The sequence below is a fragment of the Sorex fumeus genome, unplaced genomic scaffold, assembly GCF_029834395.1.
Source record: "Sorex fumeus unplaced genomic scaffold, SorFum_2.1 ptg000051l, whole genome shotgun sequence".
NCBI classification, from domain to species: Eukaryota; Metazoa; Chordata; class Mammalia; order Eulipotyphla; family Soricidae; genus Sorex; species Sorex fumeus.
The window spans coordinates 5,419,822-5,560,229 of NW_026606108.1; the positions used below are offsets into that span (position 1 = coordinate 5,419,822).

Below are 140,408 nucleotides of genomic sequence, written 5' to 3' on the forward strand. Positions count from 1 at the left end.
GTGGGGTGCGACTGCTTCTTCCTGCTTGCCTCTGGGCCAGGTTATCTGCCAAAGCAAGAGGAAAGACCCCATCTTTGAACAATGTGGGGTATATGTGTTGCCCCGATCCCCACAGAGTCCAAAATCTAAAAATTGAACTTTTCAGGGGGAGGGGGGAGGACCCCACCGGTGATGCTCAGGGTACCGTGCAGCACTGGGGTCTAGCCTTGGACTCCCACATGCAAAGCCTATGTCCTGCCCTTAGCCCCCTCCCGGGCCTCACCTAGAATTTTTTTTCAATTCCTTCTTAAGTACTAAAGAGGAATTAACTACTACTATCAAAATGACCTACTACGGCCTGACCAAAGACGTTAGCAGTTGGCGAGGAAGCATGTGATGTGCTGTCTCTCCTGTGCTCTGTGAGCATGCGTGTGATGTGCTGTCTGTCCTGTGTTCCGTGAGCATGTGCATGATGTTCTGTCTATCCTGCTGTCTGTCCTGTGTTCTGTGAGCAAGCGTGTGATGTGCTGTCTGTTCTGCCGTCTGTCTTATGTTCCATGAGCACGCGTGTGATGTGCCGTCTGTCCTGTGTTCTGTGAGCATGCGTGTGATGTGCTGTCTGTCCTGTGCTCCGTGAGCACGCGTGTGATGTGCTGTCTGTCTTGTGTTTTGTGAGCACGCGTGTGATGTGCTCTCTGTCTTGTGTTTCGATGGAGTGGGCTGCAACGGGCTGGAGCAGAGCAGCTGTGAGCAGCCCGCCGCAGGAGGAAATGTGTTTGCAGGCCCAGATTGTCTTTGTCAGGGCTGTGAGTTTATGAGAAGGCCCATTAGTGCAACTGCGGGTTCACGGGCCAGCGTTCCTGTGACGCAGACAGCCCAAGACGTCATTTCGAGGCACAGACAATCAAGCTGCTCTCGGGATTCGGGCAAGCATCCCACCTCATCGCCATGGAATGCTCTGGGCTTGCACTGTGTGGTGTGTTTGTATGGGGCAGTTCCACAGGGGTGGGCCCCACTGGGGTGATGCCATTCTCCAGCCCCGACTCCTAGGGGTCCGTTTCCCCCAGTTTACAGGAAGGGTGGGAAGCTCAGTTGGGGCAGCCTCAGTCTCAGAGGGCCCTGAGCTGGTAAAAGGCAGGTCCAGAATTCACACTTGGTATCTTTCTCCAGATCCTGTACCTGTGTGTGTGTGTGCGTGTGTTTGCATGTGTGCATGTGTTTGCATGTGTGCATGTGTGTTTGCATGTGTGCATGTTTTGCATGTATGCATACCTGTGTATTTGCATGTTTGTGTTTTTGCATGTGTGCATGTGTGTTTGCATGTGTATAGTATGTGTGTGTTTGCATGTGTGCATCTGTATATGTGTGTGTGTTGGCATGTGTGCGTGCCTTTCTGTTCGTCAGGGAAACTGGAGATTCCCTGTTCATGGTCTACAGGATGAATCCTACCAGGTCTACCGAGGATAGTTGGGTTTTGTTTTTCTTTTTGATGTTGGGGCCACACCTGGTGGTGTTCAAGGGCTTCTCCCTGATCAGTGCTCAGGGGTTACTCCTGGGGTGCTGGGCTGGAAGCCAGGGGTGCAGCCCATTCAGCCACCCCACCCCTGTGTCTCCCACCTCCCCCCATCCCTGGTGATTATTTTCAGAACCGTGGCAGATGACAGTCAGAAATATTTTCTCTCCTTCCTTGTTTCGTTTGGAGGCACGGAGGGGTCACCCCTGGGGTGCCTGGGGGAACCTTGCGGGTGGGGTTGAGCTGGCGTCGGAGTCGCGGCCCCAGCCCTGTGTCACCCCCCTGGCGCTCCAATACTTTCACTTTAAACGTTGATTCTGCTTTTCTTTCTTGTGTTTTTCTTAAAAGGAAACATCCCAGGGCCAGAGCAAGTGTGCAACAGGCAGGGCCCTTGTCTGCACCCGGCTCCTCTGGGCATGGCCCATCCCAGCACTGAGTCTGGCCAGGTGAGCCCTGAGCACCATTGGCTGCCAGCCCTCCCCTTACACAAGATCCCAGGAGCCTCCAGAGCTCAGCCAGGGGCCATAGGGGATGTGGGCCTTGAGGGGCCCAGAAGAGGATGTGATGTGGCAGGGACCAGACTGGGGCTCAGGGAAGGAAAGCCATGTGTTACACCCTTTTGAGTCATTTCCCCTTTGAATTTAGGGTTTTTTTAATTAATTAATTTATTTTTCATTTCTGGGCCACACCTGGCAATGCTCAGGGCTTACTCCTGGCTCTGTACTCAGGGATCTCTCCCAGTGGGGTTCAGGAGACCCCTTTGAGTTGCCGGGAATCTAATGCCGGTTGGCCACGCACCAGGCAAGTGCTTTCCCCGCTGTCCTTGCTCTCTGAATCCCTATTTCCCCCTTTTAAAAGGCTGCAGCGGGTGGGGAGGTTGGGTTATGCCTGGTGGTGCCGGGGATTGGAACCAGGGTCAGAGCCAGGTCGCTCCAAGGCAGATGCCCTCTGGTTCCCCAGCCACCCCCGCACCAAATAACAAGGCTTTATTTATTTTCGGGTTTAGGGTCATACCTGGCAGTGCTCAGGACTTAGTCCTGGCTCTTTGCTCAGGGATCAGTCTTCGTGGGGCTCTAGGAAGTCTCTGAGGTGCCAGGGATCCAACCGGGGTCAGCTGTGTGGCAAGGCCAGTACCCTGCCCACCTGCTATCACTCCAGCCCAAGTTTTTGTATTTTTTAAGACTCAAAAGTATGGCATTCAGGGGCCTGAGCAATAGGACAGCCAGGAGGGCATTTGCGTTGCACGTGGTCAGCCCTGGCTTCATCCTCGGCATTCCATATGATCCCCCGAGCACTGCCAGGAGTAACCTCTGAGCATGCCAGATGGTATTCGGGGTGATCTGGTTCCAGTTAGGTTGGGATGTTCTGGGTCAGACTCATCCATCTGTAGAGAGCCACGGTGAACTACAAATAAATAACATGAACAGAAGCAGCAAAAGTGAAGTAGCCAAACACAGAACACAAAAAAAAAGGAAGTGCATTTTGGCAGTGGAAAGTGACCAGAAACGAGGCCGATTCCGGAAGAGATTTTACCTTTTAAGGAAGGACAAAGAGGCCGGAACAACCGTCCAGTGGGTAGAGAACGGGCCTTGCATGTGGCACACCTGGGTTTGATCCTCCGCACCACATATAGTCCAATGGGTGGGGTGCACCTTGCACACAGGTGACCCAATTTCAATCCCCAGCACCACAGAGAGTCCCCTGAGCCATGTCAGGGGTGATCCCTGAGCATAGTTGGGTGCGACCCAAGGCCCCAAACATACCAGCAGGGGCTGGAGCGATGGTTACAGAGAGTATCGGGTTCAATCCCTGGCACCCCAGAATCCCCGGAGCACAGAGCCAGGAGTCAGCGCTGAGTGGGGCTCTGACTCAGGGCTTGAAGGCCCATATTACGGCCCTGCTGCTCTCACCCCAGAGGAGTCCCTTTGGGGGGCGCCCCCCGCCCGCTGTGGGGTGGGCCTGAGAGTGGACACTCTCCTCTGGCCTGGCCTGGTACCACCACCGCTGTGTCCTGCCGGGCTGCTGTGGGGCTGCAGGAATGGCCACAGAGGCGTGTGCTGCAGTGGGGAGCTGGCACCCACCACCAGTGGGCTGCAGCCGCACCCCGTGGCCCCCAGAGGGTCTCACATTTCTGTCCTGGCAGCAATGCCGAGCTGGGGGTCAGCCGGGACAGCAGAGATGCCTTTGTTTGTCCCTCTGGTTGCAAGAGTTTGGATCCTGGCCCTGGCCAGGCCCAAGAGCCACCGGCTGGTTTCCGCCTCAGCCAGAGAGCTGGGCTGGGTCTGCAGAGGGGCCTCGCAGGCCCCCCACATCCAGCTGGTCCTTGGGCTCTGGCACCATGGGACTTCCACTCAGCACTCGTCTAGAAATCATGCCTCCCTCATTTTCTATCTGGTTTTGGTTTGGGGCACCCTCTGGTGGTGCTCAGGGCTGACTCCTGGCTGGCCTTCAACCCACAGAGACCTTCTGGGGCCATCAGGGGCCCCCTCTGGCAGAGGCAAGTCCTCCTCGGCATCTTCCCCTGGGAATCCCCTGGTGCTCATGAGACCGAGCCCGGGATCCTGGGAGCTGCGCCAGGCTGGGGGAATCGGTGGAGAAAATGCACTGGGGACCAATAGCAGATCGAGGCCAGTCTGGGGTCCCACAAGGAGGAGCTGGGCCCCGGGCCAAAGGGGCTGAGAACGATAGGTGGGAGTCTGGCTGACCCAGCTTCCCGCCTCACGCCCCCAGCCCCTTCCACAATCCTTTGCCAGGTCCCTTTGGGGGCCCCTCTCCATTGTGAGAAGGAATTAACGCTTCCCCAGGGGCTGACAGAACAGAGTTGCAGTCAGAGCCTGAAAGGCGATGCTGGGGGCCAGCCCAGGGTCCGTGAGGGGTGCCTTCCCGGGAGCTGCATGCTGATTCGACTCCCAGCTGGGTTGCTCAGGGCTGACTCCTGTCTCTGTGCTCAGGGATCACTCCTAGCAGACACGGAGGCCCCTGTGGGGTGCTGGGGATCGAATCCAGGCCAGCTGCATGCCAGGCAAGTGCTTTCCCTGATGATCTATCTCTAGCCCCTGTTTGTGTCTTAAATCACTGAGTGGGATCAATCGTCTGCCCACAGAAAGAAAAAGAAAAAGATGCTGTTGGCCTAAAGCAGTGTTTTGACCTCTTTTTACACCTGGCTGACACCGAAATTGCGGTAACATGTTTTTCTCAGACCAGTGGGACATTCCTGCCACTAGCAGTGGCCAGGCAGAGAGGCCCGGGCGGGCACTCCCTTGCCCGCAAGGAAGCAGAAGCTTCCGGCCCCAGAGCTGGAGTGCAGCCCTGAGAGCGCCACCCCCTGGGCCACCTCCCCGGCCCCTGGTTTTCATCCCAGTCCTTCCTTGTTGCAGAAAAGTCCTCCTGCAGCGGGGTCCCCACAGCCAGCTGCCTGTCCTGCCCTGCAGACAAGAACCCTAGTACCTTCAGGGTCTCTCCAAGGACCCTCAGTACGGGACTCAGGTCACTGCCAAGGCCAGCTTAGCCATGCTTCGGCCCGGGGCTGGTGCGGCAGGAGGAACAAACCAGTTTCCGGAACGTCCCACCAGGCGGAGTGTGCCTCTCCGAGCTTCAGGCGCGGGGGGCCGTGTGGAAGCCAGGAGGCCGGGGGTGAGGTCCCCCGTGGGGCGCTGCCTCCCCGGCTTCCTGACCCACCGGGGCTCTCTGGGCCCGGGGTCCACCCAGACCACACATCTGTGAGTTCTTCAGACCTTTCAGTGTCCCCCTCTTCCCAGATGAAGCGGCTACCGTCTTGGTGAATGACCGCCAGCCCTGCGGGGCTCGCCTGGCCCAGAGCAAGTACACACCTTGGGGTGTCCACGCGGGCCCAGGCCATGCCTCTTGCTAGCCCAAGTGTGGGAGAACAGCCCAGGGAGGGGGGAAGAGTCACGGCCACTTGTCCACGCCACACCTGCAGCGCCCTGGAGACGGGCTTCAGTGAAGCTTTCAAAATAAAGTGGGTTTTTCTTGTAACGGTCTTTGTTCTCAGTGGGTATTTCTTCGACAGGGTGGGGAGCAGAGAGAGAGAGCGGGAGGAGAGAGGGGGGAGAGGAAGTGGGAGAGAGGAGAAGAGAGGGAGAAAGAGGAGAGGGGGGGAGAGGGAGAGAGAGGGAAGAGAGGGAAAGAGAAAAGGGGGGAGGGGGGAGGGAGATTACCAAATGGGTCGCTGCTTCCCGTATTATTCATGCGATTCTGACTGCCTCTCCTCCCCACAAAGGGGTCTTTGTTCTCAGAGTTCAAAGTCAGCTCAGCCATGGACACGGCCTGGGCCTGACCGTTACAAGGAGTCCGTGGACTGGAAGTCTGGGATGCATCGGGGTTCGCGGGCGTGGAGACGGCCTTTAGAGGCGGGTAGAGTCGGTGCCCAGGGTGACTGCAGGAGCCATGAGGGGGCCACACACGCACGTCTGCCGCTCATCTGGGCAGCTGTTTCCTGGGGGCCTCACTGCTGGGCCCCCCACACTGCCTGGCATGGTGGGGCAGCCCTGTGAGAGCAGAGCTGGGACCCCGAGCCGCCCCCCAGAGTTACATGGCTCCTTGTTTATCTTTTTCCCCCAGGAACAGACCCGGATCTTCATAGCTACGAGACAGGTGCCCGCTGTGGCCCCTCTCAGCACTGGCTGTCCTGCCCTGTCCTGCCTGTCTGAAGCTTGTCAGGAGGGATGTCTCGGCGTGTGGGGTGGTGTTTGGGCCTCCCTGGTGGGGGGCCACGTGGTGTTGGAGGTCGAGCCTGGCTTGGGCTCAATTTGAGCATAAACACTGACATAAGCATAAGCCCATTTCTTTTCTCTTTTTTTTTTTGTTTTGGGGGCCACACCCGGCAATTCTCAGGGCTTACCCCTGGTTCTGCGCTCAGGGGTCACTCCTGAGGTGCCCAGGGGACCATGTGGGGTGCCGGGATATAGTGAACCAGCACGGACACATGCAAGGCAGCTGCTCTCTCTGACTAGAGCTCCGCACCCCCTTTTTTATCTTTTTTTGTTGTTGGGGCCCCACCCAGAGGTGCTGGGTACTCATGGTGGTGCTCAGGGTGGGGGGCCCTATGGTGGAGGGACCCAGACCGGATCCCCCATGCTAAGGTCAGCATTCCTGTCCACTGACCTCTATATCCACCCCCCCCCCCCCCACCCAGGTCAGATTTTGTGTAAGAAAAAGGTTTTCCCAGCCTCCGCTGGCACATGGCGAATCCAGAGGACATGAAGGCCCGGGAAGAACGTGGGTCTCCCGAGGTCGGGTCAGGGCCTTGGGGTGCAAGCTCGGAGCCCTGTGCCCTCAGAGTGGAGGGGATACTGGCGAGCTCTTGGCTCTCAGACCACCCCCACCTGTGTCTGGGGCCTACTGCCGGTGGGCCAGCCTGAGTCTGGCGGTCGCCAGCATCTTGAACCTCACAGCCTCCGCCCGACCGCCTCTGGGCTGGCCCCGGAGGCAAGGCCTGGGGCGTCGTGGCAAGAGCCTAGGAATGGAGGTGGGGCGGGCGGTGCCCCCTTTCTCCATCTCCTGGGTATCTGCCCACTCACGTTGGCACACAGGAGGCTGAGGGTGGAAACTCAGTCACGAGTGAGGGAACATGGGTGAAGGGTCCGGCGCGGAGGTGGCAGGTGACATGGAAGTTTCTGGAAGGGCGCCCGGAGAGGCCGGTGTGCAGAGGTCAGCGGCAGATGGTGTGTGGGGACCAGCTGGCTTTGGGGAGTAACTGGAGTGCCATGTAACTGGAGCCTTGGTCTCCCCCGTGTAGCGGGCACCCGGGGGACTGGCCGGCAGTCATGGGTTCGACGAGGCCCAGGTGGGCAGCTGGTTCTCGTAGCTAAGCTGTTCTCCCCTACACACTGGGGTGACCCCCGGTCAGCTGCTCCCCAGCCCAGAGCGTTTCCTTGCTGTCCCTGCCCGCGGCTGTTTCCGCTTAGCCGTAGAGTCTGGGCTGCAGCACCTGATCTCCTGAGACCTCTGTTCCTGCGTCCTGCGGGAACTCAGCAACACAGACACAAGAATCCCCTTGGCCGGGCCCGGAGCATGACACAGTGGGCAGGGAACTATCTTGCATGTGGCCGGCCTGGGTTCAGTCCCCATAGGGTCCCCCGAGCACTGCCAGGAGGGAGCCCTGAGCACCACCAGGTGTGGCCCCCAAACAGAAACAGGGTGACCTTGGCCCTCAGTGAGTAGGCACAGGTCTTGCGCGTGGCCAACCCGGGCTCCAGCCCAGCACCCCATTGCCAGGAGTGATCCCTGAGTACAGAGCCAGGAGGAAGGCCTGAATACATTAAACCCACAAGACAAGGCCCTTGGATACTGGGGTTCAGTGTCTCAAGTTACTTGGGGCCATGGTGTTGGTTTCGAAAGAGGAACTTTGAAAAGTGGGGGGGGTTGAAGGAAGGAAGTGGGTGGGGCAGTTGGTAGCGGGGACCCCTTGGCAGTCAATTTCAGGAAACTGTAAAACCAAGGAATGTCTGCAGAGACCAGAATCGGAACTGCAGAGCTGTCCCGGCTTGCTCCGGACGGGAAGGCCAGTCCCTGGGGAGCATTTCTGGCTGGACAAGGGCCCCTCAGGGACTCAGAACTAAGAGACCATCAGAGGGACAAGCCCTTTCCATGGCCAGTATCCTAGTGATGACGCCTTTTTAGGGGGGCGTGGGGAATGGAGGCTGGGTTCGGGGCCACACCCAGAGATGCTCAGGGCTGACTCCTGGCTCTGCACTCAGGGATCACTCCTGGGGGGGGCTCAGGGGAGGGCCCTGTGGGGTACCAGGAATAAAGCTGGATCTGCAAGGCAAGCGCCCTTCCCACTGTCCTGTCTCTCTGGCTCCTGTATTTTTGTTATTTTGTGTTTGGCTTTTGGGCTGTTCATGGCTCTGTGCTCCGGGATCCCTCTTGGGGTGCTGGAGACGGAACCCCGCTGGGCTGCGTGCAAGGAGGGGGCAGCCCCGCCCTGACGTGACCCCCCCCTCCCGGGTCCTGTGTGCCCCGCATTCCCTCCTCTGGGTTAGCTTTTGTAGCCAGCGGCTAATCTCACAAGTAAACAGTGTCGCTGAGCTCCACCAGCTGCTTTAGCAAACGGACCCACCCGAGGAGGGGCCGTGGGAAAACCCGCCTGTCTGCAGCTGTGGGCTGAGGGGCTCAGGTGGGGGTCAGACTGCAGCAGGCCGGTGGGGGGGTATTCCTTTGAGGCAGGAAGGCCTGGAACTGGCATGTTGGACCCCGCTGGTGTCACAGGCCTCCTGGCCGTGCCCCCCCGCCCCCACTTCCTCCCGTTAAGTGGCCCTGTGCTCAGGAGCGCCCCCTGCTGGTGCTCGAGGACTCATACGGGGTGCCAGGGGTTGTACCAGGGTGAGCTGTGTGCAAGACCAACTCCTGAATGATTGCTCCAGCCACTCACTGACTTAGTTTGTTGGTTTTGGGGCCCCATCTGGCAGTGGTCAGGGCTTACTCCTGGCTCCGTGCCCGGGAATCTCCCCTGGGGGGCTCAGGGCCCCCTATGGGTTGCCAGGGATAGAACTCAGGTTGCTCGCGTGCAAGGCAAGCACCCCATCTGCTGTCCTGTCCCGCTGACTTTTGTTTTTTAGGCCACACCTGGCGATGCTCCGGGGTTCCTCCTGGCTCTGCACTCAGGAATTTTACTCCTGGCGGTGGTCGTGGGACCTATGGGGAGCCAGATCGAACCCTGGCTGGCTGCATGCCAGGCAAATACCCTCCCCGCTGTGCTGTCACTCTGGCCCGTCGCTGACTTTTGAAAGAGGAAGTGGGGGCTCCACCCCAAGTGCTCATCTCCCTGGCAGCCGGGTCGGACCCCCGGAGCTGGATTAGCACTGGGCTTTGGCCTGATGTTGCAGCTAGTGACAGGAGAACGAAGGCCCCGGCCTCGGAGATGTCCGGCTTCCACAGCTGACGGCAGCCGCGCGCGCCCTTCATTCTTGGCCCAATGCTGCTGATGGGTTGAAACCGGCACACTTGCTTGCCAGGCGGGGGATGTCTGGGGGAGTGGGGGGTGGGGGAATGGGTTTCCTTGGCAGGCGTCCACTCTGCCTGGGTCTGCCCCGTCCACCAGCACCAGCCGCGTCCGGGAGCAGCATTTTAAAAAGCGTGTTTGGTTCCGGCTTTGAAGAAATCAAAACGGAACAGCAGCCCCCCACCCCCGCGCGGTAATGACCTGCCGCCTTTCCCAGGCTGGGGGGACCCTCGCCATGCCAGGTCGCCCCTGGCGAGGCCATGTTCGGTCGAGGCTGTGTGTGCAGGGAGGGGGGGGAGCCTTGGTTTCTCTACTGCGCGGTGGGGGCGGGGAAGGTCAGGGGCAGCATTCCTGGAGGCCAGCCCGCCCCCTCTGTCCTGGCTGGCATTGCAGCAAGGGCCATGGGGCACGCATGTGTGGGTCCCCACGCCCCTCGCTGGGAATTAATCAGCTTCGCGAGGGCCAGTGGAGGCAGCTGCTGGCTGTCTCGGGGCGCTCTGCCCTGGGCCACTCAGAGCACGTTGGGAAGGGGTGCGGCTGCAGTGACCCCCCCCACCCCCAGCCCATCGGGCTGCCAAGTGCTGGTCGCTGGACGCTTCTGTAGGCCTGGGGAGATGTCTGCCAGCTGTGCCCACCTGGGATCCCTGGGAGCCACGGGGCCCAGGAGACTCCGAGGCCCTGCCCGCTCCCACGCCCTGGGGGCTGGGGTCTCTTCTCAGCCAGTCCAGCTGTCCTGTCCTGTCTGTATTTACATCCATCCCCACGCAGCCCCAGGGCTCTGGTACACGCAGGCAGCCCCGCTGGGCTGGAGGGCTGGGGCGGCCTCTAGTGGTGGGTGCGGGAACTGCCGCTGGGGGCCGACCCCACCCCCCACCCCGACCCCTCCCAAAGGTTCGAAGGCCCTTCACCGAGGGGGCCACGATGGGGCGTGCAGTGCTTTTTGGGGTGCCCAGCAGCCTCCTGTGACCTCACATCCAGGTTCCCTTGGTCAGCAAAGGTGCTGGAGCCTAAGGGGCACACCAGCAGGAGGGCACAGGATGGACAGGCTGTCGGGCACCCAGGGGTCACTGGGCAGATGAGGGTGAGGAGAGAGGGGCCTCGGGCATAGGGAACGGAACAATGTGACTGCTGTGGGCTGGAGGCTCATACCTGAGGCTCAGAGACCAAAGCTGCTGTGCTCAGGCGGACCAGGAGTCGGCTATCTGCAGATCCCAGGGCCCCAAGGGGGGGGCCCCCCTGCCTCTTTGATCTTTACCACTGGATTATACCAGATTATACTGGAAACCGAGCCAGATCTCCCCTTGCCACGCCTGTCTGCTGGGGTAGGTGGCCTTGGATGGTCCCTCTCGGTCAGTGCTTGGGCTGTGTGTGTGTGTGTGTGTGTGTGTGTGTGTGTGTGTGAGAGAGAGAGAGAGAGAGAGAGAGAGAGAGAGAGAGAGAGAGAGAGAGAGAGAGACCATCTCCTGCTGCCCCACCCAGGGACCCTATTTTTATTACTTTGTTTTAGTTTTAGGGCCACACCCAGAGGTGCTCAGGGATCACTCCTGGCAGGGCTTGAGGGTCCTGGGTCTACCATGTGCAGGGTGAGCGCCCTCCCCAGTTCACACGTGAGGTGTGCTGCCCAGGGGGATGCCAGCGTGTCAGGACGGACAGACAGATGGACAGAGTCTGTTACCCCCACCCCCTCACCATGGGATCTCACAAGGCGTAGGGGAGCTTCCCCCGTCAGGGTGACAAGCAAGAGGACAAGGTGCAAACTAACAAGCTGGGTCTGTGTCCGCGTTTACTTTCTCGGAGCTGTAAACACAGGCCCCAGCTCCAGCTCCCCCCAAAGCCACCTCCCCTTTACCCAGGAAAGAATGTGATGTGGGGGGCGGGGCGCCCGCGCCCAGCCTGTTCCTGCCCTCCTGGGCCGTGTTTCTCCCCCTGGGAGTCTCGGACACGACCCGATGTCTCTGCTGGGCCAGGGGAGGGGCCTCTAGTGTGATTCCATCCCAAACCCAGAGAGGGACCCCTCTCCGTTCCTGCCCCTGGAGGCAAAGGGCCACAGATGGGGTCGGGCCTGGCCCCGCCTTGCCGTGACACCCATCAGCCCTTGGGTTCCTGCTCAGGCTGCCCCTGTGGTGTCCACGGGTGCTGGGGCTTGAACCTGGGCCTCCCATGCAAAGCCCAGGGCGCCGTCCCTCACCTTCCCTCGGTTTTCAAATGGGCAGTGGCGGGGGGATCCCGGCCACCCAACCTGAAAACCCCAAACCTCAGGCAGGGGCTAAGTGGCGAGTCGGTCTGGGGTCCCGGAAGTCACCTCCTCCTGCGGGGACACGCCTCCAGCCGGCCCAGCTCCTCATAGGAGCTGTAGAAAATGGCAAAGTCCCTGCTACCCCAGCCCCTCCAGACAGCCAGGATCCACTCGGAGCTCTCGTCCTGGAAGCCGCACACCACCATGTCTTTAGCCACGACGGCCGCATCCACCAGCGCCCTGTGGAGGGAGGGTTGAGGGGACGCCTGTCCTTCTGGGTGGACAGCACCAGGCCTGATCCCCTCCTGGGATGGGCCACTGGGGCCACGGATGCTGGCCCGCAGGACTGCCTGTCTGTTGTCTGTGCCCCAAACACTCTGGACCCGCTAGTGGCCCTGGGCTAAGTGGACACTCTGCAACTCACAGGTTACTGCATTTCTCTGCAGACTTTCACACTAGGTTCCTTTGGGCGGGGGGGCTTGTTTCCTTCTGGGATCACTCCTGGTGATGCTCAGGGATTACCCTAGCAGGGCGTGGCGGGCAGGCATACGTGCAGGGGAAAGAGTCTAGGTCAGCTGTGTGCAAGGCAAGTGCCCACATGCACCTGTTTTTTTTTTTTAAATTTTCTTTTTGGGTCACACCTGGTGATGCTCAGGGGATACTCCTGGCTCCTGCACTCAGAAATTACTCCTGGAAGTGCTCAGGGGGACCATATGGGATGCTAAAATCGAACCCGGGTCAGCCGTGTGCAAGGCAAATGCCCTACCCACTGTACTATCACTCCAGACCCGCAACTGGTTTTTATGACCCGCACAATTCAGAAATAAACTCGCGGCAGTTACGCAGTGATGGGTGGCAGACAGGCTGAGGCCAGTAAGCCCCAAACGTCTCCCATTTTGGAGGGAGGCTGGGGTGCTTTAGCATGACCCCTGCACGCCACGCTCCTCCACCGCTCCGCCACCCCTTAGGGCTCTGTCTGGGCCCTGCAGCCTGGCATGGAGGCCATGCAGGCACCCGAGGGCCCTGCCTGTCGCCCCCAGCCCCAGGCTGCACCCACAATCTCAGCCTGGGCTTGGCAGTGAATCCCAGCTGCGTCTCTAGGATCACTTGTATGGCTGGACCTGGGGTAGGGGTCCCACCTGGGGTGGCAGGAGGTCACCCCAGAGCTGGTCCTCCCCCCGGTCCCACTTCCACCACAGCTCTGCTGTGTCTTCGGGAGCACGGGGACTCCCAGAAAGCAGGAGCTGGTGCCCAGCTTTGGCTGAGTCTGGGGGACCCTGCCCATCCCCACCAGACCCTGTGGGTGTCCCCAGTCTTACCCACAAGAGGTCAGCTCGCGAGCTTTCAGGACGGCGATGACTCGGCCCCGCTGGCCCCCGGCCTCCTTCTCCAGGCCAATGACGAGGATGTCACCCCCACGCCTGGGAAAAGAGTGTGTGAGACCCAGGACCTGTGCGGCATGGCGGGGTGTGTCTCCTTCCCCCCCCTCCCCGACAGGCCCTGCGGGAAGCAAGAGGACAGCAGGCAGAGCACAGGAAGGGATCCGTGGGCAGCTGACCTGGGCACCCAGATGAGGTCCTTCACGGGCAGGACCCGGGTGGCCTGCAGATGCTGGCTGACCGCCTCCCCGTCCACTGGCAGCAGGTCGTGTTCAGGCTGTTCCGAGCCACCCACTGGCTCCTGCAGCCCCTCTGGGTGGCCTCCACTGGCCAGACTGCAGGGGGGGCTGGGGGTGTGGTGGGGAGGGGACGAGGAGCAGGACGACACGGAACAGTAGTCGGTGAGCGAGTCCTGGTGGCTGAGGATCTGCGTGCCGCGCTCCTCACTGTACAGGATGCTCACGCCCGCCATGCGTCCCCCCTCCGGCTCCGGCAGCTGGGCGGCCGGGCTGTGGGGGCGCTGGGGGCCAACTAGGGGGCGCACGGGAAACGTGTCCCTGAGCGGGCTGGGGTCCCCGCAGAAGTAGCGGGCGCACAGCTGGTAGCTGGTAGCGTGGTACATGACCAGGCAGTTGGTCCTGTCATCCAGGCACCAGACCACCTCCTCGCCACGGCACTCGGAGCTGCAGGCCAGCGCCACGACGGCCGAGGGCGCGGTGAAGGGCTCCAGCCGCCGGCGGATGTCCAGGGCAGCACAGTCCACCACCAGCAGGCCGGGCCCATTGCTGTACCACACCTCAGTGCCACTGTTGACCACCTCCATGGCCATCACGGGATAGGGGTTCTGCCGCGGGTCGTCATCTGTGATGCCGAACTTGGCCCGGTTGGCGGTGTGCGAGCACAGGTAGGAGCAGCTGTCCTGGGGGGCGCCGCGGGCCACGGGGAACACGGCCACGAGCCCGTCGGCCAGGCCTGCCAGCACCAGGTAGGAATTCTGGGGCGGGGGGGAGGACAGACGGGGCGTCTGAGCCAGTGGCTCCCAACAGCATCTCAGACAGAGACTGGGACACGGCCACCAGTAGGGTCCCGCCTGCATCCCCGTCACCGGGTTCTTGCAACCCCCACCCCAGGAGTCCCACCTCCAAGGCTGGCTGGCGCCAGGCTGTTGGGGCCCACCAAGGTGTAACCCCAATTACACCCTTCTACAACCCCCTTCTCTGCTCCCCGCCTTGGGGGAGAATCAGCCCCTGCAGTGCCCTCATCCACTGAACTTTTTTTTCTTTTTGGGTCACACTTGGCAATGCACAGAGGTTACTCCTGGCTCTGCACTCAGGAATTACTCCTGCTGGTGGTGCTCGGGGGGACCATATGGGATGCTGAGAATAGAACCTGGGTTGGCCGCGCACAAGGCAAACGCCCTACCCACTGTGGTATCACTCCAGCCCCGAAATTTTTGTTTATGGGCCACATCTGGTGGTGCTCAGGGCTGACTCCTGGCTCTGCACTAAGAAATCACTCCTGGCGGTGCTCGGGGATCGAACCCAGATCTGCCACGTGCCAGGTCAGCGCCCGCCCCACGTGCGGTGTCTTCGGCCCTCTCACCTTTTTGATCACGGGCACTGCCAGGAAGCAGGTGACGACGGCCGGGGTGTCCAGAGCGCGTTGGGGCGTGTTCAGAGGACACATGCCCTTCAGGCTGTAGATATAGATTTTCTGGTCCTGCAGAGCAGAGTGAGCGATGGGTGCTGCCCATGGCTTCCTACAGGGGGCGCCGTAAGCACCCAGAAGTCGGAGCAGGCAGGTGCTCGCCTGCTTTCCAGGCCTGTTCTTCCTATAGAATCCTTGAAAATTGCCCCAACCCAGAGGAAACCAGTGGTGGGGTCTGGACAGCCTTTCTGCATTCTGGGATTTTTTTTCTCTTTTGCTTTGGAGGGGGCCACACTCCGTAGTACTCAGGGCTGACTTCTAGCTCTGCACTCAGGGTTTGCTCTTGGTGGGGCTCGGGGATTGGAATCGGGGCTCTGCATCTCTCTGACCTGCTCCTCTTGTAACTTTTTTGGGGGGAGAGGTTGGGCCCGGCCGCACTCTCCCTCTGGTCCCGCCCACCCCCACCCCCCCGGATTTTTTCTCCCATCCTCTGCCCACCCCCAGGGGGCCCTGGCAGCGCCCACCTCCGTGGCCGTCCACAGCGAGGCCTGGACCTTGATCTGACAGCTCAGCTTCATGCCTGCACAGCTCATGTGCTGCACCTCCAGGACCCCTTTCTCCATGTTCGCGACCGTGTAGTTTCTGCGACAGCCACAGTGGGAGGTGAGTTCGTGTGGGGGTTGTGGGGGCGCCCCCTTCATGAGGGTGCCCCAGGGCTGGCTTTGGGTGTCTCTGAATGTCACAGTCAGAGTCAGATCCTCTTTAAGTTTTAGGGATCCCTCCTGGCGAGCTCCGGGGACCAAAACTGGGTCAGCCATGAGTAAGGCCAACTCTCCCCGCTGTCCTCTTCGTCCAGCCCTTGCCCTCTTAACGCTTTTAGGGTTCTGTGCTCAGGACTGACCCTCTGGCAGGCACCGGCATCTCACCCCCATGTGCTCTCCCCCTTCCCTCTTTTTTCCGCTCCTCATGGATTTGTGCTGCAGAAAATTGGGGCCCAGAATCCTTGCATGGAGGCGGTATGTGCCCTACAGCCCTGAAGCAGAGCTCGGGCCATGCGAGGTGGGGGGGGGGGGGACCTGGCCTCATGCATGTCAGACCCTAGCCCCTTTGAACTTGCCCTGTGCAGACCCCTCCCTGGGCCAGGAGGCGATCTGGGGTGCCCCATGGCAGAGAAGACAGGAGCTCAGCCCCCTACACTCCCAGGTGGCAGGGGCACAGGGAAGAGAGTCACGAGCCATAGACTCCTCGAATATGATGCTGGTGTCAACATGACGGAGCTGTGGGCCCCTGGGTGCAGAGCCACAAGTAACCCTTGAGCATGGCCACCAAAATAAAAAAATATATCTAACATAAAACCCAAAGATGCACCTTTTGAGACAGAGGGGTGAGACGTGGATGGGACTGGGTGAGTGACCCCCTCTCCCAAGCATGCACCCCACATCTTCCTCTGGGTGAGCTCCCTGCTGTCCTCCTGACCCCTCCCACCGTGGTCACCCCCCTCAGACCCAGTGGGCGGTCACCTGGACTCTTCCTTGCCATCCCAGAAGACCACCATGTACTCCTGGCCTGGGGAGCAGAAGAAAGCAGTCTGCCTGCCGCAGGGCAGCTGGTACATGAACGTGGCGAAGGTGGGATCCTTCATCTGGCTGACCACAGACAGGGCCAGCGGGCGCTGCGGGAGAGGGGGCAGGGCTGGGAGCAGCGGCCGGGCCACACCGACCAGGCACCGAGGGATCAGAAGGCATGCGGCCTCGGAGCCAGACAGAAGCCAGGTACCTTCTTGGGTTTGGTGTCCCAGCACTCGGTCATGAGCGCCTGCAGCCGCTGGCTCTGCACCTCCTCGGGCCGCCCCAGTGCCGGCCGGATGCCCTTGGCCAGCTTCTTGGCGATCTGCAGCTGATGGTGACCCAGTGCGGGCCGCTGTCCTGACAGCAGCTCGTAGAGGACCATCCCATAGGAGAACATGTCCACCTGGAGGGGGGCAGCGAGTCAGGAGACAGCGAGGGACAGCGCATCTGCCCAGTAGGGGCATACCGACCTCGTGTCCGTCTCCCTCCTCCTCACCCTCCCTCTGCTCTTCCCAATCACCATCTAAATTTCTTCTTCCTGCATCCACCCACCCACTGCTTCTGTCTGATCACCCACCCATCTACTCCCTCTCCCACGCATGCATCCACCCATCAGCTGCTTCCAATAACCCATTCACCTACACAATCATCCACCCACCCACCCATCATCCATCCATCCCATCCATCTGCCCACACACCCATCCATCCACCCTAGCCACCTACCCACCCACCCACCTACCCATCATCCAAACATTCTAGCCACCTCCCCACCCACCCATCTACTCATCATCCATCCATCCTAGCCATCTATCCACCCACCCACCTACCCATCACCCACCCACCCTAGCCACCTACCCACTCACCCATCCACCCTACCACCCGCCCTTCCATCCACCAGTAACCCACCCATCCCACTGCATATTATTTTTCTATCCTCCACCCACCCAATAACCCACCCACATCCATCCAGTAGCCCAGCTAGCCCATCATCCCTCATCCATCCATCCAAATGTGTATTATCTCTCTGTTCTCTTACCCATCCACCTACTAATTTATCATCTGCACTTCCCTCTGTCCCTCCCTAAAACATTCCCGAGCCTCCATACCATCTCTCTGGGCCTTTTTGAGGGGGATGAGGATTACCAAGAAGTGGTCTGGGGCTCAGGGCACCCTCACAGTTATTCTCGACCAGCCAGGCCCGTGGGTCACTCCTGCCCCTCTACACAGCAGCGCTGGGACCCACGTCCCGACCCATTTCTCCCATGAAGTCTGTCCTGAGTCCAGGTGTGCAATTCAGAAGAAGCGACCCTGGTAACTGCCTGCAGGTGCCCTTCCAGTTTCCACCTAAGCCCCTGGCAGACCTGGGAGAAGAAGGGGGAGGGGTTGCGGGTGTGGGTGGCACCTTCTCGTCATAGACAATGCGAGGTCGGATCTCAGGGGCCTGGTACCCAGGTGTGCCCTCCACGCCGAGCGCGCCCTCGTGGAAGGACTGTCGAGAGATGCCATAGTCCGACAGCTTGATGTTCACCAGCTCGGCCACGTCCAGGGACCACACCAGGATGTTGTCAGACTTCAGGTCACAGAAAATGATGTTTTTTTTGTGCAGGTAAGCCAGGCCAGAGACGATCTGGTAGGCGATTTTGTGGGTGAGCATGTGCCCCAGAGGCATGAAGGAAGAATCTGGGCAAAAAGATTTAAACAGAAAAACACAAATCCAATGTCCAAGGTGACTGACCATTTTCTTCCTTTGTTTTCTTTTTCAAACTTTCTGTTTTGTTTTGGGGCCACACCCAGCTGTATCCAGATGCTTTTCCTGGCTCTGTGCTCAGGGATGACTCTTGGCAAGACTCAGGGGGTGCTGGAGATCAAGTTGGGTGGGGCATGTGCAAGACGAGTGCCCTCCCTGGTGTCCTATTGCTCCAGCCCAAAACATGTACATTTAAAAAAATCTTTGTTGTTTTGGGGGCTACACCTGGCGATCTTCATGCGTACTTCTGGCTCTGCATTCAGGAATCACTCCTAGCAGGCTTGGGGGACCACATGGGGTGTCGGGGATCAAACCTGGGTCAGCTGCGTGCACAGCAATTGTCCTACCCGATGTCCTATCGCTCTGGCCCTGTTTTCTTTTCTTTTGCCTTTTTGCATTTGGCCTACACCCAGCGCTAGGGACAACTCTTGGCCCAGTTCTTGGGGAGACCATGCGGTGTCAGGGATGGAACCCGAGCTTCCTGCATGCGCTATCGTTCCTTCTTCTGTCTTCCTTACTCTCCTCTCCCCAAAATACTTTATATTCTACAAGCACATCCTCAATGCTCCCAGCATTCTTCTTGCTGGATGCCAGAGGCAGCCAGGAAAGGTCTTTATCTGGGCTATTATTCAGCCTAGGAATGCTTAGCATGATAATTTCACTTCCCGGCTGGAGGACAGAGGATGGGTGTCTAAAAGAGGAAGACTCAGAGTCCCTGGAGGCTTGTCACAGCCACTGGACAAAGGATGAGCTGCAAGGTATAAACAAGGAAGATTACATTTAAAGAAAAATACTGAGGCCAGAGGGCTAAGGCCTTGCTTTGCATGGTTTAATTCCTAGCACCCACCACACAGGTGGTCCCCAAGCACCATCATGAGTGATCCCAGAGTACAGAATCAGGAGTAAGCCCCGAATACTACTGGGTGTGGCCTCAAATTATATATCAATCACTGTATCACTGTCCTCTCGTTGTTCATCGATTTACTCGAGTGGGCACCAGTAATGTCTCCATTCATCCCAGCCCTGAGATTTTAGCAGCCTCTCTTTACTCATCTTTCCCAACAATTGGAGGCTCATTTTATATATGTGTCAAGCACAGAAAGATAGGTGAGGTGCAAGCTTTGCGTGTGACCAATCCTAGTTCAATCTCTGACATCACATGGTCCCCCCCAGCACCCTGGGTGCATCTCTGGAAGCTACAGTGCCCTACCGGTGTCTCAGATATCCCTCAGCAGAACGCATGGCATGCGCCAGCCCATGCTGTGAACCACTGGCCCGGGAGGTCAGGGAGAGGTCCCAGGGTCTCCTGAGCACTGTTTGGGAGAACCAACCTCCAAAAAAAACAACTGCTTCCTTGGAAGGAAAAAAGATTGCTTCCCCCCCGCCCCTTTTTGGGTCACACCTGGCGATGATGCTTAGGGCTTACTCCTGGCTCTGCACTCAGGAATCACTCCTGGTGGCGCTTGGGAGACCATACGGGATGCTGGGGATCAAACCCGAGCACTTGCAAAGCAAGTGCGCTCCCTGCTGTACTACTACTCCAGTCCCGAGATAGAATTGCTTTTTTATTTATTTATGCTATTTTTTTGGGGGGGGTCACACCTGGCGATGCGCAGGGGTTACTCCTGGCTCTGCACTCAGGAATTACCCCTGGTGGTGCTCAGGGGACTACATGGGATGCTGGGAATTGAACCCGGGTCAACCGCGTGCAAGGCAAACACCCTACCCGCTGTGCTATTGCTCCAGCCCCTAGAATTGCTTTCAATACTACTTCTTGGCGCTGGAGAGCAAGCTCAACAGGCTCTGCATACAGGAGGCCTGGGCTCCACCCACATAGTCTTCGAGTACCTCCAGGAGTGAGTCCTAGCACTACTATGTGTGAGCCCCGAACTGAAAGCCTTTCTTTCCTTTTTTCTATTGGCCGGGAGGGGGGCCTTCCAAGCAGTGTCCAGAGGCGACAGACACCTGCCCTGCCCGGTTCAATCAGTCCTTGCCCCACCCACCAGCCTTGGCCCCAGACCCCTGGTCAGGCCTAGCCCCGCCGGCTCCGCCCAGTGCCTCTGTCCCCGCCCACAAGAAACAGACCCGCCACGCCCACCAGCCCTGGCCCCACCCACCTACTCCAGTCTGCTCCGCCCACCGGTCTTAGCCCCGCTCGCCTGTCCCACTGACCCACTCACTGGCTTCAGCCCCGCCCACCTATCCCAGCCTGCCCCGCCCACCAGTTTCAGCTCCGCCCACTGACTGGTCCCATTTGCTTATCCCGACCCACCCGCCCACTGGCTTCAGCCCCGCCCACCCACCCCAGCCTGCCCCGCCCACCGGTTTCAGCCCCGCCCTCCCAGAGGTTCTGGCCCCGCCCATCTATCCCGGCTCCGCCCAGCGGTCCCGGCTGGTCCCACACTCCTGTCCCCTCGCCCCTTCTTACCCTTGGCGTTCTCGGCCAGCACGGTGTTGAGGCTGCCGAGCGGCGCGAGCTCCAGGGCGAAGCAGAGCGGGTGGATGCTGATGCCGACAAGTGCCACGATGCAGGGGTGCTGCAGGGCGTGCAGCGTGCTGGCCTCCTGCCGGAACTCCGAGAAGTTCTTCATAGAGTCAGCTGCGCGCAGGTGCCGCAGCACGGTGTCTGCGGGACAGCAGGCCAGTTCAGCGCACGGGGCACCGGGGATTAAGCTGTTCCTATTGCGGGGGCCCAACCACGTGGCCGTTCCCCGCATCCCTGTCCGCTGGTCCCTTCTCCCTTCTCCCAAAGGTGAGGTTGACGCAGCGGCGCTGGGACTGGAACTCAGAGCCTCGGGATTGTCTGGGGTCACGGAGACAGCTCCGGGGCCAACCAGACTTTCAACTCAAGGGAGGGGAGAAGTTGGGGATCAAGAGGGTGGCCTGAAGTTAGGCCCCAAGCCTCAATGTGACTCCAGGATTGGGGTCGGCCTCACCCCCACAGGTCTATTAAGAACGTCCCCAATGCAACCACTCCCCCTGCCATGCCCCTGCCCAGGTCACTGTCAGTATTCCCCTGCCCCCCCTTCCTATCTGATTGCAGGGTCTGGGCCAGAACCAGCACATCTGGGTGTAACAGAGCACGTGGTGCAGAACCAGGCTGCCCGAAGGCTGTTTACTTCTCCCAGTTGGCCAGCTTCCCGGCTGCAGTGACCACCCTCTCACCTCGCCCTCCCAGGTGAGAGACAGCCTGGACACAGAGGGGGGCAGTTCCAGGTCCCCTGGGAGAAGGGCCTGGAGGGTCTCTCAGATGCTTCAAAAGCACTGGGGTGGCGGGGGGCAGGGGGGTTGGGGTGGGGTGTGATAACACGGCAGGGAGAGTGCTGGTCTTGCATGCAGATGCCCTGGGGTTCAATCCCCGGTGTCTCACATGGTCCTCAGAGCCTTGCCAGGAGTGAGTCGTGAGCACAGACAGGTGTAGCCCCAAACAAAGATACTTCTGGTGCTGGGCAGGGAGAGCCCCAGGGGCAGGGTGAGCTGTTGGCTGGGTATCTGGGGTCCCCCAGCCCATCAAGAGAGTCTGAATTGAGGTGGGGGTACACCCAGACATGAGACGCCCCTTCTGCTTGGGGTGGAGGTGAGGGTAACCCAGGCTGCTCCCACCCATTCACCTGCACTCCCTCTTTCCTCCAATGGAGGTCCTAAGTGGGCTCTGCAAGGTGAGGGTGCCCCTGCCTGAGCCCTGAGAGGATGGCCATCATTTGCGAGGCCCTCGTGGGCACAGAGCAGAGAGAAACTCTCTGGGCCAGGGCCCTCGGGAGCTCCGTCAGATAAGAGCACCATGGTTAAGGGGCCAGAGCGATAGGATAGCGGAAGGGTGCCAGCCCTGCACGTCGTGGCTCAATCCCCAGCATTCCATAGGGTCCCCTGAGCCCCACCAGCAGTGATTCCTGAGTGCCAAGCCAGGAGCGAGCCCTGAGTACCACCAGGTGTGGCCCCAAAACAGAACCAAAACCAAAGTGTCATGGTCAAAAGCTGTCTGGCCCAGCCCGGTCCTGGCTCATGCCATGCCTGGGCAGCACAGAGCAGGGCGGCCTGTCCCCCAGCCCCTCCTGCAGGTGACCCCAGGCCCCGCGGAGCCCCAGTTTACCTGCAGGTGCATTGGCGAAGTTCTTGAATTTCTTGATATGGAAGCGCTTCACAGCCACTGGCTGACCTTGGTAGCGGGCCCGGTAGATGACGGTGCCGCTGCCGCCCTGGCCCAGCACGCTGCCCTCGTCCTCACTGTGCTCCAGCTTGCTGTTCTCCAGGAAGAGCCTGTGGGGGGCACGGTTGGAGTGTTGGGACACAGTGGCCCTGGGCAGGCGATGCCACTTCCCTGGCCTCTGTCCCCTCCTCTGTCAAGTGGGCCCAAGACAGAAACGGCCTGGTGCAGGGAAGCTTCCAGAAAGTGAGACGCAGAGACAAAGCCTCTGGTGTTTTGTTATTTTTCAAAATTAATTATTTTTTGCTCTTTGGGTCACACCTGGTGATGCTCAGGGTTTACTCCTGTCTCTGCACTCAGGAATTACTCCTGGTGGTGCTCGGGGTGCCATATGGGATGCCGGGGACCGAACCCGGGTTGGTCACATGCAAGGCAAATGCCCTACCTGTTGTACTATCCCTCCAGCCCCTGAACTGGGTTGGATCCCCGGCATTCCATGGTCCTCTGAGCACCACCAGGAGTGATCCCTGAGTTACCCTTGAGCATCGCTGGGTGTGGCCCCCCAAACAAACCAACCCACTAGCTTGAGCCCTAGGATAAGACAAGGAGGACTTTACACCCTAAAGATGCAGTGAGTGGCCAATGCCAGACAATTTCCGGGGAGGCTGGATCACAGCATCATAGCCTTGTCTCCATGACAACAGTAGCCTTCATCCTACGCCATTCTGGGACGGGGGGTCCTGAGGGCTAGGACCAGTACCCCACTCCCAGGCAGACTAGAAGTGGGATAGAACCCAGATTCTGATTTCAGGGCCCTGAGGCCTGCCTCAAGGTGGCGGTCAGGAGCAACCAGGTTCTGTGGGAGGACAGCCCAGCCCAGTGCCAGGCCCCTCCCCGCGCTGGGAACGTGTGGAGAGCCCTGGGCTGGGGCACAGCTCGGGGGTTGTTGGGAAGCCCAGCGGTGCTGACCCAGACCCCCTGTGCACGGCCAGGTGCAGCCCTGGTGACCCTCAAACATCACTGGGTGTGCCTCTGGCATTGCTGGCGTGGGCAGGACCACATCCTTGGACCATTGACCTGAGGGTCCCCACATGTTCACTGAACCCGTAAGCGCCGTCCCCCGCAAACCAAGCCAGGCCAGCACCCTGGGTGCCTTCCCCGGCACGAATGGTTCCCCAACAGATGCATCTCCACCCACAGGAAAAGGAAACCTGCCCTGAGGCTGGCTGGGCACACCTGGCGGGAAAGTCTGTCATGAAGAGCTCGGGCACCAGCTCCTGCAGGGGCACGGGCTGGTCGGGGTGCCGGGGGCAGGCGATGGTGCTGTGCTGGGTGGCTGTGAGCACGCAGTCAGCCATGTCGAAGTACTGCACCGCGTCTTCCTTCCCGCCCGGCTCCGTGCGTGGCACCCGGCCACCCTCGCACACCGGGCAGGGCACGTACTGCTCCATCAGGGGCGTCCCGTCGCTCTCCGTGGCCGTCAGGGCTGTGGGGGGCCGAGCAGGAGTGGGTGGGTGCTGGCAGAGGGCAGAGATGGGGCCCCGTGTGCATGGTGGGGGCGGGGCCGGGGTGCTGGGTGGTCTGTGCCCTGGCTACGGGAGTCAGGGACCATTCCTGTCCATGAGGGTCCCAGGGGGGTCCGAGGGGGACCCAGTGGGCTCTGGGAAGTCAACCCCAACCAGAAAGGTTTGATGAAAACAACAGACCTAAGTCTGGAGCTAGGACAGTGGGGCGGGTGCTGGCCCTGCATGTGGCTGACTTGGGTTCAATTCCCGGCACCCCATATGGTTCCCTGAGCACAGAGCAGGGAGTCCGCCCTGAGCACCACTGGGTATGGCCCAGAAACCCAAGCTCATTTTGCAGTGGGTTTGTCACCTGGGCAGGAAATGCTTCTTTGTGGCTGTCCCAGGGCTGAGGTGCAGAGCATTCGGGGTCTGCTTGCCAGTTGGCAGTGGGAACTCAGATACCCCCCACCATGGGGAGCCTTCCCTGGGATCCTTTCCCTGTCCCCCTCCTCACGTAAACAGTGGCCCCACACCCTGTCTTCTTTGGGGGTGCAGTCAGGGGAGCTGCCAGTCCCAGGGGCTGAGCAGGGGGGCCATGGGTGGGGAGGACTTCTGGGACGTGGGGGTGTGATGGGAGGCGGGAAGGGAGAAGGGGGACCTTGGGCAGTTTCCCATCCGGCCAAGTGGGGCTCCCTGAATTCCAACAGCTCTGCCCTCTCTGCGACCAAGGCAGGGTGTGGTCCACACACGGACGGGGGATTCTCAGACCACATGGTGGGTCACAAGCGCTGTTCCCCACACTGTGGGTGGTCAGGAGGGCAAGCCCAGATGGAAACCCCAAAGTGCTTTCCCAGCCCACCACATGGAGCCCTTGGCTGTCCCTGGCATGGAGCCTGGTGGGTCCCCCAGTCCCCCAAACAGCCCTGAGAATTTGGGGGCAAGTGCCCACTCTGTACCGGGGAACCACTGGTCAATAAGCAAGTTGATGTGGTCAGTGATGAAGGCCATGGCTGAGAAGTCCCTCACGTCTGACTGACATATAACCTTGATGCCGCCGCTCTTCTTCCTCTTCCAGTTCACATCGGAGGACTCCACGCTGGGGGGGCAGAGGGATGTCCTGCTGGTGCTGGTGCCCCCGTGTGGGGAGAAGCACCTGGGCCTGGCCGCATGGGGCAGTGCAGCCAGTCCTGGGTGTGTCTCTGGGCCTCCCGCTGGTCCTGGGTGTGTCTCTGGGTCCTCAGCCGCCACTGGCCACTGGGAGCTTTAGAGACCCTAAGGGAGCACCCAGCCCCCCTGGGGTGCCCTTAGGACAGCTCCTTTCCCCCGCCCTCACCTTCTCACAGAACTGAGGTCACAACCATCTCTAGCGGTGTCTGGGGGGAGAGTTTGGGGCCACACCTAGCAGGGCTGGGGTGGGGGGAGGGTCTTTCCTGGTGCTGATCTGGGGACTGTGCCATACCATGCCAGGGACCACACTCAGGTCTCCTGCCTGCCAGGCTCTCATGCCAGCCCAGGGCCAGCTGCGTGCAAGGTGAGCGCCTTCAGCCCTGCCCGATCTCCCTGGCCCTGGACATCTCACTGTAAAGCTAAGAGCACCATGCAGTGCAGGTGAGGGGAGAGAAAGGACAGTGGGGAGGGCGCCTGGCTTGCACACAAACTGAACTGGGGTTCAATTCCCAGCACTTTAAAATCCCCAAGCCCTGCCAGGAAGCCCTGAGCATCACTGGGTGTGACCTCCAAGATAAAAATCTAAAAATCAGATGGTCTTCCCCAAACTAAAATAAGAGAAAGCAGTGAGTCTGTTCAGGGGTGGGGAGCATCCCTTGCTCACATGCATGGGACCCCAAGTTCTATCTCCGGCACTGTATGGAGGCCCCGACCCCCACCCCGCGAGCACCATGGGAAGGAGCCTTGGTGCCACTGGCTCGCCTGGTTGGCTGGGAGTAGCCCCCAGTTTCCTGAGCACTGTTTGGGAGTAACCCCATGGCAGAAGCAAGCTATGTATTTGGTATGTGGGGTCACACCAAGGGGCTCCCAAGTGTTCCCATAGGCCTAAACAAGTGCACCCTGTGACCTGAGGGGGTCTATGTGGTTATGGAACTCTCATCCCTGAGTTCCATGGCTGCCCACACCCCTAAGTCCTGAACTGAGGTCAGCAAACCCTCCTGAAACTGTTGTTAATGGAAGGGAAACTTCTGGAACATTCTGGGGGGTTGTGGAACATTCTGGGGGCTTCTAGAACATTCTGGGGGCTTCTGGGACATTCTGGGGGGTAGGTCACAAGTGTGAGGGCAGCCTCTGGGGCCCAGGGTGGAGGGGTGCCGTCCCACCTGAGGTAACCCCCATCGAAGGTGACCAGGAGCCCCTCCTGCCAGTAGATAGTCTGGTTCCGCTTCACGCGGAAGGTGCTGCAGCGGTTCCTCTGGCTGCCCGTGAAGCTGTAAATGACTTTCCTGTGTCTGCTCTTCGTGTTCTTCTTGTTCTCAAAAAGCTGAAGGGACGGAGCAGAGTTCTGTTAGGGCTCCCAGCGGGGCTGTGAAGAGGCCTGGGCCATCCCCACCCCCACATCCGCAAGGCCCTCCCCAGCCTCCGCCATGGCCAAGGAGACTCAGCGAACACGTTTCCCCCAGGGGATGCAACAGGCTTTCCTCTGGAAAATCCTCCCCTCCCTGATTTCACAGGCCAAAGCGTCTGTGAGGAAAAATGTGGGAAACAGACACATAAAAGAGAAAAGACTTCCCTGGCTAAAGGACGGCAAAGCTCCTCCCTTCCAGAACTTTCCCATCTGTGCATGTGTTTATAGAGCCGTTGAGACCAGGAGGCTCATCCAGCGTCACTTCCCACAGCTGAGAACTAATGTTCACGTTTCTTTGTTCTGTGTTTGGGGGCCACACCCGGCCGTGCTCAGAGCTTACTCCAGGCTCTGTGCTCAGGGATCATTCCTGGTTGGGCTCGGGGGACCATACGGGGTCCCAAGAAACCAAATGCAGGTTGGCCACGTGCAAAGTAAAAAGACATCCCTGCTGTCTTGTCTCTCTGGACACAATATTTTTTTTTTACTTTTTGGGTCATACCCATTGATGCTCAGGGGTAACTCCTGGCTCTGCACTCAGGAATCACTCCTGGCAGTGCTCAGGGGGACCCTGTGGGATGCCAAGGATCGAACCTGGGTCTGCCACATGCAAGACAAACACCCTCCCCGCTGTCCTATTGCTCTGGCCCCTGAACACAGAATTATTTTTTTTTCTTTTTGGGTCACACCCAGCGATGCACAGCGGTTACTCCTGGCTGTGCATTCAGGAATTACTCCTGGTGGTCCTCAGGGGACCATATGGGATGCTGGGAATCGAACCCATGCAAGGCAAATGCCCTACCCGCTGTGCTATTGCTCCAGCCTCCCCAGAAGTTTTAAGGAACAAAAGTAGGGAGCACCAAGACAGCGCAGGGCTGAGGTGCCGGCCCTGCATGCAGCCGGCTCTGGTTCAGCTCCTGACATTGCACAGGACCCCGGGCACCCTCCAGGATGCCGCAAGCATCTCCAGAAGTGGCCCCGGGGTACGGAGCCAGCAGTCAGCCTTGACTACTGCATGGTGTGGACCTGAAACCAAAGGGCTCTGCCAGGCTTGAGGGCATGAGCCTTGTTTGTTGCCTGGTCATGAGCAGCTGCTATTTCTATTTTTGAGACAACACATGGCGGTGCCCAGGGGTTTCTCCTCGCTCAGTGCACAGGGATCACTCCTAGCATACTCAGGGGGCCATATGGAATGCCGGGAACTGAACCCAGGTTGGCTGCATGCAAGGCAAAAACACCTCTCTGCTGTCCTATGCTCCAATCCCTAGGTTGGCTGTGGGGCTTCAGGCTGGTCCTTCCAACAAAGGGCACCTGGGCACAGAGGACATGTAGGGAGGTGCCCACCCTGCCTCTGGCCCTCCCTGCTGCCACCCACAGCGCAGGCCCACCTACCTGCAGGTCCATCTCGGCCAGGCTGATGAGCATGCGGGCAATGAACCTCTGCCAGAAGCCCACGGGCACGAAGCTCATCTTGAAGACCCGCTGGATGGTGTTGTCCGCGGGGCGCTGCAGGCTGTGGGTGTCCAAGCCCGGCTTGGACGGGAGGAGATGGGGCAGGAGGTAGCTGGGGCGGACCCAGAGCAGCAGTGAGCCATAGGGTCGGTCGCGCCCGACCCGGACTGCATCCCCCGGGGGGGCTGCCCGCACGGCCTCACCTGTCATTGGCTACAGGCAGGGCGATCTCGAACTTGGCCAGGAACTGGAAGTACTGCTCCTCCGTCTGCTGGGTGAAGCCGGTTCCAGCCAGCAGCAGCCGGAGGTCCTCGGCCCGGATCACCCCGTTCTTCGCCACAGAGCGGGAGCCCCTCATCTGGAAGATGCGCTGCAGGCACTCGGACAGCCAGACGGGGTCGAGGAAGTAGAGGCTGCACAGGCCGTGGCTGGTGTCAGGGAAGTGCAGGAGTGTGCCCGTCTCGATGAGGAAGTTGATGGCTGCCGGGAGGGGGCGGAGTGCTCAGACACAGGCTCTGGGGGACCCAGGGACCTCCACAACAGGCTCTAGGGGGGCCTGGGGACAGCCGCAGGCCATGACACGCCCACCACCAGTGACTTGAGTTCCAGTTTGCTCCCCCTCTGTGACTCCTGGCCTCTCTCCCTGAGCACCAGTTTCACCTTTTGGGGACGCACACAGCAGGGGAGCGGCTCACCCACTGTGCGAAGGGCTGGCTTGGCCCCGCTGTTTGCATTTGGGGCTTCCAGGCAGGGCTTTGTCCCTGGCACCCAAAGCCGCTGCAGAGCGCCCCTGCCACACCTCACCCTGGCCGGATCTGCTCTCAGAGCACACACCCACCCAGAGTATCCCAGTTTATGAGCACAGGGAGGCTGCCAGGAGGCTCATGGGAGAGGAAAGCACGGGTCCCCGGCACCGCAGGGGTGAGTCCTGAGTGCACAGAAATGAGTAAGCCCTCCAGGAGCACCGCCAGGTGTGGCCCCGAACCAGAACCAACCAGAACCAGCCCCACCAACCCAACCCCACCAATCAACTGCTTTTCCTTTGAGAGCCGCAGCTCCGTGTTCTGGGGGCCCCGGCTTGCTCGGGCAAGTGTGTCTCAATGTATTTCTGTCTCAATTAAAAAGGGGGTGCTGGGTTGCTGGGGAAGCGAGGGGTGGGGGGCATGTTTTCACAAGCTCAGCATCACTGAGTTGGAAGCCTGTTGAGCCGCATGGCCCCGGCCCTGTGCCGCCCCCTGCTGGCCACCCACCAGACTGCAGGTCCTCGTAGTCTTGGATGTCGTTGTCGGGCGTCTGCTCCACCAGCTGCTCCAGCTGCCGGTCCGTCAGGTACTGCACATCGTCCTCCAGGTGGCGGCGCTGCTGCTCTGCCAGGATGGCCTCCTGGAGGCTCAGGTAGCTCCTGGGGATCTGGAGACAGGTGGGGGACAGGTGGGAGCGCAGGTGAGAGGCGGGTGGGTGAATAGATGGGGGAAGGTGGGGACAGGTGAGGGCAGGTCGGGACAAGGGGGAGACAGCGGGGGACAGGCGAGGGCAGGTGGGGGCAGGTGGGAGCAAGTGGGTGAACAGGTGAGGGGCAAGTGGGCTGAGGGGGCAGGTGGGAATAAGCCAGGTCCAGCTGGGGGCCAGGCAGGGAGGTGGGCGGCCAGGAAGGAGCAGGCCAGGTGCCCGCCTGCCCTCCTAGGCTTGAGCGAGAACCATTTCCTCTTGCCCCGACCCTCCCCCGCTAGGAAGGGCAGACCCAGGAGTGCCGTGTTTTTCGGGGCTCAGGCAGCACCGCGGGGACCCACCAGCCTCCCGACCAGCCGCTGGCTGCCGATGGGGCTGCCCACGTCCTTCATGCCGCAGGTGACCTGGAAGATGAGCCGCCGCAGCCCGTCCTGGCCCTCCAGGCTCTTGCAGGAGACCTCGCTGGGCGGGGGAGAACCGCTGAGGCCTCTGCCCGCCGCCTCCTGCACCAGGGCCCCCAGGGATTCCCGCCAGCACCCCCAGCCCATGGGAGGGCGCCCAGAGTGCGGTTAAGGGCGACTTGGCGGGCACCCTAGCCTGTCCCCCAGTATGACGAGTTCACAGCCCCTCCGCCCCCACCCCCCCAGCGAGGTAGCAGGCGAGGCTTGCACAGATGCCAGGGTCCCTCCGTGAGGAAAACCCAGCAGGATTCTCTGAAACCCCATCAGCCTGTGCCCTCAAGCACGGACATGTGGGTGGACATGGCCCCTCCCCAGCAGGCCTGGCCTCGGAGCCCACCGTCAGGAGCGGGCAGGCACAGCCTAGGGAGTTGAGGCCACTCGCGGTGTCCAGCCCGACCCTCTGCACCCCAGGCACTGCTGGGAGCCCCGATTCACCCTCGAGGTCGGTGCTGGCGCTGCTCTGGCTATGAGACGCGGTGCAAGGGGGTCCCCGCAGACCACAGGGGCCGGGCCGCCCCCTCTGCGGCGCCCTTTGCTGGCCGCCAGGGGCCGCGGGACACTCACTGCAGGTGTTTGCAGGTGATGTCGGGGAAGCCAGTGGCGCGGGAGCCCGAGGGCGAGCGGCAGATGGCCAGCACGTATGCGCGCAGGGTCGCGATCCGCTCCACGCGGAACTTGGTCTCGATCAGGTCCAGGTGTGTCCCCACCACCAGCACCACCGCGTTGGGCGCCTTGGCCTGCGAGGGAGAAGGCCCCGCCCCGTGCTGCCCACGTGCCCGCCGGATGCCCCGCCCCACCCACGTGCCCGCCAGACGCCCCGCCCCGCGGACCCCCGGCCAGCTTCTGGGCTGCTGCCCCCAGAGTTCTCAGGGGGCATGGGGCGCAGGGCGAGTTTGTTATTATCAATAGTTTTATTTTTGTTTTTTTTTTTGTTTGGGGGCCGCACCAAGCGATGCTCAGGGCTGACTCCTGGCTCTGTGCTCAGGGCTCGCTCCTGGTGGGGCTCAGGGGACCCTATGGAGGCCCACCAATCCCTTGCACATCAGCACTGTGTTGAGACTCACATCACCTTGAGTACAGGGCACAGAACCGTCCTCCACCTGCTGACCCCTGAGTGGGCTGCTGGACACGGAATACGACGCAGACATATTCAGCAGACAAGGGTTCTAAGGAACTTACTGTGGCCTAAGATTCTAAGGGCCCCAATGAACGGGACCCTGGCTCCCATGCCTGACTTTTTCCCCAGCGATTTTTTTTCCCTACCAGAGGGATACAGCAGGGCATTTGTCCTTGCATGAGGGGGTCCCCGCGTTCCATCCCCCGTACCACAGAGCAAAACCCAAACAATCAAGAACCAGGGGCTGGTGGTGGGGGCGGTGTGGGCAGGACATGTAGGGTGTGGGGGCCCTCTCCTCGATGGGGGCCAGTGGGGGGCGGGGAGGGCAGGATGCAGGGGCCCTCCCCTCGATTGGGCACCGGTGGGGGGCAGGACTCGGGGGCCCTCACCTCGATGTTCAGCAGCCAGAACTGCAGGCTGGCCACGGCCTCCTCACCCAGCGCCAGGTTCCAGACCACCACGTAGAGCGCCTTGTCGGTAAAGCAGCACTGGTTGACGATGGCCATGCTGGCCGGGCCCCCCACGTCCCACACGTTGAACTCCACCGACTCCACCTGCTCGAAAAGTGGCCGGGGCAGGGAGGCAGGTGAGCGCCCAGCGTCTCAGAACCGGGTGGCGGGAGTGGAGCCCCTCAGTCCAAGGCGCGTCTGGGGGCTTCACTGCCAGCCACTGAGCGGGCGCTGGACGCGGGGCCCTCTGAGTCTCCTGCACGCAGCGATGTCTGTGGGGTCTAGGGGCGCCTCTGTCAGTGCTGCAGATGGGGGAACCGGGGCTGACACCAGGACGCACCCCTTGACCTGACCTCTGTCTGGCCACGGTGGGAGGCTTGAGACAGGCACAGTGACCGCTGCCAGCACCCCAAGATTCAGACCTTCCCTGGCCCCACCCCGAGAAGCCCCCGGCCTGCAGGAGGAGGGTGCGGGTCCCGGCCAGGCTCCAACTCTAACCTTGGCTTTGGAGCCCGCTGGCCTCTGCAGTTCCCACTTGGTGGTCCTGATGGTGGCCTCGCTGGGCACCGCCGGGGGGGCCCTGCCGGTCTGCAGGATCTCCAGGAGGGTGGACTTGCCCTGGCGCGGAGGCCCCACGATGACCATCTTGACCAGTTTGCACCTCTCGGCCTTCCGCAGCTGTGCCCGCAGGAAGGACAGCACGGCCTTGGGGCCTGGGATGTGGGGGATACAGGCTGCAGTGGGCGGCCAGCACCCCGACAGGACCCGCTCCCCAGGACTGGGTCAGTGGAGGGAAGGTCCTGGCAGTCAGGGACCCCCCAGACCATGCCCTCGATGCCAACGGGTTGAGGTCACCATGTGTGAACTGGGGGAGGGTCTGTTTCCTTGTTGGTTTTTATCCTTACAACACTGGAAACTTTTGGACGTGTGACAATTTGAAAGAACGTGAGAACCAAGAGTTGAGAAGTTGTGGGGGAGTCGCAAATGTTGTGCCACGAAGCTGAAGGTCCTGGTGGGCTGGGCAAGTGACCATGACGTGGACCCCCAAGCCCTCCTATCCTGTCTCATGCCACCACGTTAGATCTGTGACCCCCCCCCCCCCCCCGCCCCATGCCACACTCTGGTCAGACAGAAACAGGCCGAATCTACAGTGTCATAACCGCAAATAGCCATGTACAACGTGTCATGTGATTATTACATGGATGTCATTACTATGTATCATATCATGTGTCATGTATCTTGTGAACATCACATGTTATGCAAGTATTCTGTGAAGATCATTTGCTATCTGTCATGCATCAGGTAACTGTGAAGTCGTGGTAACACCATAGGATCACATGTCCCACATGACTGACATACATCACAGGTCATGTGACATGTCATCCCGTGTTCCTGATGGCGATGCAGGTGGTCAGGCCGTCAGTAGCTGAGTTCTGGGGACCGTCCAAAGTTGGAGAGAATTTCCAGGGGGGCTTTGGCCCCACCATGCCCCTCCCCCTCCCCCCACCTCCTCCGAATGTTCCATCACTCACTTTGGGGCTAAACTCTCCCAAACACGGCGACACAGCCCTTCCCCGTGTCCCAGGCTGACCTGGAGGGACCTACCTTCCTTCTGGATGTCCGCGGGCACGTTGCTGATGGTCAGTTCCTCAGTGTCCAGCTGCCAGAGGTTGCTGAGCTGCCCGAGCTCGAAAGGGAGTTCTCGGAGGCCTGGGTTACTGGCAGGCACCCCAGAAACACGTCAGGGCCGAATCCCCGTCTAAATGCTGAGTCCCAGGCCTCTCGGTCCCACAGTGCTGAGTCTCAGAGCCGGCCTTGCCCAGCCCCCTATCTCACTGTCACTTCCTTAGTGACCAGCATCATGGCTTCTGGGGGTCCTGGGCCCCCAGCACTGTGTGGTCCTGAGCAGCACCAGGAAGGGGATGCAAGCAGAATCAACGTCTGCCAGAGTCCAGAATCCCCTGGTCCCCAGCAAGGCGTGAGCATCAGCCGGGACTCAGGGCAAGGGCCACGACCGAGGCTCCCACACCCCAGACCCACCTCCCCTCCCGCTCTCCCTCCAGGAAGCCGCGTCTGGACGGTTCCGGCTGCTACCGCCCTGCAGTCCACTTTGTGGGACTGGCGACTCACTTGCCCAAGTAAAGTTCGGATAAGCTCCGGAGCAGGCAGACAGAAGAGGGCACAGCGTCCAGCTGGTTGTCGTTCAGACAAAGGACCTCCAGAGACTCGCTGAGGAAGGCCGGGAACTCCAGGGCACAGGCTGTAGGGGCGCAGGGGGGAGTGTGCTGAGGGTCGGTGTGGAGGAGAGAGGGAGAGAGAAACAGAGAGAGACAGAGAGAGAGAGGGAGAGAGAGAGAGAGACAGGTAGAGAGAGATAGTGTCAGAGAGAGACAGAAGCAGAGAGAGAGAGAAGGAGAGAGATAGAGACAAAGAGAGAGAGGGAGAGAGACGGGGGGGGGGGAGAGAAGGAGAGAGAGGGAGAAGCGCGCATCACACGGAGGGTGGGGCACAGCCTTGCAGGGCAGGGACCCGAGTTCAGTTCCTAACCAAGACCCACCTCCAAGGCCTGGAGCCGTATTGAAACAGGCGCTGGCCTTGCATGCAGCCAACCCAGTTTGATCCCTGCCACCTCGTATGGTTTCCTGAGCCCTGGCAGGAGTGAGCCCCGAGCACAGAGTCAGGAGTCAGCCCCGAGCACAGAGCCAGAAGTGAGCCCCGAGCATAGAGGCAGGAGTAATCCCCGAGCACAGAGGCAGAAGTGAGCCTTGAGCAAGGCAGGGGTGGCCCCAAACAAGCTGCTGACAAGAGAAGAATGTTTCCGCCGGCTCTTGAGGCCTGCGGTGCTGGAACATGTTTCGCTCACATGTGGTGGGTTTAAGCGACTTGGCTCTAAGTCTCTTGGCTGTTTCCACCCTGCAGAAGCCCGGGTTTTTCTCTCTTGAACATGTATTTCCTCTCTTCACCTCCCCTCACATCTTTCTAAGCAAGTTTCATTCAATAAAAACTCTTGCTTGCGGGGCTGAAGCAGTTGTACAGCAGGAAGGGCACTTGCCTTGCATGCAGCGACCCAGGTTCGACCCCCCAGGCACTCCATGGGGTCCCCTGAGCGCAGCCAGGGCCGATTCCTGAGGGCAGAGCCAGGAGTGACCCTTTAGCAGAGCTGCATGTGGCACAAAAGCAAAATATATAAGTATGCAGCACTGTAGCACTGTCCTCCCACTGTTCATCGATTTGCTCGAGCGGGCACCAGTAATGTCTCCCTTGTGAGACTTGTTGTTACTGTTTTTGGCATATCAAATATGTCACGGGAGCTTGCCAGGCTTTGCCGTGCAGGTGGGATACTCTCGGTAGCTTGCCGGGCTCCCCAAGAGGGACAGAGGAATCGAACCCGGGTTGGCCACGTGCAAGGCAAACACCCTACCCGCTGTGCTATCGCCTGGGCAGGGCAAAGCCAGAGGAAACTCTGGTGGAGGTCCATAGCGGTCCTGACGTGCAAATCGGTCATCTGACCGGGTATAGGAGCGAAAGACTAATAGAACCATCTAGTAGCTGGTTCCCTCCAAAGTTTCCCTGACCCTCTTATACAACCACCCACACAGTTTTATCTGGTAAAATAAGTATGTCTATATTTTAAATGACAGGGCTCAGGGGACTGCACCCAGGTTGGCTGCATGCAAGGCCAGTGCCCTACCCACCATGCCATCTTCCCAGCTCCAAACATGATGTTTACAAGCACACGTAATATTTCTTCAGTGGATGAAGAAAAGCTGCTCATTGGACAAGAAATCTGGGTTTCCTCCTTGTCCAAGATGGTGGCCTGGGGCGGGGCAGGGGTGAGAGGGGACCAACTTCTGGGAAGTTTAAGTGACTTTGAGAATTTGGCAAATCAGGAGATGATCATGAAACAGCCACGTGGGGGTTGAGCGTTGGCTTTGGCAGAATCTCCAAGAACCTTCTTCCTCCTCCAGCCCCAGGGGTGGGGTCCCTCTCTAGGGCCGCCCCCCCATCCTCTCAGCCGCCCCTCCAGAGAAGCCAAGTTCTGCTGCTGGGCTGAAGGGTTTCCCCGATTACAGCTTCCCTTCCCTCGGACTTTTCTCCGCTCACGTGGCTGTTGGCAGTGAGGGCAGACTCAGTGTCAGAGAATGTTCTGGAAGCAAAGATCCTGGGAAGGGACAATCGAGGCCTGAAAACCTGTCCAGCCCCTGTCCCATGCAGGGCACTCCATGCAGCAACCTCCCCCGGGACATAAAAACCACAAACCCGGGGCTGGAGCGAAGGCACAGCGGGGAGGGCGTTTGCCTAGTACGCGGCCGACCCGGGTTCGATTCCCAGCATCCTATATGGTTCCCTGAGCACCACCAGGAGTAACTCCTGAGTGCAGAGCCAGGAGTAACCCCTGTGCATCGCCGGGTGTGACCCAAAAACAAACAAAACAAAACAAAACAAAACAAAAAGACCACAAACCCTTCCAGAAAACGTCCTCTTGGCTTAATGCTCAATGAGAAAGGGTGATTGCATCACTGGCCACCTGAACTCCCATCCACAGGGTGTTTATTATTTTGTGGGGGAGGCCACACCTGACAGTGCTCAGGGCTGACTTCTGGCAGAGCTCGGGGACCCTATGGGATGCCGGGGATCAAGCCTCGGTTGGCTGCATGCAAGGCAAGGACCCTTCCGCTGTGCTATCACTCTGGTTCATTTTTGTCTTGGGGGATTGGACTCTGCCAGCAGTGCTCAGGAGTTGCTCCGGGTAGTGCTTGAAATGGAACCCGGGGCTCCTGTGTGCCAAGCAAGTGCTTCAGTCCTGGAAGTTCCTGGGCCCCCCCAATTCCATGTTTACAAAACACAGATCCAGGGGCGGAGGGGCTCCTCCTGGTCCCTAAGCACCAAACAAATAAAATAAGGACCCTGTGCCCTGTGAGTCTCTCCCCAAGGGACGTGCGTGGAATTCCCGGCCTCAGTTTCCCCTGGGGGCTCATCCTGCCTCTCCTGGAAGGGCAGCTGGCATCACTGCCTTGCAGGCCCTCCGCTAGCCAGCACAGACACACTAGCTCTGGCCCTGGTGGGGAGAGCCCGGCGCTGCAGTTACAGACATCAGTGCTTTACTCCAGAGTAATTTATGACTCCGTGGGTCTGAGTGTTACCGTAAAAATGACTACCCAGATTATTTTTGGACTTGGCTCCTGCACAAACACGATGACCAGCACGGCCTTAACGCTGTTGGAATTTCCCTTTCCGGTGGCACAGCACCGTTTAGAGGTTATGTCTGACTGTGGGTCTGCGCCCCCGAGACAGTCAGCCCGCGGCGGAGAGAACACTGCAATGCGCCCTCCCCCCATGCACCCCCATGGAAAACTTTTTTTTGTTGTTTTGGGGTCACACCCGGTGATGCTCAGAGTTAGTCCTGGCTCTATGCTCAGGAATCACTCCTGGCGGTGCTCAGGGGACCAAGCGGGATGCCGGGGGTTGATCCTGTGTCAGCTGCATGCAAGGCAAATCCCTCCCCGCTGTGCTATTGCTCCAGCCAAGTGGTAAACTTAAAATGAGGCCTTTTTAACTTTTGTTACTGGGCCACACCCGGTAATGCTCAGGGATCACTCCTGGTGACCCTATGGGATACCGGGATCAAACCCAGGAGGGCCACACGCCAGGCAAGCGCTCTCCCCACTGTCCTGTCACTCTGGTCCTCATTGACAGACCTTTGTTTGCTGTCCGTTCCCCTTGAGCTCATCACTGCCTGCCCTAGCCCAGACACTGGCCCGCAGAAGGGTGCCTGCCATGGAACTTTCCAGAACACTGGTCTGCATTCCTGCGCTGGGTTCTCTGCCTTTCCAGCTGCCACGGCACATTGGGTGTGAGCCAGTGGCACCTGGGACAGAGCCTGGTCTTTCTCTACAGCAGAGACGCTCTTCTACCTGTCTGCCAGGGAGCCTGGGCAGCTCCACACGGGTCCTCTTTCTGGGGTGTGTGATGGGGGCGTCTCCCCAACAGGGCTCAGAGGTCTGCCTGGGGATGCTCGGGCCCAGTGGTGCTTGGATCACTCCTCACTACCTGTTCTCACAGCCTTCTGCCTTCCGTGACCACCAGGGAGAAGCAAATTCCTCCTCCTCCTCTTCCTTCTACTCCTCCTCCTCCTCCTCCTCCTCCTTCTCTCCCCCTCCTCCCCCCGCCCAAGGTCATTCCCCCTTGCCCAGACTCAAATCCCAAAGGCTTTTTTGGGGGATGGGAGACACAGCCGGCGATGCTCAGGGATCACTCGGGGGGGCCTATGGGATGCTGGGGATCAAATCCAGGTTGGCAACTGACCTCCCAGATGTCCTAGTGCTATGGCCAGGTCCTTCGTTTTCAGCTAAGTGTTTGGGCAACACTCAGAGACACTCAGGATGGGCCACAGTTCTGTGCTCAGGGGACCGTGCTGGGCAGGGTATGGCCTCTGGCACACAGAGCTCAGCCCGGGGCTCCCATGCAGCCCAGCACTCACGTTTAGAGCCGGTTCCGAAGTCCCCACTGGCCTCGGTGACAGGCGAGCTTAGGGGTCTCCAGAGCTCCAGGCTGGCCGGACCTGGGGCTGTTTCTATCCATCACTGACTTTTCTGGTCCCCTTGAAACAAATTTGTAAACTGTCTTTGTACTTCGGGGGGCTGTGGTCAACTGATGTTATAACAATCTGGTGCAAATATTTCTTCCTGGATTCTCTTGTTTGCGTTCCGACTCCAATGCTGTTTATGGAAGAGTTTTTCCACAAAAACCAAGATTTCAAAGACTGGGTCCCCACCCTGTTCCTGAAAGCATACCCCTCCCCCTGCCAGCCCACTAGAGTGCTCTCTCACATACTACAGTGCTCTTTCCCTTTGCCCCCAATGCCTCGAACACAGAACACGGGCTCTCATGAAGGCTGACGCTGGCCTGCGGCTGTCTGGGCCCTGACAGATTGACACCGGAAGACCCTTGAGAAGCCCATCCCACTAAAATAAAATGCTATCTCCATCACATTCACATTCAGTTTTTTAGTGGGGGAGGGTGGGGTGATGAAGCACTGGTTTCCAAGAAATTCTCTGGGAACAGAAGAAGTACAGGGGACAAGGCCCTCGCCACCATGTGGCCACCTCTGGTTCAATCTCAGGTGTGGTGCTAATTCCTCTGAACACAGCCAGGAGCAAGCCCAAGCACAGAGCCAGGAGTGAACCTCGAGCACAGAACCAGGAGTGATCCCCAAGTACAGAGCCAGGAGTGAGCCCCGAGCACAGAGGCAGGAGTCATCCCCGAGCATAGAGGCAGGCAGGAGTCAGCCCTAAGCACAGAGCCAGGACTGAACCCTGAGCACAGAGGCAGGAGTCATCCCTGAGCACTGCCATATGTGGCCAAAGCCGTCAACTTCCCCAAAGTAACTGTGTCTACTGAACTGCTTCACTGGGTGGGGGGCTGCCCACACATAGTAGGACAGTTTGTTTCTGGGGCACTTCAGAGGAGACCCCCAGCCCACGCAGCCCATCCTCGCTGGTCAGAATGTGAGGCTGCCCCTCCGGCGCGCAGAGCAGGGGTCCCGCAGACCGGGCTAGAGCCTGGCTCGGGCTGGGCTGGGCTGGGCTGGGCTGTGGGCCAGGGCCCTCCTGTCCCTGCATCCCTTCAGAGCTCGGTGCGGGCGCGCCACCCCTGCGGAGGCGCCGGGAACGGCCCCCGCGCGCACACACCTGTCTCGGTCGCCGACCGCTGGCGCCCCCGGGTGGTGAAAAAAGAAATCCGCTTCGTTTTCTGTCCATCTTCATTCCTTCGGGGGCAAAGAAAGGTAAAAAATAAATAAAAGTCTGACTTGGAGGAAAGTATGACAACCACCTTGGCCGTGATTATATAACACCGAGCCCGGCAGGGGAAGAGAAAATTCCAGGAGCAGGATGTTCCCAGCTTAAGGATTAGTGTCAGCAGCTGTGCTCAGGCTGCTTCTTGGGGGGACGAAATTGCAAATGCTGGGAGCGGCCTGGCGGCTGATTCTTGCTCTCCAGACTTCCCCTCGGGATGGGGTCAGCTCCTCTGCGCCTTTCAAGAAGTCACTATCCCAGATGCCTGTTGTGGGGGAGGCGCTGAGGGGCCCTGTCTGTGGGGGGGGGGGGCTGCTCTGTTGAGAGCCCACAGTGCCATCAGGAGTTGCGTCTTCAGGAACCCCTAGCCGCACCCCCAGATCTGCCTCTTTATAAGGTGATTGTGAGTGTGGGGTGGAGGGGGCGGGGAATTCCCTTCCGTTCCGAAACCCATTTTAGGGATCTGCAGAGTCTTCTGAACAGGACAGCGCCTTCTAGCAGGAAGACCGTTCCCAAGAACACACGCAGAAATGGGAGCACAAACAATCTCCCCTAAATCCCTCTGCTGCAGTCCTAACCCCCTTCCCAGCCCCTTCCGACAGGACTCGTATCTGCTCTTTCTTTCTTTTTGCTTTTTGGGTCTCAGCTGGAGATGCTCAGAGGTTCCTCCTGTCTCTGCACCCAGGAACAACTCCTGGCGGTGCTCAGGGGACCATGTGGGATGCTGGGAATTGAACCCAGGCGGGCCATGTGCAAGGCAAATGCCCTACCAGCTGCGCTACTGATCCAGCCCCCTCATATCTGCTCTTTCTAAAGGGAATAAGGTTGAAAAGGAAGGGGGGGCAGCACCCTAGTGCAGCTGGCCTGATCCTCAGGACAGAGACATCTTGAGATGACCAGGAGGGCAAGCCTTGGGGACTCCACCATCTTGGCCTTTCAGCCCTCAGCACTGGGGGACAACTAGCCCCACCCCGGGGCCCCTCCAGCTCTCAGACTTGACACTGGCAGCTCTGAGCCCACCCGGGAGTCTGCTCCATGGTAGAGATTAGAGTACAGCCTGGCAGAATCTGCCGGAAATGAAGGCCCGCACCCCCCCCCCCCCCCCACACACACACACTTTCCCCGGCCCTCACTTACTGGCCGAAGTGGTTTCTAGAGAGGTCCAGTGTCTTGAGTTGCCGGCATGTCCATCTGTCCGGAGGTGGCAGGGCCCCCAGCTGGTTCCCCTGCAAGCGCAGGGACACGAGGGCCTGGGGAAGGAGGGGGGATGGGGGCTCAGTCACTGTCAGGGCCAGGAGTGACCCGGAAACGGTTTCCTGGTGGAGGGCAGTGGAGGGTGAAGCCTCATCACTGCCAGTGCAGTGACAGTGGCTCGGGCAGCGTCTCTTCAAAGCAGGAAACCAGGGGCTGGAGAGCAGGGCAGCCTGACCTCCATGAGGCCACCCGGGTTCGATCCCCGGCACCCTGCAGGGTGGGTCCCCGAAGCATTGTCAGGAGTGATTCCTGACAGCAGAGCCAGAAGTAGGCCCTGAGCATTGCTGCGTGTAGCCTCAACCCCAAACAACAACAACAAAATACCCGAGGAACTAGGGGCCTGAGGGACAGCACAGAGGGGAGGTTGCTGGCTCTGCTCACAGCTGACCTGGGTTCGATCCCAGCACTCCACAGGGTCCCCTGATCAGTCCCACCAGGAGTGATCTCTGAGCACTGAGCCAGAAGTCAGCCCTGAGCACCTCCAGGTGTGGGCTTCAAATCAACCAACCAAAACCAACCATGAAATCAGGGTTGGGGACAGGCCCAGGGCTGACAGGGGATTTGCATATGCCAGGAGGCTGGGTCCATCTCTTGGACTCCCCTGGGCACTGCCAGGTGGCCCTGCAGCACCACAAGTGTGCAACATTCTGGCACCACCCCACTGAGCATGGCAACCAAGATGGGGCACAAGCCTGGAGCGTATGAAGTGCCAAGTTCGATCCCTTGCATTGCTGGATGTGTGGAACTGAAGACCTGGTTGGCTGAGCAGAGTGACCCCGAGCACTGCCGGGCATCACCCCCGGGCCCTTGGGCACCGACTGGGAGGGAGTGACCCCTGGGCCCTGAGCACTACAGGTCGTAACCCCTGGACACCTGGGCACTTGCAGGGCATGACTCCCGCCGCCGAGCACTGCCTGGGAGTGACCCCTGGCCCCTTGAGCACTGACTGTGAGCACCCTCCCAAGGGAAAAGGAAAAAGCAAAGAGCAGGAGACTCACCTCGAGCTGGAAGAGCCCCAGGGGCACCTCGTGCAGGGCGTTCTCAGAGAAATCCACGTCTTGCAGGTGGCTCTTCCAGAAAATGGCCATTTTCTCGGGCAGGGACTCCAGGGCGTTGTGGGATGCTCTGCAGCATTTCTAGGGGTGCAGGAGGGGGGTGCAGGGAGAGGGGGAACATGTCGGTGACCCCCGCACGGGTCACAGCAGCCCTGCCTGCCTCTGCCCACACCCCGGCTGCGTTCGATGCCTCACGCGCCGCCCTGTCCTGTTGCCCGTCCGTGGCCTCAGCCGCAAGCAGGAAAAGCAGGTGGCTCATCATTTCAACGCGGCGGTGACACCAGCAGGGCTTGGGGCTCGAACCAGGATGGGCTGCAAGCATGGCCAGTGCCTTCACCCCTGCACAAGCTCTCAGGGGCCCCCATGCCCGTGTTCACATTAGAGATATCTGGGCCACAGAGACACGCCCTCCCCCGGCTGGACCCGCAGTCTCTAAGCACAGAGGATCCTGACTTTGCCGTGGCCCTCTCTGGTCTCCTCAAGGACGAATGTGTTAGAAGCAAAACATGAACGAGTGCCACTTCCCTCCGTCCCCCGTGCCCCTCCCCCGCCCCCCTGCACGGTCCCCTCTGCTCCTCCTGAGCCCCAAAGGCAGCAAGCGCCCCTCAGTGCAGAACTCCGCCCCCACCCTCATCCCCAGGAGGCCCAGACTCTAACTGGGAATGTCCCCGTGACTGGCTGGGCCTGCTAGGTGCCGTGCGGCACGGCTCAGCTAGAGACCCTGAGGACCGGGATGCAGGGCTGCCCGGGTCCCGAGGTGCCTACTCACCAGCGGGCAGGCCCAGGCCTCCGGAAATGCCTTCAGGTGGTTCCTGGACACATTCAGACAACGGAGGGACTTGAACGAATGAAGGAAGTGGGCCGGGAGGTGGGTGAGCCTGTTGTCCGAGAGGTCCAGCTCCTGAAGCTTCCGCAGACCCATCCAGTTGGTGGCTGGGGAGAAGGGCGAGTCGGGTGTGAGCGAACATCGTGAGAGGCTGACGCAGGGACGGGGAGGAAAGGGCCGAGAGGGGCCTCCAGCCGACGGCGCAGACTCACCACTCTCCTCTTCAAACAGTCTCTCCAAGTAGTTCTTGGAAGCGGTGAGCCTCTGGAGTCTGGAGAGGTGCAGCAGCCCGGGTGGGAGGCAGCTCAGCCGGTTGCTGGAGACGTCGATGTCCGTCAGCCTGGTGGGTAGGTGGGGGAGGGACGGCGTTAGCAACAGCGGGACGGCAGGGCAGTGGCCCAGAGACCCACCTGTCCGTCAATGCCTTGCCTGTGGCAGTCAATCTCCAGCATCCCACAGGGTCCCCCGAGCCCCACCAGGAGTGATTCCTGGGCACAGAGACAGGAGTAAGTTCTGAACACTGCCGGTGTGGCCCCAAAACCAAATAACACCCCCCCAAATTCCCAAACAAAAAATCCTCCATGAATGACAAGGTTTTCATAATACAGTAGCTTCAAGCCTGCAGTGTTCTGACCCCAAACCCACCGTGGGAACCACCTTCACTCCACCAACGCTCCCCGTTTCCCTCTCACCCACCGGCCGGCCCTTAGCAGGCACAGAACAAATTCACTTCTTAGTACCTGCTTAAGGGAATGGCAAATGCAATATTAGAAACTAAATCAGTGAAAGTCAAACTTGATGGGGCCGGAGTTATAGGACAGTGGGTCGGGGGTTTTCCTTGCATGTTGCCCACCCAGGTTCGATCCCCAGCATCCCATATCGGCACCTCAAGAATCTCAGGAGTGATTCCTGAGTGCAGAGCCAGGAGTAACCCCTGACCTCTGCTGGGTGTGACCCCCAAAACCAATCAAACAAAAAAAGTCAATTTGTGATGACTGGTTGTTATATGCGAGGAACCCAGCAAGCTACTGAGAGTATCTCGCCCGCACAGCAAAGTCTAGCAAGCTACCCGTGATGTATTCGATATGCCAAACACAGTAACAACAAATCTCACGATGGAGACATTACTGGGCCCGCTCGAGCAAATCGATGAACAACGGGAGGACAGTGCTACAGCGGACAGTGGTTGTTATATGATTTTAACTGATGTAAAGAAATTAAAATCACTTAACATAGTATAAGGCATGTCTTTTTTTTTTTTCTTTTTGGGTCACACCTAGCAATGCACAGGGGTCACTCCTGGCTCATGCACTCAGGAATTACTCCTGGCAGTGGTCGGGGGACCATATGGGATGTTGGGAATCGAACCTGGGTCGGCCACGCACAAGGCAAACGCCTTACCCGCGGTGCTATCATTCCAGCCCTGGAGGTATGATTTTTATTGATACACTGTGACCACGCGTAGACCCATAAACAAGCATGCCCGTTTCTGGGGTATCCTGGACTCGTGGCCTAGAAGGGAACATTTTTCTTCTGCTGGGGCTGGAAAGAGGCTCCGGGGTGGGGCAGGCACTGCTGGACACCCAAGTTCTTCCCCAGCACTGCAGCAAGTGTGGCCCTCCCAAACCAGATGCTAATAGTGATAGTAACATCAACATAAAAGGCGATTGGGCCAGAGCAATAGCACAGTGGGGAGGGCGCTGGCCTTGCATGCGGCCGACCCGGGCTCAGTCCTTGGCATCCCATAGGATCCCCCAAGCACTGCCAGGAGTGATTCCTGAGTGCAGAACCAAGGTAAACCCTGAGTATCGCCAGGTGTGACCCCCAAACACCAAAAATTAAAGACTACAAAAATCAAAAATTAAAGGCTATCTAAAACAACCTTTCTCGTGTGCTGTGGACAGCTCAACGAGCCAGTGCTTGGGCATTTCCAGAAAACCTCTCTGAATTCAGATCCAGAGAGGGCCCAGTTGATGGCCCCCTTGGACATACCAGCCCAGGGTTGGGGGCGAGGTTTCTCTCCTGCTCTCTCTCGGGCACTCTTGGCCGCTACTCCTTTCCCACACTTGGCCGAAGCTTGGAAACCCTGGGCACAGCGACTCCTTCCCTCTCTCCCCGGGGGCTGGCAGCACTGCTGGGCCCCTTCAGCAGCCTCTGATCCAGAAGCTTCCGGCCCCTCCTGACCCCGTGGGCATGCAGTTCCCAGTAGTCCCCAAGGTCAGGATAAACCAGGACTGCCCCGAGCTTCCCTCTCTTGTTCCCAAACTGCCCGTGGGTCGCGGGGAGCGGCCCCCTGGGTGGGACCTGTAGGAGACCCAGGTCCCATCCCTGCACGGTCCACAGAGAGTCTCGGGGGGCTGTGACTCCTCACGCCGAGAGGAGGCCCCCAGAACTCTGAGGGTGGCCCTCCTGCAAAGCCGGCAGGGGCGGGGGTCTGCGCTGTGGGGAGTGGGCCTCCAGGCTCACCTGGTACAGATGACCTCGTCCGAGGACTGCAGGCCAGGCAACTCCCCCAACTGGTTGTCGGCGAGGTTCAGCTTCTGGAGGTTGATGAGGCCCCAGGGGATGACGGAGGGCAGGGAGGACAGGCAGTTGGCGGAGAGGTCCAGCTCGGTGATCTGGCAGGAGAGGTCCAGGAACCAGTCGAGATCCACCCACGGCAGCCTGAGATGGGACCACCTGACACGCAGAGGCTGGTGGGATGGGGGGGAGGAAGCGGGGCGTAGGAGAGCCATGAGCACATGGGGGGACACAGACGGCGCCATCCTGGGGGCGGTCAGACTGACTTCACCTTTTAATTCTTTTATTTTAAATGCAACATTTATTTATTTATTTATTGCTATTTATTCAGCCATTGATTAAGCTGATTGAACTGGGCATAAACTCCACATTACTTTTTTTTTTTTTTTTAAAAAAAGACTTTTTGAATTGGATATTCATGAGATAGACCGTTATAAAGCTGTTCATAACTAGGTCTCAGTCACACAATGGTCCAGCACCCATCCCTCCGCCAGTGTACATTTCCCAGCACCAGTGTCCCCCATTTCCCCACCACCATCTCCCACCCCCCCAGCCCCCACCCCCAGCCTTCCTTTATGGGAGGCACTTTCCTTCTTGCTCTCTCTTTTTCCCTTTGTGCATCATATTTTGCAATACAGGTGCTAAGAGGTCATGGTGTTTGTTCGGTATTTTTCTTGGGATGGGAAGGCTGGAGTAGCTTTTTAATTGGGTGACAGCTCTGGGGTGCGGATGTGTCTGCCGAGGTTTCCGGGAGTACAGGGAAGTGGGGGGAGGTAACCCATCCAGACCCTGAAAAAGCCTGGAGATTTCAGTCACAAAACCCACATACCAAAATGTTAAGCAGATTATGTCGCGGTGAGGTCCAGCCTGAGGTGGTGGAGTCAGGCCAAGGGTACGGGGGCGATTTTGGATTGTGGGAGCAAGTGGCTGCTGGGGGACCTGCTTGGGTGGGCACCAGGCTGACCTTCCACTCTCTGATGTACCCCGGTCTGTTCATGGGTCTGAGATTAACTGGGGCTTCCGATCTCTTTCAAGATTAATTTATGAGTCTCTGAAATAAGCCGATAAATAATTTTTATAGCTGAGCCGGAGGGGGTTTGTGGGTGTGGCTCCCACACACCTAACTTCAGGTTGTTTAATGTTTTGGTAAACTTGGTCCCAAATTGTTGGGGTCTGGCCAAAGGCACGGCAACAATTTTGGGGTATCAGGAAGCCTGAAGGCATCATTAGTGTGCAGATATACTCGCCCTACAGGTACAGGCAGAACTGCTGGTGACATCATACCCCCATATTTTAGCTTAAAAAAAAAAAAGATCAAGTTTGATTATCCCATTATCTGGTCCCTGTATCACACAGGCAATCCGATCCGTGGCCAGTAGAGGGAGCACGTGGGCTTGGTCCATTCCGGGGCGCCGCGGGGGCAGGGGAGGGGGTTACCAGGGAAGAAGCAAACGGCCTCTTTTCCTCCTCTGAGGCGCCCCCCAAGTTTAGAGGAGGTACCCCACACTTGGAAAACGGCTCTACACCCAAACCTGTGACTTCTCACCTTCCTTCTGGGGTTGGAGAGGCTACAGTCAACACAGCCCCTGAACCATGCCATCCCCACCAGATGGGGGCAGCAGTGAGGCTGGCGGAGGCCGGCCTGACCCTGCTGGGACCCCTTGGGGCTGGGGAGAGGGTGTCTGAATGGCTGGAGGTGGCGCTCTACACGCCAGAGCCCTGGTTCCTCATGGGCACCCCAAGCAATGCCCAAAACAACATAAACCAAACCCAACAACCTTCGTCCCGTAAATTACACTGCTCTGTGGTGGACAGCTCACAGGCTGGCCAGCCTGCAGTCACCTGCACGAATCTTTGCCTCTGCTGCCAACCAGACCCACCAGAGCTTCAAACTTGGTCTCCTCCAAACACTTGGGAAACTTCCCTCCTGCACGTGGGTCCACGGCCTCTGAATGCACCTGAATTCCCTTTGACCCACAGTCAAGCCTTGTGGCCCATCCTGGCTCCGTCCCAAGTACCAGGCGCGGTTCCCTGGCAAGCTCTTGCTTTCCTTATTTGGTCAGTGAGCCTCGTTCCCACCCCAAAAGGATGACACAGGCTGGTGCAACACACACAGCAGGAAGGGTCTCTGGTGCTCAAGGCGTTTGGGGCTCAGTTATGTTTGGGACTTGGAGGAGAAAGTAGGGAGCTGGCTGTGGTCAGAGCAACTGGAAATCGTCATCAGGAAAGCAGAGAGGCACGAAGGCAAAGAAACACAAGCGATTCAGCCAGTGGACTTGACCGGTGGGAGAGGATGGAAACAGAGAGAGAGAGTCTTGGAGAATTGGATCTTTGCATCTTTGCTTTCCTTATGCACTTCCTCGACTGGCCACTAGATGGAGACATGATGGAGACACACGTCTCTTGCCCCAGAGGGGCACCTGGGGGGCGGGGGGGGTCTCTGCTCCACTTGTTGCTCCACTAGTGTGGGTTAGAGAATGACGTTTTAGTCTCAGTTGATTTTTTTTTTGCTTTTGGGGTCACGCCTAACAATGCTCAGGGGTTATTCCTGGCTCTGCACTCAGGAATTACTCCCGGAGGTGCTCAGGGGACCATATGGGATGCTGGGAATTGAACTCGGGTCGGCTGCGTACAAGGCAAATGCCCTACCCGCTGTGCTATTGCTCAAGCCCCGTGATTTTTTTTAAACGCCAGGCCTGTTTGGATATTTATTTTGGGGTCACACCCAGCTCAGGGCTGTCTCCTGGCTCTGCTTGGGGGACCTATGGGGTGCCAGGGATGGAACCTGGGTCAGCTGCGAGCAAGGCAAATGCCCTGTCTGCCATCCTGGCACTCTCCGCCACCTCCTGACCCTCGATCATTTGTGTGTTTTTTTTTTCAATGACTTCACCATCACTGTTGAGCCTGATCTAAATAAATCAGGACTGTGGAAACAACCATTACATTCCTGCATCGTTCTGTGCGGGTCTCCTTCCAAACACCATCCCGGGGTCAACACGAATTCATTATCATCCTTTCTTTGCAACAGACAATTTTAATGACTTTCCTCTCTCCAGAAGAGAAAAAGCACCACAACAGAAAATGAGAAGTTCAGGAAATGTTATCACAGTAGAGAAGAAAATGACTTCCATACCAGCTTTCAGAGGGCTCGGCAGACACTGGGGTGTTCCCTTCCAGAGTTTTCTCTACTTAGAATCAGCAGCTTTCACTGTTTTACACAAAGGCCACATTAAACTCAAGATGTTATTTCCTTGTTTCTTTTCTAACATAAGTGTACTGGACAAGGAGGGTGAAGATCTGCTGAGAGTTCTGATGAGGGGGCCAGGTTTGAAACCCAGAACCACCAGCAGTGACCCAGAGCACAGAATCAGGAGTAAGCCCTGAGCACCGATGAGTGTGGGAGGGAGGAAGGAAGAGAAGAAGGATGGAGGGGAGGAAGGATAACGAAGGGAGGAAAAGAAAGGAAGGGAAAGGAAGAAAGGAAGAAGAGAAGGTATGAAGGAAGAGGAAGAAAGGAAGGGAAGGAGAGAAGGAAGAAGAAAAAGGAAGGGAAGAAAGAAGGAGGAAAGTAGGAAAGGAGAAGGAAGGATGAAATGAAGAAGGAAAGAAGGGGGAAGGAGGGGAAGAAGGGAAAGAAAGAAGGAGGGAAGGGCAGGAACAAATGAAGGGAGAAGAAAGAGACCCAGGGGTAAGACCACCCCCTGCCCCCCAGCAGGGTAAATGTGGCAGTAGCAGCAGTGGAAGGTGTTTAAGCACCTGCCCCCGAGGCGCCTGTTGCCAGGTGCTGGGCAGCAGAGAAAGGCAGCCCCCAGCTTCAGCACACAGGTAGGTCACTGTGAAAACAGCGCCAGCCAGCCAGCCACAGGAAACAGCCATTCCTGAGGGGAAAGACACTAATCCATGCCACGCCCCTCTCCCCACCCCAAGGCAGTGACATCCGAAAGGAAAAGGGAACCCAGAAGAGGAAGAACAGAAACGCCCAAACTGGGGACAAAGCGAGGGAGCTGGGGCCGAGCTGAGGGGGTTTCAGGGTCTTGGAAAGAGAATGAGGTCAATGATCAACAGGCGACATCACAAATGTGCCGGGTGGGAGACCCAGTTCCACCCCTGCCACTACAGGGTCCCCCAGGCCTGCTGGCGTGCCAGGTCACCACCAGTCCCCTAGGCCAAGCTGGCTGGAAATCACTGGGAGACCCCCTGAGCACTGCTTGGGAGCTCTCCCCCTTACAATATTAAAAGAAAAGGTAAAGAGAAGCCAAAGTAAACAGTCCAGTGGGGAAGGCGCTGGCCTTGCACAGAAACCCCTCCAGGAGTGACCCCTGAGCACAGAGCCAGGAGTCTGCCTCAAGCACCACCGGGGATGGCTCAAAATACAAAGGTAAAGAGAGGAGGTTTTGTTTGCAGGGGTTACTCCCAGCTTTGTGCTCAGGGTTGCCTCCCAGCAGTACGGGTGTGGTGTGTGCCCGACTGTGCTGGCCACCGGCCAAGTTTCCTCTGTGGCCCTAAGACTTAGTTTCTTTTGTTAGAAACCAGAGCATCTGCTTTTCCCCTTCAAGTCCTTCAAGTCTCTCTGCAAATGGCCAACTTGCTAGAAACTTCAGCTCTAACGGGGAGAGACATGCCCACAGCAGGGATGGGAGAAACCGGAAGCAGCAAGATCCAGAGCATCGTGGGAAGATGTCAAGATACAAAGTATCTGCGGTACAAAGTATCTGCGGTTCCTCTTTGCCTGCTGGGCTGGCAGTTTCCTAATTCCACCCATCAGGGCCGAACCCAGTTTAAGCACAAAGTAACAAAACGCTTGATTAGCACTTTGTCCTGTGGTATACACAAAGTATGTCTGTTTCTTCCAATGTGCCCTGCTTGCTAGAACCGAAACAACAATCTCTGTTGAGCACCTATTTGGGGGTGTGGGGCACACCCATGATGCTGGGACTACTCCTGGCTCTGTGCTTGGGGGCCAGGGGTGACACTCCTGGTGCTGCTGGGGGACAGCCTGGGTCAGCTGCCTCAAGGCTCCGTGCGCCCCCACCCACCGCCCTCAGGCTGCCCTTGTGCCAGTTCCTTTTGCATCTTCAGGATCACGATCATCCTGTTGTTCGTCGATTGCTTCCAGCAGGCCCCAGTAACGCCTCCTTAGTCCTAGCCCAGAGATTTTAAAAAGTGCCATATTCAAGGCTCTTTCAGGGTTAGGAGAATGAGACCCATCATTGTTACTGGTATTTGGCATATTGGGTATGCCACGGGGAGTTTGCCAGACACTGCTGTGTGGACAGGTTACATTTGGTAGCCTGCCAGGTTGTCCAAAGTAAGAATGAGATAATAAGATGTCATGCGGCCGCAAATGCGGCCCCGAATAGAGACGGACCGGTCTTTGGTTGAGGGTATACGAGTAGCTGCGCTCCCCTGCTAGAACCTCCAAACAAGCTCTTTTGCATCTTGCAGAAAGGAAATACAGAACCAGGCCGTGTCCTCCGAGCACCACCTGGGGCACTGGGGGGACCTGGCGCTGCTGGGCCTGGACACTCCCATCCTACCACTGACCCACCAGCTGGCTGCTTGCCCTGGGAATGATCCTGCACCCCCACCCCCAAACAGACTGTGGATACATCAGTCAGTAGCCTAGGCAAGGTGACTGGGGGGGAGGGGGACTGGGGACCCCAGCTCCACCCCGCAGAACACTAGCAGTGGGGGCCCTTACCTGGGGCTCCTGGTCCATCCTGCAGACCCAGGGGCCTGGGGTGCCCCTCTCTCTGCCACCCGAGGGTGTGCCCGGATAGACCCGGCTCACACTGACCGCCTGGGACAGTCACCCCCAGGATATTTTTTTTTCCCTTTTAATATACCACCTGCTGTGGGGACAGCCAGTTGCTGAGGACTCAGGCCACTCCCCCTCTTAGTTCTCTCTTCCCAGCCTCCAGAATGGGGCCAAGGAGAAGGAAAGCAACATTGTGGGCTGGGCCAGGAGGCTGGCAGCCAGGGCCAGCTCCCACTTAGCTGACCAGAGGCCACAGCTGGGGGGGGGGCAGGCACCCACTGACTCACCCAGCGGCTTGGGGGTTGTTTCTGCACTGCTGGCGAGCGAACCCTGCCCCTAGCACATGCAAATGTTCTACCACCCTGTGGGACTAAAAACTACATCCGGGTGAGGGGCCGGCAGATGGGCTGCAGAACCAGGGCTGCATGTGGGAGCTGAGTTCCTTCCTGGGCACTGCCTGGGCCCCCAAGTTCAATGAAGCCCCCCAATCAGAGCTGGAGGAACAGCACAGCAGGGAGAGTGCTGGCCGTGCACATGATCTGGCACCCCTTAGGGTCTCTCTGCAGTCACTGATCCCTGAGCACAGTCAGGAGTAACCCCTGAGCACACAGGAGGTGTCCCCCCACCTGTCCCCTGAGCTACAATGCACAGGGGACAGGGGGTCTCATTGCCCAGTGCCCGGAGTCGAGGCTGGTGAGTCTGAGGAACCCTGGAGCTGAGAGAGAGACTCGGGGTCTGTGTGTGTCTGTGTGTCTGCTGTGTGTCTGTGTGTATCTATGTATGTGTCTGTGTGTCTATGTATGTGTCTGCATGTGTATCTGTAAGTGTGTCTGTGTGTCTATGTGTGTCTGTATGTGTATCTGTATGTGTCTGGGTGTGTCCGTGTGTATCTACATGTATGTGAATGTGTTTGTGTCTGTGTGTCCGTGTGTGTCTGTGTATCTGTGTGTGTCTGTGTGTGTATTTGTGTGTGTGAGTGTCTGTGTCTGTGTGTAGCTGTCAGTTTGTCTACATGTATCAGTATGTGTGTCTGTGTGTGTGTGATGTTCTTTGACAAGCTCTTGACTCTTCGTCTGGAAACCAGAGCTCAGTCCCTGCACATTTTACGAGACTCTTCGAGGAGCAAATAGAATAGGAAAGTGCAGAGACAGCTCAAAGGGTTACAGTCCCTGGTCTGATCCTCAGCACCACAGGATCCGCTGAGCACTGAGCTGAGAGTTAGTGCATGAGCACTTCCAGGGAGCACTGCTCCCAACCCAAACCATAAGAAAAGCCAAAACTAAACAAATTGCCTGGTTTTTTTCTGTCTTTTTGGGTCACACCCGGCAATGCACAGGGGTTACTCCTGGCTTTTACGCTCAGGAATTACGCCTGGTGGTGCTTACCAGATGGGATGCGGGGTTGGCCGCGTGCAAGGCAAAGGCCCTACCTGCCGTACTATTGCTCCAGCCCCACAAATTGCCTGTTGAATGTTTCTCAATGATATAGATTGTTACCACGATGATGACTTCAGTGAGGGTGACACCCAGGTCCGTGGGACTGCTCCTAACTCAGTGCTCAGGGGAACACCCAGTGCTAAGACGCATGTGAGGCAAAGACTTGACCATGGCTCACAACTCCCCTGCTCCTTGTGGGCACAGGACGTATACAGAAGAATCAAGAGAAGTAGAAATGCAAGATACCATGACCACAAACCCAAAAATCTACAAGAAATAGGTGATTCTCTACCAAAATGCCACTTTTCTGAACTGCATCGAAGGGAAAGCAGACACTCTGAGCTGGCTGATGATCTCAAGAGAAGTCAGAGAATGAAAGACTTTCACCGATGGACCCTAACCACAAAATTATTCCCGTAATGTTCCATGGACCATCTGGCTCTTATACCAAAATCGTCTGAAGCAATAAATACCCCCCCTCCTTCAAAAAACCCCCACAGGGCTGGAGCAATAGGACAGCAGGGAGGGTGTCTGCCTTTCACGCAGCCGACCCATGTTCGATCCCCGGCATCCCAGGTGGCCTCTCGAGCATCACCAGGAGTGATTCCTGAGTGCAGTTGGGAGTAACCCCTGAGCATCACTGGGTGTGACCCAAAAAGACAAATTTTTCTAAAAAATCACAGACAAAAATTACCTATGAATATAGACTCGTCTTTGTTATGGGAATTCAAGGCTGGGGTACATTCTCCTTCACGACATGAACCGATTAAAGTAGAAATGTTCCAAGAGTGACTCTGCCCCCGGGTACTGAGCACGGCCAGTGATGTTCTCGAGAGAGTGGACTGGAGTGACATCGGGACCCTGGACAGAGTCCCACAGATGTTCATGCTCCAAACACGGCCCTGCCACTCACTGACTGTTGTGATGCTGGGGCCGGAGTGACGGGACAGCAGGGAGGGGACTTGCCTTACACGTGGCTGACCTAGGTTCCATCCTCAACACCTCATTTGGTCCCCTGAGCCCACCAGGAGTGCAGAGCCAGGAGTCAACCCTGAGCACTGCCAGGTGAGACCCAAACTCCCCGCCACCTCGGCTCCCCACCATGTATGATGCATTGTCACTTAAAAAAAAAATAAGAGGGCTGGAGCGATAGCACAGTGGGTAGGGCATTTGCCTTGCATGCGGCCGACCCGGGTTCGATTCCCAGCATCCCATATGGTTCCCTGAGCACCGCCAGGAGTAATTCCTGAGTGCATGAACCAGGAGTAACCCCTGTGCATCACCAGGTGTGACCCAAAAAGAAAAAAAAAAAGAAGAAGCAAGAAGGAAAGCATGGAAAACACCTAACAGTCTCTCACCAGAAAGCTACAGTCAATGCCTAGACCTTTACAATGGGGAATCAGACCTTTACAATCAGGCTGACTCAGCTTCTGAAATTCTTAGCCATGCCCCAGCAGGCAGAGAAGAAGCAGCACCAGAATTAGAGGAGGGAGCCATGGTGCTCTGGGCCATAGCTGGCTTTGCTCATCTATGGGAAAATTTCCTAGAACACGATTCGCAGGGGCTGGAAAGATAGTACAGTGGGTAGGGCGTTTGCCTTGCACGTGGCCGACCCTGGTTCAATTCCCAGTGACCCAGATGGTTCCCCGAGCACTGCCAGGAGTAATTCCTGAGTGCATGAGCCAGGAGTAACTCCTGTGCATCACTGAGTGTGACCCCTCCCCCCCCAAAAAAACTATTCGCATTAGTAAGGGGTTGGATAAGATGACAAAACATGATAAAAAAACGAACTTTTCTGCATACCAGGAAGTTCAGGCTGGAACCAGGAAAGGGAAAAAGGTTTACACACACACACACACACACACACACACACACACACACACACACTGAACGCAAACAGTGGCAAACAGTAAAGCAGCCGAAGAAAACAAGACTGAACAAATTTTTAAAAGAAAATTAGAAAAATCTCCTTAAAGAACTTGAGAATGACCATGTCCCGGGAAATGCACAAAACGGAAGAATTCACGTTGAATAACCATCAGATTTTTTTTCAAACAATGTGGATGGGAAACGTGCATGTGACAGGTTTTCGTGAACTACCTTATTCCAAGACAGAGTCGGGGACGGGTTCAGAGAGAACCCAAAGGTATACAGGGTGTACCTCCTGGGAAAGCAACAGTGCCGCCTCAATGCAGAGGGAAAAGGAAGCTGTATTATCACTACTTTTTGGTTTTCAAGAATTGTACCAGTTGAGGCTGGAGGGGTAGGACAGCGGATAGGGCATTTGCCTTGTCCACTGCTGACCTGGGTTCAGTCCACAGCATCCCACTGCATCCCCTGAACACTGCCAGCAATTAATTCCTGAGCATGGAGCCAGGAGTAACCCCTGAGCATCACTTAGTATGACCCCAAAAGCCAACCCCCCAAAAAACAAAACAAACAAACAAAAAAACCCCCGTACCAGCCGTTCCAGGGGGTGAGGCATTTACCTGCTCACAGTTGACTCAGGTTCAACACAGGAACCATCTCATAGCACAGAGCACAGAGATGTGAGTAGCGTGGCCCACCCCCACCCCAAATTGGACCAGAAGACTCACTGCCCACTCAGGAGAGCTCAAAGCAAGGCTTCCTCCCAGGCACCACACAGGCCAGAGAAAAGAAAGACTGAACACGTAAAAATAAATGAAATTTAAAGGGCTGGTGGGATGGATGGTACAGCAGGGAGAGCGCCTGAACGGGGTCCGATCCCCAGCAGCCCATAGGGTCCCCCGAGTCTGCCAGGAGTGATCCCTGAGCACAGAGTCAGGAGTCAACCCTGAGCACTGCTAGGTATGGCCCAAGTTAATGTTTCCCACACCCTTCAGCCCCCACTGCCAAAAAAAAAAAAAAAAGGGCTCCTCGCTCTTTTGGCTAGTCTGGCATGTGGACAGGAATCCCCAGATTTTGTTGGTCAGACTACGAGTCACCCAGACTTTGGCGGGGGAAGTGATTCTGAAGGGCCGGCCACTGTGACCTGTCGGCAAATACGTCAGAACTCAGGCAGCATGACCAGGACCAAGGGAGGGCCCCACCGCCCCCGAGCCGGGCTGCCCCCCAAGTCCCCAAGCGGGGTCCACACAGCAGACCCACGCACAGGGCGGCGTCCACGAGACACGCCACAGTTGAGCAGGAAGCCGTGCGTCACATAAATAACACGACACTGGCTTTGCTTCTGAAACGGAAAACAGCTGCTTCCCTGCCAGCTTCTCCGAGACTGCGCTGAGGAGACCCTGGGAGCCCTGAGGGCTCACTCAGGAGGCAGAACACAGCCCTGTGTTGGGGATGCACGACCCCGGCCTAGCTGCCATGTGTTGTCGGTGGTGAGAACATTCTGGATTGACTTTTGTTTGTTCGTTTTAGATCTACTTTTTTGTTTGTGCTCGTAGCACAGCGGGTAGGGCGTTTGTTTGCCTTGCACGCGGCCGACCCGAGTTCGATTCCTCCGTCCCTCTCGGAGAGCCCGGCAAGCTTCTGAGAGTCTCCTGCCCACACGGCAGAGCCTGGCAAGCTCCCCGAGGCGTATTCGATATGCCAAACACAGTCACAACAAGCCTCACAATGGAGACGTTACTGGTGCCCACTTGAGCAAATTGATGAACAACGGGAGGACAGTGCTACAGTGCAGGGCTACCCAGCAATGCTTGGGAATTACTCCTGGCAGTGCTCAGGACTGTGTGGGAAGCCAGAGGTGGAATCTAGCTTGGTCATGTGCAAGGCAAACGCCCTCCCCTCTGTACTAAAGCTTCCGCCCCTCGAGATCTACTTCACATAAATTCCTTTGAAGTGATTTTGCCCACACACACTTTATTTAAACACTGTGGCTTACACAATTGTCCATGATGGTTTGCTCCAGGCATTCAGGAAACCCCAACCCCAACCCGACCTCCACGGTCACCTTCCCTCCACTGTTGCCTCCATTTTCCCAGCCACCCCCCAAACCTGCCCCCAGAGCATGCCCACAATAATCTATTTTATATTGTGTGTTACCAATGAATGGCTAACGGGATGATCAAAAAATATTTCCATAGGAGAAAATTTGTGAACACTGTCGTATCTCACCGTGGGGCATTAAGTCCTTGTGTGGGGTGACTAAGCTGCTGGTTAACTTTCCGTGTTTGTGTTTGTGTTAGTTGAGCTTGGTTGGCTTCTGCGTCACGTCCCACCCCAAAGATCTACTTTCAAGTTAGGTCCTGGGGGGGTGTGTGGAGGAAGGGGAAGCGGCCGACCAGGCTTCACCCAGCATTGTTCGGGGGTTACTTCCGGCAGTGCTTAGGGGACCAGACGGTGCCGAGGCTGAACCAGGGTTGGTGCATGTAAGCCAAGTACCTTTTCCTGGCTTATTCCTCCAGCCCACGGTCATGTTTTTCGTTTTTATTTTGGGCCACAGCCCGCAGTGCTCAGGGCGAACTCCTGGCTCTGCACTCGGGGTCACTCCTGGCAGGACTGGGGGACCACCTGGGGTGCCGGGGACTGAACCCAGGTTGCCTGGCAAACACCCTCCCACTGACCTCTGGCTCCAGCCCCTAAGTCTTATTAACTATAATCACCAGGCTCATCATTAGATCTTTAGAACTTACTAACTCTAAGCAACAGCCATTATTTCCCGCCCCATCGAAGAGTCCCTGGACAGCCACCTGAGTTTGTCCCTGTTTTGGCCGGGATTCCACGGTCAGTGAGGTCCCCTTCCTTTACCTTCCTCTGACTCCGTCTGCTCACGAGCGTGAGGCCCGGAAGGTCCGGGAGGCAGCAGAGGGTGGAAAGTCCTCAAGTCTCACCCCAAGAGAGAAACCCACGGCGACCAACTCCCATCCGGGCCTCCACCGTCCACCCCCTCGCCTCTGTCCGCCCAGCCACGGGCAGCGCAGACTCACCACTTTCCCCGGGCAGCTGCTGGGCCAGGCGCCGGCCTCGATGAAGTACCTTCGGAGGAGCTGCCGGCTGGCGCTGGGGCTGTCGAGGAGCACGTAGGAGCAGAACATGGCGCCGTGGCGCAGCAGGAAGACAGCAACATCCTCGTTCCCTGAGAACAGGCAGCACAGGGTGTCTGGCGGGTGAGGGACACGGCCAGGCCCCCCAAGCCGGCAGCCCCTGGACACGGGGCAGAAGCCCCTTTCCCCTCCCTTGCCCAAGGCGTCCACCTCCTGCCAGAGGGAGCACTTCCGTGGGGCTCTGCCTGCTCCCAGGCTCCCCGCCACCCCCCGCCACCCAGGGCCCTAACCCTGAAATCCCGTTTTTGGGGTGCATGCTGAGGCAGAGGGAAGGTCACGTGGGGACGTTTTATTATTTTGGGGGAGGGGGCATACCCGGCGGTGCTCCAGGGTCACTCCTTTTTTTTTTTTCTTCTTTTTGGGCCACACCTGATGATGCTCAGGGGTTTCTCCTGGCTCTGCACTCAGGAATTACTCCTGGCAGTGCTCGGGGGAACCATATGGGACGCTGGGAATCGAACTTGGGTCGGCCACGTGCAAGGCAAATGCCCTACCCACTGTACTATTGCTCCAGCCCCAATCCGGGGTTACTCCTGGAGGTGCTCGGAGGACCCTAAGCGATGCTGGGGATCAAACCCAGGTTGGCTGCATGCCAGGCCAGCGCTCCACCCACAGTGCTATCACTCTGGTCCAGAGATGGGGGGTTGGATAAAGAGACAAAAAATGGGGGTTGGTGCTGGGAGCCAGCTGGTGGGTGTGGTAAAGACTTGCTGTCCGTCTCCAAGCCAGAGGGAGCTGGGGCGGCCGGAAGGGGCACCCACCTGACTTGATGGCCGCGTACAGGGGCAGGTGCTCGATCACGGGGAACTCGTTCTTCCTCACGGCGTAGCTCTCGGGGTCAGCCCCGTGGGTCACGACCAGCAGCTTAACCACGCCCAGGTGTCCCCTTTGGCAGGCCACAGCCAGCATCCAGTTGAGCAGGCGCTGGTGGCTGCAGGGCCCTGGGGTGACAGCAGGAGCTTGAGGAAGGGGCTGGGGGCAGCCGGCCGCGTTCCTTCAGCCCTTTGAACCGGAAGTTTTAGGCAGAGAGCATCTAGGTCATGCTGACGATGGTGCTTTCTCGAACAGTAGCTCTGAACTGTCTTTTTTTCCTTTTTCTTTTCTGGGTCACACCCGGAGATGCTCAGGGGGTTACTCCTGGCTCTGCACTCAGGAACCACTCCTGGCAGTGCTCAGGGGACCCTATGGGATGCCAGGGGTCGAACCCAGGGAGACGTGCGCAAGGCAAAAGCCTACCCGCTGTGCAACTGCTTTGCTCCCATTTTTTTTCTTCTTTCTTTGTGAGGGGACCATCCAGTAGTGCTCAGGGCTGACTCCTGGCTCTGTGCTCAGGGATCATCCCGCTGGCTCAAGGGAACCACATGGGTGCCGGGGATCAAACCTGGGTGGGCTGCATGCAAGGCCCGTGCCTCCCCACGGTCCCATCGCTCGGCTCACAATAGAGAATATGAACCTCTCTCGGACTGAGTTCAACCTAATGATCCAGGGGGAAAATCCATTTCACTCGAGAATTCCAACCCTGGTGCGGAGCTCAGTGGGTCCCCCTGGTGATACCCTGTTATCGTCTGGGAATACGGTCTGGGAGCAGAAGGACTTTCACGATGTGAGCACCGTGAGAGACGGATCCACTTTCAGAAGTTGAAATGGCCCCTAAGAGGCCTGAGAAAGTGCAGAGCAGGGGGCGGGCACGCGGGTGGTCCGGGTTTCACCTGGCACCACGTATAGACACACGGCACAGCCGGCACTCAGCTCTGAGCCCCGCTTGGCGTGGCCCAGTCATCCAACCCCGAAACTCAGACCAGACGGTCTAGTGAAGCCGTCACATGCACCCAGCACCCGGTTCAGCCGCGCATGCGCCCCTGGGTGGAAGCGGAGGGCCCGGGGCCGACCTGGCAGAGACTCCAGCAGCTCCTGCACCACGTCCGCGTGTCCGAAGCGCGCCGCCACCACGGCCGCGTTGTCGTCGTCGGGCTCCAAGGGGAGCGTCACCTGCCGCTCGGCCAGCAGGAGCCGCACAGCGTCCAGGTCTCCGTGGGCCGCTGCCACGGTCAGCAGCTGCCGCTGGGCCGGGAGAATGGGCAGAGCTGCAGTGCGGGACAGGGACGCTGCCTCCCGCCTCCCCTCCCCCCTTCCCTCCTCACCTCCCTCCTCCCCGCCTTCCCCCATCCTCCTCCCCTCCCCCTCCCTCCTCTCCTCCTTCCTCCCTCCCTCCCCTTCCCTCAGTTCTCCCTTCCCTCCTCCACTTCTCTCCCTCCCTCCCCTCCCTTCCTCTTCCTCTCCCCTTCCTCCCTTCCTTTCTCCCTCTCTCCCTTTCCTTCGCCCTCCCTCCCTCCCTCCCTCCCTTCCTTCCTTCCTTCCTTCCTTCCTTCCTTCCTTCCTTCCTTCCTTCCTTCCTTCCCGTCTGTCCTTCCATCCTTCTTTCCTTCCTTCCCCTCCTTCTTTCTCTTCCCACTTCCTCTTTCCTTCCTCCCTCCCTCCCCTCCATTTTCTCCCTCTCTCCTCCCTCCCTTCCCCTTCTTTCCCCGCCTTTCATAAGTTCTAACTTGATTTCTACAGACACCGGGACATGCTGAACTTGTGCGGATCAAAGCCACCTGCCTCAAGTGTGTGGTCAGGAGTTCAAATCCCCAGTGCCCCACATGTACAGTCGAGGGACTGACCTCTGAGCACAGTGATGGGAGTAATCCTGAGTCCTTCCCCAGGTGTGGGTGTGTGTGAGTGGGGGGGTCAACCACAAATAAGGGAGGAGGTAATAAGATAAATAAATAATGCCTTCACAAATAAGAACTGGGGGAAACCTTCAATTCAGCATTATTTACTCAGTTAAGAATTAGAAACGATTCACGTTTTCAAGCCAAGGGATTGGCTGGGAAAGTGGTGACTGGATTCTACTAGATGGAGGTGATGAGCCAAAGAAATTTATAATCTGCCCAAAGCCGGCTGATGGCGGACATGGCAGACGACGTGAGAAAAAGCAGCGTGCTAAATCTGCGGGAATCAGCCTGCAGGGGCGGGAGTGAGAGCACAGTGGGGAGGGCGCTTGCCCTGCATACACCCAGCCCGGCTGGATCCCGGCACCCCACAGGGTCCCCTAGCCAGAGTAGTCCTAAGTGGAGAGTCAGGAGTAAGACTGAGCATCTCTGTGTGGGACTATAAAAACAAAGCCAAAAAAAACAAAACAAACAACAACAACAACAACAACAACCCACTGGCATCTGGATTAGAAGCAAGAGCCGGTAGCTATCCGGGAGGATGCGGGGAAGGTCCACCTAGACCTTCCGGGGAGACTGGGCTGGGCTGACAAAGGGTCATTTTGTTTTCCTTTCCCCTGGCTTTCACGTATTTCCCTTTCTTTTTGGGGGGGCTGGTGGAATTTGGGGCCACACCCAGGGTGCCCCCCGGAGGGGACAGGGAGCTAAACCAGGATGGACACAGGCACCCAAGGGCACTGACCCCTGTAGGAAATCTCCGGCTCTGCAAGAGCCATTTTCTTTATTTCCTTTACTTTATTTTGGGTTGGCCACACTGGGTAGTGTTCAGGGTTTAATTCTGGCTCTGTCCTCAGGAATCGCTCCGGCGGGGGCTGGGACCGAGTAGTCAAGGTTCACCTCCTGGCCACTGTCTAGTCGGCGGTGGCATTTTCATAAAGGAAGGGGAAGCGTAGGAGTTGAGGCTAGCCAGGCGGTTCCAAGGGACGCCAAGCGGGAGCACCCCAGGAGTGAGCCAACCTACCGCTGAGTGTGCCTCCCCCAAACAAAACCAAAGCAGAAGACCACGGTAGGCTATACGTTTTTGTTTGTTTTGTTTTGGGGGGGGTCACACCTGGCGATGCTCGGGGCTTACTCCTGGTTCTGCATGCAGAAATCACTCTGGTGGTGCTCAGGGGGCCATATGGGATGCTGGGGATCAAAGGTCATTCTCCTTCCCTCTCCAGTGCCCTGTGGGTGAGGTGGAGAGCAGGATTTTAGGGGGATCTTGGCTGGAAAGCCCCCAAAGCTACATGTGAGATATGAATCCAGATCCCATCTGCAGCCCATAATGCAAAATGGGCATCTGGGATTGTTTCTGGAGGGAAGCTGCTCATCTATGGTGCTCTGGAACTACTCCTGGCTCTGTGCTCAGGGCTGACTCCTGGCTCTGTGCTCAGGGCTAGCTCCTGGCTCTCTGCCCAGGGCTGACTCCTGGCTCTGTGCTCAGGCTGACTCCTGGCTCTGTGCTTGGGGCTGGGGAGCAAAGCCTTCCTTGCATACAGCCCAATTTCAGCTCTGTGAACCCTCTCCCTCAGCCAGCAAGCCAGCCCGTGTCCTGCCCGCGGAGGCTGGGTCCTACCTTTTGCTGCTGTGTCGCGCCCTGCTCGCAGGCCTCATGGAGCAGCCGGGCAGCCCGGCTGCGGTCCCCCTGCCGGTAGGCATCGTGGACACTCCGTGCCTCAGGGTACTGCGCGGTGGGCTCATAGCCTGGTGCTGACAGTTTGCTGCTCATGTCCACGGCACCTGGGGTGGCACGAGACAGGCAGCGTCACCCTCGCTGCACCCAGACGCCAACGTCACTGTCCACAGGAGGGACCCGGCGGGGGGGGGGAGTGGGACCAGGCAGCCCCGCCAGAAGTGACCCCTGAGCACTGCTGGGTGTGGCCCCCAAACCCAAACCAAATAGCTCTACAATGCCGCTGACAAACTTGGGAATCTGTGGGCGACTCTGGCGGGAAACGGCACCTGGTGAGACCTGGCTGGCTCCTGGGTCACTCAGGGTCAGCTCCGCAGTGAGGAGCTGAGCACAGGTGCAGCCCAGGCCCCTGCAGTCGCGCCAGGAAGCCCGTCGGAGACCCAAGGCGTGGAATCCCAGTGCCGGGGGCACTGGGTGCCCGGTACTGGGTTTGCCCATGGGCGCCTTTCTGTTTTTCTGCGTCTTTAACCAGACAGTGCCTGGCCTCCACCACACGGAGTATCCTGTTCAGTGAACCACCAGTTCCCTGACTTTCAATGCTCAAGGTGGTGAGCACAGGCCCACAGAGTCCGCGGGCGACAGACTAGGGGCTGAGGAAGGAGAGGAAGCGGTGGGCACGCTACTGAACTGGGTGCATCTCACACTCACACACACACTCACACACTCATACACATACTCACACACATTCACAGACACTCACACACACTCACACACACTCATATACACACACATTCACACACAACATACACTCACATACACACTCACACACTCTCACACACAGTCACATACACTCACAACACACTCACATACACACTCATTCATGCACACTCACACACTCACATACACACATTCATACCACCCATACACACACTCATACACATACACTCACGCATGCTCACACACCCACATGCACATACACACTCACACACACACACTCACACAGACGGGGCTGAGTGAGGAGAGGAAGCTGTGGGCATGCTACTGAACTGGGTGTATCTCTCTCTCTCTCATACACACACACACACACACACACACACACACCAGAGCTCTGCTGGGGTGGCTTAAAAGGGCTGGAGAAGATGCCCTGCACGCGGGAGTCTCACATTTGATTCCTGGGACTGCTCGGTCGCCTGAGCACCAGGAGCAACCCCTGAGCACTGAGCCAGGAGCACCGCAAACATGTGCACCCAATACAGGAAAGTCTCACCGAGACTCCAAGACATGAGTCACATGGGAAGTCACACGGCACCTGCAGGACGCAGCAGGACCAGGAAAAGAGGCACGTGTGAGTGTGTCTGTGCATGCTTGTGTATGTGTATCAGTGTGTGAATCTGTGTGCATGTGTGTGTCTGTCAATGAGTGTGTCTGTGTCTGTGTGTATGTTTGTGTCTGTGTGCTACGTCTAGTATGTTTGTGTCTGTCTAAGTGTGTGTATCTGCATGTTTGTGTGTGTGTCTGTGTGTCTATGTGTATGCTTGTATTGTGTCTATGAGTGTGTCTAAGTGTATATGTCTGTGTGTCTGTGTGTATGCATGTATGTATCTGTGTCTATACGTGTGTCTAAGTGTGTAAGTAATGCCTGTGTTTCTGTGTGTATGTATGTACATGTCTATGTGTGTCTAAGTGTGTGTGTGTGTTTCTGTGTGTACGTATGTATATGTGTCTGTGTGTCTGTGTGTTTGTGTGTGTGAGACTAGAAACAGCCCAGCAGAACACATCCGCTGGCAGTGCCAGTCTGTCCTTTTTCCTTTTCTGGGAAGTCAGGGGGCTCTCCAGAGTCTGTGCTCAGTACTGCGGGGGCCTGACCCGCATGCTCCCAAGGTCCGGTGGTGCTGGGGGCCAGCAGAGCCCCGCCCCGGTGGTGCTCAGGACCAGGCAAGGGCAGGGGCCAGCAGGGGAGCCTGGAGCCACCTCCTGAGCATGCAACCTTCTCTGTGCTCCTGGGGCCTCGGGCACCGGTCTTAACTCGCTCTGGGATTCCGCCCCACAGACACTGGTGATACTTGCCAGGCAAGTGGCCCTCAGAGCCTGGCATGGGGCAGAGCTCTGCATGGCTGGAGGCAAGCAAGCCTGCGATTACGGCCATGTGAGAGGTCCCAGCAGACACAGCCGTGAGGGCAGCCCCAGGTCCATCACGGCCCCACACCCACCTCCTGCCCCTTCACCTCATGGTCACCAGCGCTGGTCCCCAGAGCACGCTGGAGGATGGCACCACACTGACCACAGCCTCCCACCCAGCAGAGCCTCACCCTCCCCAGGCCACTCTCCCCCAGCCCCCCACCCAGCTGGCATGAACACTGGCCCAGAACACCCGCCCTCTGCAGGATCTGGGCTTCGGCGGTGAAAGGGGCTCGGCCCTGGTCTGGGTCAGTGACCTGCGGGCACTTCCGGTTGCAGTCGATTTCCTACTTCACTTCTGGAAGGCTGAAAAGGGGCCCACAAAGACCGGATGTCACAAACACGATTGAAAAGGCCCAGGAAGGGGAGCCCCAGGCCACAGAAAGGAGCTTAGTAAAACCTGTGAGCAGGAGGCCTTCTGGAAAGTTCCTTCTCGGGTCCAGGTCAGCTCCAGGAGATGCAGGCAGCTATGCCCAAGCAACAGGCTCTCAGGGTCAAGATCAGGACTCCCTTGGCCCAGGGAGCTGGGACGGGAGAGTCATCTCGGGGGGGGGGGGTCGTCTGCTCTGCTCCCCTGGGCCCCCATGAGCCGGAAGTCTCCCGCATTGGTCCACCTGCACTATCTGGAACCTTCCTCTTGCCTCTGCTTTCCCAGGACGGGTAGGACAGGTCTTTCCACCCCGACAAGTGCCAGACACACGTACAAGCATGATGAAGTGTTTGTCGAGCCAGACGCCCTGCGCTGCCTCCTTCGGGCAGGCTCTGGCCCTGGGCCAGCCGATGGCCGAGACCCTGAGGGGTTCCAGGGCTCGACTGTCCTGCCCGGGTGTCCCCCCAGCCCAGCAGCTGTGGTGCTGGACTCCTGGTCCCCCATGAACCTTCCAAGGGATACAAAACGTTGAGCTATGGAGGCCAGAGCCATAGCACAGTGAGGCGGGCATATAGCACGCAGCCGACCTGGGTTTGAGCCCAGCACCTCAGAGGGTCCCCGGTGCTGTGGCCAGGAGTGACCTGAGTGCAGAGCCAGGAGTCAGCCCTGAGCATCGCTGGGTGTGGCCCCAAAACCGAAAAAGGAAAACAAAACGTTGAGTGATGCAAGTCCAGGCAGGTGGGGTTGGCGTGTAGGTACGAATCCTGGCACAGTGAGGCGGGGGTCTGAACCCTCACTGTGTGAGCATCCCCAAGCAGTGGCGCCACTGGCCCCGACACCCCGGGCTTAAGTAACCGACCACCAGGCCCACTTGTTCAAGAAACAATATATTGACCCCGAGAGCCTCTGAGAATTGCTCAGAAGGACCCCCCCAAAAAAAACAAAGAGGTGGGTTAAGGAAAATCATGAACACCCCTGGCACCAGTGCCCACCCAATTGGTCAAGTTTGGATCTTTCCCACATGATCCTTGGAAGTCGAATAAAACCTTTTTGGGGTTTGTTTGCTGTTTGGGGGCCACACACCTGGCGTTGCTCAGAGCTTCCTCCTGGCTCTGTGCTCAGGGTTCACTCCTGGTAGTGCTCAGGGGACCCTACGGGATGTCAGGGATTGAACCCAGGTCAACCATGTGCAAGGACAGTGCCCTCTCCTCTGAACTATGGCTCGGACTTTCTTTCTTTCTTTCTTTCTTTCTTTCTTTCCTTCTTTTTTTAAAGAAATTATTTATTTTGAAAAGACAAAACAAATCTTAAAATGTATTGTTCTAATTCTCTCTTATTGTCAACAGTAAAATCATCGTTATCTATTAAGGAACTTATTTTTTATAAATTTATTTTATTTTTTTTTGCGTCACACCTGGCGATGCACAGGGGTTACTCCTGGCTCTGCGCTCAGGAATTACCCCTGGAGATGCTCAGGGGACCATATGGGATGCTGGGAATCGAACCTGGGTCAGCCGTGTGCAAGGCAAACGCCCTACCCGCTGTGCTATTGCTCCAGCCCCAAGGAACTTATTCTTATTTGGCATGACTTAACTATGAAATTCCCAAATGGACAAGAAATATCAGATCATAGTTCATGGGGATCAAGACGGGCTATAGGGTTGCTCCTTCAAAAACTGTTACATATATATATGTTTTAAACTCCTCAACTTTAATCAGACTGAAATGGAGAACTATTAAAGAATTCTTAGTAGAAAAGAGTCATTCATGACAGAATATAGTGCCATAATCAGCATTTTATGACACATTTTTCTCTCCCCACAATATCTGTGAAGCAGAATAAACTAATCAAAAAAATTTAAACAAATGAAAAACTATTACATATTTAATGATACTAATATCAGAGCATTAAACAAAGTTTAAAAACATTCAATTCATGATCTGTGTGACCAAACAGGTTACACATTCATAAAAGTAATACATGTTTATGAATTTTCTTCTAAATTATTCTATTTTGATTTTGATTTTACAATATAACAATCTTCCATAAGTTTATAATTTTTCAAATTCAGTATAGAATGAGGATATATTAATCTTTCTACTTTGCATAGCTCTTAAATTTTCTTTTTCTTTTTTCTTTTTATATTTATTTATAGCACAGAGGGTAGGGCGTTTGCCTTGCACGCAGCCAACATGGCCGACCCGAGTTTGATTCCTCCGCCCCTCTCGGAGAGCCTGGCAAGCTGCCGAGAGTATCTCGCCCGCACAGCAGAGCCTGGCAAGCTACTCGTGACTACTCGATATGCCAAACACAGTAACAACAAGTCTCATGATGGAGACGTTACTGGGCCCACTCAAGCAAATCAATGAACAACGGGAGGACAGTGACAGTGATATATTTATTTATTAAATCACTGTGGGAAAAGTTACTAAGCTTTCAGGTTTAAGTCTCAGTCTTACAATGATCAAACACCTCTACCTTCACCAGTACTCATTTTTCACCACCAAGAACCCCAATATACCCCCCTCCCACCCCTCCCAATGCCTGTGAGGCAGATGATTTCTACTTAACTCTTCTCTACATTGATTACATTCATTATTTCGACAAAAGATGCATCACTATTGTTTAGAATTCACCCCCCCCCCCCCGCCCCAACAATCACAATTGCTGAAAAGGCATTGTGAAATACTTTGTTTTCTATAGCTGGTTTTGAGACTTATATCATGATTTTGGATTTCTGCAAAGAGCCAGATAATGACAAGATTGGTTTCTGTGCGTCTGGTGTTATGGCTGTGCTGGAGAGCCACGAGTGGGGGGCAACCCGTGACCTCGGTAGGGCGTGAAGGATGAGCCGGTACCGTCCCCCTTCCCATGAGACTGCAGTTGCCCTGTCACTGCCGGCTTATACCTGGCTTTCCTATAAGCTCCGAGGCGGTAGCCACCTTGCTGCTGGGGGTGGGGGGTGGAAAAGGCGGAAGGGAGCAACACCCTTTCCCTCCCGGGGAGGCATGGCGCCGTAGTTTAACGCGTGGTCCATTCACTTTTCTGCCGCAAGCTGCCGGGCTCTGGAATAAGTCCTTTTGCCTCTGGAGCCATGGCCGTGCTGGAGATATGGCTCGGACTTTCAACTCGGTGATCTGGGGTCACTCCCAGGGTGCCTGGGGAGAGACTCAGGCTCTCACAGACCGCGTGTTCCAGTCTCTGAGCTGGCTCTCTGGCTGAGTAAGAACTTTTGATGGGGCAGGGGAGAGATGTGAGTCCACATGGCAGGACATGGTGAGGGTCCCCGGGGAATCTCAAAGGGCTGATCCCTCATACTAAGGTCCGAGGGAATCCCGGTGGGTGGCAGGGGGCAGGTGCTCCCCCAAATGCTCGTACCTGGTTCCCTAAAAGTCAGCGGGACCTGGGGGCAGTGGGTTGACTCTCATTAGATGATTGACTTTGGGCCAGGAAGGCAAGTGGGCAGCCCCCTGCGGGGTCTTTCAGAGAGAACCACTACCCGCTAATCCCCCAGGGGCCCCAAGACCACTCTCATTCCTAAACCCAGATGGCAGGACACAGATAGGGACTTTCCAGAGCTGGGAGCACCCAGGACAGGTGGGTGCAGCCCACCCTGAGGGAGAGCCGCCACCCTCACCCCCATGGCTGCTGGCGCACACTGAGCAGACAATGGCAGCCACAGGAAAGAACTGCCTCAGAGACAGCAGGGCTGGCCATGCGGGGCCGTAGCTCGAAGGGAATTCTTCCCCGTTTCATAATTTGATTTATGTGGAAAGGAATCTTCCAGAAACTTACACCCTAGTAAGCCACTGTGTATCGTTGATGGGGAAAATAGTCAAACAACGGAACAAAATGTCTACTGAGTTACTGAGTAAAGCATTAAGTACTAACATCATTGACAACCGGGTTTTTTCAGACCCGACACTCGGGCAGCCAAGACCTGACACCCTGACCCCTCAGTGCCAACACTCGAGCCTCAGACCCAACACGAGACCCTCTCAGACCCGACACGCGGGCCCCTCAGACCCAATATGAGACCTTCTCAGATTCTCAGACCCGACACGCGGTGCCTCAACCCAACACTCTGGCTCCTCAGACCCTTCAGAACTGACACACGGGCTCCCCAGACCCAACACAAGACCCTCTCAGACCCGACTCAGGGTTTTCTCAGACACGCAGTTCTCTCACACCCTTTCATACATGACACACGGTTCTCTTAGATATGACACACGGGCCCTTCAGACTCAACACGACGTTCTTTCAGACCCTTTTAGATCTGACACAAGTTCGTCTCAGATCTGACACAGACCTGACACAAAAAAGGGCTGATTCTCAAAGAGAGTTGTAAGGATTATTTCATATGACACTAAACTCAGTACCTGGAGTTTAAGTACTAAGAGTTTAACAAGTAACAACAATATCAGTTGTTCAGTGTGTGGGGAGGTGGCTAATAGGTTTGCTTTAGAGCCACACGCAGTGATGCTCAGGGCTTACTCCTGTCTCTGTGCTAAGGGATCACTCTTGGGGATCAAACCCAGGTTGGCCATGTGCAAGGCAAGTGCCCTACACTCTGTACTATCACTCTGGCCCTCTGGGAGGTATTTAATTTCCCCTTTTATTTCCTTTTTCTAATTTTTAAAAAACATGCGCATGTTTCGCATGTTTTATAATGCAAAAACACGCCCCCCCAGGGGACAACAATTATTTCTCTACCCTATGAAGTGGCACGCTAATTCGAGTTTACAATTGTTTCTTACAGCCTCCCAATTTCTATCATCTAAGCGAGAACCCCCAATCAGTTTTGTTTTTATTTTATTTAGTTTTGGGACCACACTTGGCAGTGTTCGGGGAATCACATGTGGTGCCGGGGATGGAGCCCGGGTCAGCTCTTGCAAGGCAAGTGCCCTCCCCTCTGTACTCCGACTCCAGGCCCCAATCAGTTTCAGAAGGGAAAGGGCACTCCAACTTGGCACTGGACAGCCGGCCCTTGACTGCTCCATGTTCTCCCATGGCCCAGCCTTACCGTCCTGGGTCTCCATGACGCGTTCTGGACACACGGCTGACCCCTCTGGCCCCACACACCAGTACATGCTGGGCGGTCGCCGTGACATGCCAGCCATCGGGGGTACCCCTCTCCAAGTCTGGTCCGCCGCGGTCACGGCCGCTGCCCTGGAGCTGGGCAGGCATGGGTGGGCAGAATTGTCTCCTGGTGGAGAGAAGAGACTTGTCAGCGAGCTCCAGATCCCTGTCTCCCTCCACACAACACTGCTCGTGCCCTGCCTCTGGGCAGAAGGGCAGGAGACCACAGAGGCCTTGGCTCCCAGCGCGTGCAGCCGCTCACTGGCGGACTTGGGACCTCATTCCTGCAGGGCGGCCACATGAGTTCTAGAGAGATCTACCGTTGGCTGTGCCACTGTGCCACTGGGGGTTGGGGTGGCCCCAGCCTGCAGTGACACACGGAGATGTGAGCACAGAGTGGACTCATGCTTATCCTCTGGCTCAGAATTTACACACACACACACACACACACACACACACACACACACACACACACAAACTCATGGCCTTCTGACTGCCCTCTAAGAGATCAGAATCTCACACACACACACACACACACACACACACACACAGATACACACACCCCTGCCAGGCCCTTTTACACTATAGATACAGGATTTGCTGGGAAACTTCCACTTTCCAGCTACAGAGAGAGTAACCGAGTTAGGGGAAGGCACTGGCCTTACACGCAGCCAAACTCAGGCTTGATTCCCAGCACCCCATATGGTCCCCCAAGCACTTCCAGGACTGACCCCTGAGCACAAAGTTAGGAGTGAGCCCAAACCCTTGTGCTATCACCTACTTGGAAAAATAAAAATGTCTCCAAATAGGAGACAGGACTGCTCGGGCCAAAGATGGGAGCAGACGGCTCAGAGGCCAAGTATAAATCGAGGTCCCGAGTTCAATCCCCAGCACGACAAGGTCCCCTGAGCACCACCAGGCACCCCCAGCATCTGTGGGGTGGCCCTGAGGCCCCCAGAACCCGAAGGCCCAAACAGCATCATCTCCCCAGGCCTGACCTTTAACCATTCAGAGTTGAGGTTGGCTGGCCGGCTGTTCTCACGACTGCTTCTTCTTTTTTTAATTTGTAATTTTTATTAAAACACCACGATTTACAAAGCTGTTCATAGGACAGCTGTTTCAGGCACTTAGTGTTCCGACGTCACTGGTGTGACCTTCCCTCCACCAGTGTCCCCAGTTTCTCTCCCAGCCCCAACCTGCCGCCTGAGGCACATAACAAATGGACTTTCTATTGCTAACTCCAACAAAACTTAAAGGAAAACAGAATGCTCAGAAAATCAGTCAGTGAAAGCCAACTTTGTCCCATGGCTTCTTGCAGCCAAGACCCTCTCATTCCCAAACCTCACTTAAAAAAAAAAAAAAAACTCAAAGCTGTTGTTCCTTCTTGAGAACAGGGAGAACAGATGACTTACTCTAAGAAAGTTTCTCAACTGGGGGGAAAAAATTTTGAACACACTTTAGGTCAAGCCAACAGGAAAGTCTGTTCCTCTTTTTGTTTTTGGTTTCCTTTTGAAAATCCCTTCACTGGGGCTGGTGCTGGCCATGGGGCCAGGGTCCTACATTCATTGTATCCCAGTTTCCACGCAAAGGTTTAGAAAGAGTCCACAAAAGTTTGGGTCCCCTGTAGATCAGAGCTCCCCTTTCCTGCTCCCCTGGAGTGCAGACCAATGGGATGTATCACTGCTTTTCCCCAAGTGGAACCTATACCCCCCAGAGGCCTTCAAGAGGTTTTCTGCAATAGTAAATATCTTACAAAGCTGGATTTGCTGGGTGATGCCTACAGTCTGGGGGGCTATGTCCAGCACTGAACTGGCTGGGCAGGGTGGAGGGGTGAGGGGTAAGGGGTGGGAAGTGATTCCTGGCAGTGCTGGGGGGCCCAGAAGCAAACTCGGGGAGTTTGTGAAACTTAACAGATGGTTTCCACCAGGCATGGGAGGGCAGCCAGAGATCTGTTTTATCTGGGGCACCCCTGAGCCCCACCCCCCCTCAGACAGTTGGGGGTGGCTCTGGTGGCCCCACCCCCACCCGCGGGAACTCTGCACTCTTCAATGTGCTGAATATTCCCAGAAGTGGCCCGGGTGCCCCTGACCACTGTCCAGGAGGCCTAAAACGCTCTGGGCAGAGGGAAAACTGAAGAGCAAGAGAGCCAGCACCCACCACTTAGCAGGGGAGGCTGAGAAAGGGTCTGCGATTTCTGAGCACTGGAAGATGCAGGAAGGACGCCAGGAAGCCGCAGGGATCTATGGGGGCTGGAGAGAACAGGGACAGGAGGACTGGTCAACGGCTGGAAGCTGCCACAAGTGTATGTGGGGTGGAGGGCAGTTAGGAAAGGGAAGGGATCACTATGACAATGATAGTTGGAAATGATCGCTCTGGACAAGAAATGAGTGCTGAAAAGTAGGTAAAGGTATATGCATGATAACCTTTCAGTATCTGTATTGCAATCCATAATGCCCAAAAGTGGGGAGAGAGAGAGAGAGGGGGAGAGAGAGAGAGAGAGAGAGGGGGAGAGAGAGAGAGAAGAAAAATGACTGCCATAGAAGTGGGGGGGGGCGACGGGTTAACTAGGGACATTGGTGGTGGGAAATGCAACATTGTATGACTGAAACCCAATCAAGAACAACTTTGTAACTGTGTATCTCATGGTGGTTCAATAAAAAAATAATACTTTTAACAAGTTTAAAAGGTAAAGGTAAAGGCCCTCCCGTTGATCGTCGATTTGCTCGAGCGGGCCCAGTAACATCTCCATTGGAGGCTTTGTTGTTACTGTGTCTGGCATATCGAATACTCTCGGTAGCTTGCCGGGCTCTCCGAGAGGGGCGGAGGAATCGAACCTGGGTCAGCCTTGTTGGCCGCTTGTAAGGCGAATGCCCTACCGCTGTGCTATCTCTCATTAACAAGTTTATGAAAATAAAATGGGAAAAATTAATAAATAAAAATAATTAAAAAAACCAAACCAAACCCAAACACCCCGCGGGCCAGAGAACTAAGGCAGTGGGAGGGCACTCGTCTTGCATGTGGCCGACCCCATCCCTCTATCCCTCTGGTGCCACGGCATCCCTGGGTAGTGCTGGCGGGGGCACCAGGGTCCCGGAGTCCCACGTGGGGGGGGGCGCTGGGTGGGGAGGCAGCAGGGCAGGGACCGGGAAGGGCGGCAACACCAGGTGTGCAGCATGAAGGAGACACGCACTGGACATGGGATTGCAGACAGAAGACCACGGTGCGGGGTGGAAGAACACGGTGGAGAGAAGCTTCTAGACACTGAAGGAAGCCAAGTCAGCAGAGGCTGGAGGGCAACAGGCCAGCGGGATGGCTGAGAGAAGAGCCAGGGCCAGGGGTCTGAGATGGCAGAGGTGGGTCCCCGCGCAGGGGTAAGAGGGGAAGAATCATCCAGACCAGAAGCCCCCAGGCTCCCAGTACAGGAATGACCTGGCTGGGATTTGGCGATTGATGCCGGCGCAGGTGGGGTGGCCTGGAGTGTCAGAATGAGCTGATTAGAGTCCCAGGTTCAAAGGGCAACAAAGAGCCCACTTGGTGGCAGCAGATCAGGGGCAGGAGGGCTGCACACGGGCCGGGAGAAAGGGGAAGGAGGGACCTGGATGTACCCTGAGGTCCCCAACAGGCCCGTGGGCAGCCGGGAGGCCTCTGACGCCAGGCCTAAGGGTCTGACGGGACAGTGCCCTGGGAGGGGCCATGGAGGTTTTGCTGGGCCCCCAGCAGCACACGGAGCTCTGCTGTGTGATTTCAGTCTCGAGCCTGTCAAGACCCAAGGCAAAGGCAACAGAGATAACCCAGGAAAGCCCAGCCCGGCTGCCCCTCGGATGCGCCACCAAGGCGAGTGGCAAACGGCCAAGAATAAATTTCTTGGGGCACTTCCTACAAATACTATGCCTGTGCCCCACCCGGTGGGAAAAACTGAGCTGGACTCAGAGCCCCCCCAATTTCCCATCACCCTCCAAACCCAATCCCCAACTTCTCCACCACTATCTCTTTCCGGCCCCCAAGGATCCCCAAATTTTCAATCACCATCTCCTTCTTGCTCCCCAGCTTTCTTAAGCTCAGCCCCTTGCCCCTGCCCCACCAAATCAAATGACAGGTCTTGGGGAGCTGTCAGGTCAAGTTCTCATAGGTCAAAGTCTCTCCCGCCGATCGAAAAGGACATCCTGAAACAGAAGGTGCAGCCAGGACCCCACGGAAGAGACCAACCTGAGTAACCCCCTCCCAGCACACACACAAATACACACATGTACACACAAGCACTCCCTAACACACATGCACAAACAAGCACACACACGGTACACACTCGACCGCATGCACATGCACAAGTGAGCACACACACACTGCACACATGCACACAAGGCACGGGTGCATACACAACATGCACACAGGCGCACAAACACATGCACACATAACACACACGCACATTCAAGTAAACACGCGCGCGCGCGCGCGCGCACACACACACACACACACACACACACACACAGAGCCAGGCGCGCGGGTTTTGCTCCCCAAGTGGCCTCCGTGCGGGGCGTTTCTTTTCCTACTTGGGTTTCCTCTTCGCCGCCCCCCGCCCCACCCCGCGTGCCCCACGGGCCGAGTCTGGGGCTCCCGCGCCGACCCCGCGCCCCCGTCACGCAGGCCCGCGAGCGGGGTGCGCCGGGCCCGGGGGTCGCCCGCGTCCTCGGAGGCCGCCGGGGCCGGGCCGCGTGGCAACGGCGCGCGGGCTCGGGGGCGCCCGCCAGGCAGCGGGGCCCCGTCGGGGCGCCCGGGGGGCGCGCGGCGCGCACTGAGCTTACCTGCGGAGCACGGGAAAGCGCGTGGGCCTGCAGGGGTCCCCTGGTCCGTCGCCCCCCGCCGCTTGGGCCGCGCGCCGGGGCCGGGCCGGGCCCAGACACTTCCTCAATCCTGCGGCCGGCGGGCGGCGCAAAGCGCGCGGGGCGCGGACCGGGCGCGGGTTCCCCCGCCCTCCGCAGCCCCAGCCTCCGCCGTCGGACCCTGACCCGCCCCCACGCTGTCCCAGCCTCAGCCATCGGACCCTGGCCCGCGACCCCGCAGCCGCAGCCTCCGCCATCGGACCCCGGCCGGCCCCTCCTCAGTCCCAGCCTCGGCCATCGGACCCTGGCCCGTGCCCAGGCCCCCCCCCCCCCCCCCCCATCGTCGTCCTCGGATTCTGAAGCCCAAACGTCCCCAGGTCTGGCCCCTACTGGTTCTAGCCACCTGGGTTGGTCTCAGCCACCAGATCGGTTGGTTGAAGGCTAAAAATGTGTCCAGCTTCCTTTCTGTCTCCCAGCTGCCAGCCGGATCCTTGGCTAACCTTGGACGGTGCGCACCGGCAGGAAATAGCAGTTTAAAAAGTCGGCCCAGGGCCAGAGCCATCGGACAGCCAGGAGGGCATTTTCCTTGCACGAGACCGATTCGATAGGGTCCCCCGAGCACCGCCAGCAGTGATTCCTGCGTGCAGAGCCAGGAGTAACCCCTGAGCATAGCTGGGTATGACCTAAAGGGGAAAAAAAGCCGGAGGGGTGGGGGTGAAACTGGCCATGTACTTTCCCTCCAGTACATAAGGGAAACAGGCATTTGCCAGGCATTCAGATTTTGTCACCTGCAATTCTTCACAAATTGACTTCTGGAGCTCTGGATCGGTATCATTTTCTGGTGCATTAAACAGCATTAGTTGTAGAGCAGGGAGGGCTTTTGCTTTGCACTGGCCCCCCTGGTTCAGTCCCCAGCACCCATATGGTGGCCCCAGCACCGCCAGGACTGATGTTTGAATCAGAGTCAGGGAGTCAGCCCTGGGCACCGCGTTGTGACCCCAAGCAACAACAACAAAATGAGTGGTGGGGGCCACTCCCTGTGGTGGTCTGGAAGTCTGAGGTACCCAGAAACTTGCACTCAAAAGGGATGTGCTTTATTTACCTTCTTGGGGACCTATCCCCGCCCCTCCACTCAGGAATTACTCCGGGACCATATGGTATGCTGGGAATCGAACCTGGGTTGGCCGCGTGCAAGGCAAAAGCCCTATCCACCGTACTATCGCTCCAGCCCCAAGTACTTTGTCTTTTGAGGGAGAGGTATGATTTAAAATAATTTTACAAAGGGGCTGGAGCGATAGCACAGTGGGTAGGGCGTTTGCCTTGCACGCGGCCGACCCAGGCTCGATTCCCAGCATCCCATATGGTCCCCTGAGCACCGCCAGGAGTAATTCCTGAGTGCATGAGTCAGGAGTAACCGCTGTGCATCGCCGGGTGTGACCAAAAAAAGCAAAATAAATAAATAAATAAAAATAATAAAAATAAAAAGTTTTACAAAGCATGGTAGCACGCTGGCAATGCATTACATTAGCCCGGGAGGATTAGCACATCGTGAAGGTCTTATTCACGCGCCTACCACCAGGATGTTTGTCAGTGAGGCAGAGATGTTTCTGATTAGATTCCATGTACCGCCTAGGAAAGAGAATCTCATTCAGGAAAATAAAAAATCCTATATCCAGGCTGGACCCACATCTCAGCCTCCCCTGGTTTTCGTTCCCAGGAGTTAAGGCAAGGCACAGAGATAATGAGCGCCACCACGCGGGGCCTTGTGGACATTGCGGGCAATGAAGGGCTTTTTAAGGACCCCTGGAGGGGAAGGGGACCACGGGCACAACACCCACCATCCTTCCTCCTGGTCTCCAGCGGCGGGGATCCCTTCCAACCGGGTGGGCAAGTTTTGCAATCCGGTGCTCACGACTTCGGTCCTAATTCCAGCACAGGAAAGGGGCTGGCCGAAAAGTCCCACAAAAGATTGCTTTGAAAAGTCCCACAACTGGGCAGGGCGTGGCGCCGCACTCAGGGCCCGGCCAGTCGGTGGCCACTGCGCTTCCTCGCCATCTAGCGGCAAGATGAGGAAGCGCACGCGCAGGCCCTCCTGAAAACAAGATTCAGGCCACTTGACCGCCAACTTCACCTTGGTCAGCTGCTACGGGTGCCAGTCTCTGGCGTCAGTCATACAGCAGGGGCCACGGCACCCAGTGTGGCTCACACTTAGGACAAGAGCTCAGGCAGATGACCTGCGCAAATGTCATTTTACTCTGAAGTTAGTGAGGGGGCCTGATTGTCAGAGCAAGAAAAATTAGCCGCGGAAAGAGGGTGGGTAAATGCAACACACACAAAGACACACAGACACACCCAGAGACAAAGATACACACACAGGCACACGCAGACACTCACAGACATAGACACACACAGACATACCCAGAGACAAAGATATACACACAGACACACAGACACACCCAGAGACAAAGCTACACACACAGGCACACACAGACACTCACAGACATAGACACACACAGACATACCCAGAGACAAAGATATACACACAGACACACAGACACATCCAGAGACAGATACATACACAGACACACACAGACACTCAAGGACACAGAGTCAGACACACCCAGAGGCAAAGATGCACAAGCACACACATAGAGACACACAGAGACACACAGAGGCACACAGACACATAGACACAGACACATAGAGACATACAGATATACGGACACAGATAAACATAGACACAGAGAACACACAGGCACACATACAGACACACATGCAGACTCACACAGAGACACATGCAGACTCACACAGAGACACACAGAGACATGTATGCATGCACAGAGACACACATTCACACGCACACACGCACAAACACCCCCCCACCCCCAAGCCATCGGGCCTTTTCTCAAGCTTATATTCCTATATTCCCCCTTGAACACAGCTCCTTCTTGCCTTCTGTTGTGAGTCTCAGCGTGACTTTTTTCCACTCTGCAGAGGCCCGAGTTCTTGATCATGTTATTTCTTCTCTCTCTCTCTCTCTCTCTCTCTCTCTCTCTCTCTCTTCATGTCTTTCTAAGCAAATTCGCTCAGAAAAATTATCTTGCTTTGTTAAAAAAAAGTCAAACCAACACAGGGTTCCTCAAATAGGCAGTTTTATTTTCTGGTCACTGCATTAGCTGAACACACTTTCTGCAGCTACAATCCAAACCCCCAGGCCAGTCGAGGTTTAAAATGTACCACAGGAGACTTCAAGAGAAGTAAAATCCACTGCCACAGAGATTTTCATTTCTAAATACAGTATGTGCCACAAGGTTAAATATACCACCTCTGTGTACTTACAACTATAAAAAGATACATTAACTATCATCATAAATAATGAAGCATTTCCTAATCAAGGCATTCTTGTACAGGGAGAGAGTGAGGCCCCTCTACTGCATCATTGCTAAGGTTAATGTCGATACGTAACTGGGGAGAAAATCCTGACGATTCAGTGTACGAAATCAAATTCTGATCCAACAAGTGACTGACAGAAGTGTTAGTTGGCGGAGAATTGCACATTTAACATTTCTGACAAGAACGATATCCCCTATTCTTGCTGATGTCTCTCTTTGGACATATGTTGCTTTTGCCTTAAAGCTTGATTTTATTAAAGCCATCTGATTTGATAACCCCAATTAATTTAAAAAATATTATAGGTACATTTATTTTTGGGATTGGGCCACGCCCGGCGATGCTCAGGGCTTATTCCTCGCTCTGCACTCAGGAATTACTCCTGGTGGTGCTCGGGGGACCAGATGGGATGCTGGGGATAGAACCCAGGTCAGCTGCATGCAAGGAAAACGCCCTCCCTGATTTCCAGCCTTTCAGTTTAATTTTTAAACACAATTTATTTCTCCATCATGAAGTGCTACTAGAAAGAAACCAGTGACTCAAGTTAAAGTCTTGGAATTACAAGTTATTTGGTTTGGTCTTTATTATTATTATTATTATTATTGGTTTTCAGGGCGCACCCAGCTGTGGCCCGAGGACCACAACCCTGGGGTCCTGCATGCTAAGCAGGAACTCAGTCCTCTGAGCTCTGTTGCTAGCGACGGTTTGCTCTGTTATCAAGCCCTTTTCGTTTTCCAAGCCAACACAAGCCGTTGCTCATCATCGAGAGACACGAGGAGGAAAAGAAATGTCACTCGTCAGGGATTCTGCTCGGTGACCCACTTCCTCCTGATGCCCAGGGTTATTTGTTGCCTTTATTTAATTCATGTCGAATTCAGGCCCTGTGACGCTCAGGAGTTCTGCTGGAGTTGCAGAGCCCACACTGGAGGGCAGGAGGAGGTGGAGCTCAGTAGGAGCCAGCGCTCTGTGCAGTGAGGGTGCTTCCGTGGTCAGAGAAGTTGCGTGCCAGGGCGCCGTGTCCTTAACAACCCTGCCGCTACCAGCCTCCTTTGAAGCCTGGGAAAGGCCTGGGTGAAGGGGGGAGGCTGGTGCAGCTTGATGCTCGACTCTGGGCGGGGGTCTCCATCACATTCCCCAGGCAATCCTGGTTGGCAGCTGTGTCCCACAGCCAAGGGGACCGGGGCCATGCCCAAGGCTTCCTGGACTTTCCAGGCCACATACGGGTCCCCAAGGTTCCCCACACTGGCTCTTGTTTCCGTGTTTTCTAAACTTGACGTGGACTCTTGGCCATCGAAGGTGGGCAGTGTGCTGGCCGGCGGCCCGTTTTTTTGCAGAACATTCAGGAAACTTCAGGAGCTTTCCCCCAAATTCTTCCTGGGGCATTTTGAAGTGAATTTTGAAGCACTTGCGGTTGGCACTGCCCTCTGCTCTGCCAATACCCCGTTGTCCTGATTGGAGCTGGGGTGCGAGCGTGCGCGTGCGTGCGTGCGTGTGCGTGTGCGTGTGTGTGTGTCCGTTGGGGACGCAGGTGTGACCAGGTTAAGGGGAAGGAGGGAAAAAACCCGACAGCGCCACCCTCTGGCAGGACTGCAGTTTTACACGCAACTTATTGATGAGCAAGACGGGAGAGGGCAAAGAAAAACAAACAAACCAAAAAAACGGTCCCAATGCAGTGGATTCGCGTGGCACCGGGCTCAAGCTCCCCCGGGTGCCGGCGCCACCTCGGCTGTCAATCAAGCGCTGGAGGGCGGAGCCCGGGCGCCCGCTTCAGGGGCTGCTGTCGTCCAGTTTGATGGTGACAGTCTTCACTTCTGTGTACTCTGCCAGCGCATACTCGCCTCTGCGGCCACAAAGAGAGAGAGGACAGGTCACCGGGCGCCCCAAATGCGAGTAAGCGGAAGAGGAGCAGAGCGCTCGGCCTGCGTGGGGAGCGCAGGACATCCACGGCTCCAGGCTGAGCTGGTGTGTGATGTTTGCAAGGGTGACGGATAACATTTTTTCTAATATGTATATACATATGTATATATATATACACATATATACATATATATATATTTCACACCGAAGATGCTCAGGGCTGACTCCTGGTTCTCATTCAGGAATCACTTCTGGCGGTAATTGGGGGACCCTATGGGGTGCGGGGGATCAGAGGCGCGCACCCTAGCTGCTGTCCTATGGCTTCAACCCCAAAGAATTGCTTTAAATGAAGAGAAAGAATGCAGCGCTGGAGTGCTCACTGCATAGGGGGGTCCTGGCTGGCATCCACCACCAGCCTGGCCTCAGTAAGGAGGGCTGGGGGGCAGGGCCAGGCTGGGAGGGAGCCTGTTTTACTGGCGGAGGGCCAGGGCTGGTGAGACACCTCCCCCCCCACACACACACATTCTGTCCCCATGCAGCCAGTCCGATGTCACAGAGCTGCAGAATGTGGCCCTGTGTCTATTGGGAGCTGTCTTGGGGCTCAGCTATGAGGAGGACGAGGAGGAGGAGGAAGGAGAAAGGGGGAGGCACGGAGACCAGTGGAGAGGAGGTGACCCCCAGGGATCACCAAGCACTTACAGTTCTCTGCCATTTCCCGACATCTTGAAGCCCCCAAAGGGGGCCTGTGCGTAGATGGCGTTGTAACAGTTGATCCTGGAGAAGGAGGGGACAGAGGTGGTCACGCCAGGGCTACTGGTGCGGGACCCCTGCAGAATGGCTCTTGGCCTAGGCTTTGGTGGTTTTTATATTTTTGGGGTTTGGGGGCCACATCTGGGTGCTTGGGGCACAGACCCGGAACTGAACCCAGGGCGAGGCCCAGCCCTTCCAGGCCTCTCTCCCTGGACCCTGTGGTCACCATTATAGTAATAAATTTACAGAATAGTTCAAAATAATACAAGGATTTGTTTAATTGACTTTGGGGCCTCCAAGGGCTATGCCCCACCTGCAGCTCTCGACCACCTGGGTCTCTAGCACACAAGGGCCTAAGGGGGTGCAGCTGCGGTGCCCAGAGACCCTGGCCTCCCTGCCTCCACCATGCTGGGGACCTCCAGGAGAATCAGTGACGCTGATGGCCCCGTCATGGAGGGACTAACCACTGCACTATTTCCTGACCCAATAATAAAATCAGTTTTAAAATATCATAAAAACCGGGCCAAGCCATAGCACAGTGGGGAGGGCATCCACCTTGCATGCGGCTGACCTGGGTTCAATCACCGGAATCCCATAGGGTCCCTCAGCATATCACAAGTGAGCCCTGAGCACAGAGCCAGGAGGCAGCCCTGAGCATCACTGGGTGTACCCCAAACCAAAGATGATGATGATGATGATGAAAGAGAGTGCTGTGAATGCCTGCCTTCCTGGTCTTCCCATCAGAGACCTACCTGGAAACGAGTGGAAGTTGAGCTCAAACCACAGTGTGTTTAATGAGGAATCCCAGGTGACCGCACAGACAGACTGATACGAGCTCCTTGGCTCCCTCCCCAGCACTGCATGGACCCAAGCCCTGAGCCAGGAGGTGGTCCCTGATCACCTCAAGGTGGGTCTCCCCGCATCAAATACAGCACCTTAGGTAGACCCTAGAGGAGCCCCCTAATTGGGTGAAATTACTAATCACCCAATGTTCATCAAAATATTTTGAACCAAATATAGAGTTTTCAAGCATGACTGTTAAACATCATATGTCCCATGTGGTCTTCTGACAGCATATAGAAAAGAAGTGAGGGACAGGAAAACATTATGTAAATCACACAGGGGCCAGAAAGGTTGCTCAGTGGGCTGTGCACATGCTGTGCATGCAGGAGGCCCCGGGGCTGATTTGGTCTTGCCTGGTCCCCGGAGCACCTCCAGGAGCAACTCCCAAGCCTCGGAGTTGGGTGTGGCCCCCAATTCCCCCAAAGGTAACCCCAAAACCACATTACACACAGATCAAGAAAACCATAGAGAAAATGCCGGCATGTGACTGGCCTGTATAGACCAAGAGAGTCTGTGCAGAAAGTCTGTCTGAAGAGAAGCTGCACAGTTCAATTTGTTTGTTTGTTTGGGGGCCACACCTGGCTCTGCTCTCAGGGATGACTCCTGGTGTGGTCAGGGGGTCGGGGACTGAACCTGGGTCAGTGTATGCAGGACAAGTGCCTTCCCCTCTGTGCTGTCGCTCCAGCCCCAAATTAGCACCGTCCAAATGTATGCTGTTGGGGCGAGCTGTTTACTGGGGTCAGAGGGGGCTGCCGGGCAAATGAGGGGGTGGGATTCCAGGGGGGGGAAACAATGAACAGAATGGACCTGGACGGCGCCCGTGCACTCAGACTTATAGCCAAGGAGCTCCAGCTTTGTGCCCTGATCTGTCCATGTCCCACCTCATGCTCTCATCTAGTGAATGCCTCTGAACGAGGCCACGTCCTCTGCAGTCTCAGAGAGGGTGGGGCCCAGGCCTCGAGCCTGGTATGGTGTTTTTTAGCCACGCAGCCCTGGGCCGGCCAGCTGCCTGTGTGTGTTGGGCCTTTTTTTTTCTTTTTGGGTCACACCCAGTGATGCACAGGGGTTACTCCTGGCTCTGCACTACTCAGGAATTACTCCTGGTGTTGCTCAGGGGACCATATGGGATGCTGGGAATTGAATCCGGGTTAGCTGCATGCAAGGCAAATGCCCTACCTGCTGTGCTCTCGCTCCCGCCCCCATGGGGCTTCAGTCCTGTCTGTGGCACAGGGGTGAACCAGCCCCTGTTTTCACGGTGTGTTGGGGGTCATAAGGCAGATTGTGGGAGCCCCGAGATGGAGGCCCACCCCTGGGCAGATCTCTGAGAGAATTTCCCCTGGAGGAAGCACTTGACCTCTGTTTACGTTCAGCTAAACTCATATTTCTATTTATGCTTAACTAAACCTGTTTATATTTGACCAACACCCTGATATGTAAATGTCTCATCCAACTACAGAATGTTTGCTGTTCTCATGTTTACTGGTTCTAGGCCATAAACACAGCCAGCTGGGGATAGTCCCAAGGGGCTCTATGACAGGTCTGTTCACCCAGGGCTGGGCCCGCAAACAGGACGGGGAGGAGCCCAATGGTCAGAGCGCCACCCGGGCCCTGTGCTCACCAGACAGTGCCCGAGTCCAAGGCTGAGGCCAGCTTCAGTGCCTTGTCCAGGTTCTTGGTGAACACGGCTGCTGTGAGCCCGTACTCCAGGCTGTTGGCCCGCTGGATGACTTCGTCGAGATTTTTGAACTTCATGATGGGCTGCACTGGCCCAAAGATCTATGATGAAAGGCAAAGGGGTGAGTTCAGGGTGCCCCAGGGACTTGGCACCTGCTGTGCGACTGTGAGGCCCAGAGTTGGATCCCTGGGTCCCTCGCATGTGCCTGCTTGCTTCCAGCAGTGCTGCTGCCTGTGGTCTGGGCTGGGCCCCGGCTAAAGGAGTGTCCGAGGCAGGCGTGTGAGTAGCCAAGCAGGAAGGGGCCCCTGGGTCAACATGGAACCTCCCCAGCCCAGCTTTACAATGACAGAGGGAAGGGGTGGGGTGGGGGAGGAGGAGGAAAAACAAGGGGCGGCTGTCTCAGAGCTGGGCTTCTGACAGACCCCTGCTCCCCAGACTTCCTCTCTGGAGTAAGCCGGCCAGTCCGACGGCACTGAAGACCGTCCTGGCTCCCCCTCACTCCTGCCGACTGGTACCATGGATTTCTCCTGAATGGGAGCCCGAGCGACTCATTCCAGCGAGTCTTCACTGTCCAGAGGCTGCAACCCGCAGGCCAGTGGCCCTCACAAAAACTTCAAGCGACATTTGCAAGATTTGTTTCTTCAGGGGCTGGAGCAACAGGACGGCAGGGAGGGCGCTGGCCTTGCATACACGCGGCCCACCCAGGTTTTATCTCTGGCACCCTATAGAGTCCCTTGAAGTCTGCCAGAGTGCAGAGCCAGGAATCAGCCCGAGCACTGCGGGGTGTGGCCCCCAAACCAAACAAACAAAACAGCAAAGAAGGGGCCAAGAGCCAGCTCTGGGGCAGGAAGTGCATGCCGGGCGGGCACCAGGGCTGGTCAGTCCCCAGGCACCACCGGGTGTGGCCTGGGCGGCCCCTAACAGGGTGGGTGCCGGCCAGTGGGACTGCAGCCCCAGGCTCTGGCTGTGTTCTGCTGAAAGTGGCCCCTGGGTCCCCAGACCCTTGCTTGGAGGCCCTCCACCAAAAGGGGGGGGAGCCAGCAGCCAGGAAGGACCAAGGGCAGTGCAGACGGGCAGCTGGGCTGGGCGCGGAGACTCTGGAGCCTGTAATGATGTGCTGGGCGGACTGCGGAAGGGCCGCCCCCGGTTCTGGGGCACTCTGGAATGTTCTGCACTCCTCACTGTGCAGTGAGGGATTGGCCCAGATCTCCTGTCTAGGAAGTCTGGGGCCTCCAGCCACGCTCCATGTGTCCCCAAAGGCCATGTCCTGGTGTCCACATGCCCAGAACCTGGGCAGGGAACTTATTTCCTTCCAGCAGAGCAGCAGGCCTGAGAGTGCTTGCCAACCAGTGCTCACTCTATGGGCTCCTCTGCCAAGGCCACGTACTGTGGAGACCTCCAAGCAGGAGGAACCAGCACCATCCACTCTTTTTTTTACGGGGATGAAGGGGCATGGGACTGCGCCCGGTGGCTGGAGGTAACTCGGGGCCAGGAATCAACAGCTGGATTCCTGGCAAAACCCTCAACTTCCTATGAGGCCCACCCCAGAGCATTCAGAAATAGAAAATGGATGGATTGTTTGTCCCCAGAGAGTGAAAACCCCGGTTTAGGGTGAACCCTGGGGTTCTCCAGAGGTGGGGGCAGGATGGTTTCCCTGAGGACCCCTTCAAGGGAAGGAACAGGAGGAAGGAAAATGCTCACCTGGGCAAGAGAAAACTCCTACTAGAACTACAGAACCCCTCCCAGCCTGTGCCTGGCAAGCGCCCCGGCTGCCTCTCATACCTCCTCTTTTGCAATTCTCATGGTATCGGTGACTTCTGAGAAGACCGTGGGCTTGATGAAGAGGCCCCTGTCCTCCATGGCCGAGCCCCCACATTCCAGCTTGGCCCCCTCCTCCTTCCCACTCTCGATGAGTCGGAGGATTTTGTCGAACTGCTTCTGATCAATCTACAAAACACAGCAGGAGAGTCCAGCCACTTCTCCCGGGGCACTGGCTGCTGCCCACTCCCGCCCCTTCCAGCTCCCTCACCCTCCTGCCGAGTCCTGACTTGAGGGTGCAGGTGGGCTTTGGGGATAGATCTCTCTCTCAAACCCATCTGGCTCCATGGAGCAGGGCTGAGATGGAGAGACAGTCTCTCTCCTCCTGCCTGGGGCAGGGCTGCAGGTTCATGCAGGCCGCCCCAGACTGTGTTGCGACGGAAAATGAACGGATCGTTTTCCCCCAACGCCGCAGGAGTGAAAACCCTGGTTTAGGACAAACCCTGGGGTTCCCCAGAGGCACGGGTGGGGGTGAGATGGCTTCCCCAGGGCCCCAAAGGAGAAGAAACACAGCCCGAGCCAACCCTCTCCCTGTAGGTGAGATCTGGAGGGGGGGCCTTGGAGGAGTGCAGAGGGCTGAGCCCGCGCCTGGCTGCCCGAGGCCCGGAGTTCAGTCCCTGCACTGCATGGCCTCTTGTGCACTGCTGGTGTGGTCCTGAAGACCCCAGCACAGATGGGCCTGAGCACTCAACTGCCCAGCCTGCTTGGTTTAGAATCACTGGGGGTGTGTGGGTAAATCCAGGGCTCCTTGAGCAGTGCTCTTGAGGGACCAAACCCCATCCCTCGACAACAACCACCTAAAGCAAGATCTGAACTGGTCGCAGCCTTGTACTCTCTGTGTCTTGCTGGCCTTGGCCGGGTTTGGCCGGCTACAGGTGTGCCCCAGCACTGAGGGGGAGGGGGTGGGTGCTGAAAGCGGCCCTCTGAGGCTCCGTCTCCCTGGGTATGTCTGCTCTCTGTTCTCGGGAGGATGGATCAGAGTGAAGAGTAAAAACCAGGGCAACAAGCTTCTGAGATTCTCCTGCGTCCAAGGAGGAGAAAACTCCAGGAACATCCTCACTGCCCTTCAAAAACCAGCCATGGGAGGACGTTAGCTGGGGTGCGGTGGCCCTCTGTGGCTGGAGGGAGAACAGGGAGGCCCGAGAGGATAGGAAGAACTCGGGGTCACCCTGCCTGGGGGCCTGTGTAATATTTATGTGCCTTGTGATCAGTTGCCAAATGTTTTATTTTTGGGGGACACACCCGATGATGTTCAGGGCTCACTCCAGGCTCTGCGCTCAGGATTTACTCCTGGCAGTGCTCAGGGACCCTAGGGGATGCCGGACATTGAACCAGATTGGCCACGGACCAGGAAAATGCCCTCCCCGCTCTGCTATCACTTGGCCCCTGGGTTGCCAAATAAACTGAAATGATTCAGACTTGTGGTGGCAAACAGGGCATTAGTGAGGGTGATGGGAGTCCTGAGTTCAAACCTCAGCACCGATGGGGGAGAAAAAAAAAGAAAACAAATTTTAAAAAAAGTAAATGCAGGTACCAGAGCAACAGTACAGAGAAGAAGGTGCTTGCCTGGCATGTGGCCAACCTGGGTTCCATCCTGGGCATCCCATAGGCTCCCCTGAGTACTGCCAGAAGTGATTCCTGAGTGGGGAGCCAGGGGTAAGCCCTTAGCTTCGCCGCGTGTGACCCCCCCCCCAAACAAAACCAAACAAAAAAAGTAAATACATAATAGTAATGCATACATAAATGACAGAGTAAATAGATTTTTTTTTTTTTTGCTTTTTGGATCACACCCGCAATGCACAGGGGTTACTCCTGGCTCATGCACTCAGGAATTACCTGGCGGTGCCCGGGGGACCATATGGGATGCTGGGAAGCGATCCCAGGTCTGCCACGTGCAAGGCAAACGCCCTACCCACTGTGCTATCACTCCAGCCCTGTAAATAGATTTTTTTTTTTTTTGCTTTTTGGGTCACACCTGGCGATGCTCAGGGGTTACTCCTGGCTCGTGCACTCAGGAATTGCTCCTGGCGGTGCTCAGGGGACCATATGGGGTGCTGGGAATCGAACCTGTGTCGGTCATGTTGGCTGCGTGCAAGGCAAACGCCCTACCCGCTGTGCTATCACTCCAGCCCCTAGATTTTTTTTTTTTTTAAAGCTCAAAGTAGAGCCAAGTGAGGCTCGTGCTTCAACCTGTTCCTTCCCAAACACAGCTGGGGGAGGGGCGGGGGGAGGGCGCTGTCTGTCTCTCCATCAGCAACTGTCTTGTGTGATGTCACACCACCAGACCTGCACAGCAAACTGCCCAGCCAGATGGCCGAGCACAGCCGGGATAGGCCCAGTATTCTCCTGAGCACTTCCTGGAAGTCCCCACCCTGGCCCCAAACACAAAACACCCTCGACTGAAAACATCTTTGGCTCCATTTTCCAGATATAAAAAACTGAGGCCTGAAAGACGCTTGTGAGCCTCGTGCAAAGCCACCTCATCTGCGCTTGGCTCCACGGATTCTGTGGGGCCCCTGAAGAAAGTGTAAGCTGAGAGACCCCAAAGTGAGGGGGGCAGTGGGGACTGGGGGCTCCTGATAGGGGTGTGAGGGGCCATGGCCGGGGCTGGACGGCGGCCCTTCGAGACCCATTTCAGTAACGCCGGGGCTGGCTGGTGCCTTTGCAATATTGTCCATCTGCGGCCACGTCATTAGCAGGACAGTCATCGGGGACGTGTCCTCTGCCAAGGTCATTAGCCCTGGGTTATGAGCGCCACCCTGTTGGTGCCCTTCTGAGCCAGGCCTCCAGGGACAAGGCCCTGCTGGCCCGCTGCCCGCCCAGAGCCCTCTCTGCTGGGGTCACTCATCCTCGGGGGCCTCCACAGAGACCGGAGCCCTGGGGCTGCCACGTTCCTGCAGGGGCACAGCCTCTCGCGTGGGTCTCTCAGGGCACGTGGGTGGCTCTGGAGAGCTGGGCGACCTGATGAAGTTGGGGTCCCCTGCTCAGCAGTGCCAGGGTCCAGCCCTCCGGGGACCCGCTGAATCTCGGGGCGCCATCCTGATTCTTTGCTCGTAAGCCCAGAGCACGCAGCAGGGACCCCTGAGCCCTCGCCCCATGAGGTCACCTGCGGCCCCTGCTCCGTGCCGATGTCAAACGGGTCCCCGACGGGCCGCTTCTGGGCGTATTCCACGCTGCGCCGGACGAACTCGGGGTACACTTGCTCCTCCACGAAGACGCGGGAGGCGGCCGTGCAGCACTGGCCTTGATTGAAGAAGACGCCCTGGTGGGCGCACTGCACGGCCAGGTCCACTGCGGAGGAAGGGGCGGGTCCGCGGGGAGCCGTTAGGGCGTTAGCGCCGGCCCAGCTGCAGCCGGCCCAAGCCAGGCCCAGCCGGACGCGTGGGCGCAAAAGGGCTTTCAGGGCCTCGGAAGTGGGGGGCGGGGGTGGGGGGGCAGCTCCCGACCGTCCGACTTCCTGGCCTCATCCTAACTAGCCTGGAGCAAGGGGTGGATCGCTCGGCATGTACACACGGCACCCCCACCTCCTCCTGCTTTTCTGGGGTGCTCATCTGCCAGAGAAGGGCCTTTGGGGAGGATTCGGGCAGGCCGCCTAGCCAGAGCTCTGTCTGGGGGTAGAGGGGTCCTCCTGAGGGATGCCCGAGGTCCCTGGGCCACTTTCAGCAATAACTCGGCCAGCTGATCTAGAACATCCAGTGCTCAGGCCCAGCCACGTGACACTGCTCTGCCCGGGGTGGCTACTCCTGGCACAGTGCTCTGGGGTGATTTACACAGTGCTAGGGGTCCCACCAGGGCTCCTTCATGCAAAGCAGGTGCCCCAGACCTTGGTGCGGTGCCCTCCAGCTCCACGAGGGGTGCTTATCTCCTCTCTTGGCAGCTGTTTTTATACGCCCCCACCCCGTGCCCACATGCCAAGGATGGTGCAGAAAGCCCAGCGTCCTGGGGCCCTGGGATTTGGGATCTGAGGGCTCTGAGAACCAGGCGGGGCCTCCTGCGTCTCTCCCCGCCCCTTGGACCCCAATTTCTCCATGTTGAAGCACAAACTCATTTCCTGCCGCTGGTGGGCTGGCCGCGTGGGGCCCTCCTGATGTCTGGGCAGAATGGCACTGCCCAGAGGGAAATCTGAGGCAGCCTGGCAGGAGCCCTGCAGAGGAGCCCCGGGCACGCCCCAAGCTCCAGGGCAGGGCCAGTGGGAGAGGCTGAGTGCGGATGGCACCCCGGGGACAGAGGGCGCCCTCACTGTGGCGCAGGGTCCGTTGCCTGGGAGAGAAATTGGCGTCCTCCAGGGGTGACAGTGAGGCCACACCCAGGACCATGGCAGGAGCGATAGTAATGATGCTTCTGCCAGGGAGCCCCCCAACCAGTCCCAGAAGGCGCAGGGCTGCACCCTCCTGCCTTGCCCCTACTCCCTATCTCCCCTCCCCTCCACGCCCTTCCCCTTCCTGCAAGTCAAATCAGCTTCCTCTGGAGTTTGGGATTAGTTATTCACACGTTAGTGAGATATTGTGGGTGGTCATCTTTTTCTTTTTTGGCATCTCCAAACTTAGGACTTAGGACTCTGGCCTCTGTCCTCAGGCATCCTCCTGGAGGGACCTGCCTTATGGGGTGCCAGGGATGGGTCCTGAGCTGGCTCTGTGCAAAGGCGGCCAGCGCCCTCCCTGCTGTCCTGTGGCCCACGGGAGATGCTGAACTGCTATCAGTTGTTCCCACTTTAGTGAGAAATTGTGGGCGAAGGAGAAACTGTCACCTCGCTTATCTGGGCGTGGGTTGGAGTCTGTTCCCAGTGGGCAGGTCAGGGGACTTGGAAGCCACACCTGTGACAATTCCTTGCCAGCAGCACTATTTGATCCGGACAGGGCAGCCAAGAAACGCATCTGCTCTCCCAGCATGCCACGAGGCCGGAGCCAGAATCTCCCCGAGCTGCTGGGGGCCACGTTCCCGGGAGAGCGGCTGCAGGGAGGAAGTAGTGCCTTCACCAGCACCAAGCAGCGACGGGCTTCAGGGTCACTCCTGAGCGCAATGGCTCACTCCTCGGACCTGGCCATGCAGTGCAAGCTGTGCTGTGGCCCAAGAGGTCACCCCAGCAGTACTCAGGGGCCGCATAGCACTGGGGTCAAACTCGGGATCACCTGAGTCTTCTCCGACCTGAACTCTCTCTACCCCTCACCCCCACCCCAGGGGACTTTTTTTCTGGGTTATATTAGGGGACACTCAGCAGTGCTCAGGGGACCATGCAGAGTGGGGAGGTGCTCTTCTACGCACTCAGCCCTTTAAGCCTCTCCTGGCTCCCAGGGGAGGTTTTTTTTTTTGCTTTTTGGGTCACACCCGGCGATGCTCAGGGGTTACTCCTGGCTCATGCACTCAGGAATCACTCCTGGCGGTGCTCGGGGGACCATATGGGATGCTGGGAATCGAACCTGTATCAGCCATCTTGACTGCGTGCAAGGCAAACGCCCTACCTGCTGTGCTATCGCTCCAGCCCCTCCCAGGGGAGTTTTTATTTTGGGGGACGAGTGCACACCAGGCAGTGCTCAGGGTTGACTCCTGGCTCTGTGCTTAGGGCTGACTCCTGGCTCTATGCCCAGGGCTGACTCCTGGCTCTATGCTCAGAAATTACTCCTGGTTCGATGCTCGGGGCTGACTCCTGGTTCTGTGTTCAGGACTCATGCCTGGCTCTGTGCTTCGAGCTCACACCTGGCTCTGTGCTTGGGGCTCACTCCTGGTATGACTTGGGGGATGCTACATGGTGTGGGAAACTAAGCCTGGGTGGCTGTGTGCAAAGCAAGTGCCATGCCTTCTGTCCTCTCTGTTGGGCCCACGGGAGGAGGCTCAAAGGGGGTACTGACCACCACCCTCCCCTGCTCTGTTAGGGCTTGGACCTGGGACGCTGTGTCACCTCCTTGCCTTCGGGACCTGCAGATGTGCTGGGTGCAGGGGCTGATTCCAGGAGGGCAGCAGCTGCCTGCGTCTCTCCCTGGGCACTGGCCCCACTCAGGGGGAAGGGGAAATTGAGGGTGGTGTCTGGGCTGGTGTCCTGGGCCTCATCTGAAATCAGGCACCCTAACTGCTCAGCTCCTGCAAACTCACCCTTGGGGGGCGACTGGGGCAGCTGAGTCTGACCCTGGCTAATGGAGAGACCCCGCCCCTTCCCAAAGCGCGCAAGCACTGCCGGGGTGCGTGGGCATCTCCTGGGTTCAGAATTCCCACCACGAGTGGGGAGATGGGGGAGACGGGGGGCTCCCAGGAGCAGGCCCCAGACTCACGGTCGGCGTCAGCGCACACGATGCAGGGGTTCTTCCCCCCAAGTTCCAGGGTCACCCTCTTCAGGTTGCTGCGGGAAGCTGCCGCCTTCACCAGCTTCCCCACCTGTAGGGCAAAGCCCGGAGCCCTAAGACCAGGGGCCTGGCCAGGGGCTGGGAGCCTACCCACCCCCACACTCTGCCTGCTTTCCAGGCAGCTAGGGGGGTGTCACTGCAATCTGGGGTCCAGGTTGCCCCCGACATGATTGTGGGGGGCACAATGTCCACTTGGAGCTGGACCCAGCGTCCCACAGTGCCCCCAGACGCCTGCAGAGGGGCTCCTGGCCAACAGGGTATGGGGACTGCCCACGGCATCAGCGGGGAGAGGTTCTGGGTGGGGGGACACAGGTGAGGAATCGGGGCCCAACTCTGGACATGCTTTAGGACAGGGCCTCTACAGAGCAGGGGGAGACAGAGGGGGTGGGCCAGGCCCAGCCAAACCCTATAGAGACCCTAACCCTAACCCTGCTAACCTCCTTAACCCTGATCCTACTGAGAAACAACCCTAACACTGACTGACCCTGACCCCCCTGCCAGCCCAGCCCTGACCCTACACCAACCCAACCCTAACCCCACCCGTCAACCCAATCCTAACCCCACTGCCAGCGCAGCCCTGACCCCCCTGCCAGCCCAACCTTGACCCGGTTAGCTGTCAGTGCTGTCAGTCTCCCCTCACCCAGCCCTACCCTGACAATCCTGACTTCCTGACAAGCACAGAGAGGGTGCGGGGAGGGAGCTGCTCTGCCGGGCAGTGCCAAGGGCCTGCTCCAAAGCCAACATTTTCAGCTTGAAAAACTTTTAGTATCTTAAAAGTCCAAGTAGAGGTGGGGCGGCCTGGTGAGACCCGTGTTTTGATCCCCAGCACTCCAGGTCGCCCAGGTGGAGGGGTGGGAGGGAACTCTGGTGCAACCCCCTACCTCCCACCCCATCCCAAAACTGATCAAAGAAAAATGGGCTCCTGGTCAGTGTTGGCTTGGGTGAGGTGGGGGTGAGGGCTGGGGCAAGGACAGGGCATGTGCCCCCAGCAGCAGGAGCAGGACAGCCTCTGAGGGGTGTTTGGGGCTGAATGCAGCAGGGGTCTGGGAGTGCAGCACCCCTATAGGGGAAGTGCCTGAGCTGAGCAGTTCAGGAACACAGAATCCTTTTCTTGTTCAGAACAGAGGCTGCGGGGGTTGGGGAGGGGAGTTGGGGACCAGACCCCTGGCCCTGTACCCCCTAGATCAAAGTTTATGAAATCTTCTCCCTACGGGGGACCCTTTTTTGCCCAAGAAATACAACCCCAGGCGAGCCCCTCCAATGGCCCCGAGTTCCTGCCAAGGTAGATTTCGGATTCTTTCCTGGTCATGGTGCATCCAAGAACCTTCTATTATCTGTCCAATAACGCTTATGGTGACCCCTTACCCCACCGTCAGTGGTTCCACCCCATGTTGGGTGGGTGGGTGGGGTATGTCGTAGCCTCCTAGTTAAAGTCAGCTAGGAGCTGGAGAGGAACCCGAAAGATCTCTGTAGGAAAGGTGGGAGCCAGGGCCAGGGTGGGTCAAGGCGTGACAGGGATGAGACCAGGGAGTGACAGGGGCATGAGTGGGGAAGGGACTGGGTGTGAGAGGGGCAGACAAGAGTGTGGCCAGGGTGTGGCCTGGGTATGGCCTGGGCGTGGCAGGGGCTGGCGGGGGGAGAGGGGATCTAGGCATTACAGGGCCGTGGCCTGGGTATATAAAGGGATGCAACAGGGGCGTGGCCAGGGTGTGGCCAGGGCTTAGCTGGGCATGACAGAGGCGTGGTCCAGGCGTGGCTGTGGCGTGGCCAGGGCATCCACAGCCCAGCCTGGTCTCCTGCTGCTGCTCCTTGAGGAGTCCCTGCGCCTTTGCAGTTCTTTTCTGCTTTATTTTACTGGGGGAGGGGGCGAGGAGCTTCCGAGATGGACTCGGAAGACCTGGCAGTCCCACCCACAATTCTCAGGCCACTCCAGCCACCCTCAGGGATGCACCCCCAGGCCTGCACCCAGCATGTCTGGGGCCAGGGTGGGTGGAACTAACCATTAAACTCTTGTTTGGTTTCTCAGTCTTGGCCTGCCTTGGGGTCACCTCCGGTGGTGCTGGGGTCAGACCCAGGCTCCTGTTTGCTACCCATGTGCTTGGCATCGGAGCCTTTAAAAACCTCACACAGCCCCGGTGAGTCACTCACGCCCGGTGGTGGTGCTGCAGGCTGCCTCCAGTTCTGGGCTCAGGGGTCCCTGTGGTGCCCTGTCTCCCTTAGGCTCGGCCTGCACCCTGCTTTCTGAGCCAGCTGCCAGGCTCTGCACCAGAATCGAACAGAAAATGGTGCCACGAGACAACAATGCTTGGGGGGTGGCCTCTCCACTTGGAAGTTCCTGTCTCCACTGGGTCCGAGGGGTCTGTATGTATATGGGAGGGTGTTCAAGGGGTGTGCGTGTGCGTGTGTGTGTGTGTGTGTGTGTGGCGGGGGCAGGGGACTGGGGGCCTTTTACTTACCTCCGTGGAGCCCGTGAAGGCGATCTTGTTGATTTGCGGGTGTGAAGAAATCGCAGCTCCCACTGTGGGCCCAAACCCAGGTACAATGTTCACCACGCCTGGTGGGAACCCGACCTGGGGAGAGACAGTGGGCGTGTCAGTCACTCCTGGTGATCCCTGGGACCACCTCTGGGCTGCCGGGGGTGGAACCTGGGTTGGCCCTGGGCAAGGCAATAGCCCTCCCCGCTGTCCTATCTCTCTGACCCAAAACTGGAGATTTTTGGTTATAGACCTGAGCTGATGTGAGGAGGGGCTACGAGGGTCCCTGGATAAGGCGGAGGGAAGTGACCTGCGGTGATACGTGTGGTGTTGGGATGACGGAGCCGTGAAAAGTGTGATTAAAAGTATCAGAAATCCCATAGTGCAGTAAAAATGGTTAGTGAATAAAAGGTTCTATCACTGTCACAGTCACTGTCCTCCCGTTGTTCATTGATTTGCTCAAGCGGGCCCAGTAACGTCTCCATTGTGACAACTGTTACTCTCGGTAGCTTGCTGGGCTCTCTGAGAGGGGCGGAGGAATCGAACTCGGGTCGGCCATGTTGGCCACTTGTAAGGCAAGCTACTGAGAGTATCTTGCCCGCACGGCAAAGCCTGGCAAGCTCCCCGTGACGTATTCGATATGCCAAACACAGTAACAATTGTCACAATGGAGACATTACTGGGCCCACTCAAGCAAAAGGTTCCATGGAAACACAAAAATGAGTAAATAGTAGTTACTCCTGACAATGCTTCCAGGGGGACATTGGGTGCTGGGAATCGAACTGGAGCCTTCAAGTGGGAGGCACATGGCTGTCCATGGAGCCACGCTGTGACTCTTCGTTTTGATTCTGAAATCCCTCTACATGCTCCTGCTGGCCGTGAAGCTTCAGCCCCTCACAGAGACACACCTGGCGGGCAGATGCCCACAATCTCACCCATATGGCTCATGCATTGCACCTACGGTCATTTTATGATGAACCAAGAATATTATTTTTTTCATGCAAGCTGGGGAGAGAATGGCTGCACAGTTGTCATCAGGTGCCCCTTGGGTCACTGTTTCCCTGAGCAATGACTGCTCGGAAGGAGAACAGTCACCCAAAAGAGCAGAGCACGGATGGGGAGATGGTGAGTAAGCAGGTGCAGTGGCAGCCACTTTGGCAGGTGCTGTCCAAACGAACCTCCATTCATAAGCCACAAACGCACAGCTCCGGGAACCTCCCGAAAACCAGATTCTCCCTCTTAGGGATGTCGCGCGAATTCTCTATGCTGAGCCTGGGGCCCAGGGGCATGAGGGGATTGAGCCTCGTGAAAGTTAGGTGTGTTCCCTGGAACGAGTGGGAGGAGTTTCTTGAGCTCAGGGAGCATGGACAGGAGAAGAAACTGCAGCTGCCAAATGCAACAGCGGAGTCACCCGCTTCCCACTCCCTGCAAGTGGCCCTGACAGTCTTGTGGCCTGATCTGGCAGGCGACTTCAAGTCTGGGCCTGTGCCCGGGAGTGGAATCTTATCAAGGACCCAAATTTATTTTCTTCCCTCCCTCCCTTGCTCTTTCTCTCTCTCTTCCCTCCCTTCCTTCTCCCTACTCTCTTTCATCAGGGATCAAACTTAGGATACCATATGCACAAGGCAAGCACTGTACCGCATGTCTGGCCTCCAAACACCGGCTTCTTGGACACCTTACTTCCGGTCACTCCTGGCCAGGCTCCCGGGACTCTAGGAGGTGCCTGGGGACTGATCCCGGGTTGGCCGCATGCAAGGTGAGCGCTTCTACTTCTGTCCTGTTCTTGGACCCCCTTACCTCTTTGATCAGGGAGCCCAGGTAGAGGGCGGTGAGGGGCGTCTGCTCTGCAGGCTTCACGACCACCGTGTTCCCGCAGCACAGCGCGGGCGCCAGCTTCCACACCAGCATCAGCAGGGGGAAGTTCCACTGCAGAGGAGCACAGGGGCGCTGAGGGGAGGGGGCTGCACCCACCAGGCTGCCCGGCCCCAGAGCCCTGGCATGTCACAGTGCAGGAGGCTCATCCAGGTACACATGTCTGGATTTGGGGGTTGACAGGCAGCACAGAAGTGTGCCCAGGTCACAAGCGCAGTCCTTCCCGGCCCTTCCTAAGGGTCTTGCAGGGAGGTCCTGCCAAGTGGGTTTGGGGAGAGGGAATTTCGCTTCCATCCAAGTACCCAGAGCCTTGAATTCTGGGTCGAGTTCATCATTAGCATCATCAGCATCCAACATTGTGACGTTCCATGTGTCACAGGACACAGACTCACCCACCCCTCGCCACATGCACACAGCCAAATGCTCTCCCTGCCTCCCAACTCTGGGGACAATGATTCCGAGGGGCTCGGGACACAGAGGGCAGGAGAGTTCCAGGCTCGCATGGGCCAGGGGTGGGTGAGGGGGGGGCATCGCAGGTGCGCACTCCTCCTCTGAGCTGCCTGACACCCGCCATCACAGACGCCAGGGCAGTGAGTTCAAACTCTCAGGCACCGGGGCGGCCGGAGGTGCATGGGGAACGCAGCTTCCCGTTTCTCTGGGGTACCCGCTGATGTGCCCTGGAGAGCCAGGCCTGGCTCAGATGTGCCTCCACCCCCGCCCCCCACACATCCCAACTCTAGCTCACATGATGGAGCCAGTACCCCAGGTCTCAGCCCACACGACACCCCTTCCTTGGCCAGGTCACCAGGGACAGAGGCCGGACTTACAGGCGTGATGGCACCGCACACCCCAATGGGCTCGTGTCTGGTGAAACACACCACGTTGTCGTCTAGAAGAGAGCGGGGTGAGAGAGAGGTATGCTTTAGTGGTTTCCAATGTCAACTGATTATGGGTTTTATTTTTTTGCTTTTTTTGGGTCACACCTGGCGATGCACAGGGGTTGCTCCTGGCTCTGCACTCAGGAATTACTCCTGGTGGTGCTTGGAAGACCATATGGGATGCTGGGAATCGAACCCAGGTTGGCTGCATGCAAGGCAAACGCGCTATCTCTCCAGCCCCATACAGATTATGTTTTGGGGGAGCTGAGCGACACCTGGTGGTGCTGGTCCCTGGTCCCCAAGCCTTTCTCTCTCCTTCTCTCTCTGTCTCTGTCTCTCCCTGTCTCTCTGTCTCTGTCTCTGTCTCTGTCTCTCTGTCTCTCTCTCGGTTTTTTTTTGGGTCACATCTGGCGATGCACAGGGGTTACTCCTGACTTTGCACTCAGGAATGGTGGTGCTTGTGGGACCAAATGGGATGCTGGGAATCGAACCTGGGTTGACCACCTGCAAGGCAAATGCCCTACCCCCTGTACTATCGCTCAAGCCCCCTCCTTCTCTCTTTTTTGGAGGGTTTTGGGGTCACACCCAGCAGTGCTCAGGGACCCCTGGCTCTGTGCTCAGGGGTCCCTCCCAGGGATGTTCCGGGGGCCCGTGATGGTGCGGCCTCTGCATCGGGGTCGGCCAGAGGTAGGCGAATGCTGGATTAGCTCTTCTTTGTGAGGGGCCCTGGCTTTGTGCTGCTCTCCAGATGTCGGCAGTGTGGACAGCTGGAGCCCCCCGCCCCATGTTCTCTGGCCTCATTTCCCAACCTCCTGGGCTCGTGCCTGGGTCCCACCGGAGCTAGAGGAGGATGGTTTATGGGGGACCCAGTACTTTTGCATGCTCACGGGGCAGCTTCATCATGTAAATGGGCTGAAAGTTTCTGGGCCTTGGAAAGCCAGAGCGAGAGCAGATTCGAGTGACTTCGTTTACTGCAGCGGTTGGGCCTGACCCACAGGCTCGAAGTGGGATGGAGCCCGGCAGCCGACAACGGTGTCTGCTCCAAAGAAGCAATTTGGCGGGGAGGGGACAGGGGCTCCGAAGAAGCCGTGCTCAGGTGACCTGGGGTGTGGGGGCATCTGTCAGGTCCAGCTGGATCAAGTTCAGGGTCCCAACTTGGGGCCTCAGGCATGCCAGATACGTGCAGCAGCCTTCGAGAGACCTCTCAGGCCCCAAAGAAACAATTTCGAACCCAGATTCCAAAGCAAAAGATCCTTAGAAGTATCAGCCTGGAGCCGCACGCTTTGGGGGGCTTAAAGGAGGCCCTGGGACAGCAGGGCAGGGGATGGGGTGTCAGCTGCAGGTCGCAGAGCAGGGGAGGATGGGGCTCCGGAGGCCTGGATGCGACTCACCTGTGGGGATGGTCTTGCCTTGAATCTTGTCCGCCCAGCCTGCAAAGTACCGGAGGGTCCGGATGCAGCCCTCCAGGTCGATGAAGAAGGCGTGGAGGAACGGCTTCCCCGTGTCCATGGTCTCTAGCGTCTGCAGGCACAGGACGCCCCATGAGCACACTCGGCTCCACCCAGGCTCCTGTGTCCTGTCTCACTGCCCCTCGCTGCCTACTGTCCCTCCCTGCTCACTGCATTTCCCCATCAGCCGTGTCCGTGCAAAAGCCAAGAAGCGGCGTCTCCAGTTGAGGTTTGTATGTTTGTGGGGGGTGAGGCACCCAAATACTTTTGGGGCCCTGGGTGCCACTGTTAATGAGCACTGGCCACCAGGGTGCAGCCCAGGCTACCCAGAGACCCCCAGGCCCCTCTGCAATGCCTGGGGACAAGACAGGGCCAGAGTCAGACTATGGCCAGGCGCATGCGGGGCAAGGACTCTCACTCTGACCAGGCCCGCCACCTGTAGTTTTGGTTTGTTTTCTTTTTCTTTTCTTTTTCTTTTATTTTTCTTTAGGGGGGGTCACATCCAGTGATGCTTAGGGGTGACTCCTGTGGTTGGGGGACCATATGGGATGCTGAGATTGAACCCGGGTCAGCTGCATGCAAGGCAAATGCCCTCCCCGCTGTACTACTGCTCTGGCCCCATAGTATTTTTGTTGTTGTTGTCTTTTTTTTTTTGGTCATTTTGGGTCACATCCAGCGGTTCTCAGGGCTTACTCCTGGCTCTGCACTCAGGAATTACTCCTGGCAGTGCTTGGGGGTCCATATGGGATGCTGGGATTAAACCCAGCTTTGCGGTGCGCAAGGCAAGCGCCTTACCTGCTAGGACTATCACTCCAGCCCCATGCAGTTTTGTTTTCTTAACATACGTTTCTATTTTTTTTTGCCTGGTGGGTCACTTCTGCAGCTGACTCTGAGGGATTGAACCCAGGAATACCAGACCTGTGCTCGCTGCTCACCCCCCCCCCCCCCCCCGCAATGAAAAGACTTGGGGCTGGAGAAAGTTCTCAAAGGGCAGAGTGCAGACTTTGCCTGCTGGAGGCCCTGGGTCCACCCCCAGCACCTTAAAGTCCCCTTGAGCATGACCAGAACTCACCCCTCACTGCAGGTGTTGCTTCCAAACAAGGAATGAAGAGAAAAGAAAAGGGTAGGGCAGGGCTGGGGGGGGGGGGGGTAGAGGATGGGAGGGGAGTGGGGAGGCCAGGGATGGCCCAGACTTCAAAGGACTGTTTTAACTTCCCAACTTCTCTAGCTGGCATTAAGAACGGTCCGAGCTCCTTAATGCAGAGCCCAGCAGCTTGCAGCAGAAAAGTGAACGGACTATGCGTTAATCTACGCCACCATGCCTGCCCGGAGGGGAAAGGGTGTTGCTCCTTTTTCCCTCTGGAAAGAAAGATGGCAGCCGCTTTGGAGCTTTATGGAAAGCCAGGTATGAGCCGGTCGTGATGGGGAGACTGAAACCTCATGGGAAGGGGGGTGTTCCCAGCTCGTCCTTCACGCCCTACTGAGGTCACGAGTTGCCCCCCACAAGCGGCTCTCCAGCACAGCAATGGCTCAAGAGCAGAGAAACCAATTTCATAATTATCTGACTCTCAGCAGAAATACTTCCAGGCTTAATAAGTAAAATACCAGAAATCCAAAATTGTGCAGCGCAATTGTGACCACACGACATCATTTGATTCTTGTGACCAGCGGTAGAAAATAAATTATTTCACAATGCCTTTTCAGCATGTCTGATTTGGGGGTGTAAACTCTAAATAATAATGGTGCATCTTTTATCGAAACAATGAATCAAGTCAAAGTAGATAGAGTGTTAACTAGAATTCATCTGCCTCACAGGCATTGGGAGGGTTGGGGGGGTTTATTGGGGTTCTTTGTGGTGAAAAATAAGTATTGGTAAAGGGAAATGTGTTTGATATTTGCATCACCGAGACTTAAACCTGAAAGCTTTGTAACTTTTCCCACAGTGATTCAATAAATAAATTAAAAAAAAAAAAAGAATGGTCCGAGCTTGGACAGGGTTCCCGTGAGGGCCCACAGGGACAGGACAGTCGGGGGAGCCTTGCCGGTGACCTCTCCCTCAGCCCTCCACCCTCCTGAGCTTGTCCGCATTCCGGGAAGACTCTGGAAGGTTTGCGGCTTCCCTGTGGAGACAGGGAGGCGCAGGAGGGTGGACAGAGGGTGGATGGAGGGTCGGCAGCCTCCACACTGGAGGGGAGGAAGAGGCTGCAGTGGAAAGTCTGACAGGGCCCAGAGGGTCCGGCCACCCGCACAATGGCCCCACGCAGCTGCTGCGACCGTGTTCCCGGGCAGCGGGAGGGAGCGGAAGGGAACAACAGGGCAGCCTGGCTGGGGACGGAGGCGTCGCCCCGGGGCCAGTGAGGGGGCCACAATGTCAGGGATTCTTGTCTATTTCCAGCCGGGGTTCAGAGGACCCCTTTGTCCCTTGGTGCTGACCCCGCCCAGGCTCTGGCAGGAAATGCCCTTCCATCCCCCAGAACCGGAACCCAGGCTGGAGGGAGGGCGGGGGTGCCCGCACGGGCGCCTTTCAGCTGACCCTGACATCCCCTTCCCTTTGGGAGGCTGCGGGAGCTCAGGGTGGGGGCCGCCTCTGGACTGTGCTGTGCCGGCAGTGTTCACCCTGAGAAATCCCAGGGGCACCGCCTGCCAGCGTCCCGGTGAGAAGGAGCAAATCCAAAGCCGCTGGCCACTGGCCTCAGCGGGTGCGAGGGGTCTCCTCTCTGTCTCCGGCTCGGGGGATAAAGCAAATCTTCTGGACGCAGATGACAGTCCCCTTCCCCGGTTTCCCCATCTGCCGAATGAGGTGTCGGGCCTCACAGCTGCAGGTTGAAACTCAGGAGGTGGCAGAGTAGAGCCGGGCACCGGGACCCTGGAACGGCAACTACCCCCTACCCCCTGGGGTGGGCAGCGTGTACTCACGGCCAGTATGGCGCGGTCCCGCTCCACCGCGTCCGCCAGCTGCTGCAGCAGCCGGCCTCGGCTGAGTGCGTCCAGGCGGCGCCAGGGAGAGCCCCTCTGGAAGGCTGCACGGGCCGCCTCCACGGCCTTGTCCACATCGGCCTGCAAGAGCAAGAGAGGGGCCACGCGGATGGAAATCAGGGTCCAGGCCTGGAGCGTGGCCGTGGCCCGGCAGAACTCAGGGGGCCTTGGGGTCACCTTCTGGCAATACCCTCTGCACCCTGCACACTGTGTGGTCGGGGTCTCAGGCTCGGGCCAGCTGGGCCCTCCTGGCAGGGTTGCAGGGATGCGTATGGCACCAGGGATGGAGCCTGGAGCCCGGGGCCTGGGCGCTCCAGCCCTCCACTTTCTCTTCCTCACCCTTGGCTTCTTTTTCAGTTTGTTTTTGGGGGTCACATCTGGGGTTACTCGTGACTTTGCATTCAGGGATCACTCCTGATGTGGCTAACCCAGGTTTGATATGGGATGCTGGGGATTGAACCCCCGTAAGGCAGATGCTCAAGCCCTCCCAGCAGTGGCTCCTGACTGATTTGTCTTTCTTTTCTTTAGGGGGGAAGCGGCTTTTTGGGTCACACTCAGCAATGCTCAGGGGTTACTCCTGGCTCTGCCCTCAAGGATCACTCCTGGCGGTGCTCAGGGGACCATATGGGATGCTGGGGATTGAGCCGCAGTAGGCTGCATGCAAGGCAGACATCCTCCCTGCTGTGTTATCACTCCGGGCCCTGATCTGTCTTTCCTAATCTCCCGTGTCCTCTCTTCCAGATTTCTAGAGGTCCAAGTGAACGGTTTGAGGAGAAACACGTTCATGTTTCTATACTGGCTGACCTTACACACTTTTCTGGGTGAGCCAAGCGAACCCATGTTCACCCATGCCACTTTGTCAGAAACCCACAACCCACCCTTGGTGAGCTAGGCAGAAATGTTGGCCCTGGGGGTGCTGGAGAGATGGCACAGTGGGGAGCTCTTTTCCCCCCCGCACAGGATTGAGCCAGGTTCAATACTCAGCACCCCACAGGGTCCTTGAGCCCTGCTAAGTGTGATCCCTGAGCACCGCCAGGTGTAGCCCCTGAAACGAAACTCAAACACCTGCTTTGTTCATTTGCTGTTCACCAGAAGCTAAGTCCGTGTGCCTTCATGGTCCTCACCCTAGAGATGAAACAGCTAAGGGAAATGACCTCGGGTGCCTCATCATCTCCCTGAAAGTCAAGCAGGCCCCTAACCCTGCAGCTGCGTGTGCGTCTCTGTGCCTGCAATACCCAGGCTTCTGCACAGAGCTCCATCAGGTGGGAAGGCGGCGGATAACCACCAGCCTTGGGAGTTTCTGTTGGAGAGAAATCTGGAACTGTGAGATGTTGTGACTCCTGCACACACTTTCTTCTTGCGCTCTCTCTCTCTCTCTCTCTCTCTCTCTCTCTCTCTCTCTCTCTCTCTCTCTCTCTCTCTCTCTCTCAAAAAAGCCTCTCTGGTGGAAGGCTATGCTTAGGGAAACACACCGGCTGGAAGTGCTTTCTGGAACGCATCTCTAGCGCCCGTCAGGATCGAATCATTGATAAAAACCTTGCTGTGGGCCGGGATGAGGCTGGCTGAGGTCATCCTCAGAGCCCAAGGCCCATCTATCAATCACATAAGTGGCTCTCAGTGGTGGGGGGCGCCTAATTGATCCCATTCTGGCCCATGTGTCTACAAAGCGACTTGCTCAGCCCGCCAGCCAACCCGCTTCCCGACGCTGGGGTTTATCTGTAATTGAATTACTCGGGGGGGGGGTGTGAAGTGGGCAGGGGAGGGAGCACCCACCTTATCTCCTTCTTCTACTTCGCATATTTTCTCAAGCGTGGAGGGGTTGTACGTGGCAAACTTCTTCCCACTCTTGGACGCATGCCATTCGTTGTTGATGAATATCTAACCAGGAGAGGAAGTTGTAATGCGTTAGGCTTAATCGAAATCATCATTCCAACATGCTGAGGACCTTAGGTAACGTCCTGTCTTCTCCTAACCCCCCCCCCCACCGTTAGCCCCCTGCCTTCAACATTACAGGGGGTCTTTGGAGCAGAGGGAAAGGTCTCGTGCTCCAAGGAGTGGAGACCAAGCCTCTTAATCACGTTTGCCGGGCAGCACTCTTGGGTCACAATTGTTTGGACTTTTTCTGAAGCCTTTGCATTTTTTTTTTTTAAGCAACAGCATGCATCAGCAGAAGCATGGATGGCTAAGCTCAACAGTTAAATGAAGGTGCAAATTAGAGGCGGTGACCTCCGAGAGTTTGGTACAGGGAGAGGAAATGGGGCTTTACTAGAGGGTAAATTATCCACAAGCACCTGCTTCTCCCCCCAACCTGCTGCAACCTCCCCCCCCGCCCGGACGGACGGTGCAGGGGTGCTCTCGGCCAGGGATCTGTCTCTCTTGCTCACAGCAGTCTCTCCCCCACATTCCTTACAACTTTGATTTCCCTGTTGAGCATCATAAGAGCCAGTGTTGGGATCCGACGGTAAATATCAGGGAATGTTCTGGTTCTATCCACAGACGCAGTCAGTAACTGCGTATGTCCACCCAGAACTGGAGAACTGGCTGATGATCTGTGCTCTCTGGTTGGTACCCCGCAATGTCTAGAGCACAGCTGAGGCCGGAACGAAGCATCACGAGCCGAGAGAGAGCACAGAGGGCATGGCCCAAGAACCTGGCACCCCACAAGTTCCCCACTCTTTGACCACAGAGCCAGCAGTCAGCCCTGAGCATTGCCGGGTGGGGGATGAACTCCCCCCACCCAAATATTTTTTAAAAAATAAAGCACTACAATCAAAGTAAAAAAAAATCCACATTTATCCAGCTACTGAAATGGGGGGATTTATTGGCTTGGTTTATTCCAAGATTGAATTGCTTTTAAAAGCATCCATTTCTTGAAAAAGATGGCTTCGGGGGATGAAGTAGGGACAGAAGTGGCAGGTCGGGAACTGCAATGACAGCTCAAGGCTCAGGTCCCAGAGTATGACCCTGTCTGGACACGGAGGATCACCTGTCAGTGCTCAGAGGCTCGGGGAACACTGGGGTGGAAATGGGGTCCCGTGCCTTCAAAGCAGGCCTGCCCATCAGATGCACACCCTCCACGCCCACAGACCCGGCTCCCGCGTCCTAGGGAACAGGACTCAGAGTTGCGCCTGAGACAGCCTCGTCCTCACTGTCCACTGTGGTCCTGAGCAAGGCCCCGGCCGAGACGCGGGAAGAACCGCTTGGGAAGCAGGCCCAGAAAATCAAGTGCTGCCCAAGATTCTCCATGCTCAGGACTGTGTCCCGGTGGCTCTGTGTCCTGACAGCAGGTCACCGTCAGACTAATTTCAATTATTGGGCCAACGCCCCCTCACACCCGCCCCACTTCCCTGTCGGCCAGTGAGCTAGAAGCTTCGCTCCTGTCTTCCCTTGGGCCTCCTGGAATCCCTGAGGCTCATCAGGGAGCGATGCTGCTGGCTGGGAGCACGTCCGTGCCTTGTCCTCTGCCCTGGGCTGCAGTGGGAGGTGGAGTCCAGTGCAGAGACTGCCCCTTTGGCCCGGGCCTTCTGCATGCTGGAAGCCCGTGCCCTTTGCAGGAGCTGGGGGCCCCCGGGGAAGAGCGCAGAAAAGGCCGGGCTACAATTACAGGGTTCTTCTTCCAGCTGAAACCAAACCCAAGCGCACCCTTCTGCCACCCGGCAACTCAGCCCGCAGGCACCGCGAGAAACAGCGGGCGGCAGAGCAGAGCTGGGCTGGCGAGGGCTGGCGCGGCCGGGAAGGGAAGCCCATTTGTGGGGAGATGAAATTTCGTGGGTTAGATAATAGAGCCTGCCGGGGCGGGGGAAAACTGCTGATTCGGGGTCCTTCCTGCTCTGCATTCCACGGGGCTTGGAAGATGAGAAGGTGGCAGAGACAGCGTGTGAATGGGGGATGGGGCCCGTCTGCAGGACCCACCACGCCTCCTGCAAGTTTCGGGGGAGGATTTGGACATCTGGGTCAGGGTCCATCATTCAAGTAAACACTGACCCATGAAATTCTGCTCCCTCCGCAGGCATCATGTTTGCCCCTCCTGTCTTTGCTCTTCTCCGAATGGTGCTAGTAAGCTCTTTGGCCACGTGCTTCCGACGGCTGATCATTTTCTCCACAAACACGCAAGTAAGGAAGGGCCACTGGGAGGGTTGTTACCATCCAGGCCAGCCGCAGGACCCAGAGCCCGACACCGGGATCACGGGTTTAGAAAACATGTCCCGCTTGCGTTCTGAATTGGGGACCCTCCCCCCTCAGACAGGGTGAGAAATCACGTCTGCTGAACTGGCTGGTGGGACTGACATTGTGCAGAAGCCCCACTGGGGTGACCGGAGAAGTTTAGAGAAGACGGGGCGGGGGGGGTGTGCGGGGGTTGTGTGCCTTGGGGTGAAGGGAAAGATGGGGTGCACACAAGCGAGTTCTTTCGTCTCCCTGCTAGCATCCACCTCGGAGGCATTGGGAAGAAAGATTTGAGGGCAATTCCATCAAAGAGCAGAAGAAAGCCTGTGCTTTTAGAGTTCGGAAATTCTGTCAGTGAATGTTTGCTCCTGGCAGAGTCTTGGAAGGAGAGGAAGGGGCTCCTGAAAGAGGAAGCTGACAGCCCGGAGGACGGAGGGGGCTTCTGGGACCAGGGGCTCATGTTGAACTGTGAGAACAGAGCGACGTCTCCCCCACAGTGGAGTCAGCCTCCCAGAAACAAAATTTTCCTGGGAAACAGCACAGCCACCCCCGGCCCCCGCCCCCTGCCAGCAAGTGCTCAGACACCCCCCATGCCCCCATGGAGGGTCTTCTATTAGCAAGAACATCAGGGCCCAGGTCTTTGCTTCGGGCTTTGGGGCCACACCCAGGGAATCAAACATGCTAGCCCAGGAGTCAGGTTTGCGAAAGAACAGGCTGACCAGGCTGACACTGGGCTCTCAGTGCCCACTGCCCGGCCGGCCCCTACTCTGCTGTCTTCTCTGGCTCGAGAGCTTCCTTCCTTCCTTCGCCCTCAGGGCTGTGTTCCAAGCGGACGCTCCCTGACACTCCCTGAGCACTGCAGGCCCGGGAGCTTGACTGGGCCCCCTGAGTGAGAGGGCCTGGAGGTCTCCACAGGGAGCCACGAGTCAGAGGCAGGCGGGCAGCTGTTTGACCTGCATCTGAGGGCTCTGCAGGTCTGTCTCTGCGCCCTCAGCCTCGGTCCCAAACCCACTTCCTGTCGCTGGGACCAGACAGCAGCCCTGAGATGGGTTGGGAGAAGGGGGTTGCCCAGAAACTCCCGTCCACGCCCCCAGACACTTGGGGCGAGCCTCAGAGGACTGGAGACGGTGGGTTGTGGACAGACTCAAGGGCGAGTGTGTGCTCAGTTCCGGGACCAGGACAGAGCCCCCAGCACCAAGCAGAGAGCAGCCCCTGAGCACCTCCAGGGGGCCCCAACGCTCGGCCCCCCCAACCCACCACCACTTGTTCTTTTCGCAGAGAAAGGCAAACTTTGCAGAAGTGCCTGGTTTGCACAATAAGACTCAAAGGTAGACAAGAAAAATAATAACACAGGCAGAAAATAAACCACCAAATAAAGGCCAGAGAGACAATACGGGGCTTCCGAAACCTGCCATGCATGTGGCTGGCTGTGCATGTACATCACTGGTACCTCACGGTTCCCCCCCCCACACACACACACTTCCTAGCACCCCTGGGTCATCCCTGGCACTGCAGTGTTGAGAGGCACTGCATTCTCAAGCCCTTGCATAGAACTACCAGCCTGGCTGGCTGAGAATCTCAAGATTCCCCTGGTCCCTGCCACCAAAAGGAAAAAAAAAAAAAAGAAAATCAGTAACAACAAAACCAAAATAAAACTCAGCCCCAGCCCCAGTGGTAGACTTCAAAAAAATAAATAAAAAAAAATAAAACACACCCCCCCCAAAAAAAACCCCACATTTGATTTGTCAGTTTGTCAGGGCTGCTCATAGGTGTCTCGGAACTGGTGCAGGAATTCCTCTTCGGAGGCAGCAGTCAGGGACCCGCTTTCAAAAGCCCTCTCCCGCGGCTGGGCCCGTCAGGGCTGATCCGAGCCCGCCCCCAACGGGCAATTTAAACGTCCTGTGATCAGAGGCCCGGCCGCCAGGAAGTGCCAAGAACCCCCCAAATCTGCAGGCCACACAGAATGGTCCGCCACTTTCTCCGCCTGATTAAAACTATTCGAGGGACCTAATTGCTACTTTTGAAAGTAAAATTGATGGGGTGTGGGGCGGGGGGTTTTCTCCGGCGCCCGTGTCAGCCGGAGAGGGGCGCGGGAGGAGCTAGTCGGGTGGAGGGCTGCCCGGGGAGCGCCCGTGCCCCCAGCCGGCCCCGCCAGCCCCGCGCGCGGGGGCCCGCGCGCACCTCCCGGTGTGTGTGTGGGGCGGCTGTGCGGGGTCCCGGGTGGGGCGGTGCTGTGCGGGGTCCCGTGCCCCCGGCCGGCCCCGCCAGCCCCGCGCTGGCCCCGAGCGTCCCTCCAGGGCGGGGCTGTGCGGGGTCCCGAGCGGGGCTGTGCGGGGTCCCGGGCGGGGCTGTGCGGGGTCCCGGGCGGGGCTGTGCGGGGTCCCGGGCGGGGCTGTGCGGGGTCCCGGGCGGGGCTGTGCGGGGTCCCGGGCCCCCGGGCTGGCCCCGCAGCCGCCTCCCCGCGCCCTCACCGAGGGGCAGGGCTGGCGGTGCCCGAGGTGCCCGAGGTGCTCACGCCGCCCGCGCCCCGCCGCCCGCCCCAGCGACCCTCGTCGGGTCCGGCCGCGCGCTCACCTGCGTGAACTTCACCTCCAGGCTGCGCACGGGTCGCGGCGGCGTCCTGCTGTCCAGCGCCCCGTTGGGGGTGGCCATGGCTGGCTCTGGCGGGCGCCGCTCCGGCCTGGCGGGGCGCAGCTGCTCCGGGGTGACAGTCCGGCGCTTTAAGGAGCGCCCGAGGGGGGCGTCTAATTGGCTGCGGGAGCCGGAGGGCGGGCGGCGGCGTCACCCCAGCCCGCCTCCCGCCCGACCCCCGCACCTGCCGCGCCCCGCGGACCCGCCGCGCTAGCGGGACGCCCGGCCCTGGGGACCCTGGGACCTGGGGGGCGCACCCCGGCCTCCACCAGGAAGCGCGGGCGCTGGTCCTGGCTGGCTGGACCCCTCCCCCGGCCTCTCTGGGTCTCCCTGTCTCCCTCTTTCCCTCCCTCTCTTTGCTGCCTCTCTCTCCCCTTCTCTCTCTCTCCCCCTTCTTTCTCGGTCCCTCCCTTCTCCCTCCCCCCTTTTTCTCTCCTCTCCCCCCACCTCCTTCCCTCTCTCTTTCCTCTCTTTCTCTCTTGTCTCTTTCCTCTCTCTCCTCCCTTTTCTCCCCCCCTTGGTCCCTCCCTCCCCCTCCTCTCTCTCTTCTCTCTCCTCTCTCCTTTTCTCTCTCTCCTCTCTTCTTCTCTCCTCTCTCTGTCTCGCCTCTCTCCTTTCTCTGTCTCTGTCTCTCCTCTCCTCCCCTCTCTCTCCTTCTCTCTCCTCTCTGTCTCTGTCTCTCTCCCAATATTTTTCCCTCTCCCCCTCCCCTTTCCCCCACTGTCTTGGTCTCCCTCTCCCCTCTCTCCCGCCCTCTCCTCCCTCGGTTCCGGGTTCGAGGTCCTGCTGTGGTCTATGAACTGGCCATTTAATCCCTGCCTGACCAGGGCATTTCCTCTTGCGAGTCACAGCAGGTGGCGGGGGTCAGGCCAGTGCCTTCCTGCCGTCCGCTGTCCCTGGGTGGCCCCAGTGCTGGGGGCTTTCATCCCTGGCCCTTCTCCCTGACTGCCCAGCTGCCCCACCAGAGTCCTGCCCCTCCACACCAGGGCCCCTGGGTGCCCCGCCCCATTGGGCCGGCTGACGTCACATCTGGTTCCCAGTCCTGATGAGTCCTGTGGGTGCTCCCAAGCAGGGCTCCCAGAGAATCTCACACCAGCTGAGCAGTGCTCAGGGAGTCCACGCCCAGTGGGCTCAGCCAACAGACCCGACAGTCCAGTGCTCGGGCCTGGTGGTGCCCCGGGGGGGGGGGCTCCTCGAGCACTGTCAGGGTCAACTTGCAGTGCTGGGGACCCTATCGGGGCCTTGAGTCGGCCCCTGAACCATCTGCCCCCATGCAGAGGCTTGTGGAAGCAGTTACGGCACAGACTGGTGGGAGGGGGCTCAGACTTCTGTCCCTTTATTTCATTTTTAGTTTGGTTTGTGGGCCACACTAGGCGGTGCTCAGGGCTGACCCCTGGCTCTGCGCTCAGGAGTCACTCCTGATGGGCATCGGGGACCCGATGGGGTGCTGGGGATGGAACCTGGGTCAGCCGCCGGCAAGGCCAGCACCCACCTCTCTGTCCTAGCACTCCAGGCCCCTGAGTTCCATTCCGTTAGAGCCTGCTGGCCAGGAGGTGGACACTGGATAGGTGCCACGGCCGGCTGAGGGGAGCAGCCTCGCCTCATCCCAGGGCCACTTCCTGCCTGCTGTGGCATCTGGTCCTGGGAGCACGCTGGGCCGCGGGCACCGCCGGTCAGCGGGAGGGGCCTGACGTAGGCGTGTCCAGACTGGCAGGCTGCCTGTGCTGCCCTGCCCTTGCCATTTGGCGCAAGGGATGAAGGTAACATGCGCTCAGGCCCATTTTACAGGTGAGTAAACTGAGGCGTGTGTGTACCTGCCCAGACATCCCGGCAGGAGAGGAACCCAGACAGCCAGGGTGGGGGTGTGTGTGTCTGTGTGTGCATGTGCATTTGTGTGTGTGTGTGTGCACGTATATATGCGCGTGCATGTACGCATGTGTATCTGTGTGTACATGCATGTGTGTATTGTGTGCATGTGTGCATGCGTGTGAGTCTATGTGTGCATATGTGTATGTGTGCATATGTGTACATGTGTGTGCACATGTGTGCACACGGGCGATGGATCATTGCCTCTCATAGTGGACAGAAAAGAGGTTTCAGGCAGCAGCTGAGCACTGAAGGCGCTAGAGACATGTTCCATCCTCTATTTCTCTTGTTTTGTTTTTGGGTCACACCTGGCCATGCTCAGGGATCACTCTTGGCTCTGTGCTCGAGGCTCACTCCTGGCTCTGTGCTCAGGATCAGTCCTAGCTCTGTGCTCGGGGCTGACTCCTGGCTCTGTACTTGGGGCTCATTCCTGGCTCTGTGCTCGGGATCATTCCTGGCTCTGTGCTTGAGATCACTCCTGGCTCTGTGTTCAGGGATCACTGCTGGTGATGCTGGGTGACCCAATGTGATGCCGGGGTCCAACCTGGGTCGGCGGCATGCAAGGCAAACGCCCTCCTGCTGTCCCAGCACCCCAGCCCCAGGCCCAGCCCTTCCTTGCCAGGCCTCAGTGTTCCTTTCTCTGCAGCAGTCTGGGGGTGACGGCAGCTCCTCTGAGGTTCCAGTGCTCATACAGACTGCGGTGTGCGTGGGCTCCTCATTTCCCTGTTCTTCCCGGAGCTCAGCCCCTGCACTCCGGAGGTCAGAGGTGCCCATGGCTTCTTTCCAGCCTCTGGAAGCTTCCTTGTGTCCTCAAAAGCATCAGACTCGTGTACCCTGTGCAGTGCCCTTCTCGCTTGACCAGGCCAGGGGCTGCAGTTGAGCCGCTGCTTGGTCGGCTGGAGATGCCACAAAAATGCCCACCGAGGTTGGGGAGGGGCTCCGTGGGAGGAGCACAGGCTCGCATGCAGGATCCTGGGTTTGATCCCCGTCGCTACACGCTTCCCTGAGCACTGCGGCAAGTGACTCCCAAGCACTGAGCTGAGAGAAACCCTCCAGCACTGCCGGGTGTGGCCGCAAAACAAAACCCCAGAAGGAGCACAAAGAAAAGACAAAGGTAAAGATGGGAGTTTGAGGTCGTCATCCCCCAGATCGAAGGTCGTGGACAAGCTGGAGAAAGGGGGACTGATAATGCTGGTGGCCAGGGAGCCCCTGGCTGGTGGGACTTTTGGCTGAGGTCCAGCTGAGGATGGGGGAGAAGGGTGGAGGGGATCCTCCCAGGCTCCCCATGTCCGCAGGGCTGGGCCTGTGGGTAGGAGGAGGCAGGCGTAGGTGTGTCCCCAGGGCCGGGAAGCAGCGGTAGGAACACTGACGCTCTGTCTGTCCCGGGCTGTGGCCTTGAGCCCGACTCTACGATTCCTGCTGGGCCTTCCAGCCTCTCCTGCTCTTGCTCCCAGCATGGCCCCATGTCGTGGTGAGCTTTTGGGAACACACTGGACCGGATCGTGGTCCCGTGGTGCCCCCTCCGGCCCCGCTGACCTCTGCTGGTGCAGGTCATCCATGCCCCCAACTGCACAGGCAAATATGCACCCTGGACACTGAGGTCGCAGAAATCAAAGCACAGAAGAGGCCCGAAACCTCTGTGCGGGAGGCCCTGGGGCTTCTGGAACTTTCTTGCTGGCTCACCGTCCACCAGTAATTCCCCGAGGCTTAAGAGTGAGGGCCAGGCCCGGGGAGCATAGCTGGTTAATGACCGTGTGTTTTTCTCTGGCCAGGGGAACAGCAGAGTGCTTTGCCAGGACACATTTTCTTGTCTTCCTTGCCAACCAGGGTGGCTCATGTCATCCAAACAGGAGTCTGGGAGTGGGGTTTCCATGGGAGTGCTTTCTGCGGGGGCCCCATCAGCTGACTGACTTTTCTTCCTTCTTGCAGCCTGGAACAGAGACGTGAGGGCTAGCGCTCTTGCAGCTATCCTGTGACCAGAAAGCAATTTTGAGAAAGGATGGTGAAGGGTGTCCAAGGAGGAACAGAGCAAGAGCCTGAGGCCCCATGGCCCCTGAGACCAGGCTTTCTGCCCTGGATTTCCACCTTTGGATTTCTCTCACGGCATCAATGAGTCAATCAGTGAATTATTTAAGGGTACTATCTGAACATTTGTTGTGTGTGGCTGAGCCTAGTCCTAAGTGATAGAACTGGTTACTTAAACCCCACCTCAACCCCAGGCCTAGAAAAACAAACTTCTAAACTCACGTGGGAAGTGGGAGACTTATGTCATCTTTGGCTAGAAAGAGCAGTCCATTAAAAAAAAAACTTATCACCAGCTCAATTTTTTTTTTTTTAAACTTGAATCAAGCGCTCTGAACATTCTGTGCTCAGGTTTATGGCAAAACAAAAAATAAAAAACAAAACTTGCACTGGGAAAGGAAGCCGCCTTGGGGGGTTCCACTACTGCATTTGTGGCCAGGACTGGCCACTGGATCCCACGGAAGGACAAAGGCTCTCCTGACACTCCCCATCACCAGAGCTGCTCGAACACGTTAGCCCCTGGCACTGTTTCAGCACGGTAGAGACAGCCAAGCTGAGAGACAGGGCAGACTCATGGCCAGGTCAGCTCTGCCCCCAGAGACTAACAGGGCAGAGAACGAGGACGGCAGTAAAGCACCTGCTTACCACGTGGGACCCCTGTTCCATCCTCAGGACCATAAATGATTCCCCCAGCACTGCTGGGAGCAATTCCTGAGCACAGTGCCAGGAACAGCTCCTGAAAGTCACTGAGCGACCCCCAAACTCCAGCGCCCCGTCTCCCCAGAGAGACAGACCCACGGTTTGAACACACACAGGGCCACGAGGCTCCACCCTGGGACCCCAGGACCCTCCGTACTATGCAGCTCACCCCGGGCTTCCTCAGCACTCTCCACTCCTCTCCCACATTCAAACCGTCCCTGCCCTCAACCAAGGGTGCATTTGTGTGAGGTTTGCGTCCTGATTTACCCTGGACAAAGACATACTTCCTGGTTAGAAGGGAAATCACTGAAGGGGGCTTATTAAAAAAAAAGAGAAAGAAATAAAAAGACGAGGTTCTGGAAGATTCCGGGACACAAAGTGGCCCTCGGCGAACAACTGTGCTGAGTTAAGCCTCAATGAATCAGAAACATACATATTAAATTTCCCTGGAAATTCACATGGGCATAAAAATGTCGGGAAAGGGGGCTTAGCAAGATGCCTTTTGCCAAACCCTAAATGTTTGAAAACTAATTTGAGTGAGTTATATGGTTTGGCAAATCCCCCCCCACCCCCCGTGTCCAGTGGACCTAGCCCCAAGTGACAATATTTTCCTCCCGTCTTTCAATCAGAAGTTCCCCGAAAAAGGTGACCCAGTGCTTGGGAATTTTCTGTGGATGGGGGGGGGACTCAGGGGCGGGAAGGCCCTGGGGGTTCCTACTGTGGCCTCTGAGCAGAGAGAGCTCAGGGAATCTCTTGTACTTTGTCTCTGTGCTCTGCAAGTTCTTTCGGCTGCCCCCACGATCAGAAAGGGCTCTGTGAAAGCAGGCCGGAGCTCAGCCCCGGGCAGGCAGGAGTAATGGACGGGTACGACATTCCCAGCCTGTTTGCTTGGTTTGGACACCCTGGTGATGCTAGAACTGTCACTTTAGTCGTAGGGGAAGAGACAAACCAAAGTTGTTGGGGCTGAGGGTGGGGTGGGTGGATGGGGCATGTTTCAACTTAGAATTGGGGTTGTGTTATTTGATTCGGTTAAATGACACTTAGGTGTGTGGAAGGCTGTCTACCAGATGACACAGATTACCTATCACATCACACACATGATGGGGCATCACGGCTGCAGCATCACAAGTGTTGTGGCTACATGCTCTATGAAAAGGCATGGGTTGGATAAACGTGCATTTGAAACCAGTCGAACTAAGCAGACACAAAGGTTAGGGGGGAAAGCGCAGACGTCGAGGCTCTAACTGGCAGATGTGCCTCTCACAGATTTCGTGCACGCTTGGGTGGTCGGGAATTTCTGCCCCTCCTTTACCTCCCGCCTGGGATTTGCACCTGCCCGCCCAAGGTCGGTGGTGCCCTTGCGACTCCCTGGACGGCCACTAGAGGTCGCGGGGCCAAGTTGAGTGGAAAGTTGTGCCCAGTAGTTTGCTCTGCTGTGAAAATCAGGAATTCCCCCAACGCTCCTGTAATGAAACAGGGTTCGGGGGCTCAGTGGGATGAGCCGGCAGCAGGGATGTACCCCACATTTGCAGGATAACAGATACTAAGCCATCCCCCCCCGCTGTCCCACCCAGATCCGACAACCCGTCCTCCTGCTCTGCGTACCATCCCCCCCCCCACCCCAACCTGGAACCCCTGCACAGCCAAGACATCCTTGAAGTGAAATAGATGTTTTAATGCCAGCGAATAAATTTGATGGGCCCAGGAGGCCATTCCTGCTCTAGACATACTTCGTAGGCTCCCCACCCACTCATGTGTCAGCCTCGTGTTTTACATGCCCTGTGCCTCAGTTTCCCCAACAGTCTCATGGGAATGGTAGAACTGGGTCAGTCTCTGCTTGGTCTAGGGTGGGTTCTTCTCTGGGGTTGCTCTTGAGAAATCTCACCAGTCCCTGGCCAGCTGGTTCAGAGAACTGAATGCTTGGGCCAGCCCTGAACGGGACTGGGATAAGAGGGAGGGCCCACAGGCGGGCGGGGGGGTGGGGGGGGAATCGCTCTCTTGTGTGCAACTTCACCCCCTGAACGTCTCATCAGTTGCCTGGCTTTTTTGATACACGTCAACTATCCGACGAAACTAAGGAAGCAGGATAATGAACATCACCTATCCCCATGGACAAGCTGAACGATGAGCGCCGTGGCACTGAGAAATGAATCCACAGGCAGGTCTGATCAGCTGGCTCTGACGGGCACATGACTCTGGGGACAGGCGTGGGGCCAACGCCCTTCCGCACCACGCCCTGCCTTTCCAGTCCCCAGACTGGTCTCGGCTGTTGCCTGACTGTCGCTTGGCTTAAGGCTGTTCATTCCAGCGCTTGAGAGAGAGACACATCGGATTGACCACCAGCAGCATAGGGACGAGTGTCTGCGCATCTAGTTCCCTTTCAATGACCTGTGCATCCTGATCTTGCTACAAAGATAGCTTAGAACCCGAGAGATGGCAAGCAGGGAGGCATTTGCCTTGCACACAGCCAACCTGGGTTCGATCTCCGTCATCCCAATAGGGTCTCCCAAGCACCACCAATAGTGAGCCCTGAGTGCAGAGCCAGGAGTCAGCCCCGAGCACAGAGCCAGGAGTCAACCTTGAGCACAGAGACAAGAGTCAGCCCCGAGCACAGAGCCAGAATTCAACCTTGAGCACAGAGCCAAGAGTCAGTCCCAAGCACAGAGCCAGAATTCAACCTTGAGCACAGAGTCAAGAATCATCCCAGAGCACCGTGGGGTGTGCCCTGCTTCCCCAAAAGATAATTTAATGATAAATGTGTCTCAAGTAATATCAGTATGATTAAAAAATAAAATGTCATATACCTAAAGGCCACACTTCACCTGTTTTGCTAAAATCTGCAGTGACTCTACAGTGAAATATGGTAGTTAGGGGCATCCTGGCTCGCACTGGGTGCCCCAGCAGGCCTGAGCCTCTCAGCTACCTCTGGGACCTGGAGTGGCCAGCAGGACCCGGCTTGGAGGGCTTGAGATTCTGCTTCTACTCTTTCTTTTCCCCTCTTTTTTTTTGCCATACCTTGCAGTGCTCAAGGCTTCCTCCTGGATCTGCACACAGGGATCACTCCTGGTGGGGTACAGGGCCCTGTGGGATGCCAGGATCAAATCTGGGTCAGCCACATGCAAGGCAAACACTCTCCCTGCTGCCCTATCGCTCTGGACCCTGATTCTGGACTCTTGGAAACAGGCCTTTCTATGAAAGAGGGTCCATATGTGTGTGTGTGGGCGGGGGGGAGGTTATGCCTCCAACCCTCTCTGGGGCAGAGGTCAGGAGAGAGGGATGTGAAGACTGGGTGGGAACTCAGCAAAGCTGGAGGAGGAGAGAAAGGACCCCTCAGTGTCATGTCACTCTCCTGATCCTGAATCACCACCTGCCCGCCTGGGCAACCTCTGGTGAGCATCGCCCCACCCTGGGTCATGTGGTCTGCTGCTCCCAAGCTTGGTCCAGGGTCTCTGCTCTGTGGACCAAGGCTTGGTGCTGGGGGCAACCCACTGCTGAGACCTCGCGTCCACCAGCAGGGGGCGAGATTGTCCCAGAACAGCTGGGTGCTTCCTCTTCTCAGGGGACCCCTGCACTCTCCAAACAGCAAATGTTCATTTCTGCCTGGGGCCCTGCCGCCAGCGGTGAACTGGGTCACTCACCAATAGTGTCTGAGCTGTGGACACAGTAGGGCGCTCTGCACTGGCTGGTCCACTCCTCTGCTCTGCTTCTGACCGACCCATTTATAAGTGAGGCAACTGCTAACTGCAGGGCCCTCTCTTAGTCCCGTCATCTGTGCTGTCCAAACTCCATCATCCATGCTGTTCGAACTCCATCATCCTCATTGTCCAAACACCATCATCCGTGCTGTTCAAACTCCATCATCCACGTGGTAGCCAAAGGCTGGATCTCCGTCCTTGCCCCCAGGCTTACAGATGCAGGACCTTCTCTTCCACATGCTATTCAATGCACTGGGTCCGTTCCCAGGTCTCAGCCATCGTAAACGCCACTGTGACCAACAGCGCTGGCAAAAGCACAGCCCTTCTCTGATGAGCATTTGTGTGTGAGCTTGGGGGGGATGGCTGAGAGCAGAATTGTTGAATTTTCCCACGGGGCTGGAACTTTCCCAATAGTGAGTGGGGGGTTTCCTTTGTCTTCACACCCTGCCAACACTTGCTGTTCTGGCCTTTGGCTGCTATTGTTGTGGGGGGGGCACCCTCAGTGCTCAGGGATCTCTCATGGCAGTGCTGGGGGACCCCATGCGGAGCCCGGGTCGGCTGTGCAGAATGCCAGGCCCCCACTGGCTCATTTTTAATATGAGCTGTTGCTTAGGGGAGAGATTTGCCTAAGGAAGGTGTTTAAATAGGAGGAGCTTAAAAACATTTTAGTTTGTATTCACAGTGAGATACATAGTTACAAGGCTGTTCCTGATTGGGTTTCAGTCATACAATGTTCCAATACCTGTCCTTTCACCAGTGCACATTTCCCACCACCAATGTCCCTAGTTTCCCTCCTCCCTCCCTTCTGCCTTTATGGCAGGCTCTGTCTCTGTCTGTCTGTCTCTCGTTCCCTCTCCTTTTGGGTATTACGGTTTGCAATACAGATACTGAGGGGTTATCGTGTCTATCCCTTTACCTACTTTCAATACTCAGTTCTTGTCCAGAGTGATCATTTCTAATCATTATTGTCACACTGTCCTAAAAGAGAAGGAGCTTTGTCCAGGGCCAACCAATAACATGATTTGGCTTAAATCTCTCTGAGACCTCTCCCTCCTTAGTGCCCCACTTCCTGGTGAGTTTGTGGAGACAGCGTGGGGACTACAGGGGTTATTTTTTGGTTTTGTTTGGTTTTGGTTTTGGGGCCATCTAGTCCCTGCTCAGGGATCACTCCTGGATCTGCACTCAGTAATCACTCCTGGAAGTGCTCCAGGGGCCCCATGGGATGCTGGGGATCAAACCTTCCCTGCTGTCCTGTTGCTCTGGCTCCAGGTTCCTGAGTCTTGGGCCTCCCGTCTCGTCTCCCCATCTGCCGTTTCTACTCCTCAAGGTCTCTATGTCTGGGGCAGACCTGCCTCGGGTGCTATAGAGCAAAGTCTCACTGATGCATTTCACACCAGAGATGTGTTTGGGTCCTAAATGCCCGCCGGGATCAGAGAACTGCTCAGATCCCAGGTCCATTACCCGGCCTCCTGGACTGGACTCAGATGGCTGGACCCCAACCCAAGCTGAGCATCCCCAGTCCCCACGAGAGAGGGTGATTTTTAGTTCTTGTTTCTCATAGAACACAGCATGGGATAACCAACCCCCAAAGCAACAGAAACTGAGACCGGGTCTTTAGTGGAAAGCAAACTGCTGTGGGGGTGAGGGTGGAGGTGGGGTACAGGATGGGCCGGGGGGCGCTGGGGGAACGCTGGTGGGGGGTGTGGTGCTGGAAGGTCTCATGCACACAGCCCTGCCCTCCTCAAAACTGCTTGCCACAGTGCCTGAGAGAAAATACACAAGCAAACAAGAAATGGAAGAAACTCTTAGCTGGGCTGGGTTCGATCCCCAGCATCCCATAGTTGCCCCCACCCCACCCCCACCCCCAAGCTCCACTCGGCACAATCCCTGAGGGCAGAGACAGGAATAAATCCTAAGCATCATGGGGCGCGGCCCCCAAACGAAAAGCAGAAAAAGAAACTCATTCCTGTCTCCCCACAGCGGTGCTGGGCTTGTCCAACAGCTGTGTTAAAGCATCTACGTATGAGAAGGGAAGTCGAGTCCTGAAGGTCGGGCTGTTCGTCACAGACCCCTCAGCCACAGCCCTCACCAGCCAGCGAACCACTTCCCTGTTCCGACCAGCTTGAGGGAAGAAACGGGGTTTGGGGTCATGCGTATGCCTCCTCCTCCCCCCCAGGCCTCCTGCCACCCAGTGAGGACAAACACAGCCAACCCCGTTTGGGGCTTGTGCCGTGAACACGTTTCAGCTCGACCCGAACACCCGTCACACCGACAGAACATCGCGGACAGAAGAAGAGCAGCCCCGCCTGTTTCTGGCCCTGGTGGTTCCCTTCCCGGCCCATTACATTCTTCCTCTGCCCAGCCCCGAGGCAGCTGAGCTTGTGGCCAGCTGCCCTGGGAACTGTGTTTCCCAAACCACGCTGGGGAGCCAGCGAGAGGCTGCGAGGTGACCCCAGGAAACGCGCCCCCGCGGCTCCGGCTTCCTCCTCCCCTCCCGGGGATTGCACCCCAGGGGTCCCCACTTCCTGCTGCACCTGCACTGTTCAACGGGGAATTCCTGCGTGAGGAAGCCCAGGGCGAGGTAGGTGTGGTGCTGGTGGGAATGTGCGTCTGGGCAATGACTCACAGCCCAGCCTGGGCTGCCGCGGTCACACTCTCTCCAGCTCCCCGCACTCTGGGTCCCCTGGCCAGCACTGGGGGGGGGGGGGTGCTGCTCCCTGTTCAGCCCTACCCAGTGCTCACTCGGGCAGAGCTCTGGCTTGAATGTATCTGCAGGGATGGCCCATTGAGAGGCCATCCTGGATAACCAACCTCAGCGCCATGGTGGACACTAGCCCCAGCACCAATACTGGCACCTGACTCCAACGAGACATGGACCTTATCCCCAGTGCCAACATGGACACTGACCCCAGCTCGATATGGACACTAGCCTCAGCGCCATCATGTGCCCCCACCCCCGTGATCTTGGGGTCACCCAGCTTCCTCCCCAGAGAGAGACTGAGTCAGACCAGCAAAAGGACGCAGAACACCTGGAGTCCCACAGGAATAGCTGGGGCTTGGGGACAGTGTCCACGGCAACAGACTAACAGTGGGGGGCACGAACGACAGTTGGGCATGTCACCAGCTGCCTACACAGTGTCCAAGGGTTTCTGCTAGGACTGGACCATCCCTTTGATTATTATAAAAACATCCAAAATAAGTGGGATCCCCCGCGCAACCCCTGTCAGTTGACACACGGAATCCTGCAGGGCCAGCTTCCCACAGCATCCCCAGAGTTCTGTCACCTATGTCCTAAGTCATCTTTTCTCTCAGCAGAAGGCAGGTTCCACTGTGCAGCCACAGCAGGTCATATTCTGGGGCTCACTCAGCAAACACTTGTCTTGCTGCTCTTATGTACTGGGCATGGAGCATGCAGAGGTGGAAAGAACAACTGCGCAGGGGACCCCAGAGCATTTCAGACTGGGCAGAAGCTGGTGCACGATGAGAAGTATCAGGTGTGAACGGGAAAGTGAAGAGAGAGGAGAACATCTTTTTAGTTCAGCTGCTACCACAGAGCCTAGAAACCACACACAGAAAAACAGAGGTTTCTCTTCACAGAGACACGGAGTTGAGGGCTGGGAGGCAGCGCCATGCTCCTTCGTTCAAGATTCTCGTCCATCTTTTGGCTTAGCCATGCTTAATGGGATGTCAACATGGTTGCTGGGCTCCAGCCATCACAGCTACATCCCGAGACAACAGAGAAAGCTGGCCTCCTGGTTTAATTGGCCCCACTTTGAAGAACGTTGTCTGAATCACACACATCCACTTAATGTCTTCTGCTTACAGACATAAACCTGAGAAAGCTAGTTTGTTGAGACTGGGCCCATGGACAATATCGAGTTGGTATTCAAGAAGAAAACTTGCCTTTTGGTAGACAACTAACAGCTCTCACTTCTGCTCTTTTGACTGATGTATCTTTAGTTTAAAATATTATAGAATTGTACACCTCCAAATGTGTACGGGATTCACCCTCCCACCTCCAAAGTTCCTCCCATCCCTGAAAGAGACCCTCACCCATTCCTCACCACTTTCCCTCTGATCAGCCCCATTTTCACCGAGTCTAGGGTTGCTTTGTTGTTTCTTGACAATTCTTGCACATAGGAGTGAAAGCATCTGGCAACTGTCTTCCACCTCCTCACTTAGGTCACCTCAGATTTTATCCATGTTGATCCAAAGTACATGGTTTCATCTCCCCCCTCCCCTTTTTAATGACAGAGTAGAACTCCACAGAGTATATAGGCCACAGCTCTGAACCCAGCTGTCTGTTGACGGGCATTTAGTCTGATAACTGTGTTTTTAACTAGTGTGTTTTGTTTTGGGGGCCACACCCGGCAGTGCTCAGAACTTCCTCCTGGTCTGTGCTCAGGAGTAAGCAGTGCTTGGGGGGGGGACTACATGTGGTACTAGGGGATTTGAACCAGGGTCTACCACGTGCAAGATGAGTGCCTGAGGCCCTTGCAACAGCTTCTAAGCCCTGAGCCTTTAAGGAGGTGCTATATACATGAACACCTAATGAATGCAGTTGTCCTCATGATAGGTACAGCTCTTTAAATCAGTGTTTTCATATCCCGGAAATGACAGTGTAAAGCAAACAGTAGGAGGTAAAAATAAGCAACACAAGTAGAGAGAACCAAGCTTTGCACTGAAGCCCAGAGGCAAGATCAGTGTTTTCATATCCTGGAAATGACAGTGTAAAGCAAACAGTAGGAGGTAAAAATAAGCAACACAAGCAGAGAGAACCAAGCTTTGCACTGAAGCCCAGAGGCAAGATCAGTGTTTTCATATCCCGGAAATGACAGTGTAACGCAAATAGTAGCACTGTAGCATTGTAGCACTGTCCTCCAATTGTTCATCAATTTGCTCAAGAGGGCACCAGTAATGTCTCCATTGTGAGACTTGTTGTTACTGTTTTTGGCATATCGAATATGCCGCGGGGAGCTTGCTTGCCTCTGCCGTGCAGGCGGGATACGCTTGATAGCTTGCCGGGCTCTCTGAGAGAGACGGAGGAATTGAACCCGTGTCAGCCGCGTGCAAGGCAATATGAGGTAAAAACAAGCATTGCAAGCAGAGAGAACCAAGCTTTGCATTGAAGCCCAGAGGCAAGAAATCGAGGCCTTCTAGCAGCTCCTGTAGCCCATGGGTGGGTCTCTCACCTCCAAAATGCATCCTGAGTCTGCTCAGCTGAACCTCATTTCGCTTCAGCCCTGGGGAAACGGGGCCTTCCCATGTTCCATGAGGCCAGACGCGGTGGGAAGCCAATGTTTGGGGGAGGGGCGGGAGGAGAAAGAAGGGGACTCAGTGACCCGCATAAGTGGTGCTGAGAGTGATGCCCAGGGAGTTCCAGAAACTTCCAAGAACCCGCGGCGCCAGCGGCATTCTGCTTGTTGATTTAAGAAGTGCATCATCCCAGGCGACTTCGTGTCTTGGAGTCAAGCCTTTGGCCTGGCCCACTCTCGATCCTGTTTGCTCTAAGGCCCCTCCCCCACCACGTCCATTCAACACCAGGCGGGGTGCTAGGGCCCTGGAGGAGGAGGGCAGGCCAGACATACGTGGGCACGTTGCGGTGTTTTTCTCTTTCTCCTTTTTCCTATACCTTTCAGCACCTGGGTCTGCTGAGCCCACTTCAAGGTGACTGGTGGGTTTGGCTTCTGCTTCTCCAGGTTCTGTGTGGTGTCCCCAGGCCCAAAGCATCCCGGCTCTGCCTTGGTGTCGGGGGGAGGGAAAACTCCTGTCCCATCTGTTGCTGGCCAAGTGCCTGTATTTCCGCCAACGCCTTTGTGGAGAGTTCACAGCTGCCCAGAGACATGTCCAAGGCTCGGCCTCCTGCAGCGCTGGGCTAAGCCCTGAGCACAGGGCTTTATCATTACCGTATTTCTCCACATAATCAGCGCTGCTCTACCACTGTTCTACCCTGTTTTGGGTTTAAAATTCTTTCTTTGAGGGGGAGTGGGTAGGTGGGCACACCAGGCATTACTCAAGGCTTACTCCTGGCTCTGTGCTCAGGGATTACTCCTGATGGGGCTCAGGGACTCTATGAGACGCTGGGGATCGAACCTAGGTCAGCCACGTGCAAGGAAAATGTCCTTTCCACTGTCTTATCGTCCCAACCCCTATAACCTTATAAGCCACCAATGGCTGCAGAGCAGGTATAGGACACAGTGCTTGCGTTGCATGCGGCCGACCCACATTTGAATCCTGGCAAATGGTCCCTCAGGCACTGCCAGGGAATCATTCCCCAGCACAGAGCCAGAAATAGCCTCTGGGCCCCTTTGGACATGGCTCTGATTTCCCCAACTTCCTGGAAACATTGCACCCCACTTTGTGTTTTAGTTTCTGTCTCTACTTCTCCATGCTCAGGGCATGCCTGGTAGAGCCAGTGCCATACATGCCATCCCATCTCTTTGGCTCACTGTACCCCACTTTTTTGCAAAAGGACTTGTTATAGACCTCATCTAGGATGCAAATCCCACGAATGCTAGTGTTCCAGTGGAAAATCTGGGGGTCTCCCCAGGAGTGGGGCAGACTGAGAACTATCCCAGTTCTGCAGTTTCTGGAGCCCTCGGAGTTCACAGCCACATATGTGGCCACACGTTGCCCCCAACTTCCACCATCCTGAGAGCACAGCATATTAGATAGGAAGGCAGCCAGAAGCCCACTAGACCTGAGCAACAAGAACAACAGCTCACAACGGCTCAACCGGCACCAAACAGCTCAGAAACCCTCCGACCAGGGCTTTAGTAACCCCATGGTGAGAGAAAACAATTCTCACACATTTTCTTTCACAGAACCATTTTTTTGAGAATTCCACTTATTTTAACAAGTAACATAAAATAAATTAGTTTGTGCCTGTCAAAGAGGCAGTCTTGGGGGGTAGGGGTGGGAAACTGGGAACAATGGTTAAGGGAAGGTCCCACTAGTGGTGGGATTGGTGCTGGGACATTGGACGCCCCAAACAACTATGTTGCGGACAACTTTGTGAACTCGGGTGTTTGAATCAAGTTAGGAAAAAATGTAAAACCAGTATGGATCACAGACTTCGTGACGTTGGTGCAGTGGCACACGGGACCGGGCAGAGGTTTGATGGCGCTGAGTCACGGTCACTGGGCGGCCCACAGCATTAGGGACACGGAAGAGGCCGTGGCAGGTGAGGCCGTGAACCCAACAGCCAGCACAGGCTTCCTTCGGGGATGCAGGAACGATGGCTGCTGCTTTCCTGGGCAGCAGGGAAATCCGTCTGCTCCCCTGTCCCTTGGGCACTGCCTGGCTTGGCCCGGAGCAGCCCAGTGGGGCACTGAGTCGTTCTGTAACAGTTTCATTGAGTGGAGCCAGGCCACGGGATTCTTGGGTCGGATCTGCCTATCCCCCCTACGTGGAGTTACGGCGGGCCTTCGTGGCCACAGGCCTGCTAGAGGCCAAGACTGCTCAGCTGAGGTGGGTCCTGAGGTCTCCGGACCCCACGAGTGTTCTCCGAGGGCCCCCTCCCCCCGTACACACCAGAAGGTCAATTTTGAGTGTTGAGGTTGGGGTTTCAAACACATTTGATGTCCTCTGGGAGCTGGTGAAGAATAGCAAAGACTGGGAGATTCAGGCGACCCCAGGCCTGGACAAGAATATAAGCCTGGAGGGCCAGGGAGACCCTCCAATGGCTGGAGCACAGACTTGGCATGCGAGAGGCCTGGGTTTGATCCCCAGCACCATGTGGACGATCCGGGAGCCCCAAACCTGGTATATACAACCCCCAGGACCACCAGGTGTGGCCTCAAACGAGCAGAGAAACGCAGGGCTTGAGCCCTTTTCTGAGTGATGTCCGAGCACCCCAGAGGCCCGCAGGGTAAAGGGGCTTCCTTCCGCTTCAGAGCCTCCCTGGCCCCTCACTCAGGCTGCTCTAGGGGGTCACCCAGGGACGCTGGGCCCAGTCATGTCGGGGACTACCAGGGCCTTCAGTGGAGCATGGATGGGGTGGGGGGCTGGTGTGGTGCCAGGGTTCGGACTGGGGGCCCCTCACAATCAGGGAGAAGCCCCCAGCCCCGTCCTGCTGGCTCCTGAATGCCACCTCTGCCCCAGACTGGTGCTCCTTCACTCCAGAATCTCAGTGGCCTTCTGGGTCCTCTGGGAGCTGGTGCCCAAAGCCCGGGAAAGGGGGAACTGGAGCCCCTTTGCCCACAACCTGACCCTTACTCAGGCCCCTGCTCTCATCACAGACCCTCGCCCCTAGAACACATCACATCGGGGCTCAGTGTGGAGGCACATGGTGGAAGATGAGAGGGAAACTCCCGACCTCAGCTACTTTGGGGACACCGTTTGCACCCCCTGGGGGTGAGCAGGCAGATGGGGAGGTAACAGAGTGCCTTCCTGCCACTGCCCTGAAAACACATTTGATGTTTCCTCCTTCTCCAGGCAGCCTACCAGGAGTCCTGAGGGCCTGGCCCACTCCAAGGAAGCTCACAGTAGGTGCGGCCAAGAGGCCCTTGCTGTGACATGCCACACTGGCCTTTGCCGAGATTCACGGGTGCGGTGAGGTTCCCCCGTGGCCACCGCCATCTGCCCGGAGCCCGGGTGGCCAGCCAGCCTCTTCCCAGCCCTGAGAACTTGGTTCCCCTGGGCCGCGCTCGGGAAACCGCAGCGCGCCACTGCTCGGGGTGGGCAGCGTCTGGGAGGCCGGGAGCCGGTGCTCAGAGACACACACAATAGCCCGCATTGTCCGTTCCCACGAGGGCCAGTCAGGAGCCGCAGCCGGATGTCGTTAGTGGGGCCCAGCACCCGCCCTGCCCCTGGTCAGCGGCGAGGCTAGCGGGCACGGCCGTGCCAGGGCCCCGGGGTCTGGTCCCTGGAGCGTAGGACGCCTCAAAGCCGACCGTGGTGGGGATGCAGCTTGGATGGGGCGTGGGGGTGGGCTGCCCTGATCGGGGCTGCACACAGCCTCCCCGGCCCCAGATCCACCGTGTCCTCCTGTCAGTGCTCTGCAAAGGGGCATGAAGGAGTCGCGCTGGCACTGGCGAGGACGGGGCTTCTGCACCTGGCTCTGTGGAGGGGCTTGAGCACATGCGAATGGGGAGGGGGGCGGGGAGGGCTCTGGTTCCTCGGGGGGACAAAGGGCTTCAGGCCGCACCCCCTTTCCTCCCATCACTCTCGTTGTGGACTTTTAATGAGCACAAGGCGTTTCACTCCAGCGACTTCCTGACACTCTCTGGGAGAGGGGCCGGGAGGGCTGGGCCGGGAGAGCTGGGCAGAGCCGCTGCCGCTGCGAGCAGGCCCAGAGGAAGCTGCAAACCGCAGCGGAGCCTCGAGGCACTGGGGTTTGATCTGGGAAGGGAAGGAAAGAAAACAGCCCCTCACTGCCTTTGTTTTCTGGGTGGCCACATCAGTCCCCGCCAGCCCGCGTCCCTCCCCCCACCTCACCCTCCAGTTCTCTGGGGTTCCGGAAAAGCCAGCCGAGGGTCGACCCGTGCTGCCTTAGAGCCTGCGGCTGTAGGTCAGGGGCGTTAACACCTTCAGTTCCTCTGCCTCCGGGGTGGGCTGCTGCACACAGGCCACCTCCCCCACGGTCCAGGCCAGCCACCTCCCCCACAGTCCAGGCCCAACCTGGCTCTCACCCCACCTTCACGGCACATTGGAGGAGGTGACTGGTGGCATCTTCTTGGCGTTCCCTTAGCCCACTTGTATGAACAGAGGCCCATGGGGGTGTGTGGGGTGGGGAGGGTGGTGCACATGGCAAGTGTGAGGCCCGGAGTTCCATCCTCAGCACCATGTGGCCCCCAGGATGCTGCCGAGTGGGCCCCCCAGGAGCCTGAAGCATTTTTTGGGTTTGATTTTGCTTTTTTTGGGGGGGAGGGGTTGGGCCACACTCAGCGGTGCTAAAGGCTGAGTCCCGGCTCTGTGCTCAGGGAGCACTCCTGGCAGGCTCAGAGACTATAGGAGGGTGTCAGGGATTGAACCCGGGGTGGCCAGCGCCTCCCTGGCGGTGCTCTCTCTAGCACCTTCATTCCCAAGTAGCACTGAGAGGGAGTCCTGATCACCCCCTGCAACCCCTCCTCCCACCAGGCACTTGTGGCGGTTCTGTAGGTCATCCCTCGAGGCTTCCGGAAGGCAGAAGCAGGACTGTTTGGTGGGTGCCAAATATTTGCATTCGCTCTCTCCGGCTGTTTACTAGACAGACCCCAAACTCAGCGACGGAACCAACACAGCCAATGTTTGTCTTCTGACTCAGCATCTGGGAGCAGATGAGCTGGGTGACTTGAGCTCAACAAGAAGCTGCCGGCGGTTCTAGCCAGTTATCTAAAGGCCCAATGTGGGCTGGAGGGTCACTGGCCAAGGTGATGCCCTCACATGGCCAGAGACAGAGCCAGAGCCAGAGCCAGAGCCAGAGCCAGAGGCAGAGACAGAGAGGAGAGATAAACCATGCCATACCCCAATGTCTGGGTGGTTGAGTGGAAACCCCACAGCCCAAGGCCAACGGAACAAGGGGCACCAAGTCACAGAGTGAGTGGCATTTCCAAGAGGAAAGTGAGGTGGACAGTGGGCATGGGAGCAGGCAGGCCAGAAATGTAGTAAGGTCAGTCAGCCATGGCTTGGGCTAGAGGTTGTGTGTGTGTGTGTGTGTGTGTGTGTGTGTGTGATGTGTAATCTTGATGGTGTTTTTGCAAGAATATACAAAAGTGAAAAATTCTTCAAATACCCAGTAGCAGGCTGGTGGTATGACTTTACTGACCTGGCATGCTCAAGATTCTGGGTTCGATCCCCAGCTCCCTGTGGCCCCTGAAGCAGAGCCCCTGGAGGAGTCCTGAGGGCCTGGCCCACTCACGAGAGGTGCAGAGGTGCGTTTCAGATGTATGCACAGTGCCACTGGCATGCGGTCTTCTATAGAAAACTAAACAGAGTTAGAATAAGCAGCAAGGATCCTTTCTGTAGGGGCCAGCCCTCCTCGGAGCATTCACATGTGGTTCAGGGAAAAACAGAACTGATGATCCTGCAAAACACAGGCTCCGAGTCACTTTGCTCCCTGGTACTTCACTGTGTTTCCTGGAAGAAATGTTTTCCTTCTAGAACTTTCTCTCCCCCCCCCCCCCCACACACAAGGCAAACCCCGCCCCCTCCCCATCTGCACTTGCAGGTTTGTGCCGCAAATAGTCTCAACTTTCAGATGCCTTCCCCGGGCAGGGTCTCATTATGGTCTAATGACCTTGGCTATTGGGAACAGGAAATGAACAGCCGAGCTATTGAACTTGGGTGAAAAGACAAGAAAAGAACAGCCCGCCTACTAATATTTTTCGAGTTCCTCCAAGATCACTGTTGGGTCTGTCTCCTCGGGGCTATTAGGGGGCCATGATAAACCTGCCTAATTACAGACGGTTAGAGTCAAGACAGGGCGCTTCCGGCCTGCCGGATACGCAGGAGAAACAAACATGTGGATGCAAGCTGGGCAGGGGGAGCTTCGAGCAGGTCAAAACGCTGCTTGCCTGTTTGCTGAGGGATCTGCGCACGTTCACCCAGCGCCAGTGCCTGTTCCGTAGCACACCAGGGAAGGATGGAAACATCCGGAGGAGCAGGAGAAAAGAGTGGCACTCAGAGACGGGCATTTGGGAACCTTCTCTCCATGAATATTGAGGGTTTGTGTGAATAGTCTTGGTGAAAGACTTGGGGCTGGAGCAATAGCACAGCGGGTAGGGCATTCGCCTTGCACACGGCCGACCTGGGTTTGATTCCCAGCATCCCATATGGTCCCCTAGCACCTGCAGGTATAATTCCTGTGTGAAAAGCCAGGAGTAATCCCTGTGCATTGCCGGGTATGACCCCCCCCCCAAAAAAAAAGCAAAAAAAAATGAAAGCTAAAAAAAAAACAACTTTAGTGTTATAGAAAAGACAAAAGAGGTATGGCCTTGGGCCTCCACCCCACCCCAACAAGGCTTCCAGCACAGTCAGAGATCTCCCTCGCTTACTTCAGACAGTTTTCAGCTCAGGGGCCTGGGGAAGAGGCCCGTTTGTTCACTGCCCAGCCCAGGGCAGGGTGCCCAGGGGCAGCTGGCCTGCATCTTTCTCCTGGGACATTGGATCTGACCTGGACACAGGCTGGCCAGCGGGACAGAGATGCGCGCACCGGGAAACCAAATCTCTCAGCTCATTTCAAGGGACCCTCTCGGCAAAGGTATCTGGCAGCTCTCAGAGACCTGGAGGGACCAGGCGGGCTTTCCATCCCGTCAGGGGGATGTGCTTCAAAGAGCAGAAGAGTGCAAGTCTTTGACAGATGGGCTCTGTGAGCTGGGGACGGAGGCTGGGGGCAAAAACCAGTCCTTGGGCCCCTGGGTCCAAGGGACAAGCTCGCACACTGATGGAGAGCTTGAGTTGTTGGCCAGAGGTGCAGGAAAGTGGCTGTGCTGTTGCTGCTTTGTATTTTAGGGTGAGCCTGGCAGTTGCGCCAGATTCATCTCGGCTGTTTTTTTTTTTTGTCTGTCTGGGTCATGAATAAGGAATTATCTCACAGAAGCAGTGGGGACTCTAGTTCCTGCACCTCAGGGTTGGCCAGTATGGAGAGAAGGGCTAAGGTCACAGTGCCACAGGCTAGTCCTGGCCCCAGCCTGGACGCCAGCCTCCAGACGGTCCTAATGGAACACTCAACTGTTTCAGACACAGCTTCATCCAGGGAGCAAACACGTGGCACAAAACGGGCACTCTGGGGAATTTTACCTGATGCTACGTATTGGTGGGGGCCCCCCAAGCAAAGCCCCAGGCATTCTCAGTGATAGTGGGCCAACCAAACTAGACTGCTCAGTGCTCAGATCCACGGTGACATAATGCCCACAGCTGGTGTTGCCCAGGAGACCAGGTGAGGTGGGGGTCTAACTTAGGGCCCCAGGCGTCCTGTGCTCTAGTCCTCTGACCGAATGCCCTGATAGTGGAAATTTATTTTCTTTTGGGGGTACGCACTTCCAAGAAGTGTTCAGGGCGACTAGGGGCCATTCTTAGTAACCCTCTGCCACCTGGACCAGCCATTCAACATGAGGGTTTAAGGGTGTTCGGGGGCCTTTTGAAACTGCACCCAGCAAAGTCGGGCCGCCAGTGCTGGGGACCGGCCCAGTGAGCTGCAAGCACGCCCCTCGTCCCCTGTGCTACCTCCCAGCCCCGATTCTGGGCTCTCGAAGAAGTGTCCCCCGCATCTATCCCTTGACAAAACTCAGCCTGAGTCCCAGAGATGTACCCTCAACCCTTCTCTTGTCACTGCTCCAGGTCTGGGGACACGAGACTGACTGTCCACCTCTCTGTCCTGGCAAGGGGAGCCCATTGTCATCCTCCCACATCCAGGCCCTCTGCCATTTGGCCAAAGCCAAGTTCTGAAGAAATAAAGCAAAGGAGCAGTAGTAGGGTTCGTGTGTGTGTGTGTGTACACGCGCGTGTGTGCATGTGTGTGCGCGCATGTGTATGTGTGCATGTGTGGGTACATGCGTGCATGTGTGTGCATGTGTGCATGTGTGCACGCGTGTGTGAATATGTGTGTGCATGTGTGTGTGCATGCATATGTGTACATGCGTATGTATGTGTGCGTGTGGGTGTGTGCATATGTGTGTGTGCATGCGTCTGCGTGCACATGTGTGTGCGTGCGCGTGCAGGGGGGCCAGCCCCTGCAGACAGAGGCAGCGATTGGGCCGGGGCCCGGGGACCCCCGCCCCCAGCAGAGCTCCCAGGTGTGCCCTTCCTGAACAAAGAGGCCATTCTCTGGGCCTGAGAACCCGGCGCTCACGCTGCTCGCATGCAGCTTTTCCGACACGGCAATATTTGGTTTCTTCAGATCTGTGATTTCACAGGGGGTCGGGCAGCACGGCCGTAACCCGATGCATGTAGTAACTGGGAAAACACGGAGCTGTGAGTTGAACGAGGTGGGGGTAGAGGGGAACCCCGACTCACCTAGACCGTGCTGGGGGGTGGTGGTCAGCATTTAGCCCTGAGCAGAACCATGACCAACAGCTGCCAGGCCCGTTGGGGTCACTTTCTCAGAGTGAAACAGACCTGATTCTCCCCGGGACCGGCCTGTGGTCCGCGGGGTTGCGTCACTGCCAGCACCTAGCGGGACCCACTACCGTGAAGAAACTAAAAATAATAGCCCATGTCGAAAGTCGATCTCTGCCCATTGACTGAGTGTTCAAATACAAAACAAGAGAAAAACAAAATCTTCATGGTATTTGCTCGGTCCACCCACCCACTCCAAATAGTTTTTTGAAATTTTTATTTTCATATTTATTTAATTTATTTATTTTGGTTTTTGGGCTACTCCTGGCAAAGCTCAGGGATGACTCCTGGCAGTGCTTGGGGGACCATATGGGGCGCTGGGGATCAAACCTGGAGTTGGCCATGTGCAAGGACTCTGTACTATTGCCCAGCCCCCATTTCATTTAATATTCAAGGTGACCTGCAATAGGTTTTCCCAGACCTACCTATGTCCATCAGGATCTTTCTAGCAATTTTGAGTCAGCTAAGTGAGCAAGATTATGTTTACTGGCAGGGGCTCGCAACTCACATGAATTAAGTCAGAGGAATCAGTCAATGTATGCACATGAACAACTTAATCAAACTGAGTTTATTGGAATATGTTTTATCTGAGCAATAGCCTAATGGGGCCATTACATGTGTCCCCTAGAACTGAGAAAGGCCAGGCTTTTTAGTTTTGTTCTGAGGCCACACCTGACGATGCTCAGGGCTCACTCCTGCCTCTGCATTCAGGGATCTCTCCTGGCAGTGCTCAGGGGACCATATAGGAAATCAGGTGTCAAAACTCATGTCAGCCACGTTTAAGGCAAGCACCCACCGTGCCCAGTAACCTCTGCAGCCCCTCAGAGATTTGGTTTAGAGTCAGAGGGACTTACTTCCTGGAGGATGAGCTGTTTGGGGGCAAACATCTTTGGAGTCCCTTAGGGTTCAATCTTGCATCCTGTTCCAGGAGATACCTTGGCAGTTTCTCAGATGTGGAATTGGGACACTACTTAAAGAACCTGGGCATGAGTGATAGCACAGCGGTAGGGCGTTTGCCTTGCGCAGCCAACATGGCCGACCCGAGTTCGATTCCTCCGCCCCTCTCCGAGAGCCCGGCAAGCTGCCGAGAGTATCTCTGCCTGCATGGCAAAGTCTGGCAAGCTACCCGTGGCGTATTCAATATGCCAAACACAGTAACAACAAAGTCTCACGATGGAGATGTTACTGGGCCCGCTCGAGAAAATCGATGAACAACGGGAGGACAGTGACAGTGACAGTGACCTAAAGAACCTGAGATTGCGGGCAAGCCACTGTGGAAAAACCACAGCTCCAATTATGGGGCCTTCAAGCTCCTTTTGCTTCGTCTCACAGGAAGTCAGCAGCTGAGGAGCAAGGCTACTGGGGGACTTGAGGTCATCGACTCTGAGATGGGTAAGGACAAGAGGCCAGGAGTCACATACATGAGGGCATGGACCAGGGGACGAGAGCGGAAACTTGAGGATGAGGGTGGGTGGGAGTTAGGGGGTCACTCCATCAGCCCCTGGATTCTCTAGCTGGGAAACCCCATGAGCACGGGTCCAGGCTGGGCACGAGGAGGAAAATGGACTTCAAGGCCCCCTGAGGATGAGGGAATTAGACCCCCGTGTCTCTGCCTCCCCGGATGCACGGGAGGGCCTGGAGCCGATCTCTTGCCTTGTGACTGGGCTCTGAGTGTCCCTGAGCTGGTGCCAGCCGGTTTGCAAGTGGCATGTTTAGGGCCTTCTGCTTCTGTGCTCTCCTGCTCCTGGTGCGGGGGGGGGGGGGGAAGAGAGAGAGAGAGAGAGAGAGAGAGAGAGAGAGAGAGAGAGAGAGAGAGAGAGAGAGAAATGGCTCAACCTTGGTCCCACTTGAGCTGGAAGAAATCCTGCGTCTAAAAACTTATGAGGGGGCCGTGGTGGATAGTACAGAAGGGAGGGTGTTTGACTTGCTCGCAGCTGACCCAGGTTCGATCCCCGGCATCCCATGGGGTGCCCTGAGCACTGCTAGGAGTGACTCCTAAGTCCAGAGCCGGGAGTAACCCCTGAGCACTGCCGAATATGACCCAAAAAGCCACCCCCCCCCCAAAAAAATAAAACAAAGCAAAAAGCTGTGGAGTGAACATTTGATTCTCCCTGGTCTGAATTTTCATATCTGGACCTGCCACCCCCAACTACCTGTGGAAATTGTCGTCTGTGATGGCTTTCCAGACACCAGACGAGGAAGCCCAGAAAGGCTCCCTCAGAGAGCATAGTGCCAGGGAGGCCGGCCAGTCCCTTGGCTTCACAGCAATCACACAGGTTGGGGGAGGGGCTAGAAACTTTCATCTTGTATGTTTCTTGTCAAAACTCCAGTTATTTTTTAAAAGCAGGCTGGTGGTCTTGAAGGTGGTCTCGGGATAAATTAGGGCATGACGATATGTTTTTCTTGTGCGTTTCCACCAGGTCTTGGATTTGTCTGTTTGGGCGGGAACAGGAGCCGATGACAGGGTGAGTCTTTGTTCCTTGCTGCAGATAGAGTTTGCTGCAAAGATGTCTTGCACGACCCAAGGTGGTGGGGATCGGGGACCATAGGGGGTGTTGGGGATTAAACCTGGGTCAGTCATGTGCAAGGCAAGCGCCCTCCCTGCTGGACTATAACTCTGGCCTGCATGGAAGTGACACTCTTAGGAACAGATACACACTCACAGACATGTCACTTGGGTCCTATAATTGTCCATGATAGCCATAAGCCCCAAGAAATCTGCAGCTACATTTCACTCTGGGATCTGCTGGGTGCAGCCAATCATGCTTCCTTACCCCTTCCTGCTAGGCTGACTGGAACTTTTTTGAATGGCAAGTTGAGAACGTTTCTGATTTTGACGGACAGCCAGCTAGGGCGCCGAGCCCACCGGGAGGTGCGCAGTGTGAGGAGGCTGGGAGCCAAGGTCGCTTTCCTTACGAGATGCCTCTTGGAAGTCATCTTTGAAATGGCTTGAATCTGGCCGAGGGGACTCCACGGCCCTCATGAGAACCAGAAAGCAGGAGAGTGGGGAAACAGAGGTGCATCTGGGTGGGCCTCCAAATGCCCCGCTCAAGGAGAATCATCCAGGTGGAAACACACCCCTCTGACCCACGCCCAGCCAAGTCGGAGGAGAACTTGGCGTGCCTTGAGAAGTTTCAGACTCATGCTCTGGGTCTTTAGATGCTTGTCAAAGACAAAAAGGCAGTTTCTTTGTCTGTCTGAGACCAACATTTTCCAACTGTGGGCCCCCAGAGTTTTCCAAGGGGGTGACTGGTGAAAAATATCATCGATGGGGAGGGATGGCACAAACGAGGGGGTGGGGAGGTCCCAGAAAGGAAGCAAGGTTGTTGGAAGTGGGTTGGTGTCTGCTCTGCCCACCTGCAATTTAAACGGTGAACATGCTAGACTATGTGTCGACATGCTATAATGTGTATATTCACCTGTAGAATATGTGTGGAGACATGCTAGACCATGTGTTGACATGCTAGAAGATGTGTGTATGGGAAATTTTTTTTTGGAAAGACAAGAGTACAATTAGGGGTAACTCATCCAAGACAGGGAGAATGCAGAAATGACACCGTAATTAAGGTAAGGTGGTAAAATTGAAAGTGGGTGTGTTTGCATTTGTGTATGTCAGATCTTTTTTAGTTCATTATCTTGTATAAAAATGCTGTGTGGGGGCTGGAGCGATAGTCTAGCGGGTAGGGCGTTTGCCTTGTTTGCAGCTGACCAGGGTTCAATCCCTGGCATCCCATATGGTCCCCAAACACCGCCAGGAATAATTCCTGAGTTCAGAGCCAGGAGTAACCCCCAAGCATTGATGGGTGTAACCCAACAAAAAAACAAAACAAAACAAACAAACAAACAAACAGAAAACGCTGTGTGTTCAGAGGCCAGGGAAATAGCTGTGCTGGGTGCCTGTCTCATGTGAGACCCAAGTCCATGTGCTGGTACCCCATGGGCACCACCGCACCGAATGAGCCTTATCCTCAGACCCCAGAGGAGCTCCCAGAGCTGCTAGGGCCCCTACTGGGTCAGCGGCTAGAACCCCCTAAGAGAATCTTTGTGGTATGGAGGAAGGGGCCCCTAGCCAACTGCCACCTGGCAAAGCCCGGCCTGTGGCTGGATCGGGTTCCGCATATCCCAAACCCGGGGTGGCTGCTGTTTCGGGGCGTGGTTCACATACCACATGGTTGCCAGCTGAGGTCACAAGACGATGCCCAGAAAACATGGCATGCAGGGCTACAGAGAGAGTGCAGCGGGGCACGCACTGGCCTCACACACGACTTACCTGGGTTCGATCCCCGGCACTCTATAGGGTCCTCTGAGCTCTGCTGGGAGTGATCCCTGAGTGCAGAGCCAGGCATCAACTCTGAGCACAGAGCCAGGAGTGTTTCCTGAGTGCAGAGCTGCGAGCCTGCTCTGAGTACAGAGCCAGGAGTCAGCCCTGAGCACAGAGCCAGGAGTCAGCCCTGAGCACAGAGCCAGGAGTCAGCCCTGAGCACAGAGTCAGGACTGAGCCCTGAGCACAGAGCCAGTAGTCAGCCCTGGGCACAGAACCTGAAGTGATTCCTGAGCACAGAGCTGAGAGTCAGCCCTGAGCACAGGGCAGGAGTCAGCCTTGAGCACAGAACCTGAAGTGATTCCTGAGCACAGAGCTGGGATTGAGCCCTGAGCACAGAGCCGGGAGTCAGCCCTGAACACAGAGCCGGGAGTCACCCCTGAGCCAAGGTGTCTCCCAGCTTCCCTCTAGTTCGGCACCTGGGTCTGAAATGCCACTGGGCGGGATAGCTTAGGGCTGCGGGCACCCAGGATGAAGCTTCAGGCAAACAGTTGTAAAACCATTTCTTTCTGGTAAGGAAAAATAAAGATTATAGTTGGTAAACTTTTTCTTTCCCAATTGCAAACTGTCTGTGATGTGGGATGCAGGAGGCTGTGGGGGGTGAGGGTGACAGGCCCTGGGGGCTTCCTGGAAAGTGCATAACCCCGGCATGTCTGTCTCCTGCAGCTTAGCTCTGCTTTTCTATCAGAGCTGAGTCCTGAGAGAGGCACCCTCCGATCAGTTAGGTCCATGTGCCCCAGACATTTTAGTTCAAAAAACAGGCATCGAAATACTTCTTGCAGGGCTGGAGCAATAGTACAATGGGTAGGGCATTGCAGGTGGCTGACCCAGGTTTGATCTCTGGCATCCCATATGGTCCCCGAGCACTGCCAGGAGTTATTCCTGATTGCAGAGCCAGGAGTAATCCCTCAACATTGCTGGGCATGGCCCCCAAACAAAACAAAATAAAACAAAACTACTCCTTTCAGTACTTGTCCCGCTGCCTCAGGCAGAGATCATGACTGTCTTTGTTTTTTTTTTTTTTTTAATTTTTTTAAATTTTATTGGGCTAGAGTGATAGCACAGTGGTAGGGCGTTTGCCTTGCCCGAAGCCAGTCCAGCCAAGCCCAGTTTGATTCCTCCATCCCTCTTGGAGAGCTGGGCAAGCTACCGAGAGTATCTCACCCGCACAGCAAAGCCTGGCCATCTACCCGTGATGTATTCAGTATGCCAAACACAGTAACAACAAGTCTCAAAATGGAGAATGTTACTGGGCCCGCTCGAGCAAATCGATGAACAACGGGAGGACAGTGTTTGTTTGTTTGTTTTTTATGAGTGAAACACCATGAGGTACAGTTGTAGACTTAGAAATTTTTGTGCTTGGCTTTCAATTATACAATGATGAAGTACCCATTCCTCCACCAGAGCCCATTCTCCACCACCAATGTTCCCAGTATCCCTCCCTCCCCAGACCCCCATCCCACCTGCCTCTGTGGCAGGGCATTTCCTTTTGTTCTCTCTCTCCTTGGGTGCTGTGGTTTGCAGTAGAAGTACTGAGTGGCAATCATGTTCAATCTATAGTCTGCTTTCAGCACGCATCTCCCATCCTGGGCAGATCCTCCCAACACCCTTTACTTGGTGCTCCCTTCTCTATCTGAGCTGTCTTTTCCCCCAGCATGTGCGGCTGGCCTCTAAGCCATGGAGCAAACCTCCTGGTATTTATCTCGACTATTCTTGGGTGTTAGTCTCCTATTTTGTTACTTTATATTCCACAGATGAATGTAATCTTTCTATGTCTGTCCCTCTCTTTCTGACTCATTTCAATTAGCATGATATTTTCCATGTAGAACCACTTGTATGTAAATTTCATGACTTCATCTTTTCTAATAGCTGCATAGTATTCTACTGTGTAGATGTACCAAAGTTTCTTTAACCAGTCATCTGTTCTCGAGCACTTGGGTTTTTTCCAGATTCTGGCTATTGTAAACAGTGCTGCACTGAACAAACAAGTGCAGATGTCACTTACACTATACTTTTTTGCACCTCTGGGATATATTCCCAGGAGTGGTATTGCTGGGTCAAATGGGAGCTCAATTTCTAATTTTTTGAGAATCGTCCATATTCAGTAGCAACAATTTCCAGAGGGGCTGAACCAGTCTGCATTCCCCCCAGAAGTGTAAGAGGGTCCCTTTCTCCCTACATCCGTGCCAACACCGGTTTCTTTTGTTCTTTTGGATGTGTGCCAGTCTCTGTGGTGTGAGATGATACCTCATTGTTGTTTTGATCTGCATCTCCCTGATGATTAGTGATGAAGAGCATTTTTTCATTTGCCTTTTTGTCATTCATATTTATTCCTTGAGAAAGTTTCTGTTCATTTCATCACCCCATTTTCTGACGGGGTTGGATGTTTTCTTCTTGCGGAGTTCAACCAGTCCCTTATATATCCTTGATATCAACCTCTTGTCCGATGGGTATTGGGTGAATATCCTTTCCCATTCTGTAGATTGTTTTTGTATTTTGGTCACTGTATCTTTTGTGGTGCAGAAGCTTCTTAGTTTAAGATAGTCCCATTTGTTTATCTCTGTTTCCACTTGGTTGGTCAGTGGAGTGTCGTCTTTGAAGACACCATTAGCCTCAATATTGTGGAGGGTTTTGCTGACCTTGTCTTCAAGGTACCTTATGGATTCTGGCCTGATGTTGATGTCTTTAATCCACTTTGATCTAACTTTTGTGCATGGTGTTAGGTAGAGGTCTAAGCTCATTTCTTTTGCATGTGGTTGTCCAGTTATGCCAGCACCATTTGTAAAGAGGCTTTCCTTGCTCCAATGCACATTATCAAAGATTAGATGTCCATACATTTGGGGTTGTGTGTAAAGATATTCCACCCTGTTCCATTCATCTGCGGCTCTGCCTTTGTTCCAGTACCATGCTGCTTTAATTATTACTGCTTTGCAGTAGAGTTTGAGGTTGGGGAGGGTAATGTCTGCCAACGTCTTTTCCCCAAGAATTGCTTTAGCTATTCGTGGGTGTTTGTTGTTCCATATGAATTTCAGGAGTGCTTGATCTATTTCTTTGAAAAATTTCATGGATAATCTTATAAGGATCGCATTGAATCTGTATGATGCTTTGGGGAGTATTGCCATTTTGACAATGTTAATTCTTCCTGTCCATGAGCAGGGGATATGTTTCCATTTCCTCCTGTCCTCTTTCATTTCACAGAGTAGTGTTTTGTAGTTTTCGTTGTAGAGATCCTTTACCTTTTTAGTTAGGTTGATTCTGAGGTACTTGATTTTCTGGGGCACGATTGTGAACAGGATTGTTTTTTTTTTCATGTCACTTTCCTCTGTCTCATTATTTGCATATAGGAAGGCCATGGATTTTGGGGTATTAATTTTATAGCCTGCAACTTTACTGTACACGTCTGTTGTTTCTAGGAATTTCTTGGTAGAGGATTTAGGATTCTCTAGATATAGTATCATATCATCTGCAAATAGTGAGAGCTTGATTTCTTCCTTTCATATCTGGATGCCCTTAATATCCTTTTTCTTGCTTAACCGCTATTGCAAGTACTTCCAGTACTATATTGAATAGTCACGACTGTCTTTGAAATGGTTCCACAGCGTGAATGGATCCGAAGGATTCGCTCAGTGACATAAGTCAGGGAGACAGTTATTGGTTGAGGGGAGGGAGTGGTGTTGCTTCCAGATGAGATAGGAAAAACTAAGGCAAAGGAACTGTTGAAAAACGGCAAAACTAATCCTGGGTCCAAGGGAGGGGGTGGGGAAGTGAAAAGAAGGGTGATGGTCCTGGAACTTCAGTGGTAGAAGTGGTGAGAAATACATATATAAAAGAGTACTTGGATGTCTGATGTTTTGAACTAAAAGGAACTAAAATCCATAGAGAAGAGAAGGCTGCGTTTCCACAATAATGTAAACCAGTGGTAAGTCGAGGAGAAAAAGGAGGCAGACAAGTGTGCATGGGGCGAAGGGCAGTTAGGAGAGAGAAGGGACTAGCATGACAATGATCGGTAGAAATAATCACTCTGGAATGGACAAGAACTGAGTATTGAGAGTAGGTAAAGGGATACACATGATGACCTTCCAGTGTCTGTATTGCAATTGCAAATCATAATGCCCTAATAGAAAGAGAGAGGCAGAGAGAGAAAAGAAGAGGAAGAAGAAGTAGAAGAAGGAGGAGGAGGAGGAGGAGGAGGAAGAGGAGGAGGAGAAGAAGAAGAAGAAGAAGAAGAAGAAGAAGAAGAAGAAGAAGAAGAAGAAGAAGAAGAAGGAGGAGGAGGAGGAGGAGGAGGAGGAGGAGGAAGAGGAGGAAGAGGAGGAGGAGGAGGAGGAGAGGAAGAGGAAGAGGAAGAGGAAGAGGAAGAGGAGAAAAGTGTCTGCTATGGAGGCAGGCTGGGTGGGGTGATGAGAGGGAAACTGTGGACATTGGTGGTGAGAAATGTGCACTGGTGAAGGGATGGATGTTGGAACATTATATGACTGAAACCCAATCAGGAACAACTGTAATCTGTAAGGGACCAGTTGCACCTAGAGATGACTTCGAAAGCCACCAAACCCGCTTTGCTTCCTCTGGGTCTGAATTTACCCCACATCACTCACCTTTCTTGTTTCCTGTCCTCACCCCCGAGAACCCAGAGCCTGTTTCAATTCAGATCAACCAGCTTGCTTTCCTCTGCATAGAATTCTCATTGCCTGGACAGAGTAAGCCCAAGGAACCAGCTGTTAAAGATAAAAAGATGCACGCTTCTTTTGGCTTGACGGTAAAAATATTTCCTTCCCACAAAGACAGATTTGCAGGAAAGAGAATGAGCAAGTTTGCTGGGAGCAAGAGACATCCTCTTTTTTTTTCTCTCCAAGAGAAAATTTGAATTTCTAACTCAGCGCTGATTTCAGCTCATGTGCATGTGTGTATGGCACGTGTGTGTGTGAGTGTGAGTGTATGTGTGTGTGTGTGTGTGTGTGTGTGTGTGTGTGCGTGCGCAAAGCTTCCACGTGGCTATCCTACGCAGAATATTTAGGTTTGATTGAGTGAAGGGACAGGTTTGCCGAAATCCATTGGCAATGTTGAGTGTAGGCAACACTGCTGTCGCGATGAGGAAGAAAGGGGAAAGGAGAGAGATGTGATCAAGTTGAGAACAAAGAATTTAGCCAAACAAAGGGAAGGGGTGAGGGAAACAGCAGAATGAAAACACCACACACACACACACACACACACACACACACACACACACCAAACCAAACGCCCTGCAGAAGGAAGGTTTGCAGTCCCCGGGGATTTTGAAGCCCCTTCTCAGATTGTTATCTGTGCTGCTGACCTGGATTTGAAGGGACAGCGCAGAAGGTGCTCACGCCCAGGCGGGTAACATTAATCCCCTTTGCCCACGGTGAGCACCAAATGCAAGGTGTGCTCGCTGGCCCAAGGGTTTCACTTTTTTTGGCCTTATCTCTGCTGTCCATCTGGCCTGTCAGACAAGTCACATACCTGCAGACTACAGCCTGGAAATCAAGGGCTTTGATGTTCCAAAGGCCGCTTTATCTGGGGTGATTTTTTCGCCAATTCTGGTGGTATTGTGTAGGATGCGGGGATTGGGGAATGAGCGCGCGGCTTTGTCTGCTGAGATCAGAGCAATTTGCAAACTCTCTGGAGGGACAAGGTTGAACAAAGGGACTTTTGAGCTGGAGTCTGTCAACACCAGTGGAACTGGCAAGACATCAAGCTCGCCGATCATTGAGATTATTGATAGCGTGAGCGTCAGTGGGCAGAGAGAAATTCCTCCAGCCAGGGCAGGAAGACTCTCGGCTTATTACTGGCTTCATACTTGGTTTAGTTGTTTTAATTAAAAAGGGGAATTCGTATACACAGAGGAAGCCAGCCCAGGCCAGGCGGGCTCCCTCCATGCCCGCGTGGCATCTGAACCCTCTCCTGGGAGAACAGACGGCTGACTTATGCGGGTGCAAAGATCCCAGGCATTTGTATGGCTTCCTCCTCTCCCACCTCCTCCCCGACTGCCAGGCTGACTCCTTCGTGGTCCTCCTGGGGCCATGCCCGCCCATGCTGGAGCCCCCATCTGCTCTGTAAAGCAGTAAGTCCGCTTTACAGATGTGGAGACAAAGGTATGGGCAGGGGTGTGGCATGTCTGTGTGAAGGGTCCTCAGGACCTGCACCCCAGAACCCCAGAGTGACCGGATCATTTTCAGCTCATTTCAGCTATTATCACACAATGCTCCTCACCCTGATAGAGATTCGATAACTAGAGTTTATAAATTATATGCTGATGCTCAATATAAGAGTCCACAGGGGTAGAATACCAGTACTCTGTAAAGCAGAATGTATTAATACATGCTTGGGCCGGACAGGCAGGACAGCGGGGAGGGCGCTTACCTTACACATGGCTGACCCAGGTTCAATCCCCGGCATCCCATGTGGTTCTCTGAGCACTACCAGGAGTAATTCCTGAGTGCAGAGCCAGAAGCAAGCCCTAAGCATCACTGGATGTGGCCCTAACCCAAACAACAACAAAAAAGCTAATGCTAGCTATAATAGAGTATATATGGTATATGCTAATATTTGACAAAATAGGGTATATAAAATAGACAGTAATATTTACTCTAATGGCGTATACAGGGGGATACTAATGCTTGATATGATTCTTGATACTGATTCTTGATAGATCCCACCAAATATGCAGGAGTACAGTGATGCATACATACCTGAGTACCAGGGGCTTCGCCATGACACCATCACTGACTACAGCTGCTGGCCATTTCCTCTCCCTGTCTCCTCTTATCCTCTTTCCTAAATAAACCAGGGAGGTCAGATTCAGAGGATCACACTGGAAGTCCTGGGTAAATGGATTGTGGGGAGACACGGGGGTCTGTGACGAGGAGAGACTAGATAGGAGGGTGAGGAAACCCCATGTGAACACATTCCATTGGCACAGTGGGTGAGCACAGGTTTGGGTTATTATCATTATCAT

General features: G+C 56.6%; 2 protein-coding genes across 2 annotated transcripts; both read right to left on the bottom strand.

Annotated features, from left to right (window-relative positions):
* Nucleotides 1-11,585: 11,585 nt before the first annotated feature.
* LRRK1 (leucine rich repeat kinase 1) lies at nt 11,586-68,980 on the bottom strand. The gene is made up of 33 exons (XM_056124413.1): nt 68,812-68,980; nt 61,183-61,346; nt 58,743-58,914; nt 57,615-57,794; nt 56,737-56,885; nt 44,579-44,805; nt 42,325-42,452; nt 42,056-42,219; nt 41,230-41,367; nt 40,115-40,227; nt 38,873-38,949; nt 33,312-33,441; nt 32,787-32,899; nt 31,680-31,894; nt 31,122-31,286; nt 30,180-30,352; nt 29,496-29,616; nt 28,956-29,115; nt 27,909-28,185; nt 27,646-27,817; nt 26,012-26,172; nt 24,638-24,777; nt 23,413-23,662; nt 22,123-22,289; nt 20,461-20,658; nt 17,688-17,965; nt 16,494-16,688; nt 16,238-16,389; nt 15,242-15,359; nt 14,673-14,789; nt 13,250-14,064; nt 13,011-13,112; nt 11,586-11,931 (listed from the first exon to the last, which is right to left on the bottom strand). Exons 1-33 carry the CDS (start codon nt 68,906-68,908, stop codon nt 11,754-11,756), a joined length of 6,006 nt encoding a protein of 2,001 aa, XP_055980388.1. The 5' UTR covers nt 68,909-68,980; the 3' UTR covers nt 11,586-11,753.
* A 7,853-nt stretch (nt 68,981-76,833) lies between these two features.
* ALDH1A3 (aldehyde dehydrogenase 1 family member A3) lies at nt 76,834-106,950 on the bottom strand. Its single transcript, XM_056124442.1, has 13 exons — nt 106,739-106,950; nt 101,774-101,878; nt 99,941-100,081; nt 96,968-97,097; nt 95,526-95,587; nt 94,624-94,752; nt 92,809-92,922; nt 90,281-90,383; nt 87,124-87,308; nt 83,982-84,146; nt 82,143-82,300; nt 79,631-79,705; nt 76,834-78,914 (listed from the first exon to the last, which is right to left on the bottom strand). Exons 1-13 carry the CDS (start codon nt 106,814-106,816, stop codon nt 78,842-78,844), a joined length of 1,518 nt encoding a protein of 505 aa, XP_055980417.1. The 5' UTR covers nt 106,817-106,950; the 3' UTR covers nt 76,834-78,841.
* Between the last annotated feature and the right edge of the window lie 33,458 nt (nt 106,951-140,408).

Excerpts from the sequence above, each read along its gene's own strand:
- LRRK1 (XM_056124413.1), bottom strand. The coding sequence starts at position 68,908 with ATGGCTGGCATGTCACGGCGACCGCCCAGCATGTACTGGTGTGTGGGG. Across the intron at positions 41,368-42,055 it reads AGGCCTGGGCCTGCCCGCTG|AAATGCTGCAGAGCATCCCA; the intron begins GTGAGTAGGCAC and ends CTGCACCCCTAG. Across the intron at positions 27,818-27,908 it reads CTGCCTGTAGCCAATGACAG|CTACCTCCTGCCCCATCTCC; the intron begins GTGAGGCCGTGC and ends GGTCCGCCCCAG.
- ALDH1A3 (XM_056124442.1), bottom strand. The coding sequence starts at position 106,816 with ATGGCCACCCCCAACGGGGCGCTGGACAGCAGGACGCCGCCGCGACCC. Across the intron at positions 97,098-99,940 it reads GGGACCGCGCCATACTGGCC|ACGCTAGAGACCATGGACAC; the intron begins GTGAGTACACGC and ends CTGTGCCTGCAG. Across the intron at positions 82,301-83,981 it reads TGAGAATTGCAAAAGAGGAG|ATCTTTGGGCCAGTGCAGCC; the intron begins GTATGAGAGGCA and ends CTTTCATCATAG.